The sequence below is a fragment of the Bombina bombina genome, chromosome 6, assembly GCF_027579735.1.
Source record: "Bombina bombina isolate aBomBom1 chromosome 6, aBomBom1.pri, whole genome shotgun sequence".
Taxonomy (NCBI): Eukaryota; Metazoa; Chordata; class Amphibia; order Anura; family Bombinatoridae; genus Bombina; species Bombina bombina.
Window position 1 is genome coordinate 372302374 of NC_069504.1, and position 133770 is coordinate 372436143.

General features: G+C 40.8%; 1 protein-coding gene across 1 annotated transcript; it reads left to right on the forward strand.

Annotated features, from left to right (window-relative positions):
- The first annotated feature begins 27521 nt into the window (after positions 1-27521).
- Positions 27522-119974, forward strand: FAM193B (family with sequence similarity 193 member B). Its single transcript, XM_053719268.1, has 7 exons — positions 27522-27796; positions 65652-65894; positions 89875-90124; positions 90640-90822; positions 118301-118688; positions 119057-119252; positions 119729-119974. Exons 1-7 carry the CDS (start codon positions 27653-27655, stop codon positions 119972-119974), a joined length of 1650 nt encoding a protein of 549 aa, XP_053575243.1. The 5' UTR covers positions 27522-27652.
- Positions 119975-133770: the final 13796 nt, after the last annotated feature.

The window sequence follows — 133770 nt, forward strand, 5'->3', positions numbered from 1 at the left end:
ATATGAGTGGTGGCACTGGGCAAGTGGGCCTGGCACACACGCTGGCAGGCAGGCAACTGCAATTAGATTACACAAGCAGACTGATGTTTTACAGTCAAAAAAGTTTTTTTTTTTTAAATTTACACTACTGTTACAACAGATATGAGTGGTGGCACTGGGCAAGTGGGCCTGGCACACACGCTGGCAGGCAAGCAACTGCAATTAGATTAAACAAGCAGACTGATGTTTCACAGTCAAAAAAGTTTTTTTTTTAAATTTACACTACTGTTACAACAGATATGAGTGGTGGCACTGGGCAAGTGGGCCTGGCACACACGCTGGCAGGCAGGCATCTGTAATTAGATTACACAAGCAGACTGATGTTTCAGTCAAAAAAGTTTTTTTTTTTTAAATTTACACAACTGTTACACCAGATATGAGTGGTGCCACTGGGCAAGAGGGCACAGTATACGCTGTGAGGCTGGCACACACGCTGGCAGGCAGGCAACTGCAATTAGATTACACTAGCAGACTGATGTTTCACAGTCAAAAAAGTTTATTTTTTTAAATTTACACTACTGTTACACCAGATATGAGTGGTGGCACTGGGCAAGCAAGCAAAGTATACGTTGTGAGCCTGGCACACACGCTGGCAGGCAGGCAACTGCAATTAGATTACACTAGCAGACTGATGTTTCACAGTGAAATTTTTTTTTTTTAATTTACACTACTGTTACAACAGATATGAGTGGTGGCAATGGGCAAGTGGGCCTGGCACACACGCTGGCAGGCAGGCAACTGCAATTAGATTACACTAGCAGACTGATGTTTCACAGTCAAAAAAGTTTTTTTTTTTAAATTTACACTACTGTTACAACAGATATGAGTGGTGGCACTGGGCAAGTGGGCACAGTATACGCTGTAAGGCTGGCACACACGCTGGCAGGCAACTGCAATTAGATTACACTAGCAGACTGATGTTTCACAGTTAAAAAAGTTTGTTTTTTTTTAAATTTACACTACTGTTACAACAGATATGAGTGGTGGCACTGGGCAAGTGGGCCTGGCACACACGCTGGCAGGCAGGCAACTGCAATTAGATTACACTAGCAGACTGATGTTTCACAGTCAAAAAAGTTTTTTTTTTTAAATTTACACTACTGTTACACCAGATATGAGTGGTGGCACTGGGCAAGTGGGCCTGGCACACACGCTGGCAGGCAACTGCAATTAGATTACACTAGCAGACTGATGTTTCACAGTTAAAAAAGTTTGTTTTTTTTTAAATTTACACTACTGTTACAACAGATATGAGTGGTGGCACTGGACAAGTGGGCCTGGCACACACGCTGGCAGGCAGGCAACTGCAATTAGATTACACTAGCAGACTGATGTTTCACAGTCAAAAAAGTTTTTTTTTTTAAATTTACACTACTGTTACACCAGATATGAGTGGTGGCACTGGGCAAGTGGGCACAGTATAAGCTGTGAGCCTGGCGCACACGCTGGCAGGCAGGCAACTGCAATTAGATTACACTAGCAGACTGATGTTTCACAGTCAAAAAAGTTTTTTTTTTTAAATTTACACTACTGTTACACCAGATATGAGTGGTGGCACTGGGCAAGTGGGCCTGGCACACACGCTGGCAGGCAACTGCAATTAGATTACACTAGCAGACTGATGTTTCACAGTTAAAAAAGTTTGTTTTTTTTTAAATTTACACTACTGTTACAACAGATATGAGTGGTGGCACTGGGCAAGTGGGCCTGGCACACACGCTGGCAGGCAGGCAACTGCAATTAGATTACACTAGCAGACTGATGTTTCACAGTCAAAAAAGTTTTTTTTTTTAAATTTACACTACTGTTACACCAGATATGAGTGGTGGCACTGGGCAAGTGGGCCTGGCACACACGCTGGCAGGCAACTGCAATTAGATTACACTAGCAGACTGATGTTTCACAGTTAAAAAAGTTTGTTTTTTTTTAAATTTACACTACTGTTACAACAGATATGAGTGGTGGCACTGGGCAAGTGGGCCTGGCACACACGCTGGCAGGCAGGCAACTGCAATTAGATTACACTAGCAGACTGATGTTTCACAGTCAAAAAAGTTTTTTTTTTTAAATTTACACTACTGTTACACCAGATATGAGTGGTGGCACTGGGCAAGTGGGCACAGTATAAGCTGTGAGCCTGGCGCACACGCTGGCAGGCAGGCAACTGCAATTAGATTACACTAGCAGACTGATGTTTCACAGTCAAAAAAGTTTTTTTTTTTTAAATTTACACTACTGTTACACCAGATATGAGTGGTGGCACGGGGCAAGTGGGCACAGTATACACTGTGAGGCTGGCACACACACTGGCAGGCAGGCAACTGCAATTAGATTACACTAGCAGACTGATGTTTCACAGTCAAAAAAGTTTATTTTTTTTAAATTTACACTACTGTTACACCAGATATGAGTGGTGGCACTGGGCAAGTGGGCTCAGTATACGCTGTGAGGCTGGCACACACGCTGGCAGGCAGGCAACTGCAATTAGATTACACTAGCAGACTGATGTTTCACAGTCAAAAAAGTTTTTTTTTTTTAATTTGCACTACTGCTACAACAGATATGAGTGGTGGCACTGGGCAAGTGGGCCTGGCACACACGCTGGCAGGCAGGCAACTGCAATTATATTACACAAGCAGACTGATGTTTCACAGTCAAAAAAGTTTTTTTTTTTTAAATTTACACTACTGTTACAACAGATATGAGTGGTGGCACTTGGCAAGTGGGCCTGGCACACACACTGGCAGGCAGGCAACTGCAATTAGATTAAACAAGCAGACTTATGTTTCACAGTCAAAAAAGTTTTTTTTTTTAAATTTACACTACTGTTACAACAGATATGAGTGGTGGCACTGGGCAAGTGGGCACAGTATACGCTGTGAGGCTGGCACACACGCTGGCAGGCAGGCAACTGCAATTAGATTACACTAGCAGACTGATGTTTCACAGTCAAAAAAGTTATTTTTTTTTAAATTTACACTACTGTTACAACAGATATGAGTGGTGGCACTGGGCAAGTGGGCCTGGCACACACGCTGGCAGGCAGGCAACTGCAATTAGATTACACTAGCAGACTGATGTTTCACAGTCAAAAAAGTTTTTTTTTAAAAAAAATTACACTACTGTTACAACAGATATGAGTGGTGGCACTGGGCAAGTGGGCCTGGAACACACGCTGGCAGGCAGGCAACTGCAATTAGATTACACAAGCAGACTGATGTTTCACAGTCAAAAAAGTTATTTTTTTTTAAATTTACACTACTGTTACAACAGATATGAGTGGTGGCACTGGGCAAGTGGGCCTGGCACACACGCTGGCAGGCAGGCAACTGCAATTAGATTACACTAGCAGACTGATGTTTCACAGTCAAAAAAGTTTTTTTTTAAAAAAAAATTACACTACTGTTACAACAGATATGAGTGGTGGCACTGGGCAAGTGGGCCTGGCACACACGCTGGCAGGCAGGCAACTGCAATTAGATTACACAAGCAGACTGATGTTTCACAATCAAAAAAGTTGTTTTTTTAAAATTTACACTACTGTTACACCAGATATGAGTGGTGGCACTGGGCAAGTGGGCACAGTATACGCTGTGAGCCTGGCACACACGCTGGCAGGCAGGCAACTGCAATTAGATTACACTAGCAGACTGATGTTTCACAGTCAAAAAAGTTTTTTTTTTAAATTTACACTACTGTTACAACAGATACGAGTGGTGGCACTGGGCAAGTGGGCCTGGCACACACGCTGGCAGGCAACAGCAATTAGATTACACAAGCAGACTGATGTTTCACAGTCAAAAAAGTTTTTTTTTTTTAAATTTACACTACTGTTACAACAGATATGAGTGGTGGCACTGGGCAAGTGGGCCTGGCACACACGCTGGCAGGCAGGCAACTACAATTAGATTACACAAGCAGACTGATGTTTCACAGTCAAAAAAGTTTTATTTTTTTAATTTACACTATTGTTACACCAGATATGAGTGGTGGCACTGGGCAAGTGGGCACAGTATATGCTGTGAGCCTGGCACACACACTGGCAGGCAGGCAGGCAACTGCAATTAGATTACACTAGCAGACTGATGTTTCACAGTCAAAAAAGTTTTTTTTTAAAATTTACACTACTGTTACAACAAATATGAGTGGTGGCACTGGGCAAGTGGGCCTGGCACACACGCTGGCAGGCAGGCAACTGCAATTAGATTACACAAGCAGACTGATGTTTCACAGTCAAAAACGTTTTTTTTTTTTTAATTTACACTACTGTTACAACAGATATGAGTGGTGGCACTGGGCAAGTGGGCAAAATATACGCTGTGAGCCTGGCACACACACTGGCAGGCAGGCAACTGCAATTAGATTACACTAGCAGACTGATGTTTCACAGTCAAAAAAGTTTATTTTTTTTAATTTACACTACTGTTACACCAGATATGAGTGGTGGCACTGGGCAAGTGGGCACAATATACGCTGTGAGCCTGGCACACACACTGGCAGGCAGGCAACTGCAATTAGATTACACTAGCAGACTGATGTTTCACAGTCAAAAAAGTTTTTTTTTTTAATTTACACTACTGCTACAACAGATATGAGTGGTGGCACTGGGCAAGTGGGCCTGGCACACACGCTGGCAGGCAGGCAACTGCAATTAGATTACACAAGCAGACTGATGTTTTACAGTCAAAAAAGTTTTTTTTTTTTAAATTTACACTACTGTTACAACAGATATGAGTGGTGGCACTGGGCAAGTGGGCCTGGCACACACTCTGGCAGGCAGGCAACTGCAATTAGATTAAACAAGCAGACTTATGTTTCACAGTCAAAAAAGTTTTTTTTTTTAAATTTACACTACTGTTACAACAGATATGAGTGGTGGCACTGGGCAAGTGGGCCTGGCACACACGCTGGCAGGCAGGCAACTGTAATTAGATTACACAAGCAGACTGATGTTTCACAGTCAAAAAAGTTTTTTTTTTTTTAAAATTTACACAACTGTTACACCAGATATGAGTGGTGCCACTGGGCAAGTGGGCACAGTATACGCTGTGAGGCTGGCACACACGCTGGCAGGCAGGCAACTGCAATTAGATTACACTAGCAGACTGATGTTTCACAGTCAAAAAAGTTATTTTTTTTTAAATTTACACTACTGTTACAACAGATATGAGTGGTGGCACTGGGCAAGTGGGCCTGGCACACACGCTGGCAGGCAGGCAACTGCAATTAGATTACACTAGCAGACTGATGTTTCACAGTCAAAAAAGTTTTTTTTTAAAAAAAAATTACACTACTGTTACAACAGATATGAGTGGTGGCACTGGGCAAGTGGGCCTGGCACACACGCTGGCAGGCAGGCAACTGCAATTAGATTACACAAGCAGACTGATGTTTCACAGTCAAAAAAGTTATTTTTTTTTAAATTTACACTACTGTTACAACAGATATGAGTGGTGGCACTGGGCAAGTGGGCCTGGCACACACGCTGGCAGGCAGGCAACTGCAATTAGATTACACTAGCAGACTGATGTTTCACAGTCAAAAAAGTTTTTTTTTAAAAAAAAATTACACTACTGTTACAACAGATATGAGTGGTGGCACTGGGCAAGTGGGCCTGGCACACACGCTGGCAGGCAGGCAACTGCAATTAGATTACACAAGCAGACTGATGTTTCACAGTCAAAAAAGTTTTTTTTTTTTAAATTTACACTACTGTTACACCAGATATGAGTGGTGGCACTGGGCAAGTAAGCAAAGTATACGCTGTGAGCCTGGCACACACGCTGGCAGGCAGGCAACTGCAATTAGATTACACAAGCAGACTGATGTTTCACAGTCAAAAAAGTTTTTTTTTTTTAAATTTACACAACTGTTACACCAGATATGAGTGGTGCCACTGGGCAAGTGGGCACAGTATACGCTGTGAGGCTTTCACACACGCTGGCAGGCAGGCAACTGCAATTAGATTACACTAGCAGACTGATGTTTCACAGTCAAAAAAGTTTATTTTTTTTAAATTTACACTACTGTTACACCAGATATGAGTGGTGGCACTGGGCAAGTGGGCACAGTATACGCTGTGAGCCTGGCACACACGCTGGCAGGCAGGCAACTGCAATTAGATTACACTAGCAGACTGATGTTTCACAGTCAAAAAAGTTATTTTTTTTAAAATTTACACTACTGTTACAACAGATATGAGTGGTGGCACTGGGCAAGTGGGCCTGGCACACACGCTGGCAGGCAGGCAACTGCAATTAGATTACACTAGCAGACTGATGTTTCACAGTCAAAAAAGTTTTTTTTTTTTAAAAATTACACTACTGTTACAACAGATATGAGTGGTGGCACTGGGCAAGTGGGCCTGGCACACACGCTGGCAGGCAGGCAACTGCAATTAGATTACACAAGCAGACTGATGTTTCACAGTCAAAAAAGTTTTTTTTTTTTAAATTTACACTACTGTTACACCAGATATGAGTGGTGGCACTGGGCAAGTAAGCAAAGTATACGCTGTGAGCCTGGCACACACGCTGGCAGGCAGGCAACTGCAATTAGATTACACTAGCAGTCAAATTGTTTTTTTTTTTAATTTACACTACTGTTACAACAGATATGAGTGGTGGCAATGGGCAAGTGGGCCTGGCACACACGCTGGCAGGCAGGCAACTGCAATTAGATTACACTAGCAGACTGATGTTTCACAGTCAAAAAAGTTTATTTTTTTTAAATTTACACTACTGTTACACCAGATATGAGTGGTGGCACTCGGCAAGTGGGCACAGTATAAGCTGTGAGCCTGGCACACATGCTGGCAGGCAACTGCAATTAGATTACACTAGCAGACTGATGTTTCACAGTCAAAAAAACATAATTTATGCTTACCTGATAAATTCCTTTCTTCTGTAGTGTGATCAGTCCACGGGTCATCATTACTTCTGGGATATTACTCCTCCCCAACAGGAAGTGCAAGAGGATTCACCCAGCAGAGCTGCATATAGCTCCTCCCCTCTACGTCACCCCCAGTCATTCGACCAAAGACCAACGAGAAAGGAGAAACCAAGGGTGTAGTGGTGACTGGAGTATAATTTAAAAAATAACTGCCTGCCTTAAAAACAGGGCGGGCCGTGGACTGATCACACTACAGAAGAAAGGAATTTATCAGGTAAGCATAAATTATGTTTTCTTCTGTTAAGTGTGATCAGTCCACGGGTCATCATTACTTCTGGGATACCAATACCAAAGCAAAAGTACACGGATGACGGGAGGGATAGGCAGGCTCTTTATACAGAAGGAACCACTGCCTGAAGAACCTTTCTCCCAAAAATAGCCTCCGAGGAAGCAAAAGTGTCAAATTTGTAAAATTTGGAAAAAGTATGAAGCGAAGACCAAGTTGCAGCCTTGCAAATCTGTTCAACAGAGGCCTCATTCTTGAAGGCCCAAGTGGAAGCCACAGCTCTAGTAGAATGAGCTGTAATCCTTTCAGGAGGCTGCTGTCCAGCAGTCTCATAAGCTAAACGTATTATACTACGAAGCCAAAAGGAAAGAGAGGTAGCAGAAGCCTTTTGACCTCTCCTCTGACCAGAGTACACGACAAACAGAGAAGATGTTTGTTGAAATTCCTTAGTTGCCTGTAAGTAAAATTTTAGGGCACGAACTACGTCCAGATTGTGTAGTAGACGTTCCTTCTTCGAAGAAGGATTTGGGCACAAAGAAGGAACAACAATCTCTTGATTGATATTCCTGTTAGTGACTACTTTAGGTAAGAACCCAGGTTTAGTACGCAGAACTACCTTATCTGAATGAAAAATCAAATAAGGAGAATCACAATGTAAGGCTGATAACTCAGAGACTCTTCGAGCCGAGGAAATAGCCATTAAAAATAGAACTTTCCAAGATAACAACTTTATATCAATGGAATGGAGGGGTTCAAACGGAACGCCCTGTAAAACGTTAAGAACAAGGTTTAAACTCCATGGCGGAGCAACAGTTTTAAACACAGGCTTAATCCTCGCCAAAGCCTGACAAAAAGCCTGAACGTCTGGCACTTCTGACAGACGTTTGTGTAACAGAATAGACAGAGCTGAGATCTGTCCCTTTAATGAACTAGCGGATAAACCCTTTTCTAAACCTTCTTGTAGAAAGGACAATATCCTAGGAATCCTAACCTTACTCCAAGAGTAACCTTTGGATTCACACCAATATAGGTATTACGCCATATCTTATGGTAAATCTTTCTGGTAACAGGCTTCCTAGCCTGTATTAAGGTGTCAATAACTGACTCAGAAAACCCACGTCTTGATAAAATCAAACGTTCAATTTCCAAGCAGTCAGCTTCAGAGAAGTTAGATTTTGATGTTTGAAAGGACCCTGTATCAGGAGATCCCGTTTCAGAGGTAGAGACCAAGGTGGACAGGATGACATGTCCACCAGGTCTGCATACCAAGTCCTGCGTGGCCATGCAGGTGCTATTAGAATCACTGATGCTCTCTCCTGTTTGATTCTGGCAATCAATCGAGGAAGCATCGGGAAGGGTGGAAACACATAAGCCATCCTGAAGTCCCAAGGTGCTGTCAGGGCATCTATTAGGACTGCTCCTGGATCCCTGGATCTGGACCCGTAACGAAGAAGCTTGGCGTTCTGTCGAGACGCCATGAGATCTATCTCTGGTTTGCCCCAACGTCGAAGTATTTGGGCAAAGACCTCCGGATGAAGTTCCCACTCCCCCGGATGAAAAGTCTGACGACTTAAGAAATCCGCCTCCCAGTTCTCCACTCCCAGGATGTGGATTGCTGACAGGTGGCAAGAGTGAGACTCTGCCCAGCGAATTATCTTTGATACTTCCATCATTGCTAGGGAGCTCCTTGTCCCTCCCTGATGGTTGATGTAAGCTACAGTCGTGATGTTGTCCGACTGAAACCTGATGAACCCCCGAGTTGTCAACTGGGGCCAAGCCAGGAGGGCATTGAGAACTGCTCTCAATTCCAGAATGTTTATTGGCAGGAGACTCTCCTCCTGACTCCATTGTCCCTGAGCCTTCAGAGAATTCCAGACGGCACCCCAACCTAGAAGGCTGGCGTCTGTTGTTACAATTGTCCAGTCTGGTCTGCTGAATGGCATCCCCCTGGACAGATGTGGCTGAGAAAGCCACCATAGAAGAGAATTTCTGGTCTCTTGATCCAGATTCAGAGAAGGGGACAAGTCTGAGTAATCCCCATTCCACTGACTTAGCATGCATAGTTGCAGTGGTCTGAGGTGTAAGCGAGCAAATGGCACTATGTCCATTGCCGCTACCATTAAGCCGATTACCTCCATGCATTGAGCCACTGACGGGTGTTGAATGGAATGAAGGGTGCGGCAAGCACTTTGAAGTCTTGTTAACCTGTCCTCTGTCAGGTAAATCTTCATTTCTACAGAATCTATAAGAGTCCCCAGGAAGGGAACTCTTGTGAGTGGAACGAGTGAACTTTTCTTTTCGTTCACCTTCCATCCATGTGACCTTAGAAAAGCCAGTACTAACTCTGTATGAGACTTGGCAGTTTGAAAGCTTGAAGCTTGTATCAGAATGTCGTCTAGGTACGGAGCTACCGAAATTCCCCGCGGTCTTAGTACCGCCAGAAGAGTACCTAGAACCTTTGTGAAGATTCTTGGAGCTGTAGCCAATCCGAATGGAAGAGCTACAAACTGGTAATGCCTGTCTAGAAAGGCAAACCTTAGATACCGGTAATGATCTATGTGAAGGTAAGCATCCTTTAAATCCACTGTGGTCATGTACTGACCTTCTTGGATCATGGGTAAAATTGTCCGAATAGTCTCCATTTTGAATGATGGAACTCTTAGGAATTTGTTTAGGATCTTTAAATCCAGGATTGGTCTGAAAGTTCCCTCTTTTTTGGGAACCACAAACAGATTTGAGTAAAACCCCTGTCCCTGTTCCGACCGTGGAACTGGATGGATTACTCCCATTAACAATAGTTCTTGTATGCAGCGTAGAAACGCTTCTTTCTTTGTTTGGTTTGTTGACAACCTTGACAGATGAAATCTCTCTCTTGGAGGAGAGTATTTGAAGTCCAGAAGGTATCCCTGAGATATTATCTCTAGCGCCCAGGGATCCTGGACATCTCTTGCCCAAGCCTGGGCGAAGAGAGAAAGTCTGCCCCCCACTAGATCCGATCCCGGATCGGGGGCCCTCAATTCATGCTGTTTTAGGGGCAGCAGCAGGTTTCCTGGCCTGCTTGCCCTTGTTCCAGGACTGGTTAGGTCTCCAGCCTTGTCTGTAGCGAGTACCAGATCCTTCTTGTTTTGGAGCAGTGGAAGTTGATGCTGCTCCTGCTTTGAAATTCCGAAAGGAACGAAAATTAGACTGTCTAGCCTTAGGTTTGGCTTTGTCTTGAGGCAGGGCGTGGCCCTTACCTCCTGTAATGTCAGCGATAATTTCTTTCAAACCGGGCCCAAATAAGGTCTGTCCCTTGAAAGGTATATTAAGTAATTTGGACTTAGAAGTTACATCAGCTGACCAGGATTTTAGCCACAGTGCTCTACGCGCCTGAATGGCGAATCCGGAATTCTTAGCCGTAAGTTTAGTTAAATGTACTACGGCTTCCGAAATGAATGAATTAGCTAGCTTAAGTATTCTAAGCCTGTCCGAAATGTCGTCCAGCGTAGCTGAACTAAGGTTCTCTTCTAGAGACTCAATCCAGAATGCCGCTGCAGCCGTGACCGGCGCAATGCATGCAAGGGGTTGCAATATAAAACCTTGTTGAACAAACATTTTCTTAAGGTAACCCTCTAACTTTTTATCCATTGGATCTGAAAAGGCACAGCTATCCTCTACCGGGATAGTGGTACGCTTAGCTAAAGTAGAAACTGCTCCCTCCACCTTAGGGACCGTTTGCCATAAGTCCCGTGTGGCGGTGTCTATTGGAAACATCTTTCTAAATATCGGAGGGGGTGAGAACGGCACACCGGGTCTATCCCACTCCTTAGTAATAATTTCAGTTAGTCTCTTAGGTATAGGAAAAACGTCAGTACTTGTTGGTACAGCAAAATATTTATCCAACCTACACATTTTCTCTGGTATTGCAACTGTGTTACAATCATTCAGGGCCGCTAACACCTCCCCTAGTAATACACGGAGGTTTTCCAGCTTAAATTTAAAATGTGAAATATCTGAATCCAATCTGTTTGGATCAGAACCGTCAGCCGCAGAATGAAGCTCTCCGTCCTCATGTTCTGCAAGTTGTGACGCAGTATCTGACATGGCCCTAGCATTATCAGCGCACTCTGTTCTCACCCCAGAGTGATCACGCTTGCCTCTTAGTTCTGGTAATTTAGCCAAAACCTCAGTCATAACAGTAGCCATATCTTGTAATGTTATTTGTAATGGCCGCCCAGATGTACTGGGCGCCACCATATCGCGCACCTCCCGAGCGGGAGATGCAGGTACTGTCACGTGAGGCGAGTTAGTCGGCATAACTCTCCCCTCGTTGTTTGGTGAAATTTGTTCAATTTTTACAGATTGACTTTAATTTAAAGTAGCATCAATACAGTTAGTACATAAATTTCTATTGGGCTCCACTTTGGCGATGGCACAAATAGTACAGGTCTCATCCTCTGAATCAGACATGTTTAACACACTAGCAAATAAACTTGCAACTTGGAAATATTATTCAAGTAAAACACAATGAAAAAACAAAACACAATTTAGCAAAGGTTTGTTCCCATTAGCAAAGAAAAACTAACCCTGATGGCATAAAAAAGTTAAAGAATAAACGTTTTTTATCACAGTCAACTATAATCTCACAGCTCTGTTAGATTACTTCCCTCAAACAAGCTTTGAAGACCCCTGAGTTCTGTAGAGATAAACCGGAACATGCAGGAAAAAACAATGAGCTTCTGACTGAAATTTTTGATGCGTAGCAAAAGCGCCAAAAAAAGGTCCCTCCCCCTCACACACAACAGTGAGAGAGATCAGTAAACTGTCATAATTAGATCAAGCAACTGCCAAGTGGAAAAATAGTGCCCAAACATTTTATTCACCCAGTACCTCAGAAAATGAAAACGATTTTACATTCCAGCAAAAACGTTTAACATAAATTAAGAGTTATTAAAAAACCTGTTGCTTTGCAATTAGGCTAAAGTCTTATATACACAGTGTAATTCCAGTGAAGTACCATTCCCCAGAATACTCAAATGTTAAATATACATACATGATATTATGTCGGTATGGCAGGATTTTCTCATCAATTCCATTGTCAGAAAATAAAAACTGCTACATACCTCTTTGCAGATTAAACTGCCCGCTGTCCCCTGATCTGAAGTTTACCTCTCCTCAGATGGCCGAGAAACAGCAATATGATCTTAACAACTCCGGCTAAAATCATAGTAAAAACTCTGGTAGATTCTTCTTCAAACTCCACCAGAGAAGGAATAACACACTCCGGTGCTATTAAAAAATAACAAACTTTTGATTGAAGAAATAGAACTAAATAAAATCACCATAGTCCTCTCACACATCCTATCTAGTCGTTGGGTGCAAGAGAATGACTGGGGGTGACGTAGAGGGGAGGAGCTATATGCAGCTCTGCTGGGTGAATCCTCTTGCACTTCCTGTTGGGGAGGAGTAATATCCCAGAAGTAATGATGACCCGTGGACTGATCACACTTAACAGAAGAAAGTAGGTTTTTTTTAAATTTACACTACTGTTACACCAGATATGAGTGGTGGCACTGGGCAAGTGGGCTCAGTATACGCTGTGAGGCTGGCACACACGCTGGCAGGCAGGCAACTGCAATTAGATTACACTAGCAGACTGATGTTTCACAGTCAAAAAAGTTTTTTTTTTTAAATTTACACTACTGTTACACCAGATATGAGTGGTGGCACTGGGCAAGTGGGCACAGTATACGCTGTGAGCCTGGCACACACGCTGGCAGGCAGGCAACTGCAATTAGATTACACTAGCAGACTGATGTTTCACAGTCAAAAAAGTTTTTTTTTTTAATTTACACTACTGTTACAACAGATATGAGTGGTGGCACTGGGCAAGTGGGCCTGGCACACACGCTGGCAGGCAGGCAACTGCAATTAGATTACACTAGCAGACTGATGTTTCACAGTCAAAAAAGTTTTTTTTTTTAATTTACACTACTGTTACAACAGATATGAGTGGTGGCACTGGGCAAGTGGGCCTGGCACACACGCTGGCAGGCAGGCAACTGCAATTAGATTACACAAGCAGACTGATGTTTCACAGTCAAAAAAGTTTTTTTTTTTTAAATTTACACTACTGTTACACCAGATATGAGTGGTGGCACTGGGCAAGTCGGCACAGTATACGCTGTGAGCCTGGCACACACGCTGGCAGGCAGGCAACTGCAATTAGATTACACAAGCAGACCGATGTTTCACAGTCAAAAATTTTTTTTATTTTAAATTTACACTACTGTTACACCAGATATGAGTGGTGGCACTGGGCAAGTGGGCACAGTATACGCTGTGAGGCTGGCACACACGCTGGCAGGCAGGCAACTGCAATTAGATTACACTAGCAGACTGATGTTTCACAGTCAAAAAAGTTTTTTTTTTTAAATTTACACTACTGTTACACCAGATATGAGTGGTGGCACTGGGCAAGTGGGCACAGTATACGCTGTGAGCCTGGCACACACGCTGGCAGGCAACTGCAATTAGATTACACTAGCAGACTGATGTTTCACAGTCAAAAAAGTTTTTTTTTTTAAATTTACACTACTGTTACAACAGATATGAGTGGTGGCACTGGGCAAGTGGGCCTGGCACACACGCTGGCAGGCAGGCAACTGCAATTAGATTACACTAGCAGACTGATGTTTCACAGTCAAAAATTTTTTTTCTTAAATTTACACTACTGTTACAACCGATATGAGTGGTGGCACTGGGCAAGTGGGCCTGGCACACACGCTGGCAGGCAGGCAACTGCAATTAGATTACACAAGTAGACTGATGTTTCACAGTCAAAAAATTTTTTTTTTTTAAATTTACACTACTGTTACACCAGATATGAGTGGTGGCACTGGGCAAGTGGGCACAGTATATGCTGTGAGCCTGGCACACAGGCTGGCAGGCAGGCAACTGCAATTAGATTACACTAGCAGACTGATGTTTCACAGTCAAATTTTTTTTTTTTAAATTTACACTACTGTTAAAACAGATATGAGTGGTGGCAATGGGCAAGTGGGCCTGGCACACACGCTGGCAGGCAGGCAACTGCAATTAGATTACACAAGCAGACTGATGTTTCACAGTCAAAAAAGTTTGTTTTTTTAAATTTACACTACTGTTACAACAGATATGAGTGGTGGCACTGGGCAAGTGGGCACAGTATAAGCTGTGAACCTGGCACACACGCTGGCAGGCAGGCAACTGCAATTAGATTACACAAGCAGACTGATGTTTCACAGTCAAAAAAGTTTTTTTTTTTTTAATTTACACTACTGTTACACCAGATATGAGTGGTGGCACTGGGCAAGTGGGCACAGTATACGCTGTGAGCCTAGCACACACGTTGGCAAGCAGGCAACTGCAATTAGATTACACTAGCAGATTGATGTTTCACAGTCAAAAAAGTTTTTTTTTTTAATTTACACTACTGTTACAACAGATATGAGTGGTGGCACTGGGCAAGTGGGCCTGGCACACACGCTGGCAGGCAGGCAACTGCAATTAGATTACACTAGCAGACTGATGTTTCACAGTCAAAAAAGTTTTTTTTTTTTAAATTTACACTACTGTTACAACAGATATGAGTGGTGGCACTGGGCACGTGGGCCTGGCACACACGCTGGCAGGCAGGCAACTGCAATTAGATTACACAAGCAGACTGATGTTTCACAGTTAAAAAAGTTTTTTTTTTTTAAATTTACACTACTGTTACAACAGATATGAGTGGTGGCATTGGGCAAGTGGGCCTGGCACACACGCTGGCAGGCAGGCAACTGCAATTAGATTACACAAGCAGACCGATGTTTCACAGTCAAAAAAGTTTTTTTTTTTTTAAATTTACACTACTGTTACACCAGATATGAGTGGTGGCACTGGGCAAGTGGGCACAGTATACGCTCAGAGCAGGCGGACAGGTTATGGAGCAGCGGTCTTTGTGACTGCTGCTTCATAACTGCTGTTTCTGGCGAGCCTGCAGGCTCGCCAGAAACATGGGGCATCAAGCTCCATTCGGAGCTTGATAAATATGCCCCAATGCATGACATTTTAAGCAACTTTCTAATTTACTCCTATTATCAAATTTTCTTCATTCTCTTGGTATCTTTATTTGAAATGCAAGAATGTAAGTTTAGATGCCGGCCCATTTTTGGTGATTTGTGGATAAATTAATCCACCAATAAAAATGTGCTGTCCAGAGTACTGAACAAAAAAAGAAGCTTAGATGCCTTCTTTTTCAAATAAAGATAGCAAGTGAACGAAGAAAAATTGATAATAGGAGTAAATTAGAAAGTTGCTTAAAATTGCATGCTCTCTCTGAATCCCAAAATAATTATTTTGGGGTTCAGTGTCCCTTTAAATCTATACATAGGGTTTAAATACCCATAGGAAGTCTGCCTGGAACAACTAGATAATAGCAGCAAAATACAGAGCTGCTTAGAGCGTGGAAAATATATGTTGATACAGTGGAATATATAAGATACTGCTGGGGTATTATTAAGCTAGGTATACACTGAATTGATATAAAAAAGAAACTTGTTGCTAGAGTTAAGGAATATTGTGGTGCTAACTGAACGACTGAAACACTACATACTCTAGACACCTCCAAGTAGAGAGGAGCATAGAGGGTAGAGATCCTGAGAAATAAAAAGCTATATTCTCAAACTGGACTAAAAAACTAGTCATATCAAGGTTCAGAGATCTTAATGAGGAACTGATATTAATAATACTTGGAAGTGGAGAGAGATAAGAGTTCTGGATGTAGTACTTTGAAATAAATATAAGGACTTGATATTAAAGGGAACCTTAGTGGTAAAGCCTAAAGTAGGAAACAGCGATATTGTGTAAAGGGACTGACTGAGGGGACATACTAACACTAGGTATAATCATACAGCTAGAACAACATTAGGAAGATCAGGCCGACCAATCAGATAGGAGGATTAGATCAGCAACTTGAAGTAAGGAAGAGTGAATAGGCTAGTTACTGCAACACCATCACTTATTTTTTCTTCTCTCACACTCTCACATATAGTTTATTAAGTTTTAGGATCACATTGATACTTTAAACACAGGGCGGAATACGCCCATGTGAACAAATATTAAAATATTTATCTAACACATAAGATATACATATATATATATATATAAAAATATATATATATATATATATATATATATATATATATATATATATATATAAATAAGTTTAAATCACCCACTATGTCCTCTAGAAATAAAAATCACGATAAGAAAAGTAATAAATCCACTTTAGAGGCCCTCGAAGGGCTGGATGAAAACACTACACAGAGCACGAATAATGAAGATTTAGTTAGGCAATTAAATGCACTCTTCTCCCCAAAATTTGATTTAATACAAAGCAGTATAAGTGAGCTTTCTAATGAAGTTAAACATTTTGCAACCAGGATCACTCATGTAGAACAGAGGGTATAAGATATTGAAGACAGGGAGATACAAAGGGATCAGCTAACCCAAAACATGTCAGTACAATTAGAAGCAATAAAAGCGAAACTGGAAGATCTTGAAAACCGCACTAGACGGAACAATATTAGGCTAATAGGCTTAACAGAGGGAATAACAGAAAGAGAGCTTAAAGAGTTTGCGGAGGGCAAACTTTTACAATTACTGAAAATTGATAAGGCAGAACCCACAATTATGGTGGAGAGAATTAATAGGATAGGTCCAGTAAAGAAGGCAGCAAATGGAGATTATATCAACAGAGCAGTTATTATGAAGATGTTAAACTTTCTGGATAAAATAAGGATGTTCAATGCATACAGGAAATTAAATAACGAATTAACTTATAAAGGGAAAAAACTATTGTTATTTAATTATTCGATTGAAACCTCTAATAAAAGACAGATTATGGCACCATTATGCACAAAACTTATACAAGCAGGATGGAAAGCCAGACTGTTATATCCAGCAAAAATAAATATACGAACTAAAGAGGGTAACAAATTATTTACATATTTTTTTAGAGAATAATCATGACGGAGGTAAAACACGAGGAGAAGAGGGAAAGTAGTTGGGAGGAACCGCAAGTGGGCTCAACTAGGCTTTGGGTTTGCTTTTCTGTTTTTTATGCTAGGATGTTTTTATACTATTTGCCTGGGTGCTTTCGGCAAGAAGCAACATGGCTTGCCCATACCTCTTCCCCAGGTGGCAAGAGGGTAAGCGGATTAAAAAAAAACAAATTTAGCCTTACTTTTTGCGCTATATTTAAAGAGAATAAAATGTCTTTTAAAATCATATCATGGAACATAGGTGGAATTACGTCCCCTATTAAAAGGAAAGCTATATTAAAATGTGCAAAGAAATTGGGTGCTCAGATCATTTTTCTCCAAGAAACACATTTAAAAAGCGAAGAAGCATCTAAATTAAAGGGGGGGGGGGGGGATAAAAGAAGCAATTTTTACCCCATGCAGTCAAAGGAAAAAGGGAGTAGCAATTTTATTCAGTAAGACATTAGAATATACTATCAATAATATAATATTAGATCATGATGAGAGATGTATTATCTTATCAGTAAGGATTAAAGATAAGGAATATATTCTGTGTAACGTATATGGACCTAATAGTGAAGACCCAGGATTTTGGAGGAAGATAAGGGATCAGATGATGATATATGCAGATAAACCATTAATAATCTGAGATTTTGATCTTACACCGAATTTACTTCTAGATAGGCGGAAAGAAATAGGGGAACAAAACATTAAGAACATGGGAATTAAGGGAAATTCATGGGCTAAAAGGAAAAGCATAATACTTAAAAATTTGAAAAAATATTTAAATATACAAGATATTTGGAGAATATGGAACCCAGATGGTAGGGAATTTACATGTCTTTCTAAGTCAAACCTCTCTCTTTCAAGAATAGACCTTTTTCTTGTATCAGAATGCTTAATCAATCTGGTCCAGGACTCCAGGATTGATCAAATTACTTTATCTGATCACGCTCCCATTAGTATTATTCTCAATGCACTCCCCGCAAAACAACCAGGGTCATTTTCCCCCGAAATATTTACTAAATAATCCCAAATTTATAAATTTCTTAAGAGAGAAGTGGATAGAATATGACAGATTTAATAATAATTACTGTAATAAAACCAATATATATTGGAACACGGCTAAAGCAGTGCTCCGGGGAGAGATCACCTCCTTTGTAATTAACATGAGGAGGAAATTAAATTACAGGAAATAGCAAATAATCAAATGTATATACAAGATTCCTGGGCAGCAGAACTAAGGTTAATTGGGAAAAATACATCTTGGCAAAACAGAATAGAAGTTAATGAAGTTAAAGAAAACATGAAAAGATGCTCCAAATTTTATAGATTTTATAACAAATCTGGAAGATTTCTAGCACAAATAGTTAATAATCAAAAGAAAACCATATTTATTTCTAAATTAAAAGTGGGGGACAAGGAGATGACCAATTTTAAAGAGATTCAAGAAACATTCTATTAATATTTTGCAAAGCTGTACTCACCATTTCCCATAGATGAAGATAAAAAGAAACAATTTTGGAAAACAGTAGAGGTCCCAAAAATTGATATAACGCAGTTAAATAAACTTAACGAAACTATCTCAGAAGAAGAAGTATTACAAACAATTAGAAGTTTAGCTAACAACAAGGCTGCTGGCCCCGACGGGCTTCCCTCAGAGTTTTACAAAATATTAATAAATGAAATTACACCTACAATAACACTACTTCTTAATAAATTTTGGACAGGACAACTTATGCCATCCACAGATTTTAACGAATCCACAATAATTATTATACCAAAACCAGGGAAAGATCCACAACTATTAGAATCATATAGACCAATCTCCCTGCTAAATATTGACTATAAAATAATCACAAGCATTATAGCCAAAAGATTACAGTCAATATTAGGGGGAATAGTCCATCAGGAGCAAACAGGTTTCATGAAAGGACACTCATCTAATATTAATTTGAGGAAATTGTATATGACAATAGCAGATGTCTGGTATAACAAGAAATATAATAAGGAAATAAGAGAGGTAGATCTATCTGTAATAGCGTTGGATGCACATAAAGCTTTCGACTCTATAGTTTGGGACCATATATTTACAACACTAGCTAAATTTGGATTCTCTGGAAACTGCTACAATATGATTGAACTACTATACAAAAAGTCCCAAGCTGCTCTAATCATAAATAAATGCAAAACAACATTTTTTCCACTCCTGAGAGGGACTCGACAAGGTTGTCCTCTGCCCCCCCTAATTTTGAATTTGGCCTTAGAACCACTGCTTAACATACTCAGATTAAAGATCCCAGGAATAAGTATTCAGGACAAAGAAATTAAATTAGCAGCCTATGCAGATGACCTACTGATCTTTACTAGACAATCGCCAAGAAACTTTAAACTAATTTGTCAAATAGTGGAAAAGTTTGGATAATTTTCTGGCTACAAAATTAATAAGAATAAATCAGAAGTACTATGGGTGCATAAAAAAAGACTCAGATACTCAAACTTTTAAGGAAATAAAACATTCACTAGTTTATCCGGGTCTAAAATTTTCGGCTGACCCAGAAGAAATATATACATTAAATATAAAAGAATCAGTTAGGAAATTTTCTGATACCCTTAAGAATTGGGAAACTCTCCCGCTATCCCTATACGGCAAAATAAATTTATTAAAAATGGTAGCACTACCTCGTCTACTATACATTTTTCAAAATATTCCCTTGCTACTGAAAAATACAGAAAGGAAGAAAATAAATTCATCTATTAAAACATACTTGTGGGGGGAAAAGAAAGTAAGATTAAATCATGGAAAATTAACACTTCCAAAAAAATTGATGGGAATGGCCCTACAAGATATTGGTTTATATAATTTAGTGGCAGTAGGGAAAATCGCTATAGATTGGCTTTTAGACATAGGACATTTTACTATATTAGAGATAGAAGCTCAGATAGTTAAACCTCTATATCTGAAAAATATAGTCCACTTGGAAATGAATAAACTTCCCCTATATATTAAAAGAATAAATCTATTTAAAGACTCAATAATAGGATAGCATAAAATTTGCAACAAACTGAATTTAAAGTTTGCAGTTTCACAGCATCTTGCAATTAAGGGAAACCAAGAATTCCAATTGGGATTCTTAACAATGTTGGCACAAAATGGGAGGAACATGGTTTAGTTAATCTGACACAACTGGTAAATAGGGAACAGGACAGCCCAAAGGTTATAGACTTTGGGAAAGCCCAAGAACAATTTCAGTGCAAGAAAGAGCATTTTTATGCATACCTACAAATAAGAGATTATTGCCTGAAACTCTTAAGATTGTATGGGAAAATATGGGACTATCCAGCCCTGCTACCAGTATTTAACACATAAAAAAATAATAAATTCTCTATATCGTTGTTCTACAATATTACAAAACAAACAGAATATGAGGATCAATTGGGAAAAATTATACTAAAATGGAAGGACATGTATTTCCCAAATTTGACAACAGAGATTATTCTAAAAAGCATAGGAATAGTAGAAAGAGCCACTATGGCAATGACCTGGCATGAACAGCATGTTAAAATAATATGGATGACATACATTAGACCTGAAATAATGTCTAAATGGGGGAAGGATCATAGTGGATATAAATGTGAGAAATGTAGAAGGAATAAAGCCAATCTAATTCATTGTCTATTGGCATGCCCGAAATTACAAAGATTTTGGAGAATGGTATCATATTGGGCTAATAAAATTTGTAATGAACAGCTGATACTACAAGCAGATCAGGTTATATTTTTAAGTTTCTTCTTCTCAGTGCTAATTATATTAAGTAGGAATTTGATCCTAAAAGGATGGAAGAGCGAACGAGCACCAGCACTTAAAGTACTGAAAAATATAGTGCAGAAACAATTTCTGATTGAACAAAATGATATCTGATATAATTTAGAGGTAAATGTTGGTAGGTTATTTGAGAAGTGGAAATTTTGGATTAAGATACATGATAGAGATACACAAAATGAACTAATCTCAAGGTTCGGAAATACCACATACATAATGGAGAGTAGGCTTAGAGAGGAGTGGCTAAGAACTGGGTAGGGGGGGAGAAAGACAATTCAATAAGAATTTATTTTTACTTTTCTTTTTTCATTCCTCTTCTTCTTATCCATGTTTCAACCACTGACAAAGAGGGTAAAAACTGTTTGAAAGTAATTTTATAAATTTGTTTGCTTATTTGTTATGATCTCTGATGAAATCCAAGTCTGTACATTTATGATAAAATATCAATAAAAATGATATGGCAAAAAAGTGACCTTGTAGCCCACAATAGATGCAGATCCCCTCCCTCCTCCTAAAGGCCCTCTCCGCCGTGGAGAGGAACATGAATCCCAGCTGCATAGGCTCAGCAGTACCTGGTGTTTCTGAACCAGGAGGCATGGGAGGTAAGGGGGACAACTGGACAGGAAGCTTCCGCAAGAACTCCTTAAAGAGGGTCTCTCTCTGAATCTGATGTGAATTAGTATTAGAAAAGACACCAAGGCCTTGAAATCCTCTGGTAAATCTCTGGCAGCAACTTCATCTTTAATCGCATTGGAAAGCCCATGAGAGAAGGCGGCAACAAGGACTTCATTGTTCCAACTGACCTCTGCTGCAAGTGTACAAAACTCAATGGCATACTGGGCTACAGATCTTGTACCTTGCTGAATGGACATGTCGTTTGGCAGCAGAGGAGGAGCGAGCCGGGACATAAAAAAAAACCTTTGAAAGGAGGCCACAAATGTAGGGTAATTATATATAACAGGTTTATTAGTCTCCCACAAGGGATTAGCCCAAGCAAGAGCCGTGTCAGAGAGTAATGAGATGAATAATCCAACCTTAGCTCTGTCAGAGAGAAACGCCTTGTTGGTATATATATATATATATATATATATATATATATATATATATAGATACAGTATATATTTATATGCATATAACTCATATAGAATATAGTCCTATTTTTTATATAAAATTTGTGTGTCTGTGTATTTGTGTAACAAAGGTCTACATTCAAAGGAAGGATGTGATTAATGACACAGGTGGTAGGACAAATGGGAAGTTATAAACTAACAACAAAGAGACAAGGTCTTTACATATGCAAAATAATTTACTCTTCCCAACAATGTCAGCTTGTCCCAAGTAAAGAAAAATAACAGGCTATAAGCAGGATAGCTGAGAGGGATAGAGGGACAGTTGGGATGAAAGGTTGGTAGGTATACACACACACACTGACACCCTACACACACACACATGCACTCACAAACACACACATGCAACCTCACACACAGTGATTCTAGAAAGGAAGAAAGTATTTTGGTAAGGGCACACACACACACAGATAAACCCCCTGCAATAATTAATAGATATGACACATTGTGTGTTTGGGAGTATGACTGAAAACCTCTTCATGTAAATGTCTCTGTAGCTTTTCTGTAAATTGGGCACATTCTAATTAAAGCTCTCTCCCTGATAAAGAAATGAGTGCCTGGTAGATTATTTAGCCTGGAATTACGAGTAGTATAGTGGCTATACTTTTATAGAGCTACACAACCAATATTTACCTGGGACTGGTGGTAAAGAGTGAATTGTGTACAAGAGTGTGGTGAAGTGACACTAGGGGTTATTACAATTATTACACAATGCAAAGGATATTATCCAGTGCATATCCAAAGTGGATTTATTGAATGTGATCCTGGTGGATTAGAGGGATAATTGTGAAACACAGTCCTTCAACTTCTTCCCATCAAGATCTCGTCCCTGGTATAGAGGATCCAGATCCAGAGGCCTTTCTCCTCAATTGGGCCGTCATCAACTCAGACCTGTGGGTGTTACAAGCTGTCTCTGGGATCTTAATAAATGTCATCTCCTATCCATATAATAAGACTATGTGCCATGCAATTCTAAATTCAAGACAAGGGGCCTTAGATTCAGTGATTTTTTTTTCTATAGCCTCCAAAAAAAGCCACACAACTGGTTTTAATATATTTAAACAGTTTTACAAGCAACCTTTTTTAGTTAGGAAGAAAAATGGCAAATTCCAGCTAGTTATAAACTTCAGAACTTTACATTCCTACATTTCTTATCAACACTTCAAACTAGAAGATTTCTAGACAACAATTGATTAGTGTGTCTAGTCTTAAAAAATGCTTACCTCATAGTTCTGATTAACCAACATCACGGAAGATTTCTTTGCTTCTTCTGGAATCATTCCTTCTGGCAATTCACTTGCTTTCCTTTCAGCCTCTCTTCTGCCCCTTGTATTTTCACCAATATTCTATAATCAGTTACGGCTTGCTTATTATAATGTAAATAGGTAGTAACATTGTTTACTTGCTGGAACCAATACTGCAGGAGATGTATTGCAATCCCAGGGCTGGAACAGAATTGAATCGGTTCTTAGAAGATAGCAGCAAACCCCCGGAGATAAACAGAAGAGAAGTTAATTATCAGACCAATGTTCAACAACAGGTAAGCAGGCAGGTACCAGCTGTTACAACAAAAGGGAAAAAAGAATAATCCAAGGTACAGTTCCTTAGGTCAGCAGCGAGGAAATCAGTCTACAGTTTTAGGTATAGGCAAGGGTGAGACAAAGAGCATAAATCAGGGAACACCAGGGTCAGGATCAAAGATGCAGGTCAGGATCAAAGGTGCAGGTCAGAAACATGAGTGCCAGGACTTCTATAGAAAATAGCCAAGCACAAACTGACGTTAGCAGGTGCCTTTAAAACCTCCCCTATAGGAATTGGCGCCAAAACACCTGACCTACACCTTTGATCCCGCCCCTGGTTTATTCCCTGTGTTAAGGATATCACAGAGAACACCGGCAGCTCAGTTGAAAGAAGACTAAGGATCCTGTGTGCTAATATTATCACACCTACCTGAGTCGGTAAAGCTAAGCTGAAGCCTTTTAGCGCAGCCCCTGGCTTCAGCAGGTTATGTAACTCCAAGCTTATTGTGTCCCTGAATTACCCTTACCACCTGGCAACTAGACTTTCTCTAGCATGCTCATGACATAGTCCACTGCTTAAGCACAACCTCAGGGCACAACCAGGATGTCATCAAATTAGGCCTCCCTGCAGGGGCGCCCCTGGGCAGTCGTCTAGACTACCTCTATTAGAGCACCAGCCTTAAAGGGCCACTGTAAGTAAATATTTTCTATGCCTGTTACTAACTAACTACCCCAAATACGCTTTTTATCAATAGCATTTCATTAACATATCTCTACCGCATATCAGAAATCTTGTCTGCAAATTTAATTGTTTTCCAAACCCACTCCGTGGGTATCCTTTGCTCTGTACCAATCCGTTTACAATACCTAGGTTTCAAAATGGCGCTTTAAACACAAAGTTATTGGTTTAAGTATTTTGAACACTCAGTGCTGAAAATAGTGGGCAGGATAATGTAACATCATCGGCGAATTAAAGAGATAACTTTTAGAACGTTATGAAACTTTGTTTTGGAGAAAATATAGGTCAGTAGGTTTTAATTAATGTTTATTAACTTTAATATGTTAGTTGTTTAGCTTAAAAATTATAACAGAAAGTAATCCTTTAACTATGAACAAGCCCATTGGCAGGTTTCAGCAGCTCCTTTACAGTGCCTACTTTCATTGGCTCTCTTATGCCTTTAATTTTGCTGCATGTTATGTTTTTTTATTTTTAAACTTATTATGTTTTCTTTACAAAGCTGTCGAAGCAGTAAATTGAAAGATTAAGCAAAATATTTGTATCTGTGTCTTTAATAAAATCTAGATTATCACTACACAAAGTTAAAGTATAATCAACATTTTCTCTACTCTAAATAAATTAAACAAACTTTAAAGGGACATGAAACACAACATGTTTGGTAAAGTTTAGCGTCCCAAATTGGGTTGGAAGGTACCACATACTGCCGTGGGGGGAACCATAGATAGGTTCCCAGCAGCGGTTGCGGCACCCAGGAACGATATTGGAACAGAGTGTTGCGGCACAAGGGAACGATATTGGAAAAGAGCGATCAACTCCACATTTACCTAAACATGTTATATTTTTACAGTGGGAATTACTTCAGAAACGTACACTTTACCAGGGTAATTACTTCAGAAAGTAGAAACGTTCACTTTACCGTGGGAATTGCTTCAGAAAGGTAACGTGAGGGGGGGGGGGGGCATGGATAGGTTCCCAGCGGCAGTTGCGGCGCCCAAGGCAGGTATTGAAACAGATTGCTCTGTTCCAATATCGTTCCCTGGCACAGCAACTGCCGCTGAGAACCTATCCATGCCCCCCCACGGCGGGATGTGGTACCTTCCAACCGTGCGCAGGAATTTGGGACGCTAAACTCCACCTTTACCCTTTTTCCATGATTCAGATGCAATTTTAAATAACTTAAACTTTCACAATGTACTTCTATTATCTAATTTTCTTTCTTCTGTTTGTTTCCTTTGTTGAAAAGCATACCTAGGTAGGACCAGGAGTCACATTTCCTACTGAGAGACAGGGAGCTAGATGTTAAATTGTTATATACCTGTTGTTATTGATTTACCCGATGCATTCAATTAGCATTCATCGCTGCTCCTTCAACAAAAGATACAAAGGGATTGAAGTAAATTTGATAATAAAAGTATATTGTAAAGTTGTTTAAGATTGTATGAATCAAAAAAGAAAAGGTTGTCTCTTTAATGATTTTGCTTGCCTAAAATAAACAAATCTCACTATTACTAGATATTAAAAAACATCATGTTGATTGAAGTTATAAAAGCATATATACATAGGCTTACCATAATTTTTAGAGGTGAAACTGGGACCACCTGGTGCGGTGCCAGTGGGGGTGTGGTCAGGGGTGTGGTCAAGGGGGCGTGGCGATTACCGGTCCTTTTAAAGTAGTAGCTTTTATGTGCGTAATGTTTTGTGGATACTCTACCCTTCCTCAGTCAAACAACAAGTGAATCACACAGTTTAAATAGACCATAACACCACCCCCTAGTGAAAAAGGCACCATTACATTGTCATGGCAACCTATACACAACATGAGCAAATAAATAATTCATCTAAATCTCAGATTCTAAATAATGCCAAAAATCAAGCATAATTATCAATTTCATAAAATAGTGAAAAGCGTATACATCACACAATTTAATATCTGCAGTGTAATATGTGTTTTATGTGTCTAATTAAGGAACAGAGCCAAATATTTATAAGGCATAAATACAACATTGAATGAAATAAGTAAAAAAAAGAAACACGTACCTGCCAAAGCTGTTTAAGAGGCTACTCTATACCATAATGCAGGAAGAATACATCCAAAATGCTATCCTGCATGAAGTAAAGCAAGATCAACACCAAAAAATCCTGCCTGTATGAACTTTCTGATCATACTTATATGATTCCCCTAAAGGTGTATCACTGGTGATGTCACCAGGGGTCGAGGGTGTTAAATTCTTAGAAAAATAAACCAAGTAGCACTACAAAATAAAAAAAACAAAACCTATGCTGCTCACTCAGCCTATATTACTAAATGTAAACTTTGAAGGACACGGATGTTAAGCTAAGCAGAGCTGTATGTAACAAAATACCAGCATCCAACTATGCTAGAAAGTCACAGTCCAGTCATTCTGAATAATGTGTCCAGGTTTCAGGCGGTCTGACTCTGAAACCCGGATACATGATTTGAAACCCGGAGGTGGCAACCCTACTGGGACAGAATGAACAACCGGGTGGGACACTGGGACAGCGCCTCCAAACCAGGACAATCCCAGTAAAAGTGGGACTTCTGGTAAGCCTATATATACAGTATATATATTTCAGTAATTTTATTCTGGTAAACTTGCTACAGATTTCAAGTCAAGAGATTTACACCATTATTTTCATTTCGTAGTATGTTTTTACGGATACATTTTATGAAATACGAATACATAACTACATATTGCTTTGATAATTTTCATTAATTCATGACAATCCAAAGCTTCCCAGCCAACTTTCCATGTATCATCAAGTACAACATGCCCAACTCTATGTGACTGCAAGGTGGTCGTAATACTAGTTTCAAAATGCTCTTTCTCGACTTAATTACAAGAGTCTTTGACCAATTGTTCTAGCGATATTTTGCCCAGATGCAATATGGCGCAACTACTATTATTTTTATATTACCCGCAATGCAATCGTTTATCTTTGCCCGTATCCAATATGACGACAAAAATCTTGCTTCTGAAGCTGAATGCCAGCTGCGCTATGACCTTTGCCCTGCTGGCAAGGGGCGGGGAAAGGTTCCCAGCACGCCGCCATATTGGCTGTTGTCCTGTCTAAGGGTTTCAGGTCTGGGTTTTTGCCTTTTGGGAATATTTGTGTTTTAGGTGCAGTCAATACGCGTCCGGGGAGCTGTGTGCCGTAGTTAGCAATGACCAGGAGGAGGAATAAACAGGGCAGCGGTCGCAAGGAGCGAACCAGCATGCAGCAAAGACTGGGCAAGGGGTCCCCTGCTTGTGATGTACCAGAGGCAGATGCCAGAGAGAGACTGGACGAGATGGGCAAAAGCGGACAGGTGATAAAGCCACACCCCCTCCAGGGCACATACCCTCGGATGCAGACTCACACACACTACCACCTCTGCAGCAATTGGCATTACCGATCCTGCTTGTCTGACACCTTGTGCTATTTCTGTACAAGTGCTGAGCTACTGTCTGCTGGTCGTTGTGCCATCTCTAGTTCCGAATGCAACTAGCCTAGGACATCTTTGTTTGCTTTAGATGTCTGACAGTCTATGCTCTATGACCTTTTTGGGCAGATAGCACTTAGAATTGGTTTGATTAATAACTCTTTGTTTAACTCTTAGGTGCTGGAGTGGGCTGTATTGCAGCCACCTTTGGTAACCAATGGGTTAATAAATCACATTAAACTAAAACGCTATTTAAATGCTTTCTACACCCCGTTGGAGGTAGATTATTATTCTAATCATACCAAATAATTACCCGTGTATGTTTGGACATGCCATTGTAAAGTCATCATGGTCGATTTCTCTGCTTTCTGTGTGCTTGTTCTCATTGCTTACACATAAATCTATTTGCAGAGAAAGAAACTGACCTACTGTTTATTTAAAAAACAAAAATCACTTTAAAGGGGTTTTAACAGCTTGAACCAACTATAGACAGCAGAATAATAACAATGTTTTTTTGTTACATCTAAAAGAGTTTATTTTACAAAGTATTACCATTCAAATTATTTATTTTGAACATATGTTCCTGTGCTAGAAAGAAAAAATGTTTCTATGCATGTGGCAGTGTGTCAAGTCCACCAATAGAGCTGTGGGAATAACCTTAATCAACCAATAAAGGACTGGTAATTAAAGGGACATTTTCATGTATTGGCAAACAAGTTTCTAGTAAGACATCACTTTTTTAGCATAACATTTTTCTCTGCATGTGAAGAATTGATAGATATTCTCAGAGCACCAACAATTTTAATACTGTAGCTGTTTAGAGCACCAGTGGGGCTTGTATCATGTCATCAACTAACAAGTTGAGTGTTTACCAGATTTTACAAGCGGCTTAGACTGAGTAAGTGCTGAGTTTAAAATGCTGGTGCTGAATGCATACGTAAATAAACTTTTGAAACGAATATAGTTTTTATTAGAAGCATTTTTGCTAATACATGTATATTAATGTTTCTATTTTAAACTGAAATGCATCTATGTGGATTCCACTATTGACTGGAATGTCCTTTTAAGTTTTGCTCATCCTAGAAGTTTAAAGGGACACTGAACCCAAATTTTTTCTTTCGTGATTCAGATAGAGCATGACATTTTAAGCAACTTTCTAATTTACTCCTATTATCAAATTTTCTTCATTCTCTTGGTATCTTTATTTGAAATGCAAGAATGTAAGTTTAGATGCCGGCCCAATTTTGGTTAACAACCTGGGTTGTTCTTGCTGATTGGTGGATAAATTTATCCACCAATAAAAAAAGTGCTGTCCAGAGTACTGTACCAAAAAAGCTTAGATGCCTTCTTTTTCAAATAAAGATAGCAAGAGAACGAAGAAAAATAAATAATAGGAGTAAAACAGAAAGTTGCTTAAAATTGCATGCTCTATCTGAATCGCGAAAGAAAACATTTAGGTTCAGTGTCCCTTTAATAAAAACATAGTAGATTTTATTTAATTTAGAGGCTTTGATTTTTTTTCTCTCTCAAAGCGTTCACATCAATGACTGAATGCTCCATTATAACTTATGCATCCAGAATGCATATTCAAATATGCATTTTGAATAGTTCATTTAATTTTGAATATTGCTCTCCTGTATGCATGAGCAGTTTGTGTAAGTCATTTGTGCATGTGCTAAAGGAAAAAAAAATTGTGCTAATTTATACTTCTGCAAATCAGCATAGTGCTGAGCCTCTGTATGTGACAGCGAGTGACTTTAGAAGCGAAGTCACCAGAAACTCCCATTTTCCTACATGGTTAGCCCTTTGAGGATAAGAAACATAGAAACATAGATATTGACGGCAGATAAGAGCCATAGGCCCAGCAAGTCTGCCCGACCTTACCTAACAGTATAAACTTATCTAGTTCGTAGGATAGCCCTATGCTTGTCCCATGCATTTTTAAAGTCCCCCACAGTGTTTGTTGCTACTACCTCTTGAGGAAGTTTATTCCATAAATCAATCACTCTTTCTGTAAAGAAGTGCTTCCTCAAATTACTCCTGAATCTACTACCCTTTAGCTTGAGCTCATGACCCCTTGTTCTTGAATTTTCCATTTTATGTAAAATACCCACAGCCTCAGTTTTACTAAACCCTTCAATGTACTTGAAAGTTGCTATCATATCACCTCTTTCCCTTCTCTCCTCTAAGCTATACATATTTAGGTCATTGAGCCTATCCTGGTAAGTTTTATTTTTTAGACCATGTACCATTTTGGTAGCCCTCCTTTGCACAGATTCAAGTTTGTTAATATCCTTCTGAAGATATGGTCTCCAGAACTGCACACAATACTCAAGATGAAGCCTAACTAATGATCTATAAAGTGGCATAAGAACCTTACTATTTCTGCTGCAAATACCTCTACCAATACATCCAAGCATTCTGCTAGCCTTACTCGCTGCATTACTACATTGTTTACTAAGTTTTAAATCATCTGAAAGAATAATTCCCAAGTCCTGTTCCTCGTCTGTAACAGTCATTAAAGTGTCATTGAGTCTGTAATTAACATTTGGATTTTTCTTCCCTAAATGCATTATTTTACACTTTGCTGTGTTAAACTTTAGATCCCAGTCGTTTGTCCAATCCTCCAATTGTTGTATATCACTTCTCATTTTGTCTACCCCCCCTGGAACATCCACTCTGTTGCAAATTTTTGTATCATCTGCAAAGAGACATACTTTCCCCTGTAGCCCTTTGCTGATATCGCAGATAAATATGTTAAACAAAACAGGCCCCAGAACTGACCCCTGAGGAACACCACTAGTAACAGCCCCCTCTGCTGAATGAACTCCATTTACTAAGACACTTTGTTTTCTGTCCTTAAGCCAGCATTCCACCCAGTTCACAATTTTTGAATCTAGACCAAGGAGATATAGTTTGTGAATAAGTTTATTGTGTGGGACGGTGTCAAATGCTTTGCTGAAATCTAGATATGCTACATCAACTGCTCCTCCCTTGTCTAATACTTTTGTTACATAATCAAAGAAGTCAATTAGATTAGTCTGACATGATCTCCCTGAAGTAAAACCATGCTGATTTTGGTCCTCTAAATTGTTTGTCTTTATGTAAGTCATAATTCTTTCTTTTAAGAGGCTTTCCATTAATTTCCCTACTACTGAAGTTAAACTAACTGGCCTGTAGTTGCCAGATTCTTCTCTACTGCCCTTTTTATGAAGGGGTATTACATTTGCTATTCTCCAATCATCTGGGACAGCTCATAAGTCATATAATTAGTCTAAAAGAGGGTTGTGAGAATATATTTTCAAGTACAAATTATGTGGAAATTAGATATAACTAACAATGAATTCATTATTTCTACACAACATCATAAAAATTAGGATTTCATGACCCTTTATGCAAATAAAAAAGAACCACTGAAAATTTAGTTTTTATACTAGAATGTCTCTTACCATTTTTAATGCAAATACATATTTTTAATATGTTTAATTGCTGGTCTTATGCAAAGCTGGAAATGTTTTTGTTACTTTAAAGGAACAAAATATTCATATACTAAATCACTTGAAAGTGATGCAGCATAACTGTAAAAAGCTGCCAAGAAAATATCACCTCAACATCTCTGTAAAAATTGAAGATATTTTACCTCAAAATTTCTTCAGCCATCAGAGTAAGTGCTCTGCAACAGTTATACTTCAGCTGCAAGCAAGTAAAAAAAAAAAAATAGCCCATCAGCAGTTCTGACTGAGGTCATATTTTGCCTTTGCTGTGATCTCATGAGATTTCATAGAACTTAACCCTTTCATGACAGGGTAAATTTGTCTACATCGTTCCGATATAGACAAATTGAAATCACGCAATCGCGATATTTCAGTTATGGGATCGGGTCAGGGGGGGCGTCCCCAAGATGCTAGACACACCCTCCTGACCGCAATCCGATCGAGAAATTGCTGTTGGCTTCAGGACAGCCAAATGGGTAGGATGTTCTATTCCGTCCTAATGGCGCTAAAGTGCGGTTAGGGCAGAGTAGAACGTTATAACGGCCTTAAAAGGTTAAAGTGAATGGGCATATAACATGACTGTGCCTGAAATTCCAGATGCACGCTCCCTAGCAAGTCCTGGGACAAACAGTCTGACTGGCTGCTTAAAGTCTCTTTACAGTGGGGTGTGAATACTTAGGAAACTTGAAGTATTTTTTTACATAAAGATGTTTGTGATATTTTCTAGTCCGCCTTTTACAACTATGCTGCATCACTTTATAGTGGTTCAACATTTGTGTATCCTGTCCCTTTTAAATGGACATAATTGTAGTTTAAAGTGAAGGTCAATTTTGATGAATTAGTGCCCGGTTTTTAATAATCCTATTAAAAACAAGGGCACTTTAATTAATCAAAAATGACATTTCAAGCGTTTTCTTCAAAAACTTACCTTTTAATCCTGAGAGCTGCTGCAGTGCTTCCTCCGCATATCGCAAGTCCTCTTTGCGGGTCCAAAATGACGAATCCGGCTTCATCCAATCACAGCGTTCCCTCAAGCCATGACCCCCCGGGGGGGTAACGCCATGATCAGAGGAAGCCAGATTCTGCATTTCTGACGTAAGCAGAGGCTTCTGATGGCCGGGGGAATCGATGGAGCAGCTTTCAGGATTAAAAGGTAAGTTTTTTTTTTTTTTTTTTTTTTTTTTTTTTTTTTTTTTTTTTAAGAAAAAGCTCGAAATGTCAATTTTGATGAATTAAAGTGCCCTTGTTAACAGGATTATTAAAAACCGGGCACAAATTCATCAAAATTGACCTTCACTTTAATAAAATGCTCTACTGTGTTACAGCATTTTATTATTAAATAAATGCATGCCTCCATGTTTAACACATGCAATGGCATTGCTCGCAAACATTTGCGCAATAATAAAATTGTGTAACGCAACAGAGCATTTTACTTTTCTACATTTATGTTCCTCTAACTTTACCTGGTATGCCAATCTTAGATCCTTAAAGGAACTTTGTAATGAATTAGAACATGCTATCTTTGCATGTGAATAGCCCTTTAAAGGGACACGAAACCCAACATTTTTCTTTCATTCAGACTGAGAATACAATTTTAAGAAGGTTTTCAATTTACTTCTATTATCAAATTTGCTTTGATCTCATGCTATTCTTTGTTGAAGAGATACATCCCTGAGCTTACATCCCCGCTTTACAGAAAATGTTATAATAGAAGTAAATTGAAAAGTTTTTTAAAATTGTATGCGCTATCTGAATCGCAAAAGAAAATATGTTTGTCCCTTTTAAATTGTACTTCTAGATCCTAAAATCTACATAAAAATGTAATTATTTTGTCTTATTCTCACTAGTTCTTAATTCTTCTTACTGAGTTCTAAATTTTAGTTTGACAAATATAGGGTGTGTGTTTTTAATCTGTTAGTTATAAATATATGCATAATAATAATAAAATGTAGAAGTTGTAAGTAATTTTCCCACAGGTTTATATATTAGTCCATACTGTTGTGCTAAGCTGAAGAAAGATGTGAGAAAACCTTCTTAAAAACATGTTGCAACTAGTCCTGATGGCAAATATCCTGTTATTTCTAATGTTTACATTTTTTAGTTCTTTTGTCTGCATAATTGTCAGAAAGACTATAGCTATAGTGGATATTTTGATACCTGATGCATATTCTGACAGCAACGTAGTAGGAAGTGATGCATAAACTTTAATATATCACGTCCAGCTCTCTGTTGTGAGCTAAAAGCTGTAAAATGAATTTCTGCATAATTAAAATATAAAGCTATTTTGTTACAGCTCTCTGGTGCTGTATTTGTCAGTGCAGCCTTGGACAATTACTAGTGTACATTATGCACATTATTATATACACCTTCTTTATAACAGTTGTGTTTGTGTACTGTATGAAGTCTAAGGGATAGATTGAGCCTGCAACTGATACTTTTATGGAGCAGTGGTTTAAACTGCTGCTTCCAAAACCCTCTCCACCAATTTAGAGTTGTTGAATGAAAATCACCCAGTCTGATCTGACCAGGGCGATTACAAAACCAATTGCCCAAGAGCAGGGGCCAGCATTGCTTTGTATATGGGGAACAAATGTGCTTCACGATTTGTGATCTTGGGCAGAGAGTCACTACATGTGATCAATGATACATCTTACCCCTAAGTCTATGTGTACATGGTGTGTATTAGTTTAAAGGGATAGGAAAGTCAAATCTAAACTTGCTTGATTCAGATAGAGCATGTTATTTTAAGACATTTTTTTAAATTCACTTCTATTTTCAAATTTACTTTATTCTATTGTTGAAAAAGAATATGCACATTTCCTACACAAGTGGGATCTAGCTGGTAATTGGTGCCTGCGCACAATTATCTCTTGTGATTGGCTGGCTTTGTGTTCAGCTAGCTCTCAGTAGTGCATTGCTGCTCTGCAGCAAATTATATCATGGAAATTAAGCAGATCTGATAATAGAAGTAACTTGGAAAGTTGTTTAAAAATTGTTCTATCTGAATCCTGAAATAAACATATTGGGTTTAATGTCTCTTTAAACAGTCTACTTCAACGTTTTTATTGATTAAAAAGATATATAAGCGTTTACTACCCATTCCCCAGCTTTGCATAACCAACATTTTTCAATTTTCTGACCGTTGGGGACCAGGGCTATTTATACATTTCTGCTGTGTTTGTGTTTAGCTGTAATTTTCCTCTTACTCATTTACTGTACCCACACATTTATTATTATATACCGTTGGCCATTAAATGGACTTTCTAAAGATACCATTATTTTCATCATATCATATAATTTACTATAAAGAAATAAATATCAAATATGATGAAAAAATGGAAAAAAACACACACTTTTTCTGACTTTGACCCTCAAAATCTGTTACACATCTACAATCACCAAAAAACACCCATGCTAAATAGTTTCTAAATTTTGTCCTGAGTTTAGAAATACTCAATGTTTACATGTTCTGCTTTTTTTGCAAGTTATAATTAAAAGTAGCAATCCAAACCATTTTTTATTTCAAAATTAGAGATTGTAACACTGATATCTGTCAGGCATCCCTGAATAACCCTTCACGTATGTGTGTGTATATGTATATATATATGTGTATGTGTATATATATATATATATATATATATATATATATATATATATATATATATATATATATATATATATATATATATATATATATATATATATATATATATATATATATATATAATTTTTTTTTTTTTTTTACTTTGGTATATTTCATGCCACCATTTTTACCGCAAAATGTGATCAAATAAAAAAAAAAAAGTTCACTTTTTCACAAACTTTAGGTTTCTCACTGAAATTATTTACAAACAGCTTGTGCAATTATGGCAGAAATGGTTGTAAATGCTTCTCTGGGATCCCCTTTGTTCAGAAATAGCAGACATTTATGGCTTCGAAAATTGCTTTTTGATAATTAGAAGGCCGCTAAATGCCGCTGCGCACCACACTTGTATTATGCCCAGCAGTAAAAGGGTTATTTAGGTAGCTTGTGACATTAATTTTTATCTTTAGTGTAGAGATCAGCCTCCCACCTGACACATCCCACCCCCTGATCCCTCTCTAATCCCTGTCAAACAGCTCTCTTCCCTCCCCCACCATGATCACCCCCATCTTAAAGGACCACTATAAGCTAATAGAAACTACCATGTTTGAATTTTTACTATCTTAAAGGGACACTGACATTTTTTTCTTTCGTGATTCAGCTAGAGCATGCAATTTTAAGCAACTTTCTAATTTACTCCTATTAAGTTTTCTTCGTTCTCTTGCTATCTTTATTTAAAAAAGAAGGCATCTAAGCATTTTTTTTTGTGGTTCAGAACAGTGGACAGCACTTTTTTTATTGCTGGATACATTTCTCCACCAATCAGCAAGAACCCAGGTTGTTCACCAAAAATGGGCCGGCATTTAAACTTACATTCTTGCATTTCAAATAAAGATAACAAGAGAATGAAGAAAAATTGATAATAGGAGTAAATTAGAAAGTTGCTTAAATTTGCATGCTCTATCTGAATCACAAAAGAAAAAAAATAGGTTCAGTGTCCCTTTAAACAAGCACATTTTCAATAAGATGTCATTACTAAATATTTACCTTTTTGCTGTAATTGCTGTTTTAAAAAATAAATTTTTCCGAACCCACTCCGTGGGTATCTGTTGTTAATATTCAATCCTGTATGACAACCGCGGTTTGAATATGGTGCCGAAATTTCTCACTGCGCATGCGCTAGATTGCGCATAGTCAACGTCACTCCCTTCCAGACCGGTTCCGACATTGTAAACCCGCTATATCGATCTTACACAATTAGATCTGGCAGTGCATTGACAGGTAAGGTATTCAGCATAGAAAGACTGGAGAGCCTATAACATTGATTTAGGTCTCAAATGTGCATGCGTTATTTCCATCTTGATGCTGGTAATTGCGGCATCAGTAGTAGCGAATGCACATGAAAATGGGGAACTAATGATGATTATATGCATAAACTTAGAATCCTATTGGTTCTTGATTAAATATACGTAGGTCAAAAAAATAATGGGCTGGATATCATGACGTCATCGTTTAAAAAAATAAATAAAATTAGTTTTTCTAAGTAAATGAGGCTTTGATTTCCAAGACTTATAGGTTGGTAAGTTTACTTTTAATACATGGTTGTTAAAATATGTGTTTTGGTTAGACAAAATTGGGCAAAAGTTTGTAAACCTTTAAGTACTGGCAAAAAGTCTGCCAGTACTAAAATAAAAGTTTTTTTTTTTTATTTATTTATAGTTTCTTAATCTCCCCCCTCTTCCTATTTGTGGCCATCTTTGGTACTGTTAGCTGTCTGCCAGTACCAGTTTGTAATAAATTTAGGCAAATTTTTTAATAAAGCCATTTTTTCTGTAGTGTAGCTGTCCCCCTCCCAGATCCCTTTCCCAACAATTATCCCCCTCTCCATCATTCCCACTCACAAATTGTTTGCCGTAGTGGTCCTGCCGCCCACCCGACTCCCTCCTATCCCTCCCATGCCACCAACTATCGGCAATATTGAGGCATCACTGCAATACCCTGCGCTTAAAACCACTGAGGACATACAAGGTATGTCCTTGTTTGTTAACTACCAGTTTTTGTAGGGCGTACCTTGTACGTCCTTGGTCGTTAAGGGGTTAATAGACTTTATAACATCTAAAACTCTAAATATCTGCCTTTTTTTAAGCCCCTGCAGGCCGCCTTTATCTCGGGTCATTTTATAAGCTTTTCACAGCAAGACATAGCAAGTGTACCATATAGATAACAATGTGCTCACTCCTGTGAATGAGAATGCACTGATTGGCTAAAATGCAAGTTATAAACAGACCTGAGATAAGGGGGCCTTCTGCAGAGGCTTGGAAACAAGGTAATCGCAGAGGTAAAACGTATATTTATATAACCGTGTTGTTTATACAAAACTGGGGAATGGTTCATAAAGACATTTATCTTTCTTTTTAAACAATCACAATTTTGGAGTAGACTGTCCCTTTAAGTGACGTTATAGGGACTCAAAATTTAATTTCCTTTAAAATGATTTATTATAGTGAAAGCAACTTTGCAATCCACTTTTATTATTTTATTATATATTTTTGCATGCATTTCCTGTGATTTAAATATAATAGTTTCTGCATCGACGAAGACAATGCAGACGTATATGTTACTTTTCCTGGAACTCATCCACCCATCTCTTTATAAATATATCTGTAAAAGTGCTTGCTTACTTTCTTGGGAATGGTGGCATGATCAAGGTGACAAAATGTATCAAGCTGCATTCACAGCACTTGAGGCTCTTTCGTGCAGGCTTGCATGAGCGAGCCTGAAACCACAACTTTCAGAAGCATAAACTGCTTCTTTATCCTCTCTGCTACCTCAGAGGTGGCAAGATAAATTATACCAACACTCACTTGTTCTGGCTGATTGACATGCCCTGCTCTTGCAGCAGTGCATAAGAGTTCTTGAGCAATGTTAAAATGTTGCCTCTTGATGCCGAATTGCAAGTGGGGATTACTTGAGAATGTGTTTGCCTGCAATCTTGATACATTTTTGTAACTATTGTGTTTTTAAGCCTTGAATAGCAATTAGCAAAATGGTAAAAAGTAGGCCTGTTTTTTAAATTCAATTTTTAAATTCAAAACTAAGACAACCTGGGAATAGCAATGAAATATAAACATAAAGACCAAATAAAAACCAAAACATTATGTAGATAACATAACATATGGTGCTATGTGAGAGACAAAAACACATGTACATGAGTCATTAAGAAAGTCCTCCACTCGCGGGTTCACCATTAATAAATTGCAAGATGACTTACTCTGATGTACCAATGTTGTGAGTAGGTAGACGGTAATGGTACACAGTCCTATTATAAAGGGGAGCCTTGTTCCAGGACATACTATTGTTCTGAAGGAAGAGAAGGCAGGATAGGGGAGAATGACAGTCCAAGCAGAGGTATATACATAGTTTAGTGACTAAGTCCCTGGTGGAAGAGGCCGACCATGGGTGTTTTTCAGACCTTTGGTGTGTCTAAGCCATGCAGGCTTAACATTTGGTTCCAAAGAGAACAGATGTGCGTGCATTCCCACCAAATATGGCTGACCTCACCTGACCACATTTTACACCAACAAACACCTCTCTGGAAACACTACATGTAGTTTAAAATGGACATAAAACCCCAACATTTTCTTTCATAATTCAGAATACAGTTCCTACAATTTTAAGCAACTTTCCAAATTATATTATTAAATTGGCTTCATTCACTTGATACCCTTTGTTGAAGGAACCGCAATGCACTACTGGGTGCTAATTGAACACCTGACCTAGAGAACCCCAAGAGCCCTTGTTTTAAAGCCCATAAAGCTTCTATATAATAGCCAGGTATTATGTAGGAATAACATGGGATTAAGCCACTGCCGGATATTGTGTGTCAGTGGCAGTAATACAGGGGAGGGCTGGTTAAGTTTTGAAAATCTGTTTATTCTATCAGCCACCGTTCATCCTTGTGGTCATATCCTTCAATCCACTTAAGTGTATTTTTAACTTATTTTTGCTACTAGACAATACAGATACTCTGCATCTGTACTGCCTGCGTTGTTAAAAATAAGCGCACTGTATTCCTGAACCTCTGCTGCAGTCATGGTCTTGCTTAATCACCACAGCTACAGCAGATGCCTGGGAGTATACTGCAATATACAAGATAATGCTACAGTAGGTCTCACATTTCCCCTTAGAGGAGACTTTGATTGGCCACAGCAAGGGAAGCAACTCCAGCAGGCTTTTCAAGGGGTGTATCCTTGGCATAAATGCATAGCCACCAATTGCCAGCAAGTACCCAGTAGTGCATTGCTGCTATTGAATATGAATATATGGGAAAAAAAATAAAAAAAAATATAAATATATCTCAAACAAACATAATGCAATTGAAATAGATTTTAAATGGCACTTTCCTAAATTGATATAATCTTTACATTGATATACCTTTTTAAATTCAACAACTGAGCATGCTCTCAAAAGATTGAACAAAGCTCTCTCTTTTTTTTTTTTTTTTTTACCGTTTAGCCACTAAGATATTAAAATCATTGCACTTTAAAGAGACAGAATACACCAAATTTCAAATAACTGCATGTAATAGACATTACTATAAAGAAGAATATGCACAGATACTGATCTAAAAATCCAGTATAAAACATTTTAAAAACTTACTTAGAAGCTCCCAGTTTCGCACTGTTGATGTTAGTCTGGGACACCCAGTGAAAGGGGCTGGGTAAACAAGAAGAGCAGACACTCCCCCCTTCCATGCATATAAAAAGACAGATAACATAAACAGGAGCCTGTAGGACATCTGGCACTGTAGGCCCTTGGTCTGTAAATTGGCACAATGTTCTTAAAAAAAATTAGCAAAACTTTACATTGTTACAAAAACACTCCCAGGTGGGCTTTATAAATAAATCGTCTACAAAACATTTATGCAAAGAAAAATAAAGTGTAAAATGTCCCTTTTAAGCATTATGAATCTGCATCTACTGTTCATTTTTCATGCACAAAAAAGGAGGGTATTTTTACTTTTAGATTTGTATCTGTTTTAATTTCATGTATTAGTAGAGTTGTGTGTATACACACACACACACACACACACACACACACACACATATATTTATATCCATAGTAGAAACTATATATTACCGTGGGAAGTTGAGGCTAGGGCATAAGTACTGCAGGCCTGTGGAGAGGCACTTGTCTTATCTCTTGTCTGACAGCTGTATTAATCCTCCATTCTTTGTTTTTGTATGTGATGGAGTGTCAACTAGTTTCTGTCTTGTATATTTTTGCATCCAATCTGTTGCGGATTATCTGCCTGTATCAGTGGCTTTTTTACTTTGTACTTTCCAATCTGTGGGAAATGTGCCGTGTCTATTCAGAGAGTGCGGCCAAGGACATCCTTGATAGGGCAGTTCATTACTGTGCAAAGTTAGCAGTGTGCTGGGGCTATACCTTTGCAACACACTTTGAAATGCAATGCGTAATAAAAAAAATCACTTACTACATCCATCACAGACCTATATCCTTTGACGTACAATATATATATATATATATATATATATATATATATATATATTGTGTGTTTGTGTATATATACATACATACATACATACCTCCTGTATCTGCACTCCCACTACTTTTGAGACTGCAACCAGGGTGCCAAGTCAAATAATCAGAATAAGTTCAATAAGGACTGCATTCTCTGGATTTAAGTGCAAAATAATTTTTATATATATATATATATATATATATATATATATATATATATATATTTATAGTGTGTGTGTGTGTGTTTTTTGATATGATGAAAGGGACTTGAGTTCCCTGAAACGTTCTCTATTAAAGCTGACTTTTTTCATGCAAATCCTGAGAGTGCAGTATTTATTGGAAATATATATATAAAATGGATTTGAATTTTTCTTTATTAGGTTCCTAAGCTAGGAAAAAAGCCTCTATCTTACAAATTTCCCTTTTTTATTATACTGTATGTGTAACTACTTCAAAAGGGTCAAATGCATAGTTCACTCCTGGAAAATCCTCATTCTGCTCCAAATGAGAATACAGACCGTGATTTGTATGTTTGCTCCTGATTGGCTCACCAACTGCCTTATCCAGGACCAGCACCTGTCCCCAGTACATGGGCTGTATAGCTTGTAAGTGCCTTTTTAAAGGGACAGTTCAAGATCCTAATCCAAAAATAAATTGTTACAGTACTGAGGTATAAAACACATAGCTAAGGCCCTGCTCAGGAGCCACAAGAGTGCCGCTCTTTAGCATGACATAGCCAGAGCTGCAAAGTGTTGTGGCTCCCGATTATTATGTGTTTTGCTCCTGACTCCTATGTGCAAAGGTTAAACTGCTAGTTAGCAAGGGATGCTAGTGCAAAAATAATATGCTTTAACATTTGTTTTTTAAACTGGAGACTTATGGCGTTGGAGCCAATCCAGCACCTGTATAACCCAATCCATGTTAGGCTTTGACTGTGCTTCTTTTGGGGATTCCTGAAGCTCCACAGTCCATGCGCAGCCACATTCCCCATGTGGACTTGCACATGCTTGTAGTGAATGAGTGCATTCCAGAGGTGAGGAGGGTTCTCCTGCTAAAAAAAAGTCACAAACAGCCTTTCAGCTTACCACTTAGGGCAATATTTATCATTGCTATTCTCTTATATGTGCGCCAAAAAATGCATACACAAATGCCCCTATTTAGCAATCAAAATTGGGCAAGTTCAACTGTAAAATCCTGTTCCTCTTGGCGCACAGGTGAATGAACAAAGGTTAAATAAGATTTTTTAAATGATTATTTTATTGGTGAGAGCGGAAAAACAGCATTGTTAATAGTGGTTGTATCTGGTCACAAGACAATGTACCGATAAGACATCCATTAATGCAGGTTTTCTCCAAGCGATGCAATAAATTTAACAAAAGGATTTTCAGTGATAGATGATATACGTTGCAGGGTACAATACATAGGAAATTATACAAACTTTCATGTGAGAAGCATCTAAGGACTACAATGCAAAAGTCTCTTCCACTGAGTCATTAAAAAAAGGAGCTGTGAGTTACTGAAGTTGCTGACCACTAAAAGTAGTTAACTGCTCCATTTTAGTACCAGGTTTCCATTGAAATAGTTTGCTCATTGCATGCAGTCACTATTTTTGTGTGGGGGGAATCAACTTTGTGTTAACGCTTCCATCCGACGTCTGATTCAGTCAATTAGTTGCTATGGTAACCCAACCTTACACTATAACATTTCCATGTCTGCGCTCCTTACCCGTTATTCCCCAAGGCAGTACATGCTGCGATTTGTGATGTCATCGCAGAAAATGCAGCATGTCTGCAGAAAGAATGGAAACATAGTGTTCCCGCTAAGGCAGTGCATAATTTTCCTCAGTGACATTGGCACATAACATTTTTTTAAAAAAAATAAATTATGCTTACCTGATAAATGTATTTCTTTGACAGGGTGAGTCCACAGATCATCATCAATTACTGTTGGGAATATCACTCCTGGCCAGCAGGAGGAGGCAAAGAGCACCACAGCAAAGCTGTTAAGTATCGCCTCCCTACCCACAATCCTCCAGTCATTCGTCCAAAGGGAAAGGAGAGAAAGGAAGAAACACAAGGTGCAGAGGTGCCCGAGGTTTATATAACAAAAACTATCTGAAAAACAGGGCGGGCTGTGGACTCACTGTGTCAAGAAATAAATAAATTTATCAGGTAAGCTTAAATGTTTTCTTTCTAATGACTCAGTGAGTCCACGAATCATCATCAATTTCTGTTGGGAATCAATACCCAAGCTAGAGGACGATAAGGGAGGGACAAGACAGGTAATCTAAACAGAAGGCACCACTGTTTGAACCTTTCTCCAAAAGGAAGCCTCTGCCAAGGCAAAAGTATCAAACTTATAGAATTTAGAAAAAGTATGCAAAGATGACCAAGTCGCAGCCTTGCAAATCTGCTCCACAGAAGCTTCATTTTTGAAAGCCCTGGAAGAAGAGACAGCTCTCGTGTAATAAGCTGTGATTTTCTCATTAGGTTGCTGACCAACAGTCTCATAGGCCAAACAAATTATACTCTTTAACCAGAGTGAAAGAGAAGTAGCATTAGCTTTCTGACCCTTGCGTTTCCCAGAGAAACAGACAAACAAAGCAGAAGACTGGCGAAAATTCTTAGTCGCCTGTAAGTAGAATTTCTAGGTTGTGCAGCAAACGTTCCTTATGAGAAGGATTAAGACACAAGGAAGGAACAATGATTAATATTCCTATCTGAAACAACCTTAGGAAGGAAACTTAACTTAGTACGTAGAACCACCTTATCAGAATGAAAGATAAGGTAAGGGGGATCATACTGTAACGCCAAGAGCTCAGATACTCTCAGAGCAGAAGAAATGGCAACAAGGAACAAAACCCTCCAAGATAACATCTTAATATCTAAGGAATGCAACCGGAGCCTGCTGAAGTACTTTAAGAACAAGGTTAAGACTCCAGGGAGGAGTAACAGGTTTAAACACAGACCTGATTCTGACCAAGGCCTGACAAAAGGATTGTACATCTGCCAGACGGTTCTGCAATAAAATAGACAAGGCAAATATTTGACCCTTCAAGGAATTTGCTGGCAACCCTTTCTCCAGACCCTCCTGGAGAAAGGCCAAAATCCTGGGAATCCTGACTTTACTCCACGAAAAACCTTTGGATTCACACCAGTACAGATATTTACGCCATATTTTATGATAAATCCTTCTAGTCACAGGCTTACGAGCCTGAATCAAGGTCTCAATGACTGATTCCGAGAACCCTCGCTTAGACAAAACTAAGCGTTAAATCTCCAAGCAATCGGCTTCAGAGAAACGAGATTTGGGATGAAGAAAGGGTCCCTGAAGTAGGTTTTTCCTCAGCGGAAGTCTCCAAGGTGGAAGAGATGACATTTCCACTAGGTCTGCATACCAAATCCTGCGAGGCCACGCTGGGGCTATTGGAATTACAGACACCCTCTCCAGCTTGGTTCGAGCAATGACTCTTGGAAGAAGAGCGAACGGAGGAAATGGGTATGCTAGACTGAAGTTCCAAGGAACTGCCAGAGCATCTATCAGAAATGCCTGCGGATCCCTTGACCTCGAGCCGTATCTCAGAAGTTTGGCATTCTGACGAGAAGCCATGAGATCCAACTCAGGGTGCCCCCATCTGAGGGTCAAGCTGGAAAACTCATCTGGATGAAGTTTCCACTGCCCGGGATGAAAAGTCTGTCTTCTTAGAAAATCTGCTTCCCAATTGTCCACTCCTGGGATGTGGATCGCAGAAAGACAGCAGTTGTGGGTCTCAGCCCACTGAATAATTTGGGTCACCTCTGTTATGGCCAAGGAACTCAGAGTTCCCTCCTGGTGGTTGATGTAAGCTACCAAGGTTATGTTGATCGACTGGAATCTGATAAATTGGGCTGAGGCTAACTGAGGCCAGGCCAGAAGAGCATTGAAGATCGCTCTCAGCTCCAAGATGTTTATGGACAGAACAGTCGACTCCCAGGTCCATAAGCCCTGAGCCTTCAACGAGCCCCATACTGTTTCCCAACCTAGAAGGCTGGCATCCGTGGTCACAATCACCCAGGGGGGTCTGCGGAAGCAAGTACCCTGGGAGAGATGGTCCTGAGAAAGCCACCACGGAAGAGAGTCCTATTGATGCCTGATTTAGATCTATACACGGAGATAGATCCTTATAGTCCCCATTCCATTGTCTGAGCATGCATAACTGCAAAGGTCTGAAATGGAACCAAGCTAACGGAATGATGTCCATGGACGGCACCATCAGACCGATTTACCTCCATACATTGAGTCACTGACGGCCGAGGAGAGGACTGAAGGGCAAGACGAGTCGAAAAGCTTTCTTTATCTGACCTCCGTCAGAAAAATCTTCATTAACAGGGAGTCTATTATAGTCTCGAAAAATACGACCCTTGTAGCTGGAACCAGAGAACTTTTTTCCCGAATTCACCTTCTATCTGTGGGATCGAAGAAAAGACAACAAGATCTCAGTATGAGATTCTGCTTGTTAAAAAGATGGCGCCTGAACCAGAATGTCATCCAGATAAGATGCCACTGCAATGTCCCGAGATCAAAGCACAGCTTAAAGAGCCCCCAGAACCTTTGAAAAAATTCTGGGAGCTGTGGCAAGGCCGAATGCAAGGGTCACGAACTGGAAATAATTGTCCAAGACGGACAAATCTCAGAAACTTTTTTGATGGTCCCTGTGAATGGGAACATGAAGGTATGCATCCTTTAGGTCTAAGGTTGTCATAAACTGACCATCTTGTACCAAGGGAAGAATGAAGCGTATAGTTTCCATCTTGAAAAAACTTGAGAAACTTGTTTAAACATTTTAGATCTAGGATTGGTCGAAAAGTTCCCTCCTTTTTGGGAACTACGAACAGATTTGAGTAAAATCCCAGGCCCCTTTCCTGAAAGGGAACTGGAACCATTACCCCCAGGGCGCAAAAGGTCCTTGACGCAATGTAAGAACGCCTCTCTCTTTATCTGGTCTACAGATAACATGGAGTGGAGAAACCTGCCTGTGGGAGGAAAAGATTTGAAGTCTATTTTGTTCCCTGGGAGACAATGTCCACCGCCCAGGGATCCGATACATCTCTTATCCAAGCCTGGGAAAAAAGAGTCTGCCCCCTACAAGATCCGCTCCCGGATCGAGGGCCAACCCTTCATGCTGACTTGGAATCAGCTGAAGGCTTTTTAGATTGTTTTCCCTTATTCCAGAACTGGTTGGGCTTCCAGGAAGTATTGGCTTGATCTTGCTTGGAGGAAGGGGAGGAAGACTTGCCTTTAAAGTTACGAAAGGAATGACAGTTACTCTGACGTCCTTTCTACTTATTCTTTTTAGCTTGAGGAAGAAAAGAACCCTTCCCTCCAGTAATATCTGAGATAATTTCCGCCAAACCAGGTCCAAACAAGGTCTCACACTTGTAAGGAATAGCCATGAGATTAGATTTAGATGAATCATCCGCAGACCAGGACTTCAACCACAAGGCTCTGCGGGCTAGGACCACAAAACCAGAAATTTTGGATTCTAGTTTGATAACCTGTAAGGAAGCATCTGTAATGAAGGAATTGGCCAACTTAAGAGCCTTAATCCTGTCCTGGATCTCCTCGAGGAGTATTCATCTGAAGAGATTCAGACAACGCATCAAACCTGTAAACTGCAGCGCTGTTAACAGTGGCAATACAGACCGCAGGTTGCCATTGTAGACCCTAGTGGACATACATCTTCTTTAGTAAAGCCTCCAATTTTTTATCCATTTGATCCTGAAAAGAACTGTCCTCTATGGGAATAGTAGTCCTCTAAGCCAAAGTGCAGATCGCTCCTTTTACCTTAGGAACCGTCTGCCACGACTCCCTAATGGAGTCAGCTATAGGAAACATCATCTTAAAAATAGAAGATGGAGAAAAGGGAATACCAGGTCTTTCCCATTCTCGAGCAATAATCTTTGTAGCACGGTCTGGAACCAGAAAAACCTCCACCGCGGAGGGAACATCAAAGTACTTGTTCAATTTACTAGACTTTTTAGGGTTGGCTACGATAGTGGTGTCGGAGTCATCCAAAGTAGCCAAAACCTCCTTAAGTAATAATCAAAGGTGTTCTAGCTTAAATCTGAAGGATACCACTTCAGCATCAGAAAAAGGAATTACACTATCTGTGTCAGAGATTTCTCCCTCAGACGCTACCGACAGGTCTTCTTCCTCAGGATTATGAGAACGGACACTCTGGATAGCCACAACTTGATCAGAAACCTTACTGATTCCTTTAAAGGGAAACTGAACCCAAAAAAATTATTTCGTGATTCTGAGCATGCAACTTTCTAATTTACTCCTATTATCAATTTTTCTTCATTTTAATGCTATTTTTATTTGAAAAAGAATGCATCTAAGCTTTTTTGGGGGGGGGTTCAGAACTCTGGACATCACTTTTTTATTGGTGGATGAATTTATCCACCAATCGGCAAGAACAACCCAGGTTGTTCACCAAAAATGGGCTGGCATCTAAACTTACATTCTTGCATATCAAACCAAGATACCAAGAGAATGAAGAAAATGTGATAATAGGAGTAAATTAGAAAGTTTCTTAAAATTTCATTCTCTCTGAATCGTGAAAGAAAACAATTTGGTTTCAGTGTCCCTTTAAGTTTCCTTTTACGCCGTCCTTGCAGCATGGAGAAAGCTGACAAAGCCTCAGATACCGCAGAGGATAGCTGGGAGGCAATGTTCTGTAAAGAAAATCCTACCGGATTGCCAGAGGAAACACAGGGTACTGTATGTGGAGACTGAAAAGGTTGGGACGCTTGAGGAGAAAGCTGCGGCATATCTACTACAGGAGACACCTGAACAGCATTTGCCAAGGATAATGGTGGCTCATGGAAGTGCGCGAAAAGGAAACCGCTTCAACAAGGACCCTCCCCTTTTCCATTACGGATCGGTCCTAGCAGTTACAAAGCCTTAACTGCTGAAAAATGGCTTAAAACAGGAACTTTTTTTGGGTCATAAAAATGTCAAAGTCCGTAGGAACAGACATAACTCACTGAGCCTCCATTAATCCCTCTCCTCAGTCTCGATGCCCAAAACTGCCTTAAATAAACCCTAAATATGAAGGTTTTAAAAATAAAGTCCCATTTTTTTTTATAAGACTGCTCTTAGCTGTAACAAGTGCCAGTATTCGCCTTTTGTAAAAGAAAATTAAAATGGCACTTACTTGAAAATGCTGTCCAGCAGCAGGACAGCTCACCTGGTTTGAGAGGGTGCAGCACCTCACATGGACCTGTGACAAAAGAAAGAAACTGAGTAAACCTACTCAGGCTGTCTGGGTAGGGCAGCAGATTCTTGAGAAAACGCAGTGAGGATTGTACCCCACAAGTTCTCAAGTGCTCAAAAGCCACCACTGCCCTACTGAAGAGATTGACTTGGAATAAGGCTAGACCCCAATAAAGAGCAGAGTAAGTTTACGCTGCTTAAAAATAATAAAATCTTGATTGAAGAAAAGTTCTCATCAGACACCTAAACTTTACCACCTCCTTGCACTACAGGCAAAGAGAATGACTGGGGGATTGTGAGTATGGAGGTGATACTTAAACAGCTTTGCTGTGGTGCTCTTTGCCTCCTCCTGCTGGCCAGGAGTGATATTCCCAACAGTAATTGATGATGATCCGTGGATTCACCGTGTCATTAGAAAGAAAAAGCTTAGCGCTTAGATTTTTACTAGACCCTCCATTTTTTTTTTCTCCTTCCCTGCGCATCGGCTTGTTTTATAATTCTAGCGCACTTCTAAAACATGCAGATTGAATAGTGGGTGGCAACTAAAGTATGTTGTCATAAACCTCGTGATGTCTATTCCAATTTTCACTGCTCGGTTAAATCCGCTAGTGCAGAGAGCGCAACAGTTACGCTGGTATACGAAGGACTGGTGGCAGATAAGGAAGCAGGTCCAGTTTCTTGGCAGGCGGCTCTGAGGGCATAGAGAAAATCATTATATGGGAATCTTTATAAATTTATACTGCACGCACTGCATATTCTTTAATCAGCGGGGTATACACAGTACGCATGGTGCTAAAGAAAATAACAAAAACCTGCATTTATAATGAGGCGGGTATGTGCAGTTAAGTCAGTGCCCCCAGCTCCAGCACGAAATAGTGACTTTGTACACCCTGTAGTGTTTACACAGAGCACACTGTTAGATGACTGCAATAGTTCACTAGTAAGTCTCCCAAAAGCATTGTTAACCTGGTCAGCGCTTTGACATTCTTCAGGGACTCGTTGACAACTCCAGCTCTGCACTTAAACTAAATGTTTTGTTATTTTTTTAGGGTATAATAGCAATACCAGCTCTGCGGCCCCTTCCCTGGATATTAGTACCTGAAATTACTTTGGTCTTTAGGACATTCTGTACATATACAATTTGCTGCCAATCTGATGTATTTATATTATCATGTGTATGCATGGTATGATTGCTCATATAATTAGTTCATGTGGGTACTATGTTTTTTTTTTAGAAATTAAATGCCTTCTTCTACACCATGCGTGCTGTCCCTTTATGAATGTCATGTTGCTGTGGATTAGCTTCCTAGTTTATTTATACATTTAGCCTGTGGACGAGGCTGGGATTGTGACACTCTACTTGGAAGGTTGAACTCCCTCTTTACCCTTTCTTGAGAAGTTTTGGCAAGTACCTGGTCTCCTTTCTAGAGGTGAGGGCCCTTCTGTATGCTTCGTTGCTCTGTTTTGTACTGCTCCCCTGAAGTAAAGCCTTTGAAATATCAAGAATTCCTTGAGTGTCTGCCTGTTTTTCTTTATATATAAATACACACAGTATATATCCCAAAGTGAACACTAACATTTTGCAGAAGAGGTAGGCCTTTCTTAGTAATTGAATGGAATGGGTGTACTGTATATAAGACTGCTGAATACTGCAAGATTTTAATATATGTCTTACTCCGTTAGTGTCAGGAAATTCCATGTATACACACAGCATTATTAAAATATTAAAGACTTTCAGGAATATACTCCAATCAAATTTCCAGTTGAGTAGTTATTTTGTCTCTAACAATCATTTTAATATCTTTTTTTGTGCCTGAACTTTGGGCATCTTTTTTTGTTAGATCATATACATAGTAGATGTGTGTGTGTGTGTGTGTGTGTGTGAAAGAGTGAGCATGGGTATATGATAGTGTGTGAGACAGTATGTGTGCGAGACAGTATGTGTGCATGAATTTATGAGTGTATGTGTGTTTTTTCTTGTGTGTAATAAAGTGCGCACATTTTAATTACTTGGCAGAAAATTGCGGCAGTGACTATTTTTGAGCACAGTGCTCAACAAAAATTAGAGGGAACACTGGGCACATGCAGGAACTTGTTAGCGCTTTTGCTTTGTAGCGCTGTGCTCTGGTTGCCCTGTGTAAGTTTTCCTTAAAGGGATACTAAACCCAAATGTTTTCTTTTGATTCAGATCGAGCAGCAATTTTAAGCAACTTTCTAATTTACTCCTATTATCAATTTTTCTTTTTTTCTCTTGGTATCTTTATTTGAAAAGGCAGGAATGAAAGTTTAGGAGCTGGCCCATTTTTGTCTCGGAATAGCGCTTGCTGATTGGTTTAGCCACCAATCTGCAAGCGCTACCCAGATTCTGAACCTAAAATGGTCCGGCTTCTAAACTTTAATTCCTTTCTTTTCAAATTAAGATACCAAGAGAAAAAAAGAAAAATTGATAATAGGAGTAAATTAGAAAGTTGCTTAAAATTGCTGCTCTATCCGAATCATGAAAGAAAACATTTGGGTTTAGTATCCCTTTAGCAGAGTGCTGCCAGAGAAAAGCACTGTTTGAATAGAACAGTTCTGACTGGCTTCCATGGATTTTTTTCAACCACAAAGCTGTGTGTCCTGAATGTAAGATGTTCTTGTGAGCAATACACCTTTTTTATTACTACATTTTCACCTTATGTGATGTTAGACCAAGAGCAAAGTAAACACATTTATTAAAGACTTTTTTAAAACTTACAATATTTTTTTTTCTCTGCAGCTAATTTGCAATGCAATTTTCAACTGCTTCAATATATAATAAAACTTTGTTTTCTTATTCTCCAGTCAATCAACACATTGCATTTGAGTTGGTTATGTAGTGTAAATTCCTAATTTTAAAATGACCTGCAGAAAGTTTTTCACTAAAAAAATCTCATCGCAGAAAGTGAAGAAAAATTCTGCATCTGGGCCTGTGATCACCTCTAAAGAGAACCAAAGATACTTATTTATAATACATGGTTTTTTTTTTTTTTTAACTATAAGCAAATACTATTTTATTTTAATTATATTTTCCACTTTATTAACCCTTTGACTGCTAAGCTGTATTTAAACCTTTTTTTTTTTTAATTTTATTTTTTACTTTTTTTTTTTTTTCAGATCCCCAAGACTTATACCGAAAGGTTAGGCGATTACCTTTCAAACGGTGGGTCTTGGGCGTCTGTAGCTGCTTAGATGCCTGAGATATAGGCTTCTAAGCAGCATGCCCCCATTTCCCTATATTGTCCCTTGTTCATTTTAAATACAGTTGCGCGGTAATGTCATTGCGCAAATCGTGAAGCCCCGGTGATGCCTCTCACTGTTCAGGCCAGATCACTGGGGTGGGAGCCCCCAGATTGCCCTCAAGGTGGTTGCGTGCTAGAGATTACTCTGAGCCATTGTCATCACCTGACTGGGACAATTTGCGACGGCTCAGAGCTGTCGTTAGCACTCTAAGGGTTAATATATGTATTGTTGCCCTAGGCATAGGTTTAGTTTGAATTCTGTAGATATGTGCTTGTATATATTAGTAAGAATGGGTTGGAATTTACACAGAATTTTATTCCAGCCTAGAAACAGGTCACAAGAAATTTAGATTTTAATATTGGGGCGTAAAAGTTTGACCATCCAGAATTTCACCCTTCCCCAAAACTCTCTAATTTTTTGGCATTCTCAGAAATGGTGCAAAAGGGTAGGATTTATTTGTGCACATTTAACACTTATTTTCACGTTCCTTTTTCCACTTACAAAGACATTGTGGAATGAATATTATCTCTATGAAGAATGTGAATCTGCGTTTCCAGCCCCATGGAAAGTGTGGTCTTTTTTACAATTTGTAAACTGTTAAAAATCTTATCTAAATTATTATTGGTTTGTAATAAAGTATCCAATTTCTCATTTAATATCATTGAGTTGTTTGTTAGTGTTAACTTTATTCAGTACTAAATAATAAAAGGCTGATAAAGAATACCTACCCATTTTATAAGCAGAATGTGAGATTAAAAAAGAGTGTCTGAGTTGCATAAAAATGATTGTGCGGTATATCATATGTTAAGGTTTGACCACATGTAGAGCAGGATCAAGAATGTCCCCCACCTTACAAATGCCCTTAATGGATCACATCTTGAAGGGTACTTTTTTCCCCTCATATAAAGGAAAATCTAAATTTCCACAAATGGGAATAAATTGCAAAATTTGGTCAGTGTGTGTCAAGTATCTGAGTGAAAAGCCTTTATAACAACTTTATATAAAATACTAACTTTGATTTCTAATGGAAGATTCTCCAAATTATTCCACTAAAGATAGGGTAATGAACAATGTTTTTCTCCTGCTTCCTCTAATTCCGAGTCACAGAAATGTTATGTTTCTAATAGCCAATCTGTAGCTTTTCACAATAAGGCTGTCTAATTATAAAGGCAAAAGTCTGATAGACCCAAACCACTCAAATAATTAGGATGGAGTTTATGTAGTGCTAAACAGGGTTGGTCTCCTTTCAAAATAAAAGTATGTACAACCCTATTCAGAGAAAAAATATAGGATTTTCTAAGTAAAAAGATGAGCATAGGGTATAGCAAACTGGGAGGAATGTTCATTTTCCTCCCTGAAAGCGAAAGAGGTAAGGAATCCCATGTTTTAAGATAAAATATTAATTGTGTACATATCTTAGAGAGATTGAAAACATATAAATTACTAGGGTTGGGAGAAATTTGGATCCCTAAGTACTTCAAGCTCCTTACCACTTCTTTAAAAGGGTATTACTTAGTATTTGAGGCAAATCTATGGTGCCATAGAATTCCCAGTTTTAAAGCATTGACTTTGTAACCTGCAAAACTTCATCCATATGTAAGTCAGGGTCCTGCACGAAAAGTAATGTTATCTGCATAATGGAAAATATGTATTTCTTTCCTAAGATATGGAGAGTCCACATCGTCATTCAATTACTAGTGGGAATATCACTCCTGGTCAGCAGGAGGAGGCAAAGAGCACAACAGCAAAGCTGTTTAGTGTCACTCCCCTACCCATAATCCCCAGTCATTCTCTTTGCCTCTGTCAATGGAGGAGGAGAAGTTTGGTGTCTGAATAAATGAATTCCTATTTTGGGTACTTTCCCTGCAAGCAAGGATTTGGGTTTAGCTGAGTCAACATCAATCTCTTCAGTATAGTAGTGGTGACTTTTTTAGGCAGTTAGGAAACAAAGCAAGGACTACCTCACAACTTCCTAACACATTGCTGCCCATGGTACAGAAAGCCAGAGTTGGTTACTCTGTTCTTTCTTTTTCCACAGGTCTCTGTAAGGAGTATGTGTCTTTTCATGCCTTGTGAGCTGTCTTCCTGCCGGACAACTAGACTGCAGGTAAGTTCTTTTTGTCTTCTAGGTACTGTAGACTTGCACTTCAGAAGATTATTACAGCTGCAGTATTATTGGGCCTTTTTAAAGATAATCCATTATACTGGATTTAATTGAGCAGGGTACAGGCACTGATGTTGAGAGACTGGGGGTTAATTTTCCATTTAGGTATGGGATATTTTAACGCCATAAAACTTTTATTGGGGCTTAGTTATGTGTGAAGGTCAGTCCATGAACTTATTTTTAATTTTTTTTTATTTTTATTTTTTACACCAATGTGTGTTTATCAGTTAGCCGGTTTGTAATAGACTCCGGTCTTCTGACAGTTAGGGAATGCACACTTTTAGTATTGTGCAGCTTCCCTTCTCTGATGGTCATGTGACTTCCTGCTCTCTGTGAAAATATCACTTCTCAGATTCTCTGGTGTCGGATCAATCGATGGAGGTTCTTGGCTAGCTATCGTTAGTTTATTTGCTAGTTACAGTAGGAGCACCTCAGTGAGGTGTAGAGGTTTAAAACTTTTTTTTTGCCTTAATTTTAACAGCCTTATTTAGCGTGTTAAACACTCTGGGATAAAAAGTGACAGTAGTCATTTTATTAATTATAGTCATTCCATTTATTTGGGGAATGTTTACTTCTCTATTAAGACATGCACCAGGAAGCTGTTACATTTGACAGATGCTTATTATTTCTGGAGGCACAGATTGTTTTGCCTATGAAATTCTGTGCTACTTGTTTAGCTAGAACTATAAAATGTAAAGATAGGATTTTGTCCGCTGAGCTAAATGTCTCAGGATGATGCTGTTCAGGCAATGCCACAGCTTTCTTTCTTTAACGTCCCAAGCCTCAATGGCGTCCCATACAGTGCCCTGCAGTTCCTCCTTGAGGAGTTATTTTGCCATCAGATTTTACTGCTCAAGTATCCTCTGCGGTATTAGTGGCTTTATCTGCTTTTCCCATGTTGGGGAAGCGCAAGAGGAAATCTAAAAATTTGTCAGATTATAATGTGTCTGTTCAGGTTGCACTCTCTCTCATAAGTCTGATGAGGAGGATATCTTGGTAGCCTCTGAGGGTGAAATTTCTGATTCGGACAGTATAATTCCTTTGTCTGGTGCTGAAGTAAATTTCAGATTTAAGTTTGAACACCTTCGTGTACTACTAAAGGAGGTATTAGCTACCTTGGACAACTCCGATTCTCCTGTCGTTGTCAACCCTAAGAAATCTAGTAAACCTAATAAATACTAGATGTTCCTTCCTCTGTGGAAGTGTTTCCTGTTCCAGACCGTGTGACGAAGATTATTTCACAGGATTGGGAGAAGCCAGGGATACCTTTCTCCCCGTCTTTAAAAATATGTTTCCTGTTGCTGATTCCATTAAAGATTCATGGCACATGGTGCCTAAAGTAGAAGGGGCTATTTCTACTCTGGCTAAGAGAACTACGATCCTTATATAGGATAGCTGCTCCTTTAAGGATTCCATGGATAAGAAGCTGGAGGCTTATTTGAAAAAGATGTATGTTCATCAGGGTCTTCAATGGCAACCTGCAATTTGTATTGTCACAGTAGCAAGTTCTGCATCTTATTGGTGCGATGCCTTGTCTCAATCAATTTTAGCAGAGACTTCGTTAGAGGAGATCCAAGATAAGATTAAGGCTTTCAAACTAGCAAATTCCTTTATTTCTGATGCTAACATACAAATTATTAGAATGGGAGCCAAAATGTCTGGCTTCACTGTCTTAGCCCATAGGGCTTTGTGGCTAAAATCTTGGTCAGGTGATGTGACTTCTAAGTCCATGCTTCTGGCGCTTCCTTACAAGGGTAAAACCTTGTTTGGACCTTGTCTGGTAGAACTAATTTCTGATATTACAGGTGGGAACGGGTCTTTTCTACCACAAGACAAGAACAGCAGACCTAAAAGACGTCAAAGTAATTCTCGTTCCTTTCATAACTTCAAAGGAACGTCTCCCTCTCCTTCTTCCAATCAGGAACAGTCCAGGTCATCTTGAAAACCCAATCAGCCTTGGAACAAGGGGAAGCAATCAAAGAAGCCTGCAGCTGAATATAAGTCAGCATGAAGGATCGGATCAAGTGGGGGGAAGACTTTCCCTGTTTTGTTAAGCGTGGATTCGAGATGTCCAAGCTGTGGACATAGTATCTCAGGGTTACAAAATAGATTTCAAAACTTTTCCTCCCAGGGGCAGATTCCACCTCTCAAGATTATCTGCAGACCAGGTAAAAAAAGAGGCATTCTTGAACTGCGTTCAGGACCTTTCCTCCCTGGGAGTGATTGTTCCAGTTCCAGTAAGGGAACAGGGTCTTGGATTCTATTCTAATCTGTTCGTGGTTCCCAAAAGAGAGGGAACTTTTCGACCCATTTTAGACCTAAAATGTCTCAAGTTTCTCAGGGTACCGTTCTTCAAAATGGAAACCATTAGTTCCATTTTTCCTTTGGTCCAAGAGGGTTAGTTCATGACGACCATAGACCTGAAGGATGCGTATCTTCATGTTCCCATCCACAGGAATCATCACAAGTTCCTGAGATTTGCCTTTCTAGACAAACGCTTTCAGTTTGTGGCTCTTCCGTTTGGCCTTGCCACAGCTCCCAGAATTTTCTCAAATGTTCTGGGGGCTCTTTTGGCAGTGATCAGGTCTCGAGGAATTGCAGTGTTGCCCTGCCTGGATGACATATTGGTTCAGGTGCCATCTTTTCAACAAGCAAACTCTCATACAGAGATCTTGTTGTCATTTTTTTTCTATGTTCCCACGGATTGAAAATTAATCTGGAGAAAAGTTCCCTTGTTCCAGCTACAAGGGTGGTTTTCTTAGGGACCATTATAGATTCCCTATCTATGAAGATTTTTCTGACAGAGGTCAGAAAATCCAAAATTCTCTCTTCTTGCCTCTCTCTACAGTCTACTGTTCGGCCATCAGTGGCTCAGTGTATGGAGTTAATTGGTCTAATGGTCGCTCCCAAGGACATCATTCCCTTTGCTCGATTCCATTTGAGAGCTCTGCAGTTATGCTTGTTCAGACAATGGAACGGAGACCATTCGGATCTGTCTCTGAGGATAGATCTAGACCAGTCGTCAAGAGACTATCTCCCGTGGTGGCTTGCTCAGGAGCATCTGTCTCAGGGCACATGCTTCCGGAGACCTTCCTGGGTGATAGTGACCATGAACCCCAGTCTGCTAGACTGGGGAGCAGTCTGGGACACGTTAAAGGCTCAGGAACTATGGACTCGGGAGGAGTCTGCTCTCCCAATAAACATCTTGGAGTTGAGAGCGTTTTACAATGCTCTGATGTCTTTGCCTCAATTGTCCTTAGCCCGGTTTATCAGCTTCCAATCGGAAAACTTTACCTCAGTGGCTTACATCAACCACCAGGGAGGAACTCTGAGTTCCTTAGCCATGAAGGAGTGGGAGGAAGCTCACAATTGTTGCCTTTCTGCTATCCACATTTCAGGTGTGGACAACTGGGAGGTGGATTTCCTGAGCAGACAGACATTTTATCCCGGGGAGTGGGCTCTCCATCCGGAGGTGTTCTCCAGGTTAATTCTCAAGTAGGGTTGCCGGAGTTGGATCTGATGACGTCTCGGCAGAACACCAAGCTTCTAAGGTACGGTTCAGGGTCGAGATCCGCAGGCTGCCTTTTACAGATGCTTTGGTGGTTCCTTGGGACTTCGGTCTAGCATACCTGTTTCCTCCATTTGTGCTCCTTCCATGAGTCATTACTCGTATCAAAAAGGAGAGAGCGTTGGTACTTCTAATAGCTCCTGCATGGCCTCTCAAAATCTAGTATGCAGACCTAGTGAAGATGTATTCTCTGCCACCTTGGAGGTTGCCTCTGCGGAAGGACCTTCTAACTCAGGGTCCCTTCCTCCATCCAAATCTCGTTTCTCTGAAACTGACTGCTTGGAGATTGAACGCTTAGTTCTGGCTAAGAGTGGGTTGACTGAGTCTGTCATTGTGACCATGCTGCAGGCTCGCAAGCCTGTTACTCGTAAAATTTACCATAAGGTATGGCGTAAATACCTATATTGGTGTGAATCCAAGGGCTACTCTTGGTGTAGGGTCAGGATTCCTAGGATTTTGTCCTTTCTTCAGGAGGGTCTGGAGAAAGGGTTGTCAGTTCTCTGAAAGGTCAGATTTCTGCTTTATCTATTCTTTTACATAAGTGTCTGGCAGATGTACCAGATGTTCAATCTTTTTGTCAGGCCCTGGTCAGAATCAGGCCTGAGTTTAAACCTGTCGTTCCTCCTTGGAGCCTTAACCTTGTTCTTAAAGTTTTGCAGCAGGCTCTGTTTGATCTAATGCATTATATAGATATTAAGTTGTTATCTTGGAAGGTTTTGTTTCTTATTGCTATCTTTTCTGCTCTGAGAGTTTCTGAACTCTCGGCTTTGCAGTGTGATTCGCCTTACCTTTCATGCAGACAAGGCGGTTCTTCGTACTAAATTGGGGTTTCTCCCTAAAGTGGTTTTGGATAGAAATATTAATCAGGAATTGTTGTTCCTTATCTCTGTCCCAATCTTCCTTCTCATAAGGAATGTCGGTTGCACAACTTGGATGTTGTGCACGCTCTAAAATTCTACCCACAGGCTACTAAGGATTTTTGCCAGTCTTCTGCCCTGTTTGTTTGTTTCTCAGGAAAGCATAAGGGTCAGAAGGCTACTTCTACTTCTCTTTCCCTCTGGTTGAGAAGTATTATTTGTTTTGCTTATGAGACTGCTGGTCAGCAGCTTTCTGAGAGAATTACAGCTCATTCTACAAGGGCTGTCTCCTCCTATTGGGCTTTCAAATACTTTTTCCTCTGCTGAGGCCTCTTTTGGGAGAAAGGTTCCTCAAGCGGTGGTGCCTTCTGTTTAGGTCTGCCGGTCTTGTTCTCCCCCCCCCCCCCCCATTCATTCTGTGTCCTCTAGATTGGGTATTGGTTACCACTAGTAATTGGAATGATGTTGTGGACTCTCCATATCTTAGGAAAGAAAACCAAATGTATGCTTACCTGATACATTTTATTTCTTTCCGAATATGGAGAGTCCACAACCCCACCCTTATTTAAATTATTTTTTACTAAACTTCAGGCACCTCTACACCTTTTGTGTTATTCCTTTTTCCATTTCCCTTCGGTCGAATGACTGGGGATTATGGGTTGGGGAGTGACACTTAACAGCTTTGCTGTGGTGCTCTTTGCCTCCTCCTGCTGGCCAGGAGCGATATTCCCACTAGTAATTGTAGATTGTTTTAGTCGTATTTCGTATAGTACACATCATTAATTTGACTAGTTACAAATTTATCATTTCTTTTCTCCCGTAGCGAACTGGCAGTTCACTTTAGAAAACTATTCTCTACCAGTTGTAGACGCAATGTAAAAAAAAAAAAAAAAAAAAAAGGCTCAACAAGACTCAAAAATAATATATAACAAAGCTCAATAATATATTAGAGCGCAAAAATAATTTCCATTGAGGCGCAAAAAATATATAAAAAGTGCAAAATGATGATTAAGTCGCAGATACTAATTTGACTAAAGAAATGTATCTTTAAATCTCCTTAGCTCACCTATGGAGAAGTGCAAAAACAACACTTTCCATCTAAAGGGGAGGAGAGTCCACGGCTTCATTCATTACTATTGGGAATTAAGAACCTGGCCACCAGGAGGAGGCAAAGACACCCCAGCCAAAGGCTTAAATACCCCCCCCCCCCCACACACTTCCCTCATATCCCACTCATTCTTTGCCTTTCGTCACAGGAGGATGGGCAGAGAAGTGATCAAGATCGGAGTAGTACTCTTCGCATTGGGACTGGAGTTTTAAGTAGTCCTTTCAGCCTCTCAGTGTGAGCCTGGGCAAAAATAGAGTCCGGAGATGCAGGGAGAGTCTTTCTGCGAAACCATCTTGACTCATATTAACAGCTCCACAAGAAATCGGCGTTGACGAGTTTCGCTGCCTGCTTTCTGCACTCAAGTCAATGTCGGGAGCGAGGCTACTAACCTGTCACACTTGAAGGGCCGTGTTCCTGTTCCACTGCGTAAATTCTGGTAAGATCATTTTAATTTTTTTTAACATAATGATAACATGGAAGACAGGGTCACAGTGTGATGCCTTTTATATTTAAAGAATCAAGGGTTAATATTCCTGGAAAGGAGATGATTGAATGGTGGTTTATATATATTGTTTGTGTCATTGCTGCGTTATGTGCGAGATGAGGTTTTGGCAATGTGTGGAACTTTCAGGTTACTTACGGGAGTATTGCGCAGCCCCCTTTTTTTTTTTTTTTTTTTTTAAGAGCGTTTTTCTCCTTAGTGCAGGGGCGGTCCTGCCAGGCTTTCCATGTTACCGGGTGTGGCTATCTCTCTTCCTCTGTTGATCAGCGGCGCAGGAGACAAAACGGTTTCTGTAATCCGGGTCATAGGAGTTGGTAAGTGCCCGGCCATTGGAGGTTATAAAGGTGCGTATTAAGTTAATCTAGTCTGTAATAAAAGCACAAGCTATGGAGGACTCTGACGTGTTAGAGGGTTCTCCCTCTTTAACAAGGTCTCATTCATGTGTTTATTGTGAGGACGTTCTGGTAGAATAGCCTGCTCAACTATTTTCCACATGCCTTGATAAAGTTACAACATCTAAAAGTAAATGGATGTCTAGTGCTACTGAGCCGTCCACCTCTGAGGGTTTACTGTCCTGTGAGGTGTGTTCCCTGCATTCATCTCCAAGTGCACATGCAGCGCCCCAGGGTCCAACTATTACTCCTGTGGGAGAGATTTGTTGGCCGTCAGATTTTGAGGATCAACTGCAAACGGTGGTATCGACGGTGATCCATGCCTTACCATGTTCTTCTAAGTGCAAGCGTAGGGCGTATCATAGCGGCCCGGCCCAGGGGTTGTCTACACCTATGGAAATATCAGAGGTGTTATACGATGATGAGGCCCACTCCGACTCTACGGAGGAGGCCCCTTCTGAGTCGGAGTCCGTGTCATCTAAACCTCTGGCTGTGGAGGAGCCTGACTTTTGGTTTAGGATAGATAATTTGCGCTTTTTGCTGAAGCAAGTGCTTGCTACTCTAGAGGTTCCGGAACAGAAGCTTCCAGGGGAACATGCGATTCCTAAGCTTTATAAGGTATACGAGAACAGGGTGGTGCCTCAGGCCTTCCCGGGTTCCTATTAAGATGGCTAATATTATTAAGAACGAATGGGAGCAATTAGGTTTTTCCTTTTCCCCTTCTTCTTTCTTTAAGAAACTGTTCCCCGTTCTGAACTCTCAGCTTGAGCTGTGGGGTACTGTGTCCCTAAGGTGGATGGTGCTATCTCCATGCTCGCGAAGCGGACAACTATTCCCCTCGAGGATAGTTTGTTGTTTAAAGAGCCCATGGATAAAAAAGTTGGAAAACATGTTAAGGAAGATGTTTCAACACACTGGGTTTGTTTTTCAGCCTGCAGCAGCCTTAGTCGCGGTTTCCGGAGCTGCAACATATTGGTGTGATTCCCTGTGTGAAATGGTCAAGGGGGAGACTTCCATCGACGATATACAGGATAAGATTAGGGCGCTGAAGGTTGCCAATTCTTTCATCTGTGATGCCAATATGCAAATTATTCACCTGAATGCTAAGGTGTCAGGTTTTTCCACTTTAGCTTGCAGGGCTCTGTGGCTAAAGTCTTGGTCTGCGGACATGACCTCTAAGTCGAGGCTGTTGTCCCTGCCTTTTCAAGGAAAGATTCTGTTCGGTCCAGGATTGAATTCGAACATATCCGCGTTTACGGGAGCCAAGTGAACTTTCCTACTGCAGTATAAGAAGGCTAAGCCTAAAGGATCTACTTTTCGTCCCTTTCGTGCGGACAAGGCCCAGCACCGCGAAAGCAGACCAGTCCAACGGAACTTGGAAGCCATCTCATTCTTGGAACAAATCTAAGCAGAGCAAGAAGCCCGCCGAGACAAAATCGGCATGAAGGGGCAGCCCCCAACTGGTCTCCGGACCAAGTAGGGGGCAGATTATCTCTCTTCTGAGAAGCTTGGTTGCAGGACGTTCAGGACCCTTGGGTTCTGGAAGTTGTCACCCAGGGGTTATAGGATAGGGTTCAGATCCCAGATGCTCCCAGGGGCAGATTCCTCCTGTCAAACCTGTCTTCAAGACTAGAAAGAGAGAGGCCTTTCTAGAGTGTGTGAGGGATCTCTCCTCTCTCTGTGTTATTGTACTAGTACCCCAAGCAGAAAGGGGTCTAGGGTACTATTCAAATCTTTTTTTAATTCCAAAGAAAGAGGGCAAGTTCCGCCCGATTCTGGACCTAAAGTGTTTAAACAAGTTTCTGAGTGTTCCATTGTTCAAAATGGAAACAATCAGATCTATTCTGCCCCTAGTTCAAGAGGGACAGTTCATGACAACTATCGACTTGAAGGACGCTTACCTTCATGTGACAATACACAGGGACCACTTAAAGTTCCTAAGATTTGTGTTTCTGGACCAACACTTCCAGTTTGTGGCCCTTCCCTTTGGTCTGGCGATGGCCCAGAAAGTCTTCACAAAGGTTCTGGGGGCGCTACTTGCAGTGGCCAGATCCAGAAGCATTGCTGTGGCACCCTATCTGGACGACATCCTTGTCCAAGCGCCATTGATCAGTCTCACAGAAGATCATTCAAGGGCTCGTCTTCTTCTGCTCCAATCTCATGGTTGGAAGATCAACTCGGGAAAGAGTTCCCTGGTTCCCAGCAACAAGGTGCAGTTCCTGGGCATGATAAGAGACTCTATGTCCATGAAAATTATTTCTCACAGCCCATCGATGCAGGAGGATTGCATCATCTTGCCCTTCAGTCCTCCTCAAGCCCCTCGGTGACTCAGTGTATTGAGGTGATTAGGTTTCCAGCATAGACGTCATTCCATTCGCCAGGTTTCAGCTCAGACCTCTTCAATTTTTCATGTTAAGACAGTGGAATGGCGATCATTCAGATCTATCACAGCAGATATTCATGGATGCTTGGACTCACATCTCCCTCTCTTGGTGGATCCGTCCGGAGCAACTGTCCATGGGGACATCCTTCTTGAGACCGTCCTGGGAGATTGTGACCCGAGTCTGGTAGGATGGGGAGCCGTTTGGGGTGCCAGGATGGCACAAGGAAAATGGACCCGGGAGGAGTCTCTCCTCCTGATAAATATTTTGCAACTCTGAGCAATCTACAATGATCTGAAGGCATGGCCTCCTTTGGGGTCGTTCAGATTCCAGACCAACAACATTACCTCGGTGGCTTACATCAACCATCGGGGGTATGAGGAGCTCCCTAGACATGACGGAGGTGTCTTGAATTTAGGAGTAAGCCGAGTCCCACAGCTGCTCGCTCTCAGCGATTCACATTCCAGGTGTGGACAACTGGGATGCAGACTTTCTCAGCAGGCAATCCTTCCATCCGGGGAATGGTCTCTTCACCCTGAAGTGTTTGCGGAGATTTGTCTCCGGTGGGGAATGCCGGAGATAAATCTCATGGCGTCCAGACTCAGTTGAATGATACCCCGATATGGGTTGAGGTCCAGGGATCCCCAGGCAGAGCTGATAGATGCCTTGGGGGTTCAGCCTAGCTTACATTTTCCCACCGTTACCACTTCTACCTTGTATAGTGGCACGCATCAAACAGGAGCAAGCTTCGACCATTCTGATTGCTCCATCGTGGCCGCAGAGGACGTTTGTGGATCTGGTGGGGATGTCATACTCTCCCTGTCACAGGGATCTGCTGAAACAGGGTCCTTTTCAACATCAAAATTTCGATTCTCTGAGGCTGACTGCGTGAAGATTGAATGCCTAGTCTTGGCCAAGAGAGGCTTTTCTGAAAGTGTGATTGATACTCTAAGGCAAGGAAGCCAGTCACTCGTCGCATCTACCATAAGGTGTGGAGGACTTGTCCCGGTGTGAGAAGCATGGATATCCTTGGCATAAGGTGAAGGTATCCAGGATTCTGTCCTTTTCTCCAAGATGGTTTGGAGAATTGTCTTGCCGCCAGTTCCTTAAGGGGACAGATTTCAGCATTATCAGTCTTGTTGCATAGTAGACTCGCTGAGCTCCCTGACATACAATCTTTTGTTTAGCTTTGTCTAGAATCAGGCCTGTCTTTAGACAGTCTGCTCCTCCATGGAGCCTATGCACTCCATTGACATTAAAGTTCTTTTCCTGTTGGCCATTGCATCGGCACGCAGAGTATCTGAACTTGGCTGCCTTGCAATGTGAGCATCCTTATCTGTTTTTTCATGCGGGTAAAGCTGTGCTTCTCACTGGTTTGGAGTTTCTTCCCAAGGTGGTGTCTAACCATAACATCAATCAGGAAATAGTTGTTCCTTCTTTATGTCCTAACCCTTCTTTTTCTAAGGAGAGGTTACTTCATAACCTGGGTGTGGTTCGTGCCTTAAAGTTCTATCTTCAGGCTACAAAGGATTTCAGACAGTCTATCTCTCTTTGTGGTGTATTCAGGGACGCACAAGGGGCAGAAAGCCTCTTCTACTTCTTTGTCCTTTTGGTTGGGGAGCTTGATTCGATTGGCCTATGAGACAGCGGGACATAAGCCTCCTCAGAGTATGAAGGCTCATTCAACTAGAGCTGTGGCTTCGTCTTAGAGCAAATTTGTAAGGCAACTGCCTGGTCCTCCTCACACACTTTTACAAGGTTTTACAAATTTGACGTTTTTTACTTCTGCGAAAGCTGTTTCTGGAGGAAAGGTTTTGCAGGCTGTGGTGCCCTCAGATTAGAGTCCGCCTTTTACCCTCCCAGTTTCATTCAGTGTCCTCTAGAGCTTGGGTATATGTTCCCAACCATAATGAATGAAGCCGTGGACTCTCCTCCCCTTTCGATGGAAAACAGAAATTATGCTTACCTGATAATTTCATTTCCATCATTGGGAGGAGAGTCCACGGCTCCCGCCAGTATCTCAGATGGACGGACCTAAATTTAATTCATCTTCTGGCACCATTTATACCCTGATATTTCTCCTACTATTCCTTGTTCCCTCGGCGGAATGACTGGGGGATGAGGAAAGTGGGGGAGGTATTTAAGCCTTTGGCTGGGGTGTCTTTGCCTCCTCCTGGTGGCCAGGTTCTTAATTCCCAACAGTAATAAATGAAGCTGTGGACTCTCCTCCCCTTGATTGGAAATGAAATTATCAGGTAAGCATAATTTATGTGTGGTTTTTTTTTTATAAGGAGAACCCATGTGAGAATTACCCAGATAATTCTCCTTGCGGTTGATAAATCTTGCTCTTAGCAGCACTTCGTTTTGTATTTACGTTTATGTTAATTGTACAGTTGATGAAAGAGGAATATGATGTTATTGGGAATATTTCAGCTTTAATTAACAGATGGAAACTCTGTCAATTATTGTGACTAAGGGATTCAAAGACTGATCTTAACCCCAATTGTTAAGGCTTGAATGGATGATAGAAATATTAACTCTGAATTTATGAACAGGATTTTAAACTGATATGTTATTTGATGATGGGCATACCAGGGTACCTGGGTATTATTTTCTTTCTTTCTGATAATTTGAAGGAGATGTAAAAGATTTTTATATTGAGATATTATGACTGATGATTTTCTGTAAAAAAAACAATGCTTTTGTTTGGTACTACTGCAAGGATTGCAAGAGATGCATTATAGTATTTCCATCACTGTTAATAATGTCAAATTTAGAAGGCATGGACAAGGCAGTAATTGCATGGAAGAACCTGTGGGATAAACAAGAAAACATTGTTTTTAAAAGGTTGTTGAGGGTGTTTACATTACATTATACACAATTTCTATTAGTTTACATGTTCACAACTTATCTCTAGGTACAGATTGCTCATTGGTTGATAATGACAACGCTCAAAACTCTGCTGGTGCTGGACAATCACCTGTTTAAGATACAACAATAATAAATACTTGAATGTCCATTTAGGTTTAATGCATCATTTATATCCCATTTTGTATTAGCTAAAACTGTATGTAAAAAAAAATGTACGTAGTGCATTCTCTGTGTCTTTTCTTTTTATAGAAAGTAGGGACTGATATGGCCAATTAGAATCTGTATCTCCTGAAACAATGATAGGCTGAGAGCCTGCCACATTACTGTGTTAAACCTTTTACTTTATGCTCTGTTTTATTTAGTCACACTACATATTTTATAATATGCCTTAATTGCTGGATGTGTTCCAGGCAATCGGGGGGGGATTACACATCCTCAGTGGTGTACAGCTGGCAGTTAACCCTCTGATTGCACAAGTGTGTTCTGTGTATATATAGATTTAAAAGACTGCTGCATGGGGTGTTAAGTAAAAAAGAAAAAGGAAAAAAAAAAAAGGGAAACTCTACTGAAAGTGTGTTTATGCTGCAATAATTTAACCCGATTTATTACCTGTTTGTATTCTGGGCAAGCATGGATTAAGTCATTGCTGTTATTCAATCAGTAGTTAAACCCCTGATTACCCTGTATCCTGGGTAACCAAGAGGTTAAATAACTATTATGGATATATGTATAAAATATATTTCTTCTTCCCTTCTCCAGGTGCTGCCATCCTCAAGCCAGTTTGTGCAGACATGTTGCCTACTGTGTCACCGGGAGCGAAAGGACTGGGCTGGCTCCCCTCCTCCCAGTGGGCTGCTTCCCGCAAAGGATGGACTTCCAGACTCCTTTGTGCCAACCTTGGCACAGAATGTGCTGGGTGAAATGCCATTGTGGATCTGCCAGAGTTGCCGGAAGAGTGTGGAGGAGGAGGAGAGGCGAGCTTTGCCGGAACAACCTTTGTCGGTGAGGCTTGAATAAATGCTTGTTCTATTTCATTTTGGCACTTGTCTCGGAACACTCAGTTTCAATTATAGCTGATAGTAATTTAAAAGGGACCCATTACTGTCATGCAAAGCTTTATACATTTATTTATTTCATGTAATTAGTAAGAGTCCATGAGCTAGTGACGTATGGGATATACATTCCTACCAGGAGGGGCAAAGTTTCCCAAACCTCAAAATGCCTATAAATACACCCCTCACCACACCCACAATTCAGTTTTACAAACTTTGCCTCCTATGGAGGTGGTGAAGTAAGTTTGTGCTAGATTCTACGTTGATATGCGCTCTGCAACAGGTTGGAGCCCGGTTTTCCTCTCAGTGTGCAGTGAATGTCAGAGGGATGTGAAGAGAGTATTGCCTATTTGAATGCAGTGATCTCCTTCTACGGGGTCTATTTCATAGGTTCTCTGTTATCGGTCGTAGAGATTCATCTCTTACCTCCCTTTTCAGATCGACGATATACTCTTATATATACCATTACCTCTACTGATTCTCGTTTCAGTACTGGTTTGGCTTTCTACTACTTGTAGATGAGTGTCCTGGGGTAAGTAAGTCTTATTTTCTGTGACACTCTAAGCTATGGTTGGGCACTTTATATAAAAGTTCTAAATATATGTGTTCAAACATTTATTTGCCTTGACTCAGGATGTTCAACATTCCTTATTTCAGACAGTCGGTTTCATATTTGGGATAATGCATATGAATTAATCAATTTTTTTCTTACCTTAAAATTTGACTTTTTCTCTGTGGGCTATTAGGCTCGCGGGGGCTGAAAATGCTTCATTTTATTGCGTCATTTTTTTTCTGTTTCTGGCGTCATACGTGTCGCCGGAAGTTGCGTCATTTTTTTGACGTTTTTTTGCGCCAAAAGTGTCGGCGTACCGGATGTGGCGTCATTTTTGGCGCCAAAAGCATTTAGACGCCAAATAATGTGGGCGTCTTTTTTTGGCGCTAAAAAATATGGGCTTCACTATTGTCTCCACATTATTTAAGTCTCATTATTTATTGCTTCTGGTTGCTAGAAGCTTGTTCACTGGCATTTTTTCCCATTCCTGAAACTGTCATTTAAGGAATTTGATCAATTTTGTTTTATATGTTGTTTTTTCTATTACATATTGCAAGATGTCTCCGTTTGTCCCTGAGTCAGAAGCCACTTCTGGAAAAATGCTTAACTGAGTTTCAGTTCTACCAAAGCTAAGTTCATTTATTTTAAATGTTATAAATGTTTATCTTTAGCTATGGTTTGTAATAAGTTATTATGATATACTTTTACATGCAGATTCCATTAGTATTTATGCTTTATACATTTCCATTCTTAAGTGCAAGAAATGTTTAGAAGATTTATAAGAAATATTTTTTCTGATTAAGGCTATGTCTGACTTCTTGCCTTCTAAAACGATTTTTAGGTCTTTTTCACTTCTTTTTTAATTATTGAAGTTTCAAATGACCAACAACATACTGATTTATCCTTCTCTGATGTTTTTTTCTCTTTCAGAAATTCTCTTCATCAGATATTGACACTAACAAATCTACTTTTTTATATAATTTTTTTATTATTAAAGTACATTTGTTCTTTGTTGAAGAGGTGTTGATTATTTTGGATATTAAGGTAACTAGTTCTTTAAGACTAGCTGACACTATTTCTGCCTTTTTATTTCTTCTGTGATTTCAGAGGTATTCTTTCCAATTCCCCATACTAGGGAATGGAATAGGCTGAGAATTTTCTTTTATTTTTAAACTATATTCTTAGTCAGCAGTTAAATTCAATTTGGAGGGTTCTCCAATTTATTGGAGCTATCTCTACTCCTACTAATTATGCTATTGTTTTTATTGCGAAATAGTATTTATTTTCCTTTATATAGTTGTATCTTATTTTTGGAAAATTATTTAGTTTCAGGTACTTTTCTTGGTCCTGTGATATTGCAATTGCTTCATTTTTTTCTGTTTACTTTAAGATCAAGTATCAGATCATGATTTATTTTAGCATTGTTAAGGGACAACATTTACTAGACTAGGTGCCGTTGCATTTGTCTTGTTTTCCATTTTGCAAGTCCTCTGTTTTGACTGGTCCTTTAAACTGGACTATCGTGCTAATGATTTCATTTTTGTCTTCATTTTATTGAATATATTATTATTATATATTAGCTAGAAGAATTCTGTGATATTTTTTTTTTTAATAGAAAATCCATATTTCTTTTGTTCTAAGATAATCAATTATAATTTGATTCAATTCTTAACTGTTACTATGGGCTTCAAGATTGAGTTCTAAGACTTAAACTTTAAGCTTATACTAGTTTGGTTGTTCTTATTAACCCCTTAATGACCACAATGTACCCTGTATGTCACTGGTCGTTAAGGGTTTTTTCAGGACATAATAGCACAAGTCTAGCAAGAACACACTATTAATGCACTCCCTCCAGCAGGCTTTGTGGAATAGAGCAGTCTCAACGCTGGTAGCAAGACCGCGCTATAAAGCAATCAAGTTCCAAAAAAAGGCCAGCGACATACAGGGTACGTCGCTGGTCCTTAAGGGGTTAAGTAACGAATCCTGAGTTCTTTCCCAAGTAACATGTTTTTATTTGGGGTTCGAAATTAGCTCCCTAATGTTGCGATGCACGTGCTGTATTCCAGCTTGGCTGGTAAGGGGCAGGTTAAGACTTCTTTGAAATTTATTTGATTTTATTCCAGTAACGCTAACACTTTCTTTCAGTGTGTTTCTGTCCTATATATTTTGGATACTGTTGAGGCATGGCTGGGTACCCATGGGGTTCAAGCGCTGCTCAGACCTGGAATCTTCTGGGGTTTTTATTCCAGTTCCTTTTCTAGGAACTGGGTTTTGGAGTTTTATTCAAACTATTCTGCCTTTTTGTGGTCATTGATAGCATTATTTGTTTTCTTTAGATACAAAAAATGCGTATTCTTCATTTTTCTGTTTTCATTCAGATTATTTCCTGAGGATGCGGATTCTCATATGTTTCACTTGCTCTTCAGGACATAGTTAGAGGATCTTTTTTCAAAAGCTCTTGATTCCTCACGCAAGGGTCACCTTTTTTTAGGTTTCCAGATGGTTTATTTTACTATTTTTGTCTCTATCAGACAAGGGACAATTTGTATTGGGTTCCGTCTGTCGGTACCTTTAGTCTCTATTATTTCCTTCAGTTGCTATATATGAATAGAAGTTTTATCAGCATTGGATTCAATTCCCTTTGCTCATTTTCAATGGAAAGATCCTTTCCAGCTTTTTATGAGTGTTGTTTCTTCAAGAACATGGTTGGAGGATCAATTAACCAAAAAGTTTGTTGATTCCTCAGACAAGAGTAACCTTTTTTAGATTTCCGGATAGATTCAGTGTCCATGACTCTGTCTCTGTTGGACAGGAGACGTCTGAAATTGGTTTCAGCTTATCGAAACCTTCAGTCTCAATCATTCCCTTCGGTAGCCTTATGCATTTAAATTCTAGGTTCTTATGACTGCTGCATTGGACGTGTTCCCCTTTGCTTATTTTCACATGCGACTTCTTCAGCTCTGTATGCTGAACCAGTGGTGCCGGGATTATGCAAAGATATCTCATTTAATATCTTTAAAACTGATTGTTCGACACCCTCTGACGTGGTACAGACCACCATTGTTTAGTTCAGGGGGCTTCTTTTTTTCTTCCAACCTGGACTGTGATCTCAACAGATGCAAGTCTGACAGGTTGGGGAGCTGTATGGGGGTTTCTGACAGCACAAGGGGTTTGGGAAATCTCAGGAGGTGAGATTGCCAATCAATATTTTGGAACTCCGTGCAATTTTCAGTCATGGCCTCTTCTAAAGAGAGAATCGTTCGTTTGTTTTCAGACAGACAATGTCACAACTGTGGCATATATCAATCATCAAGGAGGGACTCGCAGTCCTCTGGCTATGAAAGAAGTATCTCGAATACTGGTATGGGCGGAATCCAGCTCCTGTCTAATCTCTGCGGTTCATATCCCAGGTATTGACAATTGGAAAGCGGATTATCTCAGTCGCCAAATGTTACATCCGGGCGAGTGGTCTCTTCACCCAGAGGTGTTTCTTCAGATTGTTCAAATGTGGGGACTTCCAGAAATAGATCTGATGGCTTCTCATCTAAACAAGAAACTTCCCAGGTATCTGTCCAGATCCAGGGATCCTCAGGCGGAAGCAGTGGATGCATTGTCACTTCCTTGGAAGTATCATCCTGCCTATATCTTTCCGCCTCTAGTTCTTCTTCCAAGAGTAATCTCCAAGATTCTGAAGGAATGCTCGTTTTTTCTGCTGGTGGCTCCAGCATGGTCTCACAGGTTTTGGTATACGGATCTTGTCCGCATGGCTTCTTGCCAACCGTGGACTCTTCCGTTAAGACCAGACCTTCTGTCACAAGGTCCTTTTTTACCATCAGGATCTCAAATCCTTAAATTTAAAGGTATGGAGATTGAACGCTTGATTCTTAGTCAAAGAGGTTTCTCTGACTCTGTGATTAATACTATGTTACAGGCTCGTAGATCTGTATCTAGGAAGATATATTATCGAGTCTGGAAGACTTTTATTTCTTGGTGTCTTTCTCATCATTTTTCCTGGCATTCTTTTAGAATTCCGAGAATTTTTCAGTTTCTTCAGGATGGTTTGGATAAAGGTTTGTCTGCAAGTTCCTTGAAAGGACAAATCTCTGCTCTTTCTGTTCTTTTTCACAGAAGGATTGCTATTCTTCCTGATATTCATTGTTTTGTACAAGCTTTGGGTCGTATAAAACCTGTTATTAAGTCAATTTCTCCTCCTTGGAGTTTGAATTTGGTTTCTGGGGGCTCTTCAAGCTCTTCCGTTTGAACCTATGCATTCACTGGACATTAAATTACTTTCTTGGAAAGTTTTGTTTTCTTGTGGCCATCTCTTCTGCTAGAAGAGTTTCTGAATTATCTGCTCTTTCTTGTGAATCTCCTTTTCTGATTTTCCATCAGGATAAGGCGGTGTTGCGAACTTCTTTTAATTTTTTACCTAAGGTTGTGAATTCTAACAACATTAGTAGAGAAATTGTGGTTCCTTCATTATGTCCTAATCCTAAGAATTCTAAGGAGAGATCATTGCATTTTTTGGATGTAGTTAGAGCTTTGAAATATTATGTTGAAGCTACTAAGAATTTCCGAAAGACTTCTAGTCTATTTGTTATCTTTTCCGGTTCTAGGAAAGGTCAGAAGGCCTCTGCCATTTCTTTGGCATCTTGGTTGAAATCTTTAATTCATCATGCTTATGTCGAGTCAGGTAGATCTCCGCCTCAAAGGATTACAGCTCATTCTACTAGGTCAGTTTCTACTTCCTGGGCGTTTAGGAATGAAGCTTCGATTGATAAGATTTGCAAAGCAGCAACTTGGTCTTCTTTGCATACTTTTACTAAATTCTACCATTTTGATGTGTATTCTTCTTCTGAAGCAGTTTTTGGTAGAAAAATACTTCAGGCAGCTGTTTCAGTTTGATTCTTCTGCTTATAATTTCAGTTTTCTTCATTATAAGATTTAAACTTTATTTTGGGTGTGGATTATTTTTCAGCGGAATTGGCTGTCTTTATTTTATCCCTCCCTCTCTAGTGACTCTTGCGTGGAAGATCCACATCTTGGGTAGTCATTATCCCATACATCACTAGCTCATGGACTCTTGCTAATTACATGAAAGAAAACATAATTTATGTAAGAACTTACCTGATAAATTCATTTCTTTCATATTAGCAAGAGTCCATGAGGCCCACCCTTTTTTGTGGTGGTTATGATTTTTTTTGTATAAAGCACAATTATTCCAATTCCTTGTTTTTTATGCTTTCGCACTTTTTTCTTATCACCCCACTTCTTGGCTATTCGTTAAACTGAATTGTGGGTGTGGTGAGGGGTGTATTTATAGGCATTTTGAGGTTTGGGAAACTTTGCCCCTCCTGGTAGGAATGTATATCCCATACGTCACTAGCTCATGGACTCTTGCTAATATGAAAGAAATGAATTTATCAGGTAAGTTCTTACATAAATTATGTTTTTTCTACCTCCCATTTTTTTATCACAACAATATTTTATTGATAATCTTATACCTTACAACTTCCCTATAGTCACATATATCTCTTTATGTTCTCCCTATTGTCTGCCTGATTACACATGTTCATATATTAGTCTCTTTTCCCTCAGTTATCTTAGATCCCCCCACACACACACACAATGTGTTACTGCATCCATTTATGTATAGGGTTGGCCAATATTGTTTTATCATGTTGAGCTCTTTATATAAGTCTGCTGTTCCAAAATGACTCTGGCCCTGTGCACAAACCTAGGTTGGAAGCAGCCAATTGTCTAAAATGTCTTTCTATCCTGTAGCATTAAAGGGAAGCTGAACCCAATTTTTTACTATCACGATTCAGACAGAGCATGCAATTTTAAGCAACTTTCTAATTTATGCCTATTATCCATTTTTCTTCGTTCTCTTGCTATCTTTATTTGAAAATCATGACTGTAAATCTTAGCAGCCAGCCCATTTTAGGTTCAGCACCATGGATAGCGCTTGCTTATTGGACGCTGACATTTACCAATAAGACCAATAAGAAAGCATAACCCAGGTTCTCAACCAAAAATGGGCCGGCTCCTATGCATCACACTGCTTTTTAAATAAAGATGGCAAGAGAACAAAGAAAAATTGATAATGGCAGTAAATTAGAAAGTTGCTTAAAACTGCATGCTCTTTCTGAATCGTTAAAGAAAAAAATGTGCGTTTAGTGGACCCTTCACTGGAACTAAGAGGCCTAGCTCAAACCCTGAAAAACATCCCCAGACCAGAACATCCCTTCTCCATCAAACTTTATAGTAGACACTATACTAGGGCTGCAACAACTTATCGGTAAGATTGATCATAAAAATAGTTGTCAACAGATCTCATCAATTAAGTGATCTGCGATTAGTTGGTCAGTTCCACGGCACCAGCTGCTCCACTCCAATGAATTCCTGTATATGATATTGTGCAAAAAATAGTATTAATTACATTTTTTTTTCATTTATTTTGTATCTGATTTAATTTGATAATAAACAGACTATTTTTCGAATAGTTTTTTATTTTTATTTAAAGGGACAGTCCTCACCCAAAATACACTTACTTTATTGTAATAGTTGCCACCCGATTAGTCTATACATCGTTATTCACAGGAGTAGTCCACATGGAATAGCTCCTTTTTTTTTTTGTAAAAGTTTAGTGCCGTTTTGAAAAAAACATGGATCCCAAACTCCTCCTACATCTGTCACTTTGATCCTGATTTTCTCCGCAAATCTCCTGAGTGTTGGCCACGACGACTCCTGCTTGTTCACGGTCAATTGTGCATGCACAGTTTGTTCAAATCGTCGCTCTGTCTTTTTGTGCACGGAACTATGTAAAGGTTCCCATTGTATGACACAAAGCAAAGAGAATGTGCATGCGTTAAGCTAAAAGCTGGGCCTCCTAATGTCATCAACTTTGCCGGGCACAAGAGTATTTAAAAAAAAGTGAAAGAAGCTGTGGGGAAGAAGACGATGAGAGGAGGAATTTGGGATCCATGTTTTTTTCAAAACTTTTACAAAAAATGTAGCTATTCTGTGTGGACTACTCCTGTGAATAACGATGAATAGACTAATCGGGTGGCAACTATTACAATAAAGTAAGTGTATTTTTGGGTGTTGACTGTCCCTTTAATGTGAAGAAGTTCATTGGAGAGAAGCAGCTGGTGCAGTGCAACCGACCAACTAATCACAGATCACCTAATCGATAATGAGATTTGTTGGCAACTATTTTTAACCGATTGGTAGTTGCAGCCCTACACTATACATTCCGGTAGCTAGCGTTCTCCTGGCATTGGTCATCTTGATGTGAGGCTTATGTACAGCTGCCCGGCCATGAAAACTCATTTTATGAAGCTCCCAAAGCACTTTCTTGTGCTGCTGTTGCTTCCAGAGGCAGTTTGGAACTCTGGTGAGTGATACAACAGATGCAGATGATAGGCGATTTTTACATTCTAAGCCGTGTGTTTGTGTGGTTTTCGTGGTTGGGCTGTTTATCCAATGCACTTTCACTTCACTATAATAGCACTTGCAGTTGACCATGGCAGATCTACTAGGGCAGAAATTAAATGAACAGACTTGTGATTAAACATGGCACTGTCATAGAATGTTATCTTTAAGTAAGTCACTGAGCTCTTCAGTACTACCCATTGTACTGCTAAATTTTGAATCTGGAGATTTCATGTGTTGGATTCTATGCACCTGTTAACATTGGGGCTGAAATAAATGAACTCAATAGTTATTAGGGGTGTCCACATACTTTTGGACATATATTGTGTGTGAGTCAAATATAGGAAAAAAGTGCTCGAGACTGAGGTATACTCCTACCAACAAACCTCAACATTTTTTATATATACAGATAAATGTCTCCGCACTAATATGCAAAGTATAGAAGCATATGATTAACACAAAACAATGTCATGTCAAAACTAAGTCAATTTAATGAAATAAACAGGAGAAAAGGAGAGAAATGAAAGAACAATATTCTAAATTTCATGCATAATCAAACATAGATACTTATAACACATGAAACACAGAGTATACTGGGCGTCCCCAGTTCAGAAATAATAAAAAATAATAATGAAGTCAGTCCAGACTGAAATGAATAAGCTTAAAGCCAAGCAGAAACTGTGGCAGAATTAGATGAAATATTGAATAGGCTTATAGCTAGGCAAGGTTAGATGCAAGCGGTGATGTAAGGCAGTTCATGCATATATGTCAACGTGCTGTGTCATAAGTAAAGTCAATTTGTCAGAATGCAGTTTATGCAATAATTCTGGCCATTGACAACATAATATGCAGAATGTGAATCGACAGTTTATGTCATATGATTGCCTTAAACCAAGATGTGATAGTAATGTAGATAAGACGTGTGTATTTCAATAACATCGGCACTCCAGGACCGAGGTCCGCCAGTGAGATGTAAAAGCTGTATTTCAATTGCGTTCAGTGAACGCTCTCACCCAATCCATCCGGAGCAGAGGGTAACTTGATGATGATCCACACGTATCGGGGAATTCAATGCCGCAATATGTAGGTAAGGCACTGGAACAATGTAACGCCTACTCAGTTTGAGACTAGCGTAAATGAATGTCATGTACAAAAAAAGAAGCAAACACTCTATACAGAGTATGTAGTACATACATGCATACATACATTTAAACGATTTCACAGTCACCACAGCTACAAAATACAAACATATATAGATCAACACATTTCAAAGAGAGAATACCAAAAGTGGCATATGATATGTGGATAAACACATTACAAAAGAAAAAGATCAAAGATGACATTATGAATGCTTGCAACATGCAAAAAAATTTTTTTTTTTTGCTGAGTAAAATGTAATTACCTAAATATTAAATACTTTTATTTACAAGGAACAGCAGGAGTCAATTCAAATCGAGCTAACTCTAGAATACAGTCAGTGGATGAGACACAGTCACTAGATAAAAGTGCCCCAAGTAATCTCCCTATTGAGACCATAAGGAATCATGGAATCCAATTTCTGAATCCAAAGGGCTTCCTTCTCAAAAAGCAATTTCTGTCTATTTCCACCCCTCCTCAATGGACCTACACCATCTACAACCTGGAATTTCAACTGACTTTTATTATGTCCTAGTAATGTAAAATGGTGGGCTACAGGAGCCGAGGGATCCAATTTACCTATGGCCGTTTTGTGTTGTTTGATCCTTTCTTTTATGGCTTTAGTGGTCTCGCCAACATAGGCCAGACCACACGGGTATTTAATTACGTAAATCACAAATTGTGATTCGCATGTAAAATGACCTTTGATTGAAAGGCGTCAACCGGATCTCGGATGTGTAATAGTAGCTACAGGTTGGATTGAATTAAATTGTGCACAATTGTTACATGTAAAGGTGCCATGAGGAACTTCCTCACTAGCTACTCTACTCTGATCAGGGCCCACATCAGCCTTAACTAGAATATCTTGGAAATTCCGATTTCCTTTTGTATGAAAAAAGAGGAAAGTCTTAGCTAAAGTCCTATCTTCCGATAACAGGGACCAACCTTTTTAAAACATTTTCTCCAACATAGGTGTGTCCGGTCCACGGCGTCATCCTTACTTGTGGGATATTCTCTTCCCCAACAGGAAATGGCAAAGAGCCCAGCAAAGCTGGTCACATGATCCCTCCTAGGCTCCGCCTACCCCAGTCATTCTCTTTGCCGTTGCACAGGCAACATCTCCACGGAGATGGTTAAGAGTTTTTTGGTGTTTAAATGTAGTTTTTATTCTTCAATCAAGTGTTTGTTATTTTAAAATAGTGCTGGTATGTACTATTTACTCTGAAACAGAAAAGAGATGAAGATTTCTGTTTGTAAGAGGAAGATGATTTTAGCAAACGTTACTAAAATCGATTGCTGTTTCCACACAGGACTGTTGAGATGAAGTAACTTCAGTTGGGGGAAACAGTTGGCAGACTTTTCTGCTTGAGGTATGACTGGCCACATTTCTAACAAGACTATGTAATGCTGGAAGGCTGTCATTTCCCCTTATGGGGACCGGTAAGCCATTTTCTTAGATTAAGTAAAAGAATAAAGGGCTTCATAAGGGCTTAAAAAACTGGTAGACATTTTTCTGGGCTAAAACGATTACTTTGCTAAGCATATTTTGCAGATTATAACTCTTAATAGTTATTATAATCTTGGGGATTGTTTAGAAAAACGGCAGGCACTGTATTGGACACCTTTTTCAGATGGGGGCCTTTTCTAGTTATAGGCAGAGCCTCATTTTCGCGCCACTAATGCACAGTTGTTTTTGGAGAGCAAGGCATGCAGATGCATGTGTGAGGAGCTAAGAACCACTGAAAAAGCTTATAGAAGGCGTCATTTGGTATCGTATTCCCCTCTGGGCTTGGTTGGGTCTCAGCAAAGCAGATAGCTGGGACTGTATAGGGGTTAAATGTAAAAACGGCTCCGGTTCCGTTAATTTAAGGGTTAAAGCTTTGAAATTTGGTGTGCAATACTTTTAAGGCTTTAAGACACTGTGGTGAAATTTTGGTGAATTTTGAACAATTCCTTCATACTTTTTCACATATTCAGTAATAAAGTGTGTTCAGTTTGAAATTTAAAGTGACAGTAACGGTTTTATTTTAAAACGTTTTTTGTGCTTTGTTGACAAGTTTAAGCCTGTTTAACATGTCTGTACCATCAGATAAGCTATGTTCTATATGTATGAAAACCAAGGTTTCTCCCCATTTAAATTTATGTGATAATTGTGCCATAGTGTCCAAACAAAGTAGGGACAATGATGCCACAGATAATGATATTGCCCAAGATGATTCCTCAAATGAGGGGAGTAAGCATGATACTACATCATCCCCTTCTGTGTCTACACCAGTTTTGCCCACACAAGAGGCCCCTAGTACATCTAGTGCGCCAATACTTATTACCATGCAACAGTTAACGGCTGTAATGGATAATTCTATTGCTCTTAATTCCAGAGCGCTTTGGCTAAAGTCTTGGTCAGCGGATGTGTCTTCCAAGACAAAATTGCTTAACATCCCTTTCAAGGGTAAAACACTGTTTGGACCTGATTTGAAAGAGATTATTTCAGACATCACCGGGGGAAAGGGCCACGCCCTCCCTCAGGATAGGTCTTTTAAGGCTAAAAATAAGCCTAATTTTCGTCCCTTTCGCAGAAACGGACCAGCCTCTAATTCTACATCCTCTAAGCAAGAGGGTAATACTTCACAACCCAAACCAGCCTGGAGACCGATGCAAGGCTGGAACAAGGGTAAGCAGGCCAAGAAGCCTGCCACTGCTACCAAAACAGCATGAAGGGATGGCCCCCGATCCGGGACCGGATCTGGTGGGGGGCAGACTCTCTCTCTTTGCTCAGGCTTGGGCAAGAGATGTTCAGGATCCTTGGGCACTAGAAATAGTTTCTCAAGGTTATCTCCTGGAATTCAAGGAACTACCCCCAAGGGGAAAGTTCCACAGGTCTCAATTATCTTCAAACCAAATAAAAAGACAGGCATTCTTACATTGTGTAGAAGACCTGTTAAAGATGGGAGTAATTCACCCAGTTCCAATAAGAGAACAAGGGATGGGGTTTTATTCCAACCTGTTCATAGTTCCCAAAAAAGAGGGAACATTCAGACCAATTTTAGATCTCAAGATCCTAAACAAATTTCTCAGGGTTCCATCGTTCAAAATGGAAACCATTGGAACGATCCTTCCCACCATCCAGGAAGGTCAATTTATGACCACCGTGGATTTAAAGGATGCGTACCTACATATTCCTATCCACAAGGAACATCATCAGTTCCTAAGGTTCGCTTTTCTGGACAAGCATTACCAGTTTGTGGCACTTCCATTCGGATTAGCCACTGCTCCGAGAATTTTCACAAAGGTGCTAGGGTCCCTTCTAGCGGTTCTAAGACCAAGGGGCATTGCAGTAGTACCTTACTTGGACGACATCCTGATTCAAGCGTCGTCTCTGTCAAAAGCAAAGACTCATACGGACATCGTCCTAGCCTTTCTCAGATCTCACGGTTGGAAGGTGAACAAAGAAAAAAGTTCTCTGTCCCCGTCAACAAGAGTTCCCTTCTTGGGAACAATAATAGATTCCTTAGAAATGAGGATTTTTCTGACAGAGGTCAGAAAATAAAAAATTCTAAGCTCTTGTCAAGTACTTCATTCCGTTCTTCGTCCTTCCATAGCGCAGTGCATGGAAGTAATAGGATTGATGGTTGCAGCAATGGACATGGTTCCTTTTGCACGAATTCATCTAAGACCATTACAACTGTGCATGCTCAGACAGTGGAATGGGGATTATACAGACTTGTCTCCGACGATTCAAGTAGATCAAAAGACCAGAGATTCACTCCGTTGGTGGCTGACCCTGGACAATCTGTCACAGGGAATGAGCTTCCGCAGACCAGAGTGGGTCATTGTCACGACCGACGCCAGTCTGGTGGGCTGGGGCGCGGTCTGGGAACCCCTGAAAGCTCAGGGCCTATGGTCTCGGGAAGAATCTCTTCTCCCGATAAACATTCTGGAACTAAGAGCGATATTCAATGCTCTCAAAGCTTGGCCTCAACTAGCAAAGGCCAAATTCATACGGTTTCAATCAGACAACATGACGACTGTTGCATATATCAATCATCGGGGGAACAAGGAGTTCCCTGGCGATGGAAGAAGTGACCAAAATAATTCAATGGGCGGAGGATCACTCCTGCCACTTGTCTGCAATCCACATCCCAGGAGTGGAAAATTGGGAAGCGGATTTTCTGAGTCGTCAGACTTTCCATCCGGGGGAGTGGGAACTCCATCCAGAAATCTTTACCCAAATAACTCAATTATGGGGCATTCCAGACATGGATCTGATGGCGTCTCGTCAGAACTTCAAGGTTCCTTGCTACGGGTCCAGATCCAGGGATCCCAAGGCGACTCTAGTGGATGCACTAGTAGCGCCTTGGACCTTCAACCTAGCTTATGTGTTCCCACCATTTCCTCTCATTCCCAGGTTGGTAGCCAGAATCAATCAGGAGAGGGCTTCGGTAATCTTGATAGCTCCTGCGTGGCCATGCAGGACTTGGTATGCAGACCTGGTGAATATGTCATCGGCTCCACCATGGAAGCTACCTTTGAGACAAGACCTTCTTGTTCAAGGTCCATTCGAACATCCGAATCTGGCTTCCCTCCAACTGACGGCTTGGAGATTGAACGCTTAATTTTATCAAAGCGTGGGTTTTCAGATTCTGTAATAAATACTCTGATTCAGGCTAGAAAGCCTGTAACTAGAAAAATTTACCATAAAATATGGAAAAAATATATCTATTGGTGTGAATCTAAAGGATTCCCTTGGAACAAGATAAAAATTCCTAAGATTCTTTCCTTTCTACAAGAAGGTTTGGAGAAAGGATTATCTGCTAGTTCTCTGAAGGGACAGATCTCTGCTTTATCTGTTTTACTTCACAAAAGACTGGCAGCTGTGCCAGATGTTCAAGCAATTGTGCAGGCTCTGGTTAGGATCAAGCCTGTTTACAGACCTTTGACTCCTCCCTGGAGTCTAAATCTAGTTCTTTCAGTTCTTCAAGGGGTCCCGTTTGAACCCTTACATTCCGTAGATATTAAGTTATTATCTTGGAAAGTTTTGTTTTTGGTTGCAATTTCTTCTGCTAGAAGAGTTTCAGAGTTATCTGCTCTGCAGTGTTCTCCGCCTTATCTGGTGTTCCATGCTGATAAGGTGGTTTTGCGTACTAAGCCTGGTTTTCTTCCGAAAGTTGTTTCCAACAAAAATATTAACCAGGAGATAGTTGTACCTTCTTTGTGTCCGAATCCAGTTTCAAAGAAGGAACGTTTGTTACACAATTTGGACGTTGTCCGTGCTCTAAAATTCTATTTAGAGGCTACTAAAGATTTCAGACAAACATCTTCTTTGTTTGTTGTTTATTCTGGTAAAAGGAGAGGTCAAAAAGCAACTTCTACCTCTCTTTCCTTTTGGCTTAAAAGCATTATCCGATTGGCTTATGAGACTGCCGGACGGCAGCCTCCTGAAAGAATCACAGCTCACTCCACTAGGGCTGTGGCTTCCACATGGGCCTTCAAGAACGAGGCTTCTGTTGACCAGATATGTAAGGCAGCGACTTGGTCTTCTCTGCACACTTTTGCCAAATTTTACAAATTTGATACTTTTGCTTCTTCGGAGGCTATTTTTGGGAGAAAGGTTTTGCAAGCTGTGGTGCCTTCCGTTTAGGTGACCTGATTTGCTCCCTCCCTTCATCCGTGTCCTAAAGCTTTGGTATTGGTTCCCACAAGTAAGGATGACGCCGTGGACCGGACACACCTATGTTGGAGAAAACAGAATTTATGCTTACCTGATAAATTACTTTCTCCAACGGTGTGTCCGGTCCACGGCCCGCCCTGGTTTTTTTAATCAGGTCTGATGAATTATTTTCTCTAACTACAGTCACCACGGTATCATATGGTTTCTCCTATGCATATTTCCTCCTGTCCGTCGGTCGAATGACTGGGGTAGGCGGAGCCTAGGAGGGATCATGTGACCAGCTTTGCTGGGCTCTTTGCCATTTCCTGTTGGGGAAGAGAATATCCCACAAGTAAGGATGACGCCGTGGACCGGACACACCGTTGGAGAAAGTAATTTATCAAGTAAGCATAAATTCTGTTTTCTTTAGAGGTTGAATATGATACCCATATGGTACTACAAAAGGAATCCTATCATTAAGGGTTTTCATTTTGACTTTTTTTTTAATTAATTGTTCACGGGGAATAAGATCTACCTTGTGTTTGTGTCTCTAGTAAATCCAATGGATAAACCCCTATTCTGAAACCTAACAAAGAAATCATTGAATTGATCATTCAACCGTGTCTCATCATTAATGATCCTTTTAGCTCTCAGAAGTTGGCTGAAAGGTAGGCTCTTCAATGTTTGCGGAGGATGAAAACTGGTGAATGCCAGAAGATTATTCCTATCAGTCTGTTTCCTAAATACACCTGTGGACAAGAAACCATTTATCAATGATACCGTGGTATCCAAAAAAATTTGAGTACATGGGTCATGTTCCATAGTGAATAGGAGGTTGTAATCAAATTTGTTCAATTCTTCAAAAAAGGATAGTAAAGAATTGACATCACCTGTCCAGATCATAAAGACATCATCAATGTACCTTTTCCAAAATCTACGTTTCTTAAATCTGTCATAAGTATATAAGAATTTTTTCTCATTCATCTACATATAAAGTCGCATATGTGGGGGCCATGTTGACCCCCATGGCTGAAGATTCTTTTTACTTACAGACGAAAGGTACAAAGAGAAAATAGTTTCTTGTCAACACCGCATTCAACAGATCCATAATAAACCTGCGTTCCCTGGGAGAGTTGAGTGCCAACCTATTCAGTTGGTTACCAATACATTTAAGACCCTCTTTGTGTGGTATAGATGTATAGAGACTTTTAATATCTAAAGTCACTAGAATAGAATCTTTGTCAACTTGTAAATTCTCAATATTACGTAAAAAGTCTGAAGTGTCTTCCAAATATGAAGGGACATTATCTAAAAAGGGTCGTAGTAATTTGTCAAGAAAAATAGAGAGAGGTTGAAAAATCGAATTGGTACTGGCCACAATTGGCCTGCCTGGTGGGTTGTTAAGGAATTTGTGTACCTTAGGTAGACAGTAAATTACCGGTATTACGGGAATCTTTCTGAATCAAAAAGTCTGCTTGTTTTTTAGTGATTATGCAATTCTCCAAAGCCATATCAATAATGGATTGTATATATGCCTGAAATTTAATGGTAGGGTTAAATATTAATTTCAAATAATTACCCTCAACACCCAACTGGTTGTAAATCTCAGTCATATATTTGATTTTGTCCATTATAACTAAAGATCCGCCTTTATCCGCAGGCTTAATGGTAAGGTCACTTCTAGTTTTAAAAAACATCCAGAGCCTTCCTTTCAGCCATAGTGAGATTAGAAATACCCAATTTTATACCTTTTTAATTTTTTCAAAATCCCTTTTAACCAAAGTTATGAATGATTCTACTGTATTGTTGGTTAATGGAGCATGGGCTGTACTCTTGGATCGTAAATCTCGGACCTGTGTATGGAAATCATTAAGGGTATCAACAAAACCCTCGTGTCTGATAGTCTGGGGGTGGGAAGCAAAAAAATGCTTTAAACCTAAGACTTCTAAAAAAAACTTTGAAGATCTGCTTCAATCTGGAAATAATTGGGAGGCACTGTGGGGATAAAGGATAAAACTTTTTGTTAAACTGAAACAGTTTAAGTAGGCGTTACCTTAGTAGCCTTAAAAGGAGGAGGCTGTCTTGGAAAGATAGGCCAAGTTGAAGGGCGGAGCCCGAAACACGTGTTGCCTCTTGTGACGTGTGACGCCAGTCTGAAGCTGATGCAAGCGGGCTGGTTTGAAAATTTGAGAGAGTGCCTTGTTCCAGTGCCTTACCTACATATTGCGGCATAACATTCCCTGATATGTGTGGATCATCCTCAAGTTACCCTCTGCTCCGGATGGATTGGGTGAGAGCGTTCACTGAACGCAATTGAAATACAGCTTTTACATCTCACTGGCGGACCTCGGTCCTGGAGTGCCGGTGTTATTGAAAGACACACGTCTTATGATCTACATTACTATCACATCTTGGTTTAAGGCAATCATATGACATAAACTGTTGATTCACATTCTGCATATTATATTGTCAATGGCCGGAATTATTGCATAAACTGCATTCTGACAAATTGACTTTACTTATGACACAGCACGCTGACATATATGCATGAACTGCCTTACATCATTGCTTGCATCTAACCTTGCCTAGCTATAAGCCTATTCAATATTGCATCTAAGCTTATTCATTTCAGTCTGGACTGACTTCATTATTATTTTTTATTATTTCTGAACTGGGGACGCCCAGTATACTCTGTGTTTCATGTGTTTACGTATTTATGTTTGATTATGCATGAAATTTAGATTATTGTTCTTTCATTTCTCTCCTTTTCTCCTGTTTAACACAAAACTGTCATGTCAAAATTAAGTCAATTTAATGAAATAATCATATGCTTCTATACTTTGCACATTGGTGCGGAGACATATATATAGCTGAAGCTTTTAATATTTTGATACATTTGATAAAGGCACGATGATGTGCCGAAACGTCATGGTATTATCGTTTTAATGGATTGAATAAAGGATTACCTTTTATAAAGACCAGTGAGTGCCTGTGTTCTTGGAGAGGATACGAATTGGCTTGCAGTGCACCTTGGCAGTTGAATTGGTGTAAGATTGTGCTGTCCTTTATCTGGACTATGTATGTATGTATATGTATGTATATGTATATATATATATATATATATATATATATATATATATATATATATATATATATATATATATATATATATATATATATATATATATACACATACACAGTGGGACCTCGATTAACGCGTGCCTCGGTAAACGAAAAATTGGTTTACGAATTAAAATTTCTGAGAAAAAATGCCTCGGTTTACGAATTTTTCCCGCAATACGAAAGTGTCCTGGTTTATAGATCCGCCCCCCCTGCCCCATGCGTGATTTGGAGCCATTGGCAGCAGGTTTTGGAGCCTTTTGGAGCAGGTTTTGGAGCCTTTTTGGTGCATCTCAAGAAGTGGAAAGGTAGGGAGCTGAGCTTGGTTGTTTGCATGCCTTTTACTGTGTGTTCTGCATTCTGGGGGTGATTTCCATGCCAGCTCATGTGCTGTGCATGGCTGTTACAGCTCATCTGCTGTGCATGGCTGTTACAGCTCATCTGCTGTGCATGCCTGTTACAGCTCATCTGCTGTGCATGCCTGTTACAGCTCATCTGCTGTGCATGCCTGTTACAGCTCATCTGCTGTGCATGCCTTTTAGTGTGGTTTCCATGCCAGCTCATGTGCTGTGCATGCCTTTTTTGCATTGTGGGGTTGTTTTCCATGCCATTGTGGGGTTGTTTTCATGTGGGTGTAAAGCATTTTTAATTTTTTTTGCATACTTAGGGACGGTGGTGTCATGGCACCCAAGAAAGCAGCGGAAGCTGGGAAGAGGAAGAAGGAGATGATTCTGCTTGAGGACAAGAAGGAAATCATCAGGAAGCATGAAGGAGGAATGCGATTGACTGACCTTGCCAAAGAGTATGGAAGGAGTGCATCCACAATCGGTACAATCCTAAAAATGAAAGAGAAGATTACTGGGAGAGATTCAGCCAAGGGAGTCACCCGGGTCTCCAAGCAACGGCCACCTGTTCTGGAGGAGGTCGAGACGTTGCTCCTGCTCTGGATTGAACAGAAGCAGCGTGCAGGGGACTCAGTGACCAAGGCGATCATCTACGAAAAAGCCAAGGCCTTGCATGCTGACCTCCTCAAACAACAGCCAGGAACGTCAGCAGATGCAGAAGGCTTCAAGGCCAGCAGGGGGTGGTTCGAAAGGTTCAAGAACAGATCTGGCATCCACAGTGTGGTCAGGCATGGAGAGGCTGCAAGTTCCGATGTTGCTGCAGCTGAAGATTTTGCTACGGAGTTCCTGGAGGTCATAGTTTCAGAGGGCTACCTTCCTCAGCAGGTCTTCAACTGCGACGAGACTGGACTCTTCTGGAAGAGGATGCCAAAGCGTACCTTCATCACAGAACAGGAGACCTCATTACCTGGCCACAAGCCGATGAAGGACCGTCTTACCCTCCTGTTCTGCGCCAACGCCAGTGGGGACCTTAAAATCAAGCCCCTGCTTGTCTACCATTCAGAGACCCCACGGGCCTTCAAGAAACACAAGGTGAACAAGGAGCAGTTGCGCGTTTTGTGGCAGTCTAACCCAAAGGCTTGGGTCACACGCCTCTTGTTTGTGAAGTGGGTCAATGTGGTTTTTGGTCCTGCTGTGAAGAAGTACCTTGTGGACAATAACCTGCCACTCAAGGCCATGCTGCTCATGGACAATGCTCCTGCCCATCCTCCAGGCCTCGAGGAAGACTTGCTGGAGGACTTTAATTTCATCAAGGTCATGTTCCTTCCGCCTAACACCACCCCACTTCTCCAGCCAATGGACCAGCAGGTCATCTCCAATTTTAAAAAAATCTACACAAGGGAGCTTTTCCAGCGATGCTTTGAGATGACAGATCGCTCAAGCCTCACCCTCCATGAATTTTGGAGAGAGCATTTTGACATTGTGAGCTGTCTGCAGATTATCACCATTGCCTGGGCCGGGGTCAGCCAGACAAACCTAAATTCTGCTTGGCGCAACCTTTGGCCAGACTGTGTTGTAAAACCTGCCTCCAGTGCTTCTGCACCTGCACCGGAGTCAACAGTGTTGGAGGAAATTGTTTCCTTGGGGAGGACCATGGGCCTGGAGGTGACTGAGGAGGATGTCTACGAGCTGGTGGAGGAACACAACCGTGACCTAACCACCGAGGAGCTGGTGGAATTGCAGAAGGAGTCAATGGAGGAGCAGATCGCATTTGAGGAGGAGGAGGAAATGAGTGAGGAACAGCTCTCTTCCACGGAACTCAAGGAGGCATGCCAAATGTGGGTAAACCTACAGACTTTTGTACAGCAGCACCACCCAGATAAGGCTCTAGCCCACAGACTTGTGAGCAGTTTTGACACAGACATCATGTCCTCTTTCCGAGGGATGCTTAAAAGGCGCCAGAGGCAGCAGACAATGGAAAGGTTCCTACAAAAACAGCCTAGACATGAAGAAGAACCTGCTTGTGTTAGTGCTGCCCAATTGCCCTCGTCGTCCTCATCTTCCAAACAGTGTTGAAATTGTTTTGCTATTTTCCATGTTTTCCCTGTTGACGTGTTATTTATGTACAGTTAAAGTGCCATGTTACCAACAGTCTGCCATGTTTTAAAAGTTGATGTGTGATGTTTTAAAACATAAAGTTGGATGTTTGAAATGTTATTGCTTGATTAATCATGTCCCTGTACAGTATTTATGCCTTTAAAGTGCACTTTATAAAGAGTTTTGAACAGATAAAATACTGTATTTAAATTTTTTTTCTCACCTCCGGAACACATTAATTGGTTTTCAATGCATTCCTATGGGAAACCGTGTTTCGGTTTACGAATTTTTCGAAATACGAAACGTCCCGGAGAACGGATTAAATTCGTAAACCGAGGTCCCACTGTGTATATAACAAAGGAAAAAGCGAGGACTCAGGAACTTGAAGCCAGGTGACTTTATTGGATATACAAGGTGAGTAGCACTAACACAGGTGTGCAAGGGGTGCTAGATCTGACGCGTTTCGCGCATGCTCACATGCGCTTCATCAGAGATATATATGTGTGTGTATATATATATATATGTATATATATATGTGTGTGTGTGTGTGTGTATATATATATATATATATATATATATATATATATATATATATATATATATATATATATATATATATATATATATGTTATGGTATAACCCGGATATCAAGGGTTAATACCAGATGAAAGATGCCCTGAATACGGGATCCGCAACACATGAACCCAGTTAATTCTCCCCAAACATGAGACCAAGCTCCATCTTGAGGGTAAAACAGAATGTGTTTTATTGAAGGCTATATGCACAGTATTTATGCAGAACTCCCCTAGGAGACCAGATGGGGGGTTGGAAGAAGATAGTACATTAGATAGATCGAAGACGCCCTTTTACAGGATTCAATAGAATTGCATTACTTAACCAAATAAACAATTAAACACAAGAAAACAAGGGAGTCCTTCTTGACACCTGGCAGTCTGATTAAGCAATGTGAACGCTTATCACTTAAACTTAATTACAGTAAACAATAGCTGATGTCAGGAAACCTGTTTTCAGAAAATAGTTTCTCAAAGCTGAACAAAGTTAACCCTTCCAGTACTGATAGAGGAGTCTGTCACACGGCTCCCTCCTGGTGGGACACTCCGGCAGACCCGGCTTTACCCTTTGGCGGGTCAACTTGGGGATGACCGGACTAGGAGGTGGTAGGAATGTTAGTTTGCCAGGACAATCCATTTGCGTTCCCGTTATGAGAGAGAATTCCTGTCCGTATAAATAAGGGTTCAACTTCTTCAGTGCCCAGACCAGGGCTAAACAGTCCTTCAAGTTTTTGTTTTCAGAGACGCTTCTTTCCAGTTGGAGACGAATCTCATCGGCTTCTTTACGAGTTTTTTGTACCTGCTCTTTATAGGTATCCACAAGCCCTTCATACTGACGTAAGTTGCCCTTGAGTTGCTGCACCTCACTATGAGCCAGCATCAGCTTTTTCTCCAGTGTCGCTAAGTTTGTCTTTACTGTTTCATGTTCCACTCTGAAGCTGGTGTTTTCTGCGGTCTGTCGGTGCAGCTTATCTAGCAGAGATTCCCGTTCTAAACGCGCTTTTTCCTCTGCGCTCCTCTTCTCTCCCGCTAGCACTGTTAAGTGATTGTTTAACGTGACCTCTACTTGACTCTTCTCCATCACCGCATTGTAACTGAACTTCCACGTATCAATAGCGGATAGAGATTTACTGAGCTCAGCGTCCTGGGGCTTAGCAGCAGATGGGTCGTTATCGGTGGCACGGATCTGGGCACGGGTAGTCACAAGGTTAACATTGGCGGGACACATGGGAGCATAGGCAGAAACAAGGGGGGCCAAGTCATTTCCAAGGAGAACATCAGCTGGTAAGTCCTTCATGACCCCCACATTCACATGTGCCCAATCCAAATGTACCCGGGCAACAATAGGCGGAACACATCGCCCCCTGCTACCCTCACAGCCACAGTGTCTCTGGTGTGCTGGTTCTCAGACACTAAGTTCTTTTGGAGCAAGATCATGGTAGCACCAGTATCCCGTAGACCACTGACCTCCTTCCCATTCACTTTAACCAGTTGCCGGTGCTGTTGCCGGTTATCCCAGTGGGCAGCTTACACAGGGTCTGCTTCATGTAGGATACCCCAGCATTCTTCCTCCTCTACACAGTGGGCAGCAGGCTGAGGGTTACGTGGGTTTCTGCCGGCGGGTCTCCTCCAGGACTGTGCTTGGTTCGCTGTGTTTAGGGGACACTCTGGTCTTTTGTGCCCTAGTTGCTTACATCCAAAGCACTGAATAGGCTGTGAGTAGTCCCGTGAGTTGAACCGGGCTGTCTGAGGATAGTTTGTGTCTGGATGCGGTGTGGTAGAGCGGTACGCCGGGGGTTGGTAACTGGTAGCTGCTGGGGTGACTGTGGGTCTGTACTCCACTCTGGCAGGTATCTTAGTGGTAGCAGTGTCCAGTTTGCGGGCATCCGTATACTCATCTGCCAGGCGAGCAGCTTCATGCAGGGTGGAGGGTTTACGGTTCCGAACCCACTCTCTAACTCCTGCTGATAACTTGTCAAAGCAATGTTCCAACAGGAATAGTTGCAGCACCTTTTCCCCAGATACGGCTTGGCTCCCAACCATCCAGTGAGCTGCTGTGCAGTGCACCTTACATGCCCACTCAACGTTGGAATCTCCAGCTAGTTTAACAGTGTCAATGAACCGCCTTCTGTATGCCTCCGGTGTAATCGCATACCTGGAGAGCAGCGCCTCTTTTACAGCATTATAATCGCCGACTTCCTCATCCGGAATGGCCCGAAAAGCCTCGCTGGCCCGGCCGGATAATTTTCCGGATAATATTGTGACCCAGTCCTCTGCGGGTACCTTGTGTAGGGCACATTGCCTCTCAAAATCCGCAAGGTACCCATCAATCTCTCCTTCTGTTTCCAGGAAGTTTTTAAAAGCTGCAAAATGTACCTTTCTCTTTTCCACTGGGGTTGCTGTGACTTGGGCTGCTGCAGCTCCGCTTTGGCGAAGTAGGATACAATAGAATTGCATTACTTAACCAAATAAACAATTAAACACAAGAAAACAAGGGAGTCCTTCTTTACACCTGGCAGTCTGATTAAACAATGTGAACGCTTATCACTTAAACTTAATTACAGTAAACAATAGCTGATGTCAGGAAACCTGTTTTCAGAAAATAGTTTCTCAAAGCTGAACAAAGTTAACCCTTCCAGTACTGACAGAGGGGTCTGTCACAATATATATATGTGTGTGTGTTTTTAAGGCCTTGGGTATTTTTGAAGAAAATATAAAGATTTTATAAGAAAAACAGGTGTGGATCATAGTTATTCTAGCTGCTAATTTTGATAAAATATTACTTCTGACTTTATGGCACTATATTTTTTTTTTAAATTATTTTATTTAATTTTTTTTATTCTGGTCTTTCTTTTTTGTCTTTTTTGATGTGATCTTTGCTTTCTCTTACCTTTCCTTACCTTTACCTTTACCTTTCCTCTCTACATTGATTGCCTTTCTGTGTTACATGTCCTGAATAATAATTAGATTGTATGTGTTAAATGTATTAAATGACCAGTATTTGTGCTTTTCTCTCATTACAGGTGTCTTTGTCACATACAACCTGCAAGTCTCAGTCCTGTGGTGGAGGTTCACACTCCTCCTCCTCTTCATCTTCATCATCATCATCATCTTCCTCGTCTTCCTCCAGCTCTTCCTCATCCTCTTTGTCCTCGTCATCTTGCCATGGGATTTCTGGGGATTGGGATCCCAGCTCTTTCCTGTCGGCACACAAGCTGTCTGAGCTATGGAACTCGCAGCATTCAAATGGTAGCCTAGGAGGAGGGTGTTCAGGTGAGATTTTGCATATCAATGAAAAATAGTGTGCTGGTAAGGAGGCAAAATATCTTACCATAAATTCAGATTAATTTAAGTTTATATCAGCAGCAGGAAAAGTATTAATGATATTTAAGCAGGTTATTCCTCATCCTTCCATTGGTTACATTTTTAATGGACTGCTTTAAATCAGGTTCCATAAATGTATAGTTTTGGATACATCACACATTATCCCGCCACATTAACAAATTACAAATGGATAATATACTCAGTCACAATGAATCCTGTTACAGTAGAACAGTAAAATGTGTTTTAACACCCATACACAGGATAAGACGGCTCTCGAAACCTGGATTATGTATATTGTATGAACACATCTTGCAAGACCATGCTGATTCTTTAGTTATCTCTATCTTTTGAATATATTGCATTTTAAATAAAGACTGTTTTGGCTAGAGAAATGTAAACCGGAAGTAATTAATTTTAAATATACATATTTGATGTTTTTCTCTTGGTTTTTTTTATAATGACAGGAGAAAAGGATAACGGACTTCCTGGGTTGCCAGACTGTTGTGGTAAATCTTCCAAACATTCTGGACCAAAGGTGTGCCCATATAGTTCATCAGCAAACAACACAGGGACTCTTCCTACCTCAATCAACTTTTGCAAGTCCCCCAAGCATTTCAAAGGCATGTGCCATAGACCAGCGTCCCCAGGTGAGTAGGCTATCACACCTCTATTAGTACAATAGATGGGTCCCTAATTTCTAAACAGTTGAAATAGTGTTACTAATTTTAACTTAAAACATGTTTATTTCCATCCTAATATGGGAAGAGTCCACGGCTGCATTCCTTACTTGTGGGAAAATACTGAACCTGGCCACCAGGAGGCGGCAAAGACACCCCAGCCAAAGGCTTAAATACCTCCCCCACTTCCTCATAACCCCAGTCATTCTTTGCCTTTCGTTACAGGAGGTTGGCAGAGAAGTGTATGGTGGGTAGTATTCTTTGAGATGGGACTGGAGTTTTAAGTAGTCCTGACAGCCTCTCAGTGAGAGCATGGATGAAAGTTAGAGTCCGGAAATGCAGGGAGAGTCTTTCTGCGAAATCATCCCGACTCATATTAACCGCTCCATAGGCAATCAGCATTGACGAGTTTTGCTACCTGCTTTCTTCACTCAAGTCCATGTCAGCAGCGATGCTACTATCTGTCACACTTGAAGGGCTGTGTTCCTTTTCCACGGCGTAGATTCTGGTAAGATCATTTCATATTTTATTCATGTATGGTAACGCAAGAAGACAGGGTCACAGTGTGACTCCTTTTATATGTATAGAATTAAGGGTTAATATCTCCTTAGGGGGATTATTGATCTGGGGGGAATAATCTTATATGTTTGATTTTATGCTGCTTTTTTGTGTGTGATGTTATGGGCTCATAGGCTATTATGGAATATACAGGTTTCACTTCGAGAGCCATGCAGCTTACAAGCTTGGCACACTTTCTCATAGCAGTGACGGTCTTGCATTGTGCACCATGTGAGCTCTCTTGGTGGTTTTGTCTGGATCTCTTGTTCTAAGGGACGTTGATCTCAAGACCATCCTGGACGATTGTGACTACGGTTGCAAGTCTGTTAGGATGGGGAGCCGTTTGGGGTGCCAGGAAGGCACAGGGCATCTGGTCTCAGGAGGTAAAGCTCCTGATCTCATTTTGGATCTTCGGGCAATATACAATGCTCTGAAGGCTTGGCCTCTGCTGGGTTCGTCCCAGTTAATCAGATTCCAATCAAACAATATATCCTCAGTAACTTACATCGACCATCAGGGGGGATCAAGAAGCTCCCTAGTTTTGAGGGAAGTATCTCAGATTCTGGTGTGGGGGATACCCGCATTTGTTCGCTGTCAGCGATTCACTTTCCGGGTGTAGACAACTGGGAAGCGGATTCCTCAGCAGACAATCCTTTCATCCGGGAGAATGGTCTCTCCATTCCGAGTGTTTGCAGAGCTTTGCAAGAGGAAGATCTTATAACGTCTCAATACCAAGCTAGCCATATAGGGGTTGAGGTACAGGAATCCTCAGGCGGAGCTAACAGATGCATTAGCGGTGCCTTGGAGGTTCAATCCAATTTATCCTTTCCGACCGTTAAAACTACTTCCTAGTGTAGTGGCTCAAGTCAAGCAGGCGTCAGTGATACTGACTGCTCCGTCTTGGCCGCAAAGGATATGGTTCGCTGATCTAGTGGGGATGTCATCATCTCCTCCATGGAAATTTCCTTGTCGCAGGGATCTGCTGACCAAGGTCTCTTTGTTCATCAATGTCTAGATTCTCTGAGGCTGACTGCGTGGAGATTGAACGCTTAGTCCTAACCAAGAGAGGGTTTTCTGAGCGAGTTATTTTTACTCTTATTCAGACTAAGCTGGTTGCTTGTCGCATCTATCATAAGGTGTGGAGGACCTACTTATTCTGTTCTCCAGGATGAATTGGAGAAAAGCTTTTCTGCAAGTCGACTGAATGGACAGTTTTCGGCCCTGTCTGTGTTACTGCGCAAGAGGTTTGCAGAGCTTACAGATGTGCAGCCATTTGTTAAGGCTATGCTGGGATCAGACCTGTGTTTAGATCTAAGGCTCCTCCTTGGAGTTTATATCTTGTCCTTAAGGTTTTGCAACAGGCTCTGTTGGAGCCTATGCTTGAAGTAGACATTAAATTATCTTCGAAGGTTCCTTTTCTACTGACTATTGCTTCTGCGCGCAGAGTATCTGTGATTGCTGCCTTGCAAAGCGTCCCTTCTTATCTGGCTTTTCATGCCGATAAGACTGTTCTAAGAACCAAGTTTAGGTTTTCTTCCTAAGGTTGTGTCAATTCGCAACATCAATCAAGAGATTATGGTTCCTTTCTTATGTCCTAATCCTTCGTCGAAGGAACGTTTACAACATATTTCTGGATGTGGTTTATGCCTCGAAGTTCTATCTTCGGGCCACAAAGGAATTTAGACAAACTTCTTTCTCTGTTTGTTCTTTTTTCCGGGAAGCATAGTGGTCAGAGTGCTTCTTTGACTTCCTTATCTTATTGTCTGAGGAGTGTCCTCTGAGGATTATGGCTCATTCTGCGAGAGCAGTGGTTTCCTCTTGGGCCTTCAAAAATGAGGTCTCTATGGATCAGATTTGTAAGGCTGCCAGGTTTCTCCAACATTTCTCCAACATAGGTGTGTCCGGTCCACGGCGTCATCCTTACTTGTGGGATATTCTCTTCCCCAACAGGAAATGGCAAAGAGCCCAGCAAAGCTGGTCACATGATCCCTCCTAGGCTCCGCCTACTCCAGTCATTCTCTTTGCCGTTGTACAGGCAACATCTCCACGGAGATGGCTTAGAGTTTTTTAGTGTTTAACTGTAGTTTTGATTATTCAATCAAGAGTTTGTTATTTTGAAATAGTGCTGGTATGTACTATTTACTCAGAAACAGAAAAGAGATGAAGATTTCTGTTTGTATGAGGAAAATGATTTTAGCAACCGTCACTAAAATCCATGGCTGTTCCACACAGGACTGTTGAGAGCAATTAACTTCAGTTGGGGGAACAGTGAGCAGTCTCTTGCTGCTTGAGGTATGACACATTCTAACAAGACGATGTAATGCTGGAAGCTGTCATTTTCCCTCTGGGATCCGGTAAGCCATGTTTATTACGATTGTAAATAAGGGCTTCAAAAAGGGCTTATTAAGACTGTAGACTTTTTTTGGGCTAAATCGATTGATTATTAACACATATTTAGCCTTGAGGAATCATTTTATCTGGGTATTTTGATATAATAATATCGGCAGGCACTGTTTTAGACACCTTATTCTTTAGGGGCTTTCCCAAAGCATAGGCAGAGCCTCATTTTCGCGCCGGTGTTGCGCACTTGTTTTTGAGAGGCATGGCATGCAGTCGCATGTGAGAGGAGCTCTGATACTTAGAAAAGACTTTCTGAAGGCGTCATTTGGTATCGTATTCCCCTTGGGGCTTGGTTGGGTCTCAGCAAAGCAGATACCAGGGACTGTAAAGGGGTTAAAGTTCAAAACGGCTCCGGTTCCGTTATTTTAAGGGTTAAAGCTTCCAAATTTGGTGTGCAATACTTTTAAGGCTTTAAGACACTGTGGTGAAAATTTGGTGAATTTTGAACAATTCCTTCATGTTTTTTCGCATTTGCAGTAAAAAAGTGTGTTCAGTTTAAAATTTAAAGTGACAGTAACGGTTTTATTTTAAAACGTTTTTTGTACTTTGTTATCAAGTTTATGCCTGTTTAACATGTCTGAACTACCAGATAGACTGTGTTCTGAATGTGGGGAAGCCAGAATTCCTATTCATTTAAATAAATGTGATTTATGTGACAATGACAATGATGCCCAAGATGATTCCTCAAGTGAGGGGAGTAAGCATGGTACTGCATCATTCCCTCCTTCGTCTACACGAGTCTTGCCCACTCAATTAACGGCTGTAATGGATAATTCTGTCAAAAACATTTTAGCCAAAATGAACACTTATCAGCGTAAGCGCGACTGCTCTGTTTTAGATACTGAAGAGCATGACGACGCTGATATTAATATTTCTGAAGGGCCCCTAACTCAGTCTGATGGGGCCAGGGAGGTTTTGTCTGAGGGAGAAATTACTGATTCAGGGAACATTTCTCAACAAGCTGAACCTGATGTGATTGCATTTAAATTTAAGTTGGAACATCTCCGCATTCTGCTTAAGGAGGTATTATCCACTCTGGATGATTGTGACAATTTGGTCATCCCAGAGAAACTATGTAAAATGGACAAGTTCCTAGAGGTGCCGGGGCTCCCAGAAGCTTTTCCTATACCCAAGCGGGTGGCGGACATTGTTAATAAAGAATGGGAAAGGCCCGGTATTCCTTTCGTCCCTTTCCCCATATTTAAAAAATTGTTTCCTATGGTCGACCCCAGAAAGGACTTATGGCAGACAGTTCCCAAGGTCGAGGGAGCGGTTTCCACTTTAAACAAACGCACCACTATACCCATAGAGGATAGTTGTGCTTTCAAAGATCCTATGGATAAAACATTAGAAGGTTTGCTTAAAAAGATGTTTGTTCAGCAGGGTTACCTTCTACAACCAATTTCATGCATTGTCCCTGTCGCTACAGCCGCATGTTTCTGGTTCGATGAGCTGATAAAGGCGGTCGACAGTGATTCTCCTCCTTATGAGGAGATTATGGACAGAATCAATGCTCTCAAATTGGCTAATTCTTTCACCCTAGACGCCACTTTGCAATTGGCTAGGTTAGCGGCTAAGAATTCTGGGTTTGCTATTGTGGCGCGCAGAGCGCTTTGGTTGAAATCTTGGTCGGCTGATGCGTCTTCCAAGAACAAGCTACTTAACATTCCTTTCAAGGGGAAAACGCTGTTTGGCCCTGACTTGAAAGAGATTATCTCGGATATCACTGGGGGTAAGGGCCACGCCCTTCCTCAGGATCGGCCTTTCAAGGCAAAAAATAAACCTAATTTTCGTCCCTTTCGCAGAAACGGACCAGCCCAAGGTGCTACGTCCTCTAAGCAAGAGGGTAATACTTCTCAAGCCAAGCCAGCTTGGAGACCAATGCAAGGCTGGAACAAGGGAAAGCAGGCCAAGAAACCTGCCACTGCTACCAAGACAGCATGAAATGTTGGCCCCCGATCCGGGACCGGATCTGGTGGGGGGCAGACTCTCTCTCTTCGCTCAGGCTTGGGCAAGAGATGTTCTGGATCCTTGGGCGCTAGAAATAGTCTCCCAAGGTTATCTTCTGGAATTCAAGGGACTTCCCCCAAGGGGGAGGTTCCACAGGTCTCAGTTGTCTTCAGACCACATAAAAAGACAGGCATTCTTACATTGTGTAGAAGACCTGTTAAAAATGGGAGTGATTCATCCCGTTCCATTAAGAGAACAAGGGATGGGGTTCTACTCCAATCTGTTTATAGTTCCCAAAAAAGAGGGAACGTTCAGACCAATCTTAGATCTCAAGATCTTAAACAAGTTTCTCAAGGTTCCATCGTTCAAGATGGAAACCATTCGAACTATTCTTCCTTCCATCCAGGAAGGTCAATTCATGACCACGGTGGATTTAATGGATGCGTATCTACATATTCCTATCCACAAGGAACATCATCGGTTCCTGAGGTTCGCATTCCTGGACAAACATTACCAGTTCGTGGCGCTTCCTTTCGGATTAGCCACTGCTCCAAGGATTTTCACAAAGGTACTAGGGTCCCTTCTAGCTGTGCTAAGACCAAGGGGCATTGCTGTAGTACCTTACTTGGACGACATTCTGATTCAAGCGTCGTCCCTTCCTCAAGCAAAGGCTCACACGGACATTGTCCTGGCCTTTCTCAGATCTCACGGATGGAAAGTGAACGTGGAAAAGAGTTCTCTATCTCCGTCAACAAGGGTTCCCTTCTTGGGAACAATAATAGACTCCTTAGAAATTAGGATTTTTCTGACAGAGGCCAGAAAAACAAAACTTCTAGACTCTTGTCGGATACTTCATTCCGTTCCTCTTCCTTCCATAGCTCAGTGCATGGAAGTGATCGGGTTGATGGTAGCGGCAATGGACATAGTTCCTTTTGCACGCATTCATCTAAGACCATTACAACTGTGCATGCTCAGTCAGTGGAATGGGGACTATACAGACTTGTCTCCGAAGATACAAGTAAATCAGAGGACCAGAGACTCACTCCGTTGGTGGCTGTCCCTGGACAGCCTGTCACGAGGGATGACATTCCGCAGACCAGAGTGGGTCATTGTCACGACCGACGCCAGTCTGATGGGCTGGGGCGCGGTCTGGGGATCCCTGAAAGCTCAGGGTCTTTGGTCTCGGGAAGAATCTCTTCTACCGATAAATATTCTGGAACTGAGAGCGATATTCAATGCTCTCAAGGCTTGGCCTCAGCTAGCGAGGGCCAAGTTCATACGGTTTCAATCAGACAACATGACAACTGTTGCGTACATCAACCATCAGGGGGGAACAAGGAGTTCCCTGGCGATGGAAGAAGTGACCAAAATCATTCTATGGGCGGAGTCTCACTCCTGCCACCTGTCTGCTATCCACATCCCAGGAGTGGAAAATTGGGAAGCGGATTTTCTGAGTCGTCAGACATTGCATCCGGGGGAGTGGGAACTCCATCCGGAAATCTTTGCCCAAGTCACTCAGCTGTGGGGCATTCCAGACATGGATCTGATGGCCTCTCGTCAGAACTTCAAAGTTCCTTGCTACGGGTCCAGATCCAGGGATCCCAAGGCGGCTCTAGTGGATGCACTAGTAGCACCTTGGACCTTCAAACTAGCTTATGTGTTCCTGCCGTTTCCTCTCATCCCCAGGCTGGTAGCCAGGATCAATCAGGAGAGGGCGTCGGTGATCTTGATAGCTCCTGCGTGGCCACGCAGGACTTGGTATGCAGATCTGGTGAATATGTCATCGGCTCCTCCTTGGAAGCTACCTTTGAGACGAGACCTTCTTGTTCAGGGTCCGTTCGAACATCCGAATCTGGTTTCACTCCAGCTGACTGCTTGGAGATTGAACGCTTGATCCTATCGAAGCGAGGGTTCTCAGATTCTGTTATCGATACTCTTGTTCAGGCCAGAAAGCCTGTAACTAGAAAGATTTACCACAAAATTTAGCAAAAAATATATCTGTTGGTGTGAATCTAAAGGATTCCCTTGGGACAAGGTTAAGATTCCTAGGATTCTATCCTTCCTTCAAGAAGGATTGGAAAAAGGATTATCTGCAAGTTCCCTGAAGGGACAGATTTCTGCCTTGTCTGTGTTACTTCACAAAAAGCTGGCCGCTGTGCCAGATGTTCAAGCCTTTGTTCAGGCTCTGGTTAGAATTAAGCCTGTTTACAAACCTTTGACTCCTCCTTGGAGTCTCAATTTAGTTCTTTCAGTTCTTCAGGGGGTTCCGTTTGAACCCTTGCATTCCGTTGATATTAAGTTATTATCTTGGAAAGTTTTGTTTTTAGTTGCAATTTCTTCTGCTAGAAGAGTTTCAGAATTATCTGCTCTGCAGTGTTCTCCTCCTTATCTGGTGTTCCATGCAGATAAGGTGGTTTTACGTACTAAACCTGGTTTTCTTCCAAAAGTTGTTTCTAACAAAAACATTAACCAGGAGATTATCGTACCTTCTCTATGTCCGAAACCAGTTTCAAAGAAGGAACGTTTGTTGCACAATTTGGATGTTGTTCGCGCTCTAAAATTCTATTTAGATGCTACAAAGGATTTTAGACAAACATCTTCCTTGTTTGTTGTTTATTCCGGTAAAAGGAGAGGTCAAAAAGCAACTTCTACCTCTCTCTCTTTTTGGATTAAAAGCATCATCAGATTGGCTTACGAGACTGCCGGACGGCAGCCTCCCGAAAGAATCACAGCTCATTCCACTAGGGCTGTGGCTTCCACATGGGCCTTCAAGAACGAGGCTTCTGTTGATCAGATATGTAGGGCAGCGACTTGGTCTTCACTGCACACTTTTACCAAATTTTACAAGTTTGATACTTTTGCTTCTTCTGAGGCTATTTTTGGGAGAAAGGTTTTGCAAGCCGTGGTGCCTTCCATTTAGGTGACCTGATTTGCTCCCTCCCTTCATCCGTGTCCTAAAGCTTTGGTATTGGTTCCCACAAGTAAGGATGACGCCGTGGACCGGACACACCTATGTTGGAGAAAACAGAATTTATGTTTACCTGATAAATTACTTTCTCCAACGGTGTGTCCGGTCCACGGCCCGCCCTGGTTTTTTTAATCAGGTCTGATAATTTATTTTCTTTAACTACAGTCACCACGGTACCATATGGTTTCTCCTATGCAAATATTCCTCCTTAACGTCGGTCGAATGACTGGGGTAGGCGGAGCCTAGGAGGGATCATGTGACCAGCTTTGCTGGGCTCTTTGCCATTTCCTGTTGGGGAAGAGAATATCCCACAAATAAGGATGACGCCGTGGACCGGACACACCGTTGGAGAAAGTAATTTATCAGGTAAACATAAATTCTGTTTTTACAAGTTTGTTTTCTCTTGTAAGGTGTATCCAGTCCACGGATCATCCATTACTTGTGGGATATTCTCCTTCCCAACAGGAAGTTGCAAGAGGATCACCCACAGCAGAGCTGTCTATATAGCTCCTCCCCTAACTGCCATATCCAGTCATTCTCTTGCAACTCTCGACAAGCATGGAAGTAGTAAGAGAGAAGTGGTGAAACTTAGTTATTTTTTTTCTTCAATCAAAAGTTTATTTTTAAATGGTACCGGAGTTGTACTATTTTTGTCCCAGGCAGAAAATAGAAAAAGAATCTGCCTGTGATTTCTATGATCTTAGCAGGTTGTAACTAAGATCCATTGCTGTTCTCACACATAACTGAAGAGAGAGGTAACTTTAGCTGGGGAATGGCGTGCAGGTTATCCTGCTATGAGGTATGTGCAGTTAAAAATTTTTCTAGAGATGTAAATGCTAGAAAATGCTGCTGATACCAGATTTATGTAAAGTAAGCCTGAATACAGTGATTTAATAGCGACTGGTATCATGCTTACTTTCAGAGGTAATACTCTTATAGATTTTCAATATAAAACGTTTGCTGGAATGTTTAAACGTTTTTATAAATACTTTGGTGATAAAACTATTGGGGCCTAGTTTTTTTCCACATGGCTGGCTTAAATTTGCCTAGAAACAGTTTCCTTAGGCTTTCCACTGTTTAGACATGAGTGGGAGGGGCCAAATTTAGCGCTTTATTGCGCAGTAACTTTTACAGATTGAGACATCCAGCTTTCCCCCCGGAGTCCCCTGAATGCTATAGGACCCCTAAAGGGCTCCTAAGTCATTTGTTGGGGAAGGTAAGGCCACAGCAGATCTGTGGCAGTTTGTTGTGACTGTTAAAAAAACGTCTATCGTTTTTTTGATCCGTTTTTTAAACTAGGGGGTTAATCATCCATTTGCAAGTGGGTGCAATGTTCTGTTAGCCTATTATACACACTGTAAAAAAAATTGTTTGATTTACTGCTTTTTTTCACTGTTTTTCAAATTCTGACCTTTTTTATTTTTCTTAAAGGCACAGTACCGTTTTTATTTTTTGCTTGTTAACTTGATTTAAAGTGTTTTCCAAGCTTGCTGGTCTCATTGCTAGTCTGTTTAAACATGTCTGACATAGAGGAAACTCCTTGTTCATTATGTTTAGAAGCCATGGTGGAACCCCCTCTTAGAATGTGTATCAAATGTACTGATTTCACTTTATGTAATAAAGACCATATTTTGTCTTTAAAAAATGTATCACCAGAGGAATCTGGCGAGGGGGAAGTTATGCCGACTAACTCACCCCACGTGTCAGACCCTTTGACTCCCGCTCAAGGGACTCACACTCAAATGGCGCCAAGTACATCTAGCGCGCCCATGGCGTTTACTTTACAAGACATGGCGGTAGTCATGGATAATACACTGTCAGCTGTATTATCCAGACTACCTGGGTTACGAGGAAAGCGAGATAGCTCTGGAGTTAGAAGAAATACAGAGCATACTCACAATATGCAGAAGCTGAGGAAGGAGAGCTTCTTTCTGTGGGTGATGTTTCTGACTTAGGGAAGAGGATTCAACCTGATTCTGATATGTCAACATTTAAATTTAAGCTTGAACACCTCCGCGTATTGCTCAGGGAGGTTTTAGCTGCTCTGAATGACTGTGATACAATTGCAGTGCCAGAAAAAATGTGTAGATTGGATAAATACTATGCAGTGCCGGTGTGCACTGATGTTTTTCCAATACCTAAAAGGTTTACAGAAATTATTACTAAGGAATGGGATAGACCAGGTGTGCAGTTCTCTCCCCCTCCTATTTTTAAGAAAATGTTTCCGATAGATGCCACCACACAGGACTTATGGCAGACAGTCCCTAAGGTGGAGGGAGCAGTTTCTACCCTAGCTAAGCGTACTACTATCCCTGTCGAGGACAGTTGTGCTTTCTCAGATCCAATGGATAAAAAGTTAGAGGGTTACCTTAAGAAAATGTTTATTCAACAAGGTTTTATTCTACAGCCCCTTGCATGCATTGCCCCAGTCACTGCTGCTGCGGCTTTCTGGTTTGAGTCTCTGGAAGAGGCTTTACAGGTAGAGACTCCATTGGATGACATACTTGACAACCTTAGAGCATTTAAGCTAGCCAATTCTTTTGTTTCTGATGCCATTGTTTATTTGACTAAACTAACGGCTAAGAATTCTGGTTTTGCTATTCAGGCGCGCAGGACGCTATGGCTTAAATCATGGTCAGCTGACGTTACTTCAAAGTCTAAGCTGCTTAACATTCCCTTCAAGGGGCAAACCCTATTCAGGCCTGGTTTGAAGGAGATCATTTCTGATATCACTGGAGGAAAAGGTCATGCCCTTCCTCAGGATAGGTCCAAATCAAGGGCCAAACAGACTAATTTTTGTGCCATTCGAAACTTCAATGCGAGTCCGGCATCATCTTCCTTTAATGCAAAACAAGAGGGAACTTTTGCCCAGTCCAAGTCGGTCTGGAGACCCAACCAGACCTGGAACAAAGGTAAGCAGGCCAAAAAGCTTGCTGCTGCCTCTAAGACAGCATGAAGGATCGGCCCCCTATCCGGTAACGGATCTAGTAGGGGGCAGACTTTCGCTCTTCGCCCAGGCTTGGGCAAGAGATGTCCAGGATCCTTGGGCGTTGGAAATTGTATCCCAGGGATATCTTCTGGACTTCAGAGCTTCTCCTCCAATTTTGAGACTATTTAGACTAAATTGGTCGAGTTTGTTGTAGACTTCCGGTGGAAGCATTTAGATCTATAAATCGGGTGATGGTCCCCTGATAATTGCGAGACAATTTTTAAGCCACAGAGCTTATATTCTTTTTTTTTGTTTGTTTGTTTATCTCAGTTTTTCTTGCATTGCTGGAATTTGAGAATTTCTGTTAGCCCTTAAATGTTTTCACAGATTTGCTGTATCCTTGATGACAGGCAGGACCTGTTTTTTGGGTGCCAGTTAAGTCTGTTCCTTCCCTTTACACATAAGGGGAGTCCTCCTAGCTTCTGGTCCAGACATTTTGTTCTTCTATACTAGAGTACAGGCTGGACCTGGCTATACATTTTAACTTGGATGGGCACTTGAGGGATCTAATGGATCTAGGAGCCCTAGAGACGGAGCTAGACTTTCTTTTGTGGCTGTTTTCTCTTCTCTTGATTTTATCTTTGGGAAGTTTTGGTTGACTTTGGGAGTCATGGTCCCAGTATCTTTCGCCCTGTGGGAATAATTTCTTTCCACTGTTGGGGGGTGTGGTCCAGTAAGGAGGGGGGATTTCCATCCTGATTGGTTTTTCTGACTGTTAAGCAGAGCTTACAGGGCTCCTCTTGTCTGAGACTGTAAGATCTCCTTTCTTTTGTTCAGATAGAAGGAGGTCTTTCTATTTCATACTTTTGAGCGAATCGGGTTCTTTGGGACCGTTTTCTTACAGCGAACCTCATTCTGATCCTCTGTTTCCCTTTGGGGCTCTGGGGGTTTAGGTGGCAGCACCCTGCTCCAGATTTTGCAGTAGATCCCAGGTCTTGGCTTCTGGTTCCTTGCCATCAGCTGTTACTAGACTTTTAGGTATTTTCTCTTGTCTTTTTGATCCTAAGAGTTGGTTCTAGACTTGAGTTTCTGTTTAAATCTCCAGGTTGTTAGTCTTCGGTAAGGAAGTTCTTTCCTGAGATCTTGCGTTATGCCCTCTAGTCCCCCTTCTGGTCTTCGTTGGACCCGGGGAGGGGTGATATGGTCTACCGAGGCCGAGTCTTCGGCATAACGTTGTTCCCTTTTATATATCTGTTTTAGCGGATTTATAGGGACTATCGGTGGAGGATTCGATCCCCGGCATTCCGTTTCAGGTTTTTTTTGTCTGAAGTAGCTATTCAGGGACACTTTTGTCTTTGTCGCTTCGCTGCCTGTGGGGAGTGAGTGTCCTATGGGAGTCAGGAGTTTTCCTTCCTTTTTATCCTATGGTTCCTCAGCTGAGCATTCAGCCTTGAGGCTCTGGTCTTCTGGGTTCGTACCAGTTGGGACTTTTCGGTGGGTAGCTCCCTTAGTTTGGTAGGGGAGAGTTTCTGCTGCGTAGTCGGGAGGAGCTCGTGTTTGACGGTGGTCGGAAGCCCACTATGGCTCTTCGTCAAAAGTCCTCTAATACGCAGGCTCTTCAGGAACGGATGTTCCCGGCTATCTTTTCTTCTCGAGTAGCGATTTCTGATTGGAGAAGCCGATGAGGAGTCCTTACCTATCTCTGATTTCCTCTCACGATCTCAGGGAGATGCGGCGTAGTGGTTAGATCCACCACTTCTGAATCAGGTTGTGGCTTGGATCACAGGTCAACTTCTGTGTTTTTTTCTTCCAGATGGTGCGCCTGGGGTCTGCTAGCATCCATAATTGGAAGGTTATTCTGGGGCCCTCAGTCTGTGCTGTTGGACCATATTTGGATTGGTCTGATCCTAGCTAAGCTAGCTTCATGTGAGACTGATTGTTCTTATGTCCGCGAGTTAGTATTGCAGTTTAAGGGTCTCGCCTCCGTGGGTATTGTCACTGGGCGCCATAGACTCCTATTTCTAGGAGCGGATGCGAGAAATTGTTTGGGCCTACCAGAGGGAGAGCGTCCTGGAAGGGCTATGTTCTTTTTGTGGCGCATAATTGGTCCCTCGTCATCTATCATAGATACTGAGGATCACCCTTTTCTTTCATGTAATTGTCAAGAGTCCATGAGCTAGTGACATATGGGATATACAATCCTACCAGGAGGGGCAAAGTTTCCCAAACCTCAAAATGCCTATAAATACACCCCTCACCACACCCACAATTCAGTTTTACAAACTTTGCTTCCTATGGAGGTGGTGTAGTAAGTTTGTGCTAAGATTTCTACGTTGATATTTGCTTCTCAGCATTGTTGAAGCCCGATTCCTCTCAGTCAGAGGGACGTGAAGGGAGTATCACTTATTGAATACGATGATTTCCCTAACGGGTGGTCTATTTCATAGGTTCTCTGTTGTCGGTCGTAGAGATTCATCTCCTACCTCCCTTTTCAGATCGACAACATACTCTCAATTTACCATTACCACTACTGATAACTGTTTCAGTACTGGTTTGGCTATCTGCTATATGTGGATGGGTGTCTTTGGGTAAGTAAGTTTTTTATTACTTAAGACACCTCAGCTATGGTTTGGCACTTTATGCATTTATATGAAGTTCTAAATATATGTATTGTACTTATTTGCCATGAGTCAGGTTCATGTATTTCCTTCTGCAGACTGTCAGTTTCATATTTGGGGAATATAAACATTTATTTTTTTTTAAGAATTTATTTCTTACCTGGGGTTTAGTCTTTTTTTCAATTGACTACTCTTGCAAATTGCGGGCAGTATTAGGCCCGCGGGTGCGTCAAATGCTAAACTTTATTGCGTCATTCTTGGCGCGAAAATATTTTTGCCGCGAAAAAATACGTCTGACGCAATTTCGTCATTTCCGGCGTCATACTTTACCAGCAAAATCTATAGAGTTTTGGGAAAAAATCCCCAAAGTTGATGGGGCTATTTCTACTCTTGCTAAACGTACCACTATTCCTATGGAGGATAGCACTTCCTTTAAGGATCCTTTAGATAGGAAGCTTGAATCTTATCTAAGGAAGGCGTATTTATATTCAGGTCATCTTCTCAGACCTGCAATTTCTTTGGCTGATGTTGCGGCTGTATCAACTTTCTGGTTGTAAAATTTAGCGCAACAGGAATTGGATTCTGACTTATCTAGCATTGTTCGCTTACTGCAATATGCTAATCATTTTATTTGTGATGCTATTTTTGATATTATCAAAATTGATGTTAGATCCATGTCTTAGCTATATTAGCTAAAAGAGCTTTGTGGCTTAAATCTTGGAATGTTGATATGACATCTAAATCTAGATTACTATTTCTTTCTTTCCAAGGTAATCATTTATTTGGTTCTCAGTTGGATTCTATTATTTCAACCGTCACTGGGGGTAAGGGAGTTTTTCTGCCTCAGGATAAAAAACCTAAGGGTAAATCTAATGCTTCTAACTATTTTCGTTCCTTTCGTCAGAATAAGGAACAAAAACTCAATCCTCCCCCCATGGAATCTGCTTCCAATTGGAAGCCTTCCTCAAATTGGAATAAATCCAAGCCATTTAGAAAACCAAAGTCAGCCCCTAAGTCCGCATGAAGGTGTGGCCCTCATTCCAGCTCAGCTGGTAGGGGCATATTAAGGTTTTTCAAGGATATTTGGATAAGATCTGTCCAAAATCAATGGATTCAGAGCATTGTCTCTCTAGGGTATCGAATAGGATTCAGAGTAAAACCTCCTGTGAGAAGATTTTTTCTCTCACGTATCCCAACAAATCCAGTAAAAGCTCAGGCTTTCCTGAAGTGTTTTTCAGACCTGGAGTCTTCAGGGGTAATCATGCCAGTTCCTCTTCAGGAACAAGGTTTGGGGTTTTATTCAAATCTATTAATTGCCCCAAAAAAAGGAAAATTTATTCAAAATTTTGAATCGTTATGTAAGAGTACCAACTTTCAAGATGGTGACTATAAGGACTATTCTGCCTTTTGTTCAGCGAGGACATTATATGTCCACAATAGACTTGCAGAATGCATACCTTCATATTCCGATTCATCCAGAAAATTATCAGTTTCTGAGATTCTCTTTTCTAAACACGCATAACCAATTTGTTGCTCTTCTATTTGGCCTAGCAACAGCTCCAAGAATCTTTTCAAAGGTTCTGGGTGCCCTACTCTCTGTAATAAGAGAACAGGGTATTGCGGTGTTTCCTTATTTGGACGATATCTTGGTACTAGCTCAGTCTTTACATACTGCAGAATCTCACACGAATCAACTAGTGTTGTTTCTTCGGAAACATGATTGAAGGATCAATTTACCAAAAAGTTTCTTGATTCCTCAGACAAGGGTCACCTTTTTAGGCTTCCAGATAGATTCAGTGTCCATGACTCTGTCTCTAACAGACAAGAGACGTTTAAAATTGGTTGCAGCTTGTCGGCACCTTCAGTCTCAGTCATTCCCTTCAGTGGCTATGTGCATGGAAGTTTTAGGTCTCATGACTGCAGCATCGGACGCGATCCCCTTTGCTCGTTTTCACATGAGACCTCTACAGCTTTGTATGCTGAACCAATGGTGCAGGGATTATACAAAGATATCACAATTAATATCCTTAAATCCCAATGTACGACACTCTCTGACGTGGTGGATAGATCACCAGTGTTTAGTTCAAGGGGCTTCTTTTGTTCGGTCAACCTGGACTGTGATCACAACAGATGCGAGTCTTTCAGGTTGGGGGGCTGTTTGGGGATCTCTGACAGCACAAGGGGTTTGGAAATCTCAAGAGGTGAGATTACCAATAAATATTTTAGAACTCCGTGCAATTCTCAGAGCTCTTCAGTTTTGGCATCTGTTAAAGAGAGAGCCATTCATTTGTTTTCAGACAGTCAATATCACAACAGTGGCATATGTTAATCATCAGGGTGGGACTCACAGTCCCCAAGCTATGAAAAGAAAAAAAGTAAAAAAATAAAATAAATTAAAAATGTAAAATTAAAAACCCCTCAAATGTGGATACTTGCTTGGGCGGAATCCAGCTCCTGTCTAATCTCTGCGGTACATATCCCAGGTGTAGACAATTGGGAGGCGGATTATCTCAGCCGCCAGACTTTACATCCAGGGGAGTGGTCTCTCCATCCAGTTGTATTGTCTCAGATTGTTCAGATGTTGGGTCTTCCAGAGAGATCTCATGGCCTCTCATCTAAACAAGAAACTTCCCAGATACCTGTCCAGGTCCAGGGATGTACAGGCGCAAGCAGTGGATGCGCTGACACTTCCTTGGTGTTATCATCCTGCTTACATTTTCCCGCCTCTAGTTCTCCTTCCAAGAGTGATCTCCAAAATCATCATGGAACAATCATTTGTGCTGCTGGTGGCTCCAGCATGGCCACACAGGTTTTGGTATGCGGATCTGGTTCGAATGTCCAGTTGCCCGCCTTGGCCACTTCCGTTACGGCTGGACCTACTATCTCAAGGTCCGTTTTTCCATCAGGATCTCAAATCATTAAATTTGAAGGTATGGAAATTGAACGCTTAGTCTAAGTCATAGAGGTTTCTCTGACTCAGTGATTAATACTATGTTACAAGCTCGTAAATCTGTCTCTAGAAAGATTTATTATAGAGTTTGGAAGACTTACATTTCATGGTGTTCTTCTCATAAATTCTCCTGGCATTCTTTTAGAATTCCTAGAATTTTACAGTTTCTTCAGGATGGTTTGGATAAAGGTTTGTCTGCAAGTTCCTTGAAAGGACAAATCTCTGCTCTTTCTGTTTTATTTCACAGAAAGATTGCTATACTAACTGATATACATTGTTTTGTACAGGCTTTAGTTCGTATTAAGCCTGTCATTAAATCAATTTCTCCTCCTTGGAGTCTTAATTTGGTTCTGAAGGCCTTACAGGCTCCTCCATTTGAACCTATGCATTCTTTGGACATTAAACTACTTTCTTGGAAAGTGTTGTTCCTTTTGGCTATCTCTTCTGCTAGAAGAGTTTCTGAGCTATCTGCTCTTTCTTGTGAGTCTCCTTTTCTGATTTTTCATCAGGATAAGGCAGTTTTGCGGACTTCTTTTCAATTTTTACCTAAGGTTGTGAATTCTAACAACATTAATAGAGAAATTGTTGTCCCTTCCTTATGTCCTAATCCTAAGAATTATTTGGAAAGATCCTTGCATTCTTTGGATGTGGTCAGAGCTTTGAAATATGTGGAAGCTACTAAAGATTTCAGGAAGACTTCCAGTCTATTTGTTTTATTTTCTGGTCCTAGGAAAGGTCAGAAGGCTTCTGCTATTTCTTTGGCTTCTTGGTTGAAACTTTTGATTCATCAAGCTTATTTGGAGTCGGGTCAGGCCCCGCCTCAGAGAATTACAGCTCATTCTACTAGATAAGTCTCCACTTCGTGGGCTTTTAAGAATGAAGCTTCAGTTGATCAGATTTGCAAAGCGGCAACTTGGTCCTCTTTGCATACATTTACTAAATTCTACCGTTTTGGTGTATTTGCTTCTTCGGAAGCAGTTTTTGGTAGAAAAGTTCTTCAGGCAGCTGTTTCAGTATGATTCTTCTGCTTTTGATTTAAGTTTCTTTCTTTCAAAAATGAAAATAAACTTATTTTTTTGGGTTGTGGATTAATTTTTTTCAGCGGAATATGGCTGTTTTTATTTTATTCCCTCCCTCTCTAGTGACTCTTCAGTGGAAGATTCACATCTTGGGTTTTGATATCCCATATGTCACTAGCTCATGGACTCTTGCCAATTACATGAAAGAAAATATATTTTATGTAAGAACTTACCTGATAAATTCATTTCTTTCATATTGGCAAGAGTCCATGAGGCCCACCCATTTTATGGTGGTTATGATTTTTTGTATAAAGCACAATTATTTCCAAATTTCCTTTGATGATGCTTTCTACTCCTTTCTTTATCACCCCACTGCTTGGCTATTCGTTAAACTGAATTGTGGGTGTGGTGAGGGGTGTATTTATAGGCATTTTGAGGTTTGGGAAACTTTGCCCCTCCTGGTAGGATTGTATATCCCATATGTCACTAGCTCATGGACTGTTGCCAATATGAAAGAAATGAATTTATCAGGTAAGTTCTTACATAAATTATGTTTTCTTGTAGGGAGAAGCTGGTGTGTTCTTGCTTTCTATTGGACTTTGGGAGTCTGTCTTTATTTTCCCCAGGATGAGCAGGGGAAGGGCCTTCCTAGAGTGTGCTGGCTAGAGCAGCCCTTTTTGGGACAGATAGCTCTTTTATCTTGATGAGTACCTTCAACGCATAGTATGCGGTAGGTGTGAGATGAATCCGGTGGCAGTTCTTGCTCCTTGATTGTGGGCTTGCAAGCAATTTTCAGTTCCCTGATTGTACTTCTGTTCCAGAGGATCCATTATACTTTCAGGTGTTTCGTTCTTTTTGCTGGGGCGCTGACTACAGTCAGGCCGGTACTTTTCTTGCTTCTTCTTGGAGCTTAGTCTCTTTTTTTTTTTTTGGGGTAGCACCGGATTAATTTTTCTAACCATGCAGGAATGTTCTTTGAATTCCTTTTTCAGTGATTTATTCTGTCTGTAGATGTTCTCCGACGGGCGGCCCTAAATTTGTTTTCATCCAGCACCTTTTTCACCCTGATGTTTCTCCTACTGTTTACTTGTTCCCTTGGCAGAATGACTGGGGGATGAGGGAGTGGGGGAGGTATTTAACTTTGGATGGGGTGTCTGTGCCTCCTCCTGGTGGCCAGGTTCTGTGTTCCCACAAGTAATGAATGCAGCTGTGGACTCTCCCTGTATTGAAGGAAAGAAAATTATCTGGTAAGTCATAATTTTATGTTTTTATAGTTTTGAAGGTGAATTTTTTTTTATATAATAAATATATAATACATTTTATTTTTACCAGAGGTATTTCTCCTGTTAAGTGTGGTCAGTCCACGGGTCATCATTACTTCTGGGATATTATCTCCTCCCCTACAGGAAGTGCAAGAGGATTCACCCAGCAGAGCTGCTATATAGCTCCTCCCCTCTACGTCACCTCCAGTCATTCTCTTGCACCCAACGAATAGATAGGATGTGTGAGAGGACTGTGGTGATTTAATTAGTTTATTACCTTCAATCAAAAGTTTATTTTATAATAGCACCGGAGTGTGTTATTCATTCTCTGGTAGAATTTGAAGAATAATCTACCTGAGTTTTTTCTATGATTTTAGCCGGAGTAGTTAAGATCATATTGCTGTTTCTCGGCCATCTGAGGAGAGGTAAACTTCAGATCAGGGGACAGCGGGCAGATTAATCTGCAAAGAGGTATGTAGCAGTTTGTTATTTTCTGACATGGAATTGATGAGAAAATCCTGCCATACCGTTATAATGTAAACTCAGCCTTAAATGCAGTAGATGTAGCTGGTATCAGGCTGTCATGTATGTATATTTTACACTTCAGTATTCTGGGGAATGGTACTTCACTGGATTTATACTGTATGCATAGACTTAACCTAATTTGCAGGGACTTGCAATAGGTTTTAAATAACAATTAATTTATTGAGGTTAAACGTTTTTTTGCTGGCATGTAAAAACGTTTATTTCTCTGAGGTACTGGGTGAAAAAATGTTTTGGGCACTATTTTTTCCACTTGGCAATAGTTTTGTTTAAATTAAAGCAGTTCTCTGATCTCTCTCACTGTTATGTGTGAGGGGGAGGGGCCATTTTTGGCGCTTTTACTACGCATCAAAAAACTCAGTCAGAGGTTCATTTTCTTCCTGCATGATCCGGTTCATCTCTACAGAACTCAGGGATCTCCAAAGCCTTTTTTGAGGGAGGTAATCATCACAGCAGAGCTGTGAAGAGTGTAGTTGACTGTGATAAAAAACGTTTATTTGTGTATTTTTTCTGCTGACAGGGTTAGTTATCCTTTGCTAATGGGAACAATCCTTTGCTAAAATTGTATATTTCTTACAAAGATTTGATGCTATAACTTAATTATTTTCAACTGTCATAATTTTTTCTGTGCTTCTTATAGGCACAGTTCGTTTTCATATTATTGCAAATTACTTGAAAAAGCATTTCCAAGTTGCTAGTTAATTGCTAGTGTGTTAAACATGTCTGATTCAGAGGAAGATTCATGTGCTATATGTGCTAATGCCAAAGTGGAGCCCAATAGAAATTTATGTACTAACTGTATTGATGCTACTTTAAATAAAAGTCAATCTGTACAAATTGAACATATTTCACCAGACAACGAGGGGAGAGTTATGCCGACTAACTCGCCTCACGTTTCAGTACCTGCATCTCCCGCTCGGGAGGTGCGTGATATTGTAGCGCCGAGTACATCTGGGCGGCCATTTCAAATCACATTACAGGATATGGCTACTGTTATGACTGAAGTTTTGGCTAAATTACCAGAACTTAGAGGCAAGCGTGATCACTCTGGGGTGAGAACAGAGTGCGCTGATAATATTAGGGCCATGTCAGACACTGCGTCACAGGCGGCAGAACATGAGGACGGAGAACTTCATTCTGTGGGTGACGGTTCTGATCCAAACAGACTGGATTCAGATATTTCAAATTTTAAATTTAAGCTGGAAAACCTCCGTGTATTACTAGGGGAGGTGTTAGCGGCTCTGAATGATTGTAACACAGTTGCAATACCAGAGAAAATGTGTAGGTTGGATAAATATTTTGCGGTACCGGCGAGTACTGATGTTTTTCCTATACCTAAGAGACTTACTGAAATTGTTACTAAGGAGTGGGATAGGCCCGGTGTGCCGTTCTCACCTCCTCCGATATTTAGAAAAATGTTTCCAATAGACGCCACCACACGGGACTTATGGCAAACGGTCCCTAAGGTGGAGGGAGCAGTTTCTACTTTAGCTAAGCGTACCACTATCCCGGTGGAGGATAGCTGTGCCTTTTCAGATCCAATGGATAAAAAATTAGAGGGTTACCTTAAGAAAATGTTTGTTCAACAAGGTTTTATATTGCAACCTCTTGCATGTATTGCGCCTGTCACGGCTGCAGCAGCATTTTGGTTTGAGTCTCTGGAAGAGACACTCGAATCATCTACACTAGATGAGATTACACTCAAACTTAGAACCCTTAAGTTAGCTAACTCATTTATTTCAGATGCCGTAGTACATTTAACTAAGCTTACGGCTAAGAATTCCGGATTTGCCATTCAGGCACGCAGAGCGCTGTGGCTAAAATCCTGGTCAGCTGATGTTACTTCTAAATCTAAATTGCTTAATATACCTTTCAAAGGGCAGACCTTATTCGGGCCCGGTTTGAAGGAGATTATCGCTGACATTACAGGAGGTAAAGGCCATGCCCTGCCTCAGGACAAAGCCAAACCTAGGGCTAGACAGTCTAATTTTCGTTCCTTTCGTAATTTTAAAGCAGGAACAGCATCAACTTCCTCTGCACCAAAACAGGAAGGAGCTGTTGCTCGCTACAGACAAGGCTGGAAACCTAACCAGTCCTGGAACAAGGGCAAGCAGGCCAGGAAACCTGCTGCTGCCCCTAAGACAGCATGAATCGAGGGCCCCCGATCCGGGACCGGATCTAGTAGGGGGCAGACTTTCTCTCTTCGCCCAGGCTTGGGCAAGAGATGTTCAGGATCCCTGGGCGTTAGAGATCATATCTCAGGGATACCTTCTGGACTTCAAATCCTCTCCCCCAAGAGGGAGATTTCATCTGTCAAGGTTGTCAACAAACCAAATAAAGAAAGAAGCGTTCCTACGCTGCGTACAAGATCTTTTATTAATGGGAGTGATCCATCCAGTTCCGCGGTCGGAACAAGGACAAGGGTTTTACTCAAATCTGTTTGTAGTTCCCAAAAAAGAGGGAACTTTCAGGCCAATCTTGGATTTAAAGATCCTAAACAAATTCCTAAGAGTTCCATCGTTCAAGATGGAAACGATTCGAACAATTTTGACCATGATCCAAGAGGGTCAGTACATGACCACAGTGGATTTAAAGGATGCTTACCTTCACATACCGATTCACAGAAATCATTACCGGTATCTAAGGTTTGCCTTTCTAGAAAGGCATTACCAGTTTGTAGCTCTTCCATTCGGATTGGCTACAGCTCCAAGAATCTTCACAAAGGTTCTGGGTACTCTTCTGGCGGTACTAAGACCGCGAGGAATTTCGGTAGCTCCGTACCTAGACGACATTCTGATACAAGCTTCAAGCTTTCAAACTGCCAAGTCTCATACAGAGTTAGTACTGGCATTTCTAAGGTCGCATGGATGGAAGGTGAACGAAAAGAAGAGTTCTCTCTTTCCACTCACAAGAGTTCCCTTCTTGGGGACTCTGATAGATTCTGTAGAAATGAAGATTTACCTGACAGAAGACAGGTTAACAAAGCTTCAAAATGCATGCCGGGTCCTTCATTCCATTCAACACCCGTCAGTAGCTCAATGCATGGAGGTGATCGGCTTAATGGTAGCGGCAATGGACATAGTACCTTTTGCACGCCTACATCTCAGACCGCTGCAATTGTGCATGCTAAGTCAGTGGAATGGGGATTACTCAGATTTGTCCCCCACTCTGAATCTGAATCAAGAGACCAGAGATTCTCTTCTATGGTGGCTTTATCGGCCACACCTGTCCAGGGGGATGCCATTCAGCAGGCCAGACTGGACAATTGTAACAACAGACGCCAGCCTACTAGGTTGGGATGCTGTCTGGAATTCTCTGAAGGCTCAGGGACTATGGAATCAGGAGGAGAGTCTCCTTCCAATAAACATTCTGGAATTGAGAGCAGTTCTCAATGCCCTTCTGGCTTGGCCCCAGTTAACAACTCGGGGGTTCATCAGGTTTCAGTCGGACAACATCACGACTGTAGCTTACATCAACCATCAGGGAGGGACAAGAAGCTCCCTAGCAATGATGGAAGTATCAAAGATAATTCGCTGGGCAGAGTCTCACTCTTGCCACCTGTCTGCAATCCACATCCCGGGAGTGGAGAACTGGGAGGCGGATTTCTTAAGTCGTCAGACTTTTCATCCAGGGGAGTGGGAACTTCATCCGGAGGTCTTTGCCCAGATACTTCGACGTTGGGGCAAACCAGAGATAGATCTCATGGCGTCTCGTCAGAACGCCAAGCTTCCTCGCTACGGGTCCAGATCCAGGGATCCGGGAGCGGTTCTGATAGATGCTTTGACAGCACCTTGGACCTTCGGGATGGCTTATGTGTTTCCACCCTTCCCGATGCTTCCTCGATTGATTGCCAGAATCAAACAGGAGAGAGCATCAGTGATTCTAATAGCACCTGCATGGCCACGCAGGACTTGGTATGCAGATCTAGTGGACATGTCATCCTGTCCGCCTTGGTCTCTACCTCTGAAACAGGACCTTCTGATCCAGGGTCCATTCAAACATCAAAATCTAACTTCTCTGAAGCTGACTGCTTGGAAATTGAACGCTTGATTTTATCAAAACGTGGTTTTTCTGAGCCAGTTATTGATACCTTAATACAGGCTAGGAAGCCTGTTACCAGAAGGATTTACCATAAAATATGGCGTAAATACTTATATTGGTGCGAATCCAAGAGTTACTCATGGAGTAAGGTTAGGATTCCAAGGATATTGTCTTTTCTACAAGAAGGTTTAGAAAAGGGGTTATCCGCTAGTTCTTTAAAGGGACAGATTTCAGCTCTGTCCATTCTTTTACACAAACGTCTGTCAGAAGTTCCGGACGTTCAAGCTTTTTGTCAGGCTTTAGCTAGGATCAAGCCTGTGTTTAAAACTGTTGCTCCGCCATGGAGTTTGAACTTAGTTCTTAATGTTTTACAGGGTGTTCCGTTTGAACCCCTTCATTCCATTGATATCAAGTTGTTATCTTGGAAAGTTCTGTTTTTAATGGCTATTTCCTCGGCTCGAAGAGTTTCTGAGTTATCTGCCTTACATTGTGATTCTCCTTATCTGATTTTTCATTCAGACAAGGTAGTTCTGCGTACTAAACCTGGGTTCCTACCTAAGGTGGTCACTAACAGGAATATCAATCAAGAGATTGTTGTTCCATCTTTGTGTCCTAATCCTTCCTCGAAGAAGGAACGTCTGCTACACAATTTAGATGTAGTCCGTGCCCTGAAATTTTATCTACAGGCAACTAAGGATTTTCGTCAAACGTCTTCCCTGTTTGTCGTTTATTCTGGTCAGAGGAGAGGTCAAAAAGCTTCGGCTACCTCTCTCTCTTTTTGGCTTCGTAGCATAATACGATTAGCCTATGAGACTGCTGGACAGCAGCCTCCTGAAAGAATTACAGCTCATTCTACTAGAGCTGTGGCTTCCACTTGGGCCTTTAAGAATGAGGCTTCTGTTGAACAGATTTGCAAGGCTGCAACTTGGTCTTCTCTTCATACTTTTTCCAAATTTTACAAATTTGACACTTTTGCTTCTTCGGAGGCTGTTTTTGGGAGAAAGGTTCTTCAGGCAGTGGTTCCCTCCGTATAAAGAGCCTGCCTGTCCCTCCCGTCATCCGTGTACTTTTGCTTTGGTATTGGTATCCCAGAAGTAATGATGACCCGTGGACTGACCACACTTAACAGGAGAAAACAAAATTTATGCTTACCTGATAAATTAATTTCTCCTGTAGTGTGGTCAGTCCACGGCCCGCCCTGTTTTTTATGGCAGGCTAAAAAAATTTTTGGTTTATACTCCAGTCACCACTACACCCTTGGGCTTCTCCTTTCTCGTTGGTCCTTTGGTCGAATGACTGGAGGTGACGTAGAGGGGAGGAGCTATATAGCAGCTCTGCTGGGTGAATCCTCTTGCACTTCCTGTAGGGGAGGAGATAATATCCCAGAAGTAATGATGACCCGTGGACTGACCACACTACAGGAGAAATGAATTTATCAGGTAAGCATAAATTTTGTTTTTCACCTATATTCTTTATATATATATATATATATATATATATATATATATATATATATATATATATATATATATATATATATATATATATATATATATATATATATATATATATATATACAACCCCAATTTCGAAAAGTTGGCACTTTGAAAATTCAATTCATCCTGTACTATTTTTGAAAACGCATTATTAACACAATATTTGATGTTTTACTTTAGTGTATTTTTTTTCTTTCAAAAAATACATTAAATTCATAATTCAAATTTGATGACTGCAACACACTCCAAAAAAATTGAAGTAGTCGACTGTTTACCACTGTGTAACATCACCTTTTCTTTTAATAACACTTATTAAGCGTTTGGGCACTGAAAACACCAGTTTAAGTTTAGCAAACAGAATTTTCCCCCATTCATCTGTTATGCTTGTCTTCAGCTGTGCAACTGTACAGGGCCTTCGTTACCTTATTTTACCTTCATTATGCGCCACACATTCTTAATTGGAAACATGTCAGGACTGCAGGCGGCCATGCTAGCACCCACACTCTATGCTTACGCAACCATGTAATCCGGGCAGAATGTGTTTTGGCGTTGCCCCGCTAGAAAGTGCAGGGGCATCTCTGGAAAAGATGTCTGGATGGCAGCATATGTTGCTCCAAAATGTATACATATCTTTCTTATTTCATAGTGCCCTCACAGATGTGCAAGTTACCCATGCCATCGGCACTGACCCCCCCCCCCCCCTCATACCATTTGGCCCGGAGAACATGACTGGTTTTTTTCCCAAAAACTATTTGAAATTGTTATTCGTCGGACGTCAAAACCCAATTCCACTGTGCTACTGTCCATCTCAGATGAGACCAAGCCCAGAGAAGTCAGCGGCGCTTATGGACAGTGTTGATGTATAGATTCTGCTTTGCATAGTAAAGCCTTAACTTGCGTCTGTGGATGCAGTGGCAAATGGTGTTGACTGACAAAGATTTACCAAAGTATTCCCGAGCCCATATCAGGATATCCATTATAGACTCATGTTGGCTTTTGAGACAGTAACCTACGCCAGATTTGACCGTATTACTTGAATCATTTAATTATATTGTGCACTGTAGATGAAATGCCCAAAATCCTACCAATTTGTCTTTGAGGAATGTTGTTCTCAAAGTGTTGTATTATTCGTTGACTCATCTGTTGGCTGATTGGCGAGCCTTGAAGGACTAGTCCTTTTTTGGACACTCCTTCATATACTATGATTACACGATTGCCTCACCTGTTTCACATCACTTTATTATTTTAACTTGCCACATTGCTATTAGTCCAAAATGGCCTCTGTCCCAACTTTTTTGGAACATGTTGCAGTCATCAGATTTGAAATGAGCGTACATTTAAAAAAAACAAAAAACATTAAATTCACAAAGTAAAACATCAAATAATGTGTTAATAATGTGTTTTCAATATAGTACAGGGTGAATTGTACCAAGGACTCTCTCTTTGTTTTTTTTTTTGCATTTTCCATACTGTCCCAGCTTTTTTAAATTGGGGGTTGTACATGCACACTGATTTTAAACGGTCAAAAACTTATAGCAATTTCCCCCAAAAAAGTTTAATTAACCCTTTGAGTGCTATGCATTTTCCCACCTGGGTGCTAAGCACATTTGAGGGTTTTTTAATTTTACATTTTTAATTTTTATTTTTCTACTTTTTTTTTCATTTCAGATCCCCAATACTTATACCATTGGAAAGGTTAGACGATTACCTTTCTAATGGTGGGTCTTGGGGGTCTGTAGCTGCTTAGATGCCTGAGATACAGGCTTCTAAGCAGCATGCCCCCTTTCCCTATATTGTCCATTGTCTTTTTTTACATAAAGTTGCGCAGTGATGTCATCACGTCATTAAGCGTGACGTCACCACGCAAAACAGGAAGCCCCGGAGATGCCTGTCACTCTACAGGCACGATCGCCGGGGTAGGAGCAGGTGGGAGCCCCCAGATCTCCCTCAAGATCGGAGAGTGCTAGCGACGGCTCTGAGCCGTCGTTAGCACCTGAGTGAGAAACTCTGCGACGGCTCAGAGCAGTCGTTAGCACTCAAGGGGTTAATTTGTGTGTTGAGTGCATCCTTAAAAGACCATTAAACACAGTAAAATAACATAATCAACAAATGCATAATAGAAAGACAGTGCAAAAGCACTTAGTTTGAATTTAAAATGACTATTAGATTTATTTTTTTTCTGATAAATTTCAAAGTTAGATTAATTTTTCCCTCTTACTGCATCATCCATCCATTAGCCAATCACAAAATACATATATGTATATTTTGTTAATTCTTTCACATGCTCAGTAGGAACTGGTGCCTCAAGTGAGCATATAAAAAGATTGTGCTTGTTTATGTAATGGAAGTTAATTGGAAAGTTGTTTAAATTCATGTGCTCTATCTGAATCATTAAAATGTAATTTTGACCTTTGTGTAACTTTAAAAAAAAAAAAAAAAAAACGTTTATGACAAATCCCAAAGCTCTTTTGGCAAACGGTTGCATGCGCCACAAGCGTAAAATAAAAATATTCCTTTGAGCACTCTAAAGTCCATTGTCCGTAAACATTTAATATTGTCAGCACACAATAGATGCCTTAAAGCAAACAAAAAAAAACCCTGCAGAAAATCATCAAGGGGCAGTCTGGTATTGTGTTTGGAAACTGTAGGCTAACCATTTGATATATTTTGCTGTGGGGTAATGGGCGTATCTAACATCACCTGTCTTCTTCCAGGGGAGACTTTCCACTTGTCTGACCACCAGCGGCATTCAGATCCCAGCGCCCCTCCTAACAGCCCCACAGGCCTTCCATCTCAGCATCCAGCTTCTCCCCACAGCTCTCCACCTCCACACCTCACCTCTTCCAACTCTACGGTTCCCTTTTCAGCAACAAGCATTTCACCTCATACTGCAACAAGCGTTTCACCTCATACTGCAGACTCTAAAGTGCCTGCATCTCCTAGAACTCATAGAGACCCTCACTTAGCTGGCTCTAGCCAGTCTGTTGTCAAAGTGAATCCACCACCTCCACCCCTTTCAGCATGCAGTCATCCCTGCAATGGCCATTGCAGTGGGGGAAATGTACTACAGGGAGGAAGCATCCCAGGGACCACTAGTAACAGGCAAGCATTTATCTATTACTGTACAGTTTTCTGAAGGAACCAGTCCGACATTTTTAAAATAATTTTTTTTTCTCTCTTTTTAAATGCCCGTTTTTAATTTCTTTCTTTTTTTTTCTTTTTTTTGCTTATGTTACTTGGTGGCTTCAGATATAGTACCTACCAACATTTTACATCATTTGTTCACGTTAATGTATGGATCTAAATTTATTTTAACTATACAATAGGTTGATTGATATTTGCACATTTTTATAGGTTGTATTACAGATCCACTGTTATATATCAGGGCCCGTCATGACATCACCTTTATGACTGCTGCCCAGAACACACAAGCACCAGCCCTCATGTCTTGGCATACTTGCATTTTTCAGGGACCCGACATGTAGGGGGCACAAGTTTCCCGACTCTTCAAACTGCTCATCCTTGCAGCCTTGTGAAGCAGATGAGGGTCTAGGGGAAGATGAAGACAGCAGCTCAGAGCGTAGTTCATGCACCTCATCCTCCACCAACCAGAGGGATGGCAAGTTCTGTGACTGCTGCTACTGCGAGTTCTTCGGGCATAACACAGTGAGATCTGCTATTAACTGAATTACTTTAGGGGAGAGTGCAGCCACCCTGGAAAGGGCATGGCTAGTCTTGTCTAAAATGGTTTACAACAAACATTGAAGGGTTAACAAAAGACCAGCGGGTGTTTCAGCTAGCAGGTCAGTGTCTGGTTGGTTTTAAAAATCAACCCTTATCTGGTGTGTAAAAAAACAAAAAAAAACATTAAAGGGTTCCCCTCCGCATTTGAGATGACAAATACTTTATAGAGTTGCACATATTTGACTGCCAAACTCGCAGAGCTATAAAGATATATAATTTCTAAGTTTTTAAAAACATTTGTCATCAAGTATTTGTTATATGGATGTTAATATCTATATGTATCTAAAATATATTAGAGAGAGAGAGCTATACAATTCTAATCACAAATGTTTGTACATTGCATTTAATACATGTATGTATAAGAAAGATCATTTTAGTTTTATCTCTTGTCTCTTCAGCCTCCTCCAGCTCCAACAAGTCGGAATTACCCAGAAATGCGTGAGAAGCTTCGCTCACGACTTACCAAGCGGAAAGAGGAGATCCCGCAAAAGTTGCATCCCCCTGGCGAACAAGCTGTGGATCACCGTGATGTGAATGAGTTGCTAGACTTTATTAATAACACTGAGCCAAAATCCACCAGTAGCAGCAAAGCAGCAAAGAGGGCAAGGCACAAGCTGAAGAAAAAGGTAAGGTGGTGCATTTAAGAGTTTGAAATTTAGGACTGTGTAGCTAAGCACAGAGGGCTGTCTCTGGAGTGTTGCTTAAAGTGAAAGTAAATCCTAGCGTTTTGTAAACGCTAGGATTAACTATTGAAGTAAATAAAGGACTTTCATTCATGAAGTATAAGATATTTCATGTAGAAAGCTCCTTTATTTGTTTCAATCGGTCACAGTTCTTAGCTGCTACAGCAGCCCAAGGCTAAAAAATTTTTTTTTGCTAAGCGGTGACGTTTTCACCTCTTAGCCAATAGCCGTGCGGTAAATCCGGCTTGGCGTCCATGGGAGCCAAGCCGGATTTACTGCACGGCTATTGGTTATGAGGTGAAAACGTCACCTCTTAGCAAAAAAATTTTTTAGCCGTAGGCTGCTGTAGCAACTAAGAACGGCGACCGATTGAAACAAATAAAGGAGCTTTCTACATAAAGTATCTTATACTTCATGAATGAAAGTCCTTTATTTATTTGTTTCAATAGTCAATCCTAGCGTTTGTACAATGCTAGGATTTACTTTCACTTTAACAAAGCGTTCTTCTGCTGACATTTTGTGGCAGATATTTTGGAGGCTGACTTAGTCTGTTGTGACATCTTTTACAGATCTTATTTTATGCTTTGTTGTGTAAAAAGAATAAAATAAATTATCCATAATGTAGAGCGGAGCATGCTGTCATTTCTGTTACATTTTATGCTGAAAGCCTGTTGTATTTTGTATAGAAGTGTTTCATACATACTGTAAATGTGGTAGACTGAGGTGATACATAGGGTTTACAGATTATAGGGCTATTGATGTCTTGGCTCCATATTGAGAACCCAATGATCTAAAGTGCTGCGCTCAGCTAAGATGATCTAAGAAGTCTCATCAGCACTGCAGGGTCCCTCACAATTTTTTTTTTTATTAAATATACATTTTACCTTGAGTGATGTATATCTCACTATGCAGGGTTGTGTATGTGAAGGAGAGACTCCACTATAATAACAAATAGGCAAAACTAAAACCTCTTTCTCTTGTTAAGTGTGTTCAGTCCACGGATCATCCATTACTTATGGAATATATTCTCTCCCTAACAGGAAATTGCAAGAGGATCACTCAGCAGAGCTGCTACATAGCTCCTCCCCTCACATGTCATATTCAGTCATTCTCTTGCAACTTAACGGATAGGAAGTTGTGAGAGGGCTGTGGTGTTTTTTATACTTAGTTTATTCTTCAATCAAAAGTTTGTTATTTGAAAATGACACCGGAGTGTGTTGTTTATTCTCAGGCAGTATTTGGAAGAAGAATCTGCCTGCGTTTTTCTATGATCTTAGCGGCAGTAACTAAGATCCACTGGCTGTTCTCGCATATTCTGAGGAGTGAGGTAACTTTCAGAAGGGAATGGCGTGCGGGAAACCCTGCAAACAAGGTATGTGCAGTAGATTATTTTTCTAAGGAATGGAATTGACTAAGGAAATACTGCTGATACCGATGTAATGTAAGTAAGAGCCTTTAATACAGTGAGAGCGACTGTTAACAGGCTGTTTTACATATATACAGTAAAGTAATTTTCTAAGTAATGGAATTTGACTGAGAAAATGCTATTAATACTGAAGTGATGTTATAAGCCTTTAATGCAGTAGGATGACTGTCAGGCTTTTCTATAGAGATACATGTTCCTTAAGAAAGGGATGTTTAAAACTATTTTGCTGGCATGTTTTAATCGTTTTTTGAGGTACTTTGGTGATAAACTTGTTGGGGCATAACATTTTTCCACATGGCTGATATTATTTATGCATAGAAACCGTTAACTGAAACTCCCAATATTGTTATATTGAGTAGGAGGGGCCTATTTTAGCGCTCTTTTGACGCAGCAAAAATTTAGGCTCTGTCTTCCTTAATTCATTCTGCTTGACACGGATCGTCTCCAGACAGCTTAAGGGACTTCAAAAGTCATTTTGAGGGAGGTAATCAGTCACAGCAGACCTGTGACAGTGGTTTTGACTGTATTTAATAAACTTTTTTTTGCATATAAAAACCGTTTGGTTTGTAGGGGGTTAATCATCCATTTGCAAGTGGGTGCAATGCTCTGCTAACTTAATACATTTACTGTAAAAATTTAATTGCCATAACTGATTTGGTTCATTGTTATTTCAACTGTGACCGTTTTCTGTGCTTCTTAAAGGCACAGTGTCGTTTTTCTTTATTGCTTGTAAAATTATTTACAGTGTTTTCCAACTCTGCTAGTCTTATTGCTAGTCTGTTTAAACATGTCTGACACAGATGAACCTGTTTGTTCACTATGTTTAAAGGCCACTGTGGAGCCCCACAGAAATTTGTGTACCAAATGTATTGATTTCACTTTAAATAATAAAGGTCAGTCTTTATTTATAAAGGAGTTATCACCAGACAACGAGGGGGAAGTTATGCCGACTAACTCTCCTCACGTGTCAGTACCTTCGCCTCCCGCTCAGGAGGCGCGTGATATTGTGGCGCCAAGTGCATCAGGGACGGCCATACAAATCACATTACAAGACATGGCTAATATTATGAATAATACCCTAACAGAAGTATTATCTAAATTGCCAGAATTAAGAGGCAAGCGCGACCGCTCTGGGGTAAGAATAGAGCGCGCTGGTGTTTCGAGAGCCATGTCCGATACTGCGTCACAGTTTGCAGAACATGAGGACGGAGAGCTTCATTCTGTAGGTGACGGATCTGATCCAGGGAAACCGGATTCAGAGATCTCTAATTTTAAATTTAAGCTTGAGAACCTCCGTGTATTGCTAGGGGAGGTTTTAGCGGCTCTGAATGACTGTAACACAGTTGCGATTCCAGAGAAATTATGTAGGCTGGATAGATACTATGCAGTACCGGTGTGTACCGACGTTTTTCCTATTCCTAAAAGGCTTACAGAAATTATTAGCAAGGAGTGGGATAGACCTGGTGTGCCCTTTTCCCCTCCTCCTATATTTAGAAAAATGTTTCCAATAGACGCCACTACACGGGACTTATGGCAGACGGTCCCTAAGGTGGAGGGAGCAGTTTCTACTTTAGCTAAGCGTACCACTATCCCGGTGGAAGATAGTTGTGCTTTTTCGGATCCAATGGATACAAAATTGGAGGGCTACCTTAAGAAAATGTTTGTTCAACAAGGTTTTATCTTACAGCCCCTTACATGCATTGCACCTGTCACTGCTGCTGCGGCATTTTGGTTTGAGTCTCTAGAAGAGGCCATTCACTCAGCCCCATTGGATGAAATTATGGACAAGCTTAAAGCACTTAAGCTAGCAAATGCATTTGTTTCTGATGCCATTGTACATTTAACTAAACTAACGGCTAAGAATTCCGGTTTTGCCATTCAATGGTCAGCTGATATGACTTCTAAATCTAAATTACTTAACATTCCTTTCAAGGGGCAAACCTTATTCGGGCCCGGCTTGAAAGAAATTATCGCTGACATTACGGGGGGTAAGGGTCATACCCTTCCTCAGGACAAGGCCAAATCGAAGGCCAAACAGTCTAATTTTCGTGCCTTTCGAAACTTCAAGGCAGGAGCAACGTCAACTTCCTCCGCCCCAAAACAGGAAGGAACCGTTGCTCGCTACAGACAAGCCTGGAAGACTAACCAGGCCTGGAACAAGGGCAAGCAGGCCAGAAAACCTGCTACTGCTCCTAAGACAGCATGAAGGGAGGGCCCCCTATCCGGAAATGGATCTAGTGGGGGGGCAGACTTTCTCTCTTTGCCCAGGCGTGGGCAAGAGATGTCCAGGATCCCTGGGCGTTGGAGATCATATCTCAGGGATATCTTCTGGACTTCAAGGCTTCTCCTCCTCTAGGGAGATTTCATCTTTCAAGGTTATCAGAAAACCAAATAAAGAAAGAGGCATTCCTATGTTGCATACAAGACCTCCTAGTAATGGGAGTGATCCACCCAGTTCCGCGGACGGAACAAGGACAGGGATTTTACTCAAATCTATTCGTGGTTCCTAAGAAAGAGGGTACCTTCAGGCCAATATTGGACCTAAAGATTTTAAACAAATTCCTAAGAGTTCCATCATTCAAAATGGAAACTATTCGGACTATTCTACCCATGATCCAAGAGGATCAGTACATGACCACGGTGGATTTAAAAGATGCCTATCTTCACATACCGATTCACAAAGATCATCATCGGTTCCTAAGATTTGCCTTCCTAGACAGGCATTACCAGTTTGTAGCTCTTCCCTTCGGCTTGGCTACGGCCCCGAGAATCTTTACAAAGGTGCTGGGCTCTCTTTTGGTGGTTCTAAGACCGTGAGGCATAGCGGTGGCTCCGTATCTAGACGACATCCTGATACAGGCGCCAAGCTTGCAAATTGCCAAGTCTCATACAGAGATAGTTCTGGCATTTCTAAGGTCGCATGGGTGGAAGGTGAACGTGGAAAAGAGTTCTCCATCACCACTCACAAGAGTCTCCTTCCTAGGGACTCTGATAGATTCTGTAAAAATGAAAATTTACCTGACGGAGGCCAGGTTATCAAAACTCTTAAATGCTTGCCGGGTCCTTCATTCCATTCCACGCCCGTCAGTGGCTCAATGCATGGAAGTAATCGGCTTAATGGTAGCGGCAATGGACATAATGCCATTTGCGCGCCTGCATCTCAGACAGCTGCAATTGTGCATGCTAAGTCAGTGGAATGGGGATTACTCAGATTTGTCCCCTCTACTAAATCTGGATCAAGAGACCAGAGATTCTCTTCTCTGGTGGTTATCTCGGGTCAACCTGTCAAAGGGCATGACCTTTCGCAGGCCAGATTGGACGATTGTAACAACAGATGCCAGCCTCCTAGGCTGGGGCGCAGTCTGGAATTCCCTGAAGGCTCAGGGATCCTGGACTCAGGAGGAGAAACTCCTCCCAATAAATATCCTGGAGCTAAGGGCAATATTCAACGCTCTTCTAGCTTGGCCTCAGCTAGCAACACTGAGGTTCATCAGATTTCAGTCGGACAACATCACGACTGTGGCTTACATCAACCATCAAGGGGGAACCAGGAGCTCCCTAGCGATGTTGGAAGTCTCAAAGATAATTCGCTGGGCAGAGTCTCGCTCTTGCCACTTGTCAGCGATCCACATCCCAGGAGTGGAGAACTGGGAGGCGGACTTTCTAAGTCGTCAGACTTTTCATCCGGGAGAGTGGGAACTCCATCCGGAGGTATTTGCTCAACTGGTTCATCGTTGGGGCAAACCAGATCTGGATCTCATGGCGTCTCGCCAGAATGCCAAACTTCCTCTTTACTAGGGATGCACCGAAATTTCGGCCGCAGAAAGTTTCGGCCGAAAATGGCATTTTTGGCTATTTCGGTTTTCGGTTTTTTTGCCTGTTAGTTTCGGTAAAATTATTGTGTAGCATATTTCAAATTTGATGCTAGCCTAGAGCTGCTGTTTAAGTTTATTACTTCACTTACTGTTCTGCATATGAGTTTTCTAGGATTATACTTTTTTTGGATAATTGGTAAAAAAAACCCTGTTAAATATGATTATGTTACATAGAACTAAATGAAGAATAATACAGTATATTGATATTTATAATTGTTTTAAGTAGGGATGCACCAAAATTTTGGTCGCAGAAACATTTTGGTCGAAAATGGCATTATTTTTTGCCTGGTTTTTTTTTCTTGGTAAAATTATTGTGTAGCATATTATTGTTTTAAGATATTTTTGTCCAATTTCAGTGTTACTTTCAATAAAAGTGTGGGCTTTTTTTATTGGCTCTAATTATGCAAAAAAAAAAACTAAAATTTTTTTTTTAAAAAAATACATTTTCGGTATCCGTTTCGGTTTTCGGCCAAGTGCATCCTGGATTTTCGGATTTGGTTTCGGTCCAGAATTTCCATTTCGGTGCATCACTACTCTTTACGGTTCGAGGTCCAGGGATCCGGGAGCGAAGCTGATAGATGCTCTAGCAGCTCCTTGGTTTTTTAACATGGCTTATGTGTTTCCACCGTTTCCTATGCTCCCTCGACTGATTGCCAAGATCAAACAGGAGAGAGCATCGGTGATTCTGATAGCGCCTGCGTGGCCACGCAGGACCTGGTATGCAGACCTAGTGGTCATGTCGTCCTGTCCTCCATGGACTCTACCTTTGAGGAAAGACCTTCTAATACAAGGTCCTTTCAATCATCCAAGTCTAATTTCTCTGAGACTGACTGCGTGGAGATTGAACGCTTGATCCTATCAAAGCGTGGCTTCTCCGAGTCAGTTATTGATACCTTGATACAGGCACGAAAGCCTGTTACCAGAAAAATCTACCATAAGATATGGCGTAAATACCTGTATTGGTGCGAATCCAAGAGTTACTCATGGAGTAAGGTTAGGATTCCGAGGATATTGTCTTTTCTCCAAGAGGGCTTGGAAAAAGGCTTATCAGCTAGTTCTTTAAAGGGACAGATTTCTGCTCTGTCTATTCTTTTACACAAGCGTCTGGCAGAAGTTCCAGACGTCCAGGCATTTTGGCTAGGATTAAGCCTGTGTTTAAAACTGTTGCTCCTCCGTGGAGCTTAAACTTGGTTCTTAAAGTTCTTCAAGGAGTTCCGTTTGAACCCCTTCATTCCGTTGATATTAAACTTTTGTCTTGGAAAGTTCTATTTTTGATGGCTATTTCCTCGGCTCGAAGAGTCTCGGAATTGTCTGCCTTACACTGTGATTCTCCTTATCTGATTTTCCATTCAGACAAGGTAGTTCTGCGTACTAAACCTGGGTTTTTACCTAAGGTAGTCTCTAACAGGAATATCAATCAGGAGATTGTTGTTCCTTCTTTATGTCCTAATCCTTCTTCAAGGAAGGAACGACTTTTGCATAATCTGGATGTAGTCCGTGCCCTGAAATTCTATTTACAGGCAACTAAAGATTTTCGTCAAACTTCTTCTCTGTTTGTCGTTTACTCTGGACAGAGGAGAGGTCAAAAAGCTTCGGCAACCTCTCTCTCCTTTTGGCTTCGTAGCATAATACGTTTAGCCTATGAGACTGCTGGACAGCAGCCCCCTGAAAGAATTACAGCTCATTCCACTAGAGCTGTGGCTTCCACCTGGGCCTTTAAGAATGAGGCCTCTGTTGAACAGATTTGCAAGGCTGCGACTTGGTCTTCGCTTCACACTTTTTCGAAATTTTACAAATTTGACACTTTTGCTTCTTTGGAGGCTGTTTTTGGGAGAAAGGTTCTACAGGCAGTGGTTCCTTCCGTTTAAGTGCCTGCCTTGTTCCTCCCATCATCCGTGTACTTGGCTTTGGTATTGGTATCCCATAAGTAATGGATGATCCGTGGACTGAACACACTTAACAAGAGAAAACATAATTTATGCTTACCTGATAAATTTATTTCTCTTGTAGTGTGTTCAGTCCACGGCCCGCCCTGTATTTTTACGGCCTATCTAAATTTTAATTAAAACTTCAGTCACCACTGCACCCTATGGTTCCTCCTTTCTCGTCTTGTTTTGGTCGAATGACTGAATATGACATGTGAGGTGAGGAGCTATGTAGCAGCTCTGCTGGGTGATCCTCTTGCAATTTCCTGTTAGGGAGAGAATATATTCCATAAGTAATGGATGATCCGTGGACTGAACACACTACAAGAGAAATAAATTTATCAGGTAAGCATAAATTATGTTTGTTTTAGGTAATACAAGTCCCTCACATGCTATAATGAGCCACACGTAGGCCCCAATACATTTTAATGGTCTTTAGAGGGAATATAATAAACAGTCTTACTAATCTAGGAAAGGAATGAGTGTAGCTGACCAATCTTACTAAGCCAAGTGGGGAAAATAAGGTCAGCGCTGTATTAGAATGTAAGAATTGCTATTAAAATAATGGTAAGGGTTGCGGTATAAGCGAGAAAAACCGCATATTTGGTTCTCCTAGACAAGGAGACATTATGGGTTGGAAGGGGGAGGTGAATATTTATATGTGGTAGGTAATATGTATTGAATAAGCAGGCTGTAGCCTTACAGAGCGACATTACTTTATATAGCAGTTCATGGGCATGTGAGTCACTGAGGAAAAGTTAGAAAGGAGCGGATTACATATGAGACCAATGGTTTGTCTGGCCCAGTGGGGCTATAAGTTCTATGCATTCAGATTAGTAGCAATACAAAACTAGAGATATGATGGAGGGTTAGAAGTGAAGTTTTACTCCGCTATATACGATAACTACTACATCCGATTCAGTTATGATAAGATATATAGTTCCTACTCAAACAGAGGGACAAATACTGAGCCTTTATATAAGAACAAGGGAAACTATTGCCTGGTGGCTTAGAACAAGCATGTTTTAACGGCCTGTCCGTGTGGAGAGGTTCATGAGCAACTGAATAACTAGTAAATACAGAAATAGAAAGTGCTGATTTACACGTAATGCTTATGTTATATCTAGCAAGGTAGGACCTAAATATCCAAGCTTAGAGATTTGATAAAATTTCCATAAATTGGCAAGAGAGGAGATAATGCCTGGTATGAATAGTGCAGGACCATCCTGCTCAATAAAACCTTATGTGTATTTTGAAGTTTTGAGATAATGTAAACTTTTCTTCTAAACAAAGCATTTGTTAGTTAAGGGTTGAAAGATGCTAAAGCTCTCACTTAAAATACTCATGGACACTGCATACCCTCTTATGAAAAAGATATACACATACAGGTCTCTAATAACCATATGAAGTAGTAAAGTTATAAACAAATAATGTAATCGTTAAAGCAATTGTTAAGTAGGGGTTGAAGAATGCCGTAACTACCTTTAACACTACAAGCATATCAGTATTGTCATAAAAAAAAGAAGCCACATTTCTATAACTTAGCTGTCTTAGATCCTATACCCTAGGCATGGGCCTTATACCCAGCAAGAATTTAGACATGTCTCGGCGGTAGATTACTAGTTGTTCTCATTCTGTATATTTTAGTTTTAGCCTCCTAAGAAAATAATACCATTTGTTTTATATCAAAGATATGCTTATTAAACTATGAATCAGAGGTGGCTAACCAGAATATTGAGACTATTGCAGCACCTTAAAGTGAATGTAAACTCAACAGTGTCGCTTATTGCCATATTATCACTCTCAACAATTTAGGTGGACCTTAATTCATCATTTTTTTCTGTTTACTTGCTAATCCCAAATATATACCTTTGTATCTCATTTTTGGAGCCGAGATTCCTCCACCCGCCATTTGGTCCCTATATTTGGAAATGATTGACAATAGCGATTGCCAATCCGTTTTTTTACCCCGTGGCGTTCAACCCCTTTTTGGCAGCGTCATGCGCTTATTCTGCGCATGCGTTAGCTTCTAATCCCCAGCTTCAGAAGTGATGCGTGTCCACGAGACGCACATGCTCTGTAACACCTTCAATTTCAGACTCTATCAGCGGTAATCAGTGAAGGCTATGTGATTAGTATTGTACAGTGCTGCTAAGGATACTGTGATTAGATGAATACATATTTTTCGGCTGCATTCGCTATCACAATAGTATTCAATTAACGGATACATTCATTGAATACTAGATAGCGCTTTGAGGAGGTCGGATGTTAACGCATGCGCAGCCTGTCTATCCTACTTTCACGCTTGCGCACATTAAGTATTTAGTTTTTAAACGCATGCGCAGATTAAGTACAAATGTTTTTCACGCATGCGCAAAGTAAGGGCATCACGGGTGCGCGCATCAGAGATACGTATAGAGTAGGTGAGACCACTCTATACGTCACTCTCTGCAAAACAAGGAAGTGCCTTATGGGAGGAGTTGTGGCTCAAAACGGAGCGAAGTTAGTAATTAAAATATATTATAAATTATTATTATTATTTTTTTTTAAAGTTCACGGTTTGAATAAACATGTCTAATATAAGTATTAGGAGCCTTCAGTAGCTTGTAAATTGACATTCACTTTAATTAAAGATAGCTTAAATAATGCTGTTTTAAACTAGGCATCTCTAATCCTCCTATACCGCAGTTGTAATCCTGCAATGCAAGGGTATAGAAACTCCTGGGGATGATGGCTCTCACTGTATTATCAATAGTAGACACATAATATAAAATGGAGTAAGCATAAAACACTTATTAATCCTGCATTCAGTATAAAGTTGGAAGTTATTTAATCTTACGTTTCTAGAGCTAAGTAGTAAAGAATTAATTTACTAAAATACCAACATAGAACATGCATAAACCTTTAACTATTATGTGTGTCAAAATCAGCCGCTTGAGAGACCCACTTAACCGGGCATAACTGTTAAACTTTAAGGAAATTAACACAATCATGTCCAGGTGTGGATTTCCATAGGAGCGCAAGCTCAGTAGTAGTTTAGCCAACAGGTGTCCTCAGTACAGCTGACAAGATCACGTATCGTCCCTATTACGTGTCCATAATTTCACCAAGGTTTTAGCCAATACCTTCTCTTTGGTGTATCTGGGGGATGAAGGGCCACACTGACAAGCATAAGACATTTTCACTCCTGCTCCTAAAGTGGGTGATAACTGCCTCTTTCTGTTGGGTAAGCTTATCATTAGAGTGCGGGATACCTTTAAATAGAAACTGTCCAGACTTCATAGGGCTGTTAAGGTAAAATGGCAACGCACCACAAAAAGGGGAGATCAGAGGCAAAAGAGGTAAAGCACTGTCCATTTCTGCTGGGCCTGACCCCCTCAGTCCATGTGGCTGCTCGGAAGTATAGTTCTCCAATCCGACATCTGGGCATTGCGGTGGGACTGAGGGAGAGGTGTGCACTTGTCGGGTTGAATAGCCATCTGTCTCTGGCGTCCCGGATAGATAATGGTAGGCAGAGTTCGGTGTAGGGGACCGGTCTGAATTTAACTCATAGGTAGTTGTAGAAGGCGTTGGGAGTAAATGCAGTACAGACCTGAGATCGCCTATTAGCAGAAGGAATTGATGCGTAGTTAGCTTTAGTATAGCCGATTCCCAAGATGCGGTTGCTTCCATGCTGTCTGGATACAATACACTGTCCCTCTCGCGAGTCTGCACTGAACTATCCTTGGGCCGACTAAGAAGCCAGCTTAGTTTTTTGCCGTCCACAGTCTCCACACTCAAGGAAAGGTTATTGTGGTGGGTTAAGTCGCATACAGGTGGTCTGTTGCTTTGCCGGTTCAGGACGTTTGGGCCCGTGTTTTAGCCCCTGTTAAAAAGCTCTCAGTCGCTTCTAGGGTCAGATGTCTAGGTTGGAGATAACAAGCAAACTTGAGAGACTTGGGCTGTTTTTTTATGGGAGGTGAGCGGTGTTAGATGAAGATTTGGTCGGAGCTCACAGAATGTGCGACCGCTCACCTACCCAGCTGGCTCCGCCCCCTATTATTTATTTTTTTATTTATTTTTGTAAAGAATTTTTTGTGTCTAAATGAACCCTATAATAAAGGGGATGTAATTGTGTTTTAGTGACAGTAGATACCATTAGACCCACTGATTATGGATGTTCACTTTTTAGAGCACAGTAATAGTCACCATTACTATAAAAAACGTTGACCTGTCACTGCCTCCACTGATATCATGTGAGTGTGACATGATGCTTCACTAGTGCCTCTGACTACAGGGGTTAGTGTTTCTGTTTTACTCATTGGTGTTTATGTGTGTGTATGTATGTGACTGTGTGTGTATTTATGCGACTGTGTGTGTATTTATGCATGCGTGTGTGTGTATGTATGTGACTGTGTGTGTATTTATGCATGTATGTGTGTGTGTATGTATGTATGTGACTGTGTGTGTATTTATGCATGTATGTGTGTGTGTATGTTTGTGTATTATGTATGTGACTGTGTGTGTATTTATGCATGTATGTGTGTGTGTGTGTGTGTGTGTATGTATGTATGTGACTGTGTGTATTTATGCATGTATGTGTGTGTGTGTGTATGTTTGTGGAACCAGCAAATTACAGACCTTGTTACTACAGCATGGGGGGCGGGGGGTAAACAGTGTCAGTCTATACAGTACCACTATATACAGTACGGGGGGGCTGGACCATGTCACAGACTACTGTGGTCACTGTATAAAGTACTGGCGCGGGTAGGGTCAGGCCAGCCATCTCACCGGCATATTACAGACTGTGTCACTGACTCACTATATACAGTACTGGTGGGTTAAACAGTGTCACTATATACAGTAATAGGGGGTCAGACCATCTCACAGACTGTGGGCACAGGGTGTACCTCCTTTTGCATACATGTAATCTGATTCACATTTTTTTTCTGCGTTTTAAATATATATATATATATATATATATATATATATATATATATATATATATATATATAAAATTCACTTTTTTTGGGGGGGGGGTGGGGGGGCCCTTCTTAGATTCTTGCATCTGGGGTTTCTAGTTGCGCCTCTGTAGTTAACGGTACTAGTAGTAATAAAAGGTTCATGTAGAGCAGAGTATATACAGACCATGGCCAAAACAAGAAGCTGCATAAAAAGGTAAAAAATGAAAAACAAGGGGGTGTAAACTTAACTGGTAGTAAAGTTGTTTGTTTTATGTACAGCTAGAATGTTATCTAGCCCAAGGTCTGTAAAAAAAAAAATGTACAAGAATGGAAAGTGGGACTTTCTGTAGTTGTGTCCAGTTAAGACGTTTTAATTTTTCATATATTTCTCAAGATTACAATATGCACAGATCATATTTCAGTTAAAGAGAAAGTAAATCCTAGCGTTGTACAAACGCTAGGATTGACTATGGAAACAAATAAAGGGCACTTTCATTTATGATGTATAAGATACTTCATGTAGAAAGCTCCTTTTATTTGATTCAATCGATGGCCGCTCTTAGTTCCTACAGCAGCCCACAGCTAAAAAAAATTTTGGCTAAGAGGTGACGTTTTCACCTCTTAACCAAAAGCTGTGCGGTAAATCCGGCTTGGTGCCCATGGGAGCTCTTAGCCAAAAAAAAATGTTTTAGCCATGCGCTGCTGTAGGAGCTAACAGGGGCGATCAATTGAATCAAATAAAGGAGCTTTCTCCAACATAGGTGTGTCCGGTCCACGGCGTCATCCTTACTTGTGGGATATTCTCTTCCCCAACAGGAAATGGCAAAGAGCCCAGCAAAGCTGGTCACATGATCCCTCCTAGGCTCCGCCTACCCCAGTCATTCTCTTTGCCGTTGTACAGGCAACATCTCCACGGAGATGGCTTAGAGTTTTTCATTATTCAATCAAGAGTTTGTTATTTTCAAATAGTGCTGGTACGTACTATTTACTCAGAAACAGAAAAGAGATGAAGAATTCTGTTTGTATGAGGAAAATGATTTTAGCAACCGTAACTAAAATCCATGGCTGTTCCACACAGGACTGTTGAGAGCAATTAACTTCAGTTGGGGGAACAGTTTGCAGTCCCTTGCTGCTTGAGGTATGACACATTCTAACAAGACGATGTAATGCTGGAAGCTGTCATTTTCCCTATGGGATCCGGTAAGCCATGTTTATTACGATTGTAAATAAGGGCTTCACAAGGGCTTATTTAAACTGTAGACTTTTTCTGGGCTAAATCGATTGATTATTAACACATATTTAGCCTTGAGGAATCATTTTATCTGGGTATTTTGATATAATAATATCGGCAGGCACTGTTTTAGACACCTTATTCTTTAGGGGCTTTCCCAAAGCATAGGCAGAGTCTCATTTTCGCGCCGGTGTTGCGCACTTGTTTTTGAGAGGCATGGCATGCAGTCGCATGTGAGAGGAGCTCTGATACTTATAAAAGACTTCTGAAGGCGTCATTTGGTATCGTATTCCCCTTTGGGTTTGGTTGGGTCTCAGCAAAGCAGATACCAGGGACTGTAAAGGAGTTTAAAGCTTT

Bases quoted from the DNA above. Each gene is read 5' to 3' on its own strand.
- FAM193B (XM_053719268.1), top strand. From the start codon at position 27,653: ATGACCAGGAGGAGGAATAAACAGGGCAGCGGTCGCAAGGAGCGAACC. The intron at 27,797-65,651 runs GTGATAAAGCCA...TCCCTTCTCCAG, and splicing joins AGATGGGCAAAAGCGGACAG to GTGCTGCCATCCTCAAGCCA. The intron at 119,253-119,728 runs GTGAGATCTGCT...TTGTCTCTTCAG, and splicing joins AGTTCTTCGGGCATAACACA to CCTCCTCCAGCTCCAACAAG.